The 123,812-nt window shown below is 32.5% G+C and overlaps 16 protein-coding genes, 1 long non-coding RNA gene and 1 other non-coding gene across 23 annotated transcripts; 11 read left to right on the forward strand and 7 right to left on the reverse strand.

Moving 5' to 3' along the window:
- The first annotated feature begins 5,532 nt into the window (after positions 1 to 5,532).
- LOC140873074 (probable pre-mRNA-splicing factor ATP-dependent RNA helicase DEAH5) lies at positions 5,533 to 10,918 on the forward strand. Its single transcript, XM_073276059.1, has 3 exons — positions 5,533 to 8,883; positions 9,343 to 9,755; positions 10,510 to 10,918. The coding sequence occupies exons 1-2, from the start codon at positions 5,699 to 5,701 to the stop codon at positions 9,734 to 9,736; spliced, it is 3,579 nt and encodes a 1,192-aa protein (XP_073132160.1). The 5' UTR covers positions 5,533 to 5,698; the 3' UTR covers positions 9,737 to 9,755; positions 10,510 to 10,918.
- A 474-nt stretch (positions 10,919 to 11,392) lies between these two features.
- On the reverse strand, positions 11,393 to 14,802 carry LOC140873111 (cytokinin dehydrogenase 3-like). Its single transcript, XM_073276091.1, has 5 exons — positions 14,275 to 14,802; positions 13,396 to 13,523; positions 12,342 to 12,602; positions 11,792 to 12,060; positions 11,393 to 11,693 (listed from the first exon to the last, which is right to left on the reverse strand). Exons 1-5 carry the CDS (start codon positions 14,792 to 14,794, stop codon positions 11,393 to 11,395), a joined length of 1,479 nt encoding a protein of 492 aa, XP_073132192.1. The 5' UTR covers positions 14,795 to 14,802.
- A 13,074-nt stretch (positions 14,803 to 27,876) lies between these two features.
- Positions 27,877 to 29,444, forward strand: LOC140873076 (uncharacterized). The gene is made up of 3 exons (XR_012147971.1): positions 27,877 to 27,930; positions 28,575 to 28,618; positions 29,415 to 29,444. It is a non-coding gene; the product is annotated as an uncharacterized lncRNA (long non-coding RNA).
- Positions 29,445 to 31,159: 1,715 nt separating this feature from the next.
- On the forward strand, positions 31,160 to 34,543 carry LOC140873150 (transmembrane 9 superfamily member 7-like). The gene is made up of 7 exons (XM_073276137.1): positions 31,160 to 31,290; positions 32,257 to 32,421; positions 32,507 to 32,616; positions 32,695 to 32,803; positions 32,890 to 33,002; positions 33,081 to 33,228; positions 33,320 to 34,543. The coding sequence occupies exons 1-7, from the start codon at positions 31,189 to 31,191 to the stop codon at positions 34,472 to 34,474; spliced, it is 1,902 nt and encodes a 633-aa protein (XP_073132238.1). The 5' UTR covers positions 31,160 to 31,188; the 3' UTR covers positions 34,475 to 34,543.
- Positions 34,544 to 40,382: 5,839 nt separating this feature from the next.
- Positions 40,383 to 42,079, forward strand: LOC140873351 (uncharacterized). Its single transcript, XM_073276452.1, has 3 exons — positions 40,383 to 40,690; positions 40,812 to 41,192; positions 41,410 to 42,079. Exons 1-3 carry the CDS (start codon positions 40,547 to 40,549, stop codon positions 41,785 to 41,787), a joined length of 903 nt encoding a protein of 300 aa, XP_073132553.1. The 5' UTR covers positions 40,383 to 40,546; the 3' UTR covers positions 41,788 to 42,079.
- A 1,458-nt stretch (positions 42,080 to 43,537) lies between these two features.
- Positions 43,538 to 45,582, forward strand: LOC140873144 (uncharacterized). Its single transcript, XM_073276130.1, has 2 exons — positions 43,538 to 43,690; positions 45,260 to 45,582. Exons 1-2 carry the CDS (start codon positions 43,588 to 43,590, stop codon positions 45,580 to 45,582), a joined length of 426 nt encoding a protein of 141 aa, XP_073132231.1. The 5' UTR covers positions 43,538 to 43,587.
- A 121-nt stretch (positions 45,583 to 45,703) lies between these two features.
- LOC140873143 (uncharacterized) lies at positions 45,704 to 50,341 on the forward strand. 6 transcript variants are annotated; one of them, XM_073276123.1, is made up of 13 exons: positions 45,704 to 45,821; positions 46,286 to 46,366; positions 46,438 to 46,494; positions 46,649 to 46,700; positions 46,785 to 46,858; positions 46,951 to 47,081; positions 47,626 to 47,749; positions 47,844 to 47,992; positions 48,099 to 48,296; positions 48,393 to 49,421; positions 49,615 to 49,701; positions 49,894 to 49,961; positions 50,064 to 50,341. In XM_073276123.1, exons 2-13 carry the CDS (start codon positions 46,342 to 46,344, stop codon positions 50,137 to 50,139), a joined length of 2,070 nt encoding a protein of 689 aa, XP_073132224.1. In that variant the 5' UTR covers positions 45,704 to 45,821; positions 46,286 to 46,341; the 3' UTR covers positions 50,140 to 50,341. The 6 variants fall into 6 exon arrangements, with proteins under 6 accessions (XP_073132224.1, XP_073132225.1, XP_073132226.1 ...); XM_073276124.1 differs by lacking the exon at positions 45,704 to 45,821 and adding an exon at positions 46,026 to 46,038; XM_073276125.1 differs by lacking the exon at positions 45,704 to 45,821 and having other exon boundaries at positions 46,204 to 46,366; positions 46,803 to 46,858.
- Positions 50,342 to 50,827: 486 nt separating this feature from the next.
- On the reverse strand, positions 50,828 to 54,311 carry LOC140873220 (enhanced ethylene response protein 5). The gene is made up of 9 exons (XM_073276262.1): positions 54,036 to 54,311; positions 53,573 to 53,709; positions 53,397 to 53,490; positions 52,933 to 53,297; positions 52,071 to 52,158; positions 51,527 to 51,603; positions 51,366 to 51,440; positions 51,184 to 51,289; positions 50,828 to 51,109 (listed from the first exon to the last, which is right to left on the reverse strand). Exons 1-9 carry the CDS (start codon positions 54,204 to 54,206, stop codon positions 50,978 to 50,980), a joined length of 1,245 nt encoding a protein of 414 aa, XP_073132363.1. The 5' UTR covers positions 54,207 to 54,311; the 3' UTR covers positions 50,828 to 50,977.
- Positions 54,312 to 55,148: 837 nt separating this feature from the next.
- LOC140873226 (thioredoxin-like 2, chloroplastic) lies at positions 55,149 to 59,202 on the forward strand. Its single transcript, XM_073276271.1, has 4 exons — positions 55,149 to 55,610; positions 57,791 to 57,973; positions 58,093 to 58,257; positions 58,817 to 59,202. Exons 1-4 carry the CDS (start codon positions 55,395 to 55,397, stop codon positions 58,952 to 58,954), a joined length of 702 nt encoding a protein of 233 aa, XP_073132372.1. The 5' UTR covers positions 55,149 to 55,394; the 3' UTR covers positions 58,955 to 59,202.
- Positions 59,203 to 59,381: 179 nt separating this feature from the next.
- Positions 59,382 to 60,963, reverse strand: LOC140873361 (uncharacterized protein At4g29660). Its single transcript, XM_073276462.1, has 3 exons — positions 60,871 to 60,963; positions 60,469 to 60,679; positions 59,382 to 59,733 (listed from the first exon to the last, which is right to left on the reverse strand). Exons 2-3 carry the CDS (start codon positions 60,649 to 60,651, stop codon positions 59,620 to 59,622), a joined length of 297 nt encoding a protein of 98 aa, XP_073132563.1. The 5' UTR covers positions 60,652 to 60,679; positions 60,871 to 60,963; the 3' UTR covers positions 59,382 to 59,619.
- A 531-nt stretch (positions 60,964 to 61,494) lies between these two features.
- Positions 61,495 to 63,614, forward strand: LOC140873276 (uncharacterized). The gene is made up of 2 exons (XM_073276362.1): positions 61,495 to 61,612; positions 62,808 to 63,614. The coding sequence occupies exon 2, from the start codon at positions 62,946 to 62,948 to the stop codon at positions 63,528 to 63,530; it is 585 nt and encodes a 194-aa protein (XP_073132463.1). The 5' UTR covers positions 61,495 to 61,612; positions 62,808 to 62,945; the 3' UTR covers positions 63,531 to 63,614.
- A 2,330-nt stretch (positions 63,615 to 65,944) lies between these two features.
- Positions 65,945 to 68,209, forward strand: LOC140873113 (1-aminocyclopropane-1-carboxylate synthase 7-like). The gene is made up of 4 exons (XM_073276093.1): positions 65,945 to 66,118; positions 66,399 to 66,521; positions 66,630 to 66,790; positions 67,348 to 68,209. The coding sequence occupies exons 1-4, from the start codon at positions 65,945 to 65,947 to the stop codon at positions 68,207 to 68,209; spliced, it is 1,320 nt and encodes a 439-aa protein (XP_073132194.1).
- Positions 68,210 to 77,167: 8,958 nt separating this feature from the next.
- LOC140873056 (cation-dependent phenylpropanoid and flavonoid 8-O-methyltransferase 1-like) lies at positions 77,168 to 78,850 on the forward strand. The gene is made up of 5 exons (XM_073276039.1): positions 77,168 to 77,226; positions 77,599 to 77,678; positions 78,013 to 78,157; positions 78,258 to 78,389; positions 78,475 to 78,850. The coding sequence occupies exons 1-5, from the start codon at positions 77,188 to 77,190 to the stop codon at positions 78,760 to 78,762; spliced, it is 684 nt and encodes a 227-aa protein (XP_073132140.1). The 5' UTR covers positions 77,168 to 77,187; the 3' UTR covers positions 78,763 to 78,850.
- A 42-nt stretch (positions 78,851 to 78,892) lies between these two features.
- LOC140873055 (deoxyhypusine synthase-like) lies at positions 78,893 to 80,849 on the reverse strand. The gene is made up of 7 exons (XM_073276038.1): positions 80,590 to 80,849; positions 80,313 to 80,480; positions 80,004 to 80,222; positions 79,833 to 79,919; positions 79,619 to 79,730; positions 79,293 to 79,528; positions 78,893 to 79,195 (listed from the first exon to the last, which is right to left on the reverse strand). The coding sequence occupies exons 1-7, from the start codon at positions 80,779 to 80,781 to the stop codon at positions 79,118 to 79,120; spliced, it is 1,092 nt and encodes a 363-aa protein (XP_073132139.1). The 5' UTR covers positions 80,782 to 80,849; the 3' UTR covers positions 78,893 to 79,117.
- A 6,855-nt stretch (positions 80,850 to 87,704) lies between these two features.
- TRNAP-UGG (transfer RNA proline (anticodon UGG)) lies at positions 87,705 to 87,776 on the reverse strand. The gene has a single exon. It is a non-coding gene; the product is annotated as a tRNA-Pro (tRNA).
- A 417-nt stretch (positions 87,777 to 88,193) lies between these two features.
- LOC140873114 (small ribosomal subunit protein eS30z/eS30y/eS30x) lies at positions 88,194 to 88,930 on the forward strand. The gene is made up of 3 exons (XM_073276094.1): positions 88,194 to 88,197; positions 88,278 to 88,415; positions 88,884 to 88,930. The coding sequence occupies exons 1-3, from the start codon at positions 88,194 to 88,196 to the stop codon at positions 88,928 to 88,930; spliced, it is 189 nt and encodes a 62-aa protein (XP_073132195.1).
- Positions 88,931 to 89,585: 655 nt separating this feature from the next.
- On the reverse strand, positions 89,586 to 92,855 carry LOC140873260 (IAA-amino acid hydrolase ILR1-like 4). Its single transcript, XM_073276335.1, has 5 exons — positions 92,482 to 92,855; positions 91,807 to 91,932; positions 90,873 to 91,187; positions 90,611 to 90,739; positions 89,586 to 90,057 (listed from the first exon to the last, which is right to left on the reverse strand). The coding sequence occupies exons 1-5, from the start codon at positions 92,833 to 92,835 to the stop codon at positions 89,650 to 89,652; spliced, it is 1,332 nt and encodes a 443-aa protein (XP_073132436.1). The 5' UTR covers positions 92,836 to 92,855; the 3' UTR covers positions 89,586 to 89,649.
- A 20,212-nt stretch (positions 92,856 to 113,067) lies between these two features.
- On the reverse strand, positions 113,068 to 114,571 carry LOC140873341 (transcription factor MYB14-like). The gene is made up of 3 exons (XM_073276436.1): positions 114,389 to 114,571; positions 114,122 to 114,251; positions 113,068 to 113,740 (listed from the first exon to the last, which is right to left on the reverse strand). Exons 1-3 carry the CDS (start codon positions 114,522 to 114,524, stop codon positions 113,224 to 113,226), a joined length of 783 nt encoding a protein of 260 aa, XP_073132537.1. The 5' UTR covers positions 114,525 to 114,571; the 3' UTR covers positions 113,068 to 113,223.
- Positions 114,572 to 123,812: the final 9,241 nt, after the last annotated feature.

Consider the following 123,812-nt stretch of genomic DNA (forward strand, 5'->3'; position numbering starts at 1 on the left):
AAAGAATATTCATTCTCATTTGCTAATGTGATTCTATGTTCTCATCCAATAAGTCGACAAATGATTTTTCATCCTCCTAGCTATTTTATGGCTAAATTCAATCAACAAATCTTTATTAAATGCTAAATCAAATTTGTGCCTACGAATTTGGTATGAATAATTAGCCTACTGTTAAAATATTGTTGCTTAAATTGAATTAGCCTTTATATAGTTTGTAATATTTTGTATAATTTAATTTATTTGTCGTATTTTTTGTCGAGTTGATTTTAGATTTTTAAAAAATAAAACATGTTATAGTTGGTGCGAAAATTTGAAGCTTGCAATTTGAGACATAGGTAAAAAAGCTACAACGGAAGGACAATTTCACTCACCAATGTTATATGATGGCATATTTTTGAAATCATATGATTCAACCGAAGTCTTCATAAAACATGTTTTACTGATTTCTATATCTAAATGTATGTTTAATTATGCGGTAATTTTTTTCTTATTAAAAATATTGAGTCTATTAGTCTTTTGAAAATATGACATGTAGGATGTACGCGCTAAGAACATAGTGTTTTTCCCCTAGCATTTGATTTTTTTTTCCCTTTGTTGAATCAGGATTGTTCATGTGGTTTATGTGAGTTGTCTTCTTTGACTAATATCACTTCTACTTTGTTTTGTTAATTTTTTCAGCATCAAATGATCAACTTGATTCTTTCAAAAAAAAAATATGATCAACTTGAGAAAAAGAGAGATAATTTAATTCTCCTGAAAATAAATATTTAATTTCAGTTTTAACTCATTGTGTCGTAATTTTAATTGTATTTATTTAAATATAAAATTAATATATTATCATAAATACACGGAGTTTCATAATGAATGCTTATATATTTACATATTTTATGGTGCAATGGCATAATCTTTGTTATGAATCAATAATGAGGAAAATAAATTTTACATTGTAGAATCTGTGTTTATGTTATCATTTGCTTTAAATATGTTAGTCACATTAATTTACACACACAACGCGTGTGTGCCATCTGCTAGTATATACATATATATGTATAATATTCTGGAAAACCCCAATCCCCGAGACTTTTCAACTTTGGCCCAAGTTGCTACTACAACACTCCAGGATTGCTCCTTCAAGACTCAAGCCCTCCGCTGCATCTCAGGAAAATCAATCGATAACGGTTAATTTTTTCTGGAACCTACAATCTACTTGCCCGTGTTGATCATTGATTTATATTGATTTGGAAGATTCCCAGTAAGGTTCACGGCTGGAAAGATGTTTATAAATTTGAAATAAGACCCAGAGTAAAATTAATTAATCTCTGATCTTAATCACAGTGACAATTTTGGTATTTACTTACTCTGATCAACCTCTTTTTAAGTAATCACTTTCATTCTGATTTTAACAAGGTTTCACACTTGAAACACGCCTATTTACATGGGAAAGTAACAATTGAAATTTCTCATTTTATTATGATGGCAGTCTTTATCTTGTTCTCCCTGTTACTCGCTTCTCATCTGAGTTCGGAAGGTACATTTTTTTTTTTGCTAATGATGATGTTGGATAATATAACAATGTTTGTTTGTTATTTAGATGCTTCTTGGTGTGTAACTCGTCCGGATTCAAACTTGAGTGATGCACAAAAACTTTTGGACCAAATTTGCAATGTTAGGCATCCAGAAGCTGCCTGCCTTGATATTAAGGCAGGAAGATCCTGCTCTAACCAGAGCATTGAAAGATTCTCGTTTGTTTTCAACTCAGTATACCAAAATATTGAGAAATGTGAATTCGAAGGGCTCACGTATATCACCCCAAATGATTCGAGTAAGTATTTTAATTTAATTAAAATTATTATTAATGACATTTAATTGATGATTTTGATTACTGATTACACGCAGGCAATGCGGACTGTGTCATCCGTGGTAAGCTTCCAAAAAGCACCAAAAACGTCTGCATTTCTAAAGAAAAACAAATTGAATTGGCATGTGCCCTTATTGAAGCAGGAGCCGCTGTAATTACATTAATTGGAGTCTATGTAACATATCATTTGTGTTGCCAAAAAAGAATTGAAAAAAAAAAGAAAACAATGCTGTGGTTGACCAAGGCGAGGTGGCACAGCAACAGGGGGTGAAAGAAGAGGTGGTGGAAGAACAACAACAGATGGTGGTGGCAGAAGACATGGCACAGGTGGCAGAAGATGGTGGGGTTGATAGCTAACTTTGTACCTGATTCCAATTAACTTTGTAATTAGATTCCAAGTAACTTTGTAAATGATTCTGCAAAGAAATGAATAGTTTTGGCATCACTAAAAAGATTATCTTGGCTGCTGCATCTAATCAACAATCACTTCATGTAATAAAAAAAATAATGCTAGAAAAATAACCTCTAATAATGAATCATTTTTTAAATTTTGTGGATATTTTTTAGTGCAATTAATTAAATACCCTGTAATAATGATGTATGAATTTTTTTTTTCAAATGATGATAATGATGAATTTCGCACTTAGTTATACAGTTCTATACACAATTTGATTTTCGCTTGTGGAGTGAAGTTGTTTGGGCTTAGTTATGTTTTTTCTACATGAAGCAATTGGATCGTTTAAGGCCTAAAATATGGTGAAATGATCAAAACCAAGAGGCCCTAATTTTGGGCTGGAAAGAGGTGCATGTTTTGGTAGAGAGACATTATGCTTATCTCCATTCAGCCTTTTTATTTTTTATTTTTTATTTATTTCCCACCTCCCCCCCTCATCTTATGGTAATTTTGTTTTGTTTTGTACATCACTATATTAATTTGGTATTCCGAATTGTGTTATACATTACTCAAACAAGTTGTGCTTAATCAATTTATTGAAAACTAAACACACATTATGAATAAAATACAATTAATTATTGATAACATATTCGATTAATCTATTATTTAGAAAGAAATCGACAATAAATTGTGTTTCAAGCACAATAAATAATTTAAATAATATTTGATGATTTTTAAAATTAAAAATATTAATCGAATGTTTTTTTTAATGTGATTATTCTATTTGCTTTCTGTATGCGTAATATTTAGTACGTTTAATTTTTGATAATTTGTTTCAACAAAACTTATTTGAGTAAAGTATAATACGAATATAGGCTATAGCAGATAATTTCATCCGAAATGATTGATATAGTGAGCCAAGCTATTTTCTATTAACGTAACATAGAACCTCGTATGAACGATATTTGTAAAATCAACGGCCGCCAAAAAATAGAACACATATAGTCAGTGATTACATGGTTTTAAATCTAAGTTTGATTGGCAGTAAACGAAGGATCCAGGATTCCAAATCTATCCGGGCTAAATTAAGGGTCGGGCTCCTTATTAGGAATAGATATATATATATTAGTATCGAACCTCTTAGACGATGAAGGATTGTCGATTCTTGACTTAAAAGAATGATATGATATTATTTTCTTTTTCCTCACTTGTTTTGACATTAAAATAATCTAATAAAACTTGAACAAACGACAAAAAATTAATTTTGTTACGAAATTGAAAATTGCAATTCTAAAAACGACGAAGAAGAACTCAAAATGAATAAAACAATCATAGATCATATCATCTTTGCTAGTAATTAATTTTGTTTTCGAAGGATGGTTCTTGAAGAAGATTTTTTTGGTGGTTTGCATATAATTTGATCGATGATGGTGATATTGTTTTATCAGGTACCAAAACTTAGTGTGAATGAGGTAATTATATTCTTAATTTCTCTCCATTTATGCACAGATTATCTATTTTAGATTCTCTGTCTTATCCATTTTTATTGTGTTTTGGTGGTTTTTATTTTAGGATATGCTTTCTCGAAAATTGGAATACCCATCATTCAATGGAACTGTTGTGACAATGTAGAAAAGAGAGACTCACACGTTTTATTGGTTACTTTAATTTGTTTTGTTTTGTTTTGTTTTATTTTTTTGCCAAATTCAATTATTAATCTTTTAAAAGTAGGTATTTTTCATCATTGTTAATCATCTTAAAATTATGTTTCAAGTCTTAAAGATTTACTGGAAGAGATGACTTTTAATTTATTTGAATGTATCCATCTCTACGTATGTATGAGATATTAACTTGAATAATTTTCTCCATGATGGATGCTTTTGATTTTCAGCAAGAGCAACAATTTAATAATCTTTGCAAATTGTAGACATTTGAAGAAATATGTTTTGCTTCTCCTAGAGTGTGTGTATTTGATATAATTTGAGAATTTTATGTTATGATGGTATAGAAAAACTTATGCATGAAGAAAAAGAATATTCATTCACATTTGCTAATGTGATTCTATGTGAATCCAATAAGTCGACAAATGATTTTTCATCCTCCTAGCTACTTTATGGCTAAATTCAATCAACAAATCTTTATTAAATGCTAAATAAATTTTGTTCCTACGAATTTGGAATGAATAATTAGCCTACTGTTAAAATATTGTTGCTTAAATTGAATTAACCTTTATATAGTTTGTAATATTTGGTATAATTTAATTTATTTGTCGTATTTTTTGTTGAGTTGATTTTAAATTTTTAAAAAATAAAACATGTTATAGTTGGTGCGAAAATTTTTGAATCTTGCAATTTGAGACATAGGTAAAAAAGCTACAACGGAAGAACAATTTTACTCACCAATGTTATATGATGACATATTTTTGAAATCATATGATTCAACCGAAGTCTTCATAAAACATGTTTTACTGATTTCTATATCTAAATGTATGTTTAATTATGCAGTAATTTTTTTCTTATTAAAAATATTGAGTCTATTGGTCTTTTGAAAATATGACAAGTAGGATGTACGCGCTAAGAACATAGTGTTTTTCCCCTAGCATTTGATTTTTTTTCTCTTTGTTGAATCAAGATTGTTCATGTGGTTTATGTGAGTTATCTTCTTTGACTAATATCACTTCTACTTTGTTTTGTTAATTTTTTCAGCATCAAATGATCAACTTGATTCTTTAAAAAAAAAAAAAAAATCAACTTGAGAAAAAGAGAGATAATTTAATTATCCTGGAAATAAATATTTAATTTCAGTTTTAACTCATTGTGTCGTAATTTTAATTGTATTTATTTAAAGATAAAATTAATATATTATCATAAATACACGGAGTTTCATAATGAATGCTTATATATTTACATATTTTATGGTGCAATGGTATAATTTTTGTTATGAATCAATAATGAGGAAAATAAATTTTACATTATAAAATTTGTGTTTATGTTATCATTTGCTTTAAATATGTTAGTCACATTAATTTACACACGCAATGCGTGTGTGCCATCCGCTAGTTATATATAATATTTTTGTATTTTATCATACAAGGTGTGTGCGTTTCTACTAGTAAATAATACGTGAATTTTAAATATTATTAACAAATAAATTTTTTTTTTAAAAAACATAAGCAAAACAAAAATTTTAATGCCAAATAATATTAATTTTAATTATCATATCCAATATCACATTTCTAAATCAATAGAAGTCTAATTTTAATTCCTCCATAGTTAAACAAACATCTGCTTATGCTTGGAGATTCCATCAGTATGTTCCTACGCGCAGGCAAAACCCTTCCAGCCAAAATCCCTAATTTTCTCTCTTGACGATACAGATATACTTTGTTATAAATTTTTTGTTTGCAAATCCACGCTCGATTTCACGTATTCTGTATCTGAAAGAAGATGGGAGCAGAAAGCAAAGACGATGGATTGAAGAAATTGGAGTATTTATCTCTGGTTTCGAAAGTGTGTAGCGAGTTAGAAACACATTTAGGCTTTGGGGATAAGGTGTTGGCTGAGTTCATCACGGAGATGGGTCGGAACTGCGAGACAGAGGATGAGTTTGATCGGAAACTGAAAGAGAATGGCGCGGAAATGCCTGATTACTTTGTAAAGACACTGCTTACTATCATTCACGCAATTTTACCGCCGAAGCCAAGGTCGAAATCGGAGAAAGGATCAAAGGGAGAAGATAAATCTGCGTTCTCCGCTTTGAAAATTAAGGATGGTAGGGAGAGAGTGAGGGAATTGGAGAAAGAGATAGAAGAAGAGACGAAAGTGCGGAGGAGAGGGGAGGAAGATGAGGAGGATAATAAGTATATGGAGAGGGATAGAGACAATAGAGAGAGGCGGAGAGATATAGATAGAGATAGAGGTAGGGATAGAGATAGAGATAGAGAGAGAGAGAGAGACAGAGACGGTGATAGGGGCAGAGATAGAGATGGCTACCACGATGACAGAGGCAGGGGAAAATACAGGGACAAGTTCCGGGATGGTGATGGGGACAGGGATTGGAGTAGAAGTGAAAGGCATAGGAGAGATGAGTACGATGAAGATAGGGAAAGGGAGAGGAAAGGGTCGAGGGAGGAGAGGAGGAGTGGAGAGCCAGAGTTGTACAAAGTTTATAAAGGTAGGGTGTCAAGGGTGATGGATACTGGCTGTTTTGTTCAGCTCGAGGGATTTAGGGGAAAAGAGGGTCTGGTACATGTTTCCCAGATGGCAACCAGGAGGATTGCTAATGCTAAGGATGTGGTGAAGCGGGATCAGGAGGTATATGTGAAAGTTATATCTATTAGTGGGAATAAGTTGAGTTTGTCAATGAGGGATGTGGATCAGAATAGCGGAAAGGATTTGTTGCCCTTGAAAAGGAGTGAGGAGGAGGATGTTTCGAGAATAAATCCGTCAAGTTTAAATGATGGTGGAGGTATGAGGGGTAGGATCGGTCTCTCAGGAATTAAAATTACTGACGAGGAGGTTGTTGTAAAGTCACGAAGGCCGCTCAAAAGGATGAGTTCACCAGAAATGTGGGAGGCTAAGCAACTTATAGCCTCAGGTGTTATGGGCGTAAAGGAGTATCCGATGTTCGATGAAGAAACTGATGGTTTACTTTATCAGGAGGAAGGTGCGGAAGAGGAACTTGAGATTGAACTGAACGAGGATGAACCTGTCTTTTTGCAGGGTCAGAGTCGATACTCGATTGACATGTCTCCTGTGAAGATATTCAAAAATCCTGAGGGGTCTTTAAGTCGTGCAGCAGCTCTTCAGTCTGCTCTTATAAAAGAGAGGAGAGAGGTCAGGGAGCAGCAGCAACGAACAATGTTGGATTCCATTCCAAAGGATCTGAACAGGCCGTGGGAAGACCCGATGCCTGAAACAGGGGAGAGGCATCTTGCGCAGGAACTTAGGGGCGTGGGATTGTCTGCGTATGATATGCCAGAGTGGAAGAAGGATGCTTATGGTAAAGCTCTGACTTTTGGGCAAAGATCCAAGCTTTCCCTTCAGGAACAGAGGCAAAGTTTACCCATCTACAAGTTGAAGAATGAACTTGTTCAGGCTGTCCATGATAACCAGGTTCTAGTTGTCATTGGTGAGACAGGATCGGGAAAAACAACACAGGTAACACAGTATCTGGCCGAGGCAGGATATACTACCAAGGGAAAAATAGGTTGTACTCAGCCTCGTAGGGTGGCTGCAATGTCCGTAGCCAAGAGAGTTGCTGAGGAGTTTGGTTGTCGTTTGGGGGAAGAAGTTGGATACGCAATTCGGTTTGAAGATTGCACGGGTCCGGAGACCGTAATCAAGTATATGACTGATGGAATGCTTCTGAGGGAGATTCTGATCGATGAAAATTTATCTCAATACTCGGTAGTCATGCTTGATGAAGCTCATGAGAGGACGATTCACACGGATGTCCTTTTTGGATTATTGAAGCAACTTCTGAAACGGAGAGCTGACCTTCGATTGATTGTCACATCTGCAACTTTGGATGCAGAGAAATTTTCAGGATATTTCTTCAATTGTAATATCTTCACAATTCCTGGAAGAACTTTCCCCGTGGAAATACTATACACCAAGCAACCAGAAAGTGACTACCTAGACGCGTCCTTGATTACTGTCTTACAGATTCACTTGACTGAACCTGAAGGCGATGTACTTCTGTTTTTGACTGGCCAAGAAGAGATTGATTATGCATGTCAATGTCTCTATGAAAGGATGAAGGGTTTAGGTAAAAATGTTCCTGAGCTGATCATTTTACCGGTATACAGTGCCCTACCCAGTGAAATGCAGTCCAGGATATTTGAACCTGCTCCTCTTGGAAAGAGAAAGGTTGTCGTGGCCACCAATATAGCTGAAGCATCTTTGACTATTGATGGTATATTTTATGTTATTGATCCGGGCTTTGCAAAGCAAAATGTGTACAATCCTAAACAGGGGTTGGATTCACTGGTGATAACTCCAATATCACAAGCATCTGCAAAGCAAAGAGCAGGAAGGGCAGGACGGACGGGACCAGGAAAGTGCTATCGTCTCTATACAGAGAGTGCATTCCACAACGAGATGTCTCCCACGTCAATTCCAGAGATTCAGAGGATCAATCTAGGGATGACTACTCTTACAATGAAAGCTATGGGTATTAATGATCTGCTATCCTTCGACTTTATGGACCCCCCTTCACCTCAGGCCCTCATTTCTGCCATGGAGCAGCTATATAGTTTGGGAGCTCTGGACGAAGAGGGACTGCTTACAAAGTTGGGAAGGAAAATGGCCGAGTTTCCTTTGGATCCCCCTCTTTCCAAAATGCTTCTTGCCAGTGTTGATCTTGGTTGTAGCGATGAGATTTTGACAATTATTGCAATGATTCAGACTGGAAACATCTTCTACAGACCTAGAGAAAAACAAGCTCAAGCAGACCAGAAAAGGGCGAAGTTTTTCCAGCCTGAAGGAGACCATCTGACATTACTCGCAGTGTATGAGGCCTGGAAAGCAAAGAATTTTTCTGGACCGTGGTGCTTTGAGAATTTTGTCCAGTCTCGATCATTAAGGAGAGCACAGGATGTGAGAAAACAGCTTCTTTCTATCATGGATAAGTAAGCCATTCAGTTTTTTTATTACTCGTCTTTACTGTCATTTTAATTTGCTGTTCCTTGATTGACCATGAACCTTGGTGTTGCTTGAATCTTGTTTCTAAGTTTGATTTTGTATTTTATGGATGAGGCAGCTAGCTATTAAATACAGCTATTAAATACATTCTTTTTAGTTGTTTCTGATACACCGTGTCTTTTACTATTTGTTTTTGGCTTTCTGATTTGCCAAGTGACCATAATATTGTTCTTTAAGGCTTTTGTTTATTTCAACATGAAGGTCATTTGTTCTCTTTCTTGTTTAATGCTTTTGTTCAAAGCATTTTGTTCTCATCTACTCATAATAGTTCATCTTAATGATCCTACTTCACAGCATTGTAGTTGAATGGTTTTAACAGTTCTGTTTGAATTTTTTTTAATCGCTTTAAGATATAAATAGCTCAAACCTCTGTTCTATGCAAACAGGTACAAATTGGATGTTGTTACTGCTGGAAAGAATTTCACAAAGATTCGGAAAGCAATAGCTGCTGGTTTCTTTTTCCGTGCTGCTCGGAAAGATCCACAAGAAGGGTACAGGACGCTAGTTGAGAATCAGCCAGTTTACATACACCCTAGCAGTGCCCTTTTTCAGCGACAGCCTGACTGGGTTATCTACCATGAGTTGGTGATGACTACGAAAGAGTATATGCGTGAGGTTACTGTCATAGATCCAAAGTGGCTTGTTGAACTTGCACCAAGATTTTTCAAGGTGTCGGATCCTACAAAAATGAGCAAACGTAAAAGACAAGAGCGAATTGAACCCCTTTACGACAGATACCATGAACCTAATTCTTGGCGTTTAAGCAAAAGGCGTGCTTAGGGTTGCTCACTTGTTGCTGGTCAGTTCGCTGCTCCCATTTGTTTTGTTTTGTGCTGGTGTATTATTTAACTTCTAAAGTAGGTATAGTTTGAAACATGGTACTACTTTCTACCAAGCATGGAAGGATTGTTTATTGTCTTTAGGTAACTAGGTAATTATACTTTACCAGGTTCTTTTAGCTATCAATTTTCTAGTTTTTGTTTTTGGATTATGTTCCCTTGTTTTGTCTTTTAATAACCAAGATAAGATCATTCATTAAGAAGAAGTGGAGGTTACCTACTGAATGACCAATAGATAATTCATAGAAACCACGTTCAGTGTGTTATGAAGAAATTTCATGTCAAGAGACCTGAATCATCATATTGCCTGTATGTTTATTAGTTTTTGCTAATTTTGGTGATTCAGTAAGTACTTAATAGTTATTACTGAAAAAGTATTGTCGGATATGACAACCTAAGTATCAGTTGTCGATTATAACTTGTTTAGTCTCCATGTCCTTTTGAATTTGTTACCCGAGGCATATACCTGAATAGGACATGGGATCTGCTTGTTAAGGATCCAAACTCTAGACACTATATTGGTATGGTTCTACCGTTTTGGCATGGGATCCAGAAATCGGATGAGTCATAAGTCAACCACAGTTTTTTTACTAACCTTTGTTATTAATGTTACTTCTACATGATTGTTTTGGTCTTATATAATCATTTTACAGTTACAATTTAGTTCTCAAACTCAGTTTCTTATCATGTTTTGTCCATGCCGTTGAATTTCAGGTAATGGCCCATGCGCCATGTGACAAGCCTGATTAGATGGAATATTACTGCAGCTTCTGGAATGAAGTTCAGTTCTACTCGTTATGGCAGAAAAGTGACCCACCCAAGTAAGCTCTGAAACTTACACTGTGTTCTGCTACAGCTTTGTAGGAGGAGGATATACACGAGCTTACTGCTCTGTCTACCCAAAACTAAATCGAACTTAATTATCAGCTCCACGGCATCTGGATTTGTCTATTTCCCAATCAACTAGCAAACTCGTTAGATAATTTACAACAATATATATGGGAGCCATTTCTTGTGACATACAGTGAGCAGATGTATGTAATATGTGATCTTGTTGATCCTGGACAAATGGTCACTGACTTTTACCAAAAGTTGATAAGTACCTGCAAGTTATACGTTGTAACGAATAGATATGGTAGTTTCTTATGGTTGATTGTTGATTCCAAATGTAAGGAGGAAATTTTTATGAATGGTTTTCATGAGGGAGCTACACAAGAACTTGCTATTTTGTTCAACAAGGCTGTCAAATTTCTTTGAAATCACAGAAGAGATTACTTTAGTTGTCAGCATGCAACAAGAAGAATCTTGTATCCCACTAAGTAAATAGGGTTAGCCAATGTAAAATTTGAGATCAAAATTTGGGGAAAAAATGAAGGTTATTGGACATTGGTGATGAATTGATAAATCAATTATGTAAAATTTTAAAAATTAAATCAAGATCCAAATTCAATCGCAGGCCAAAATTATATTATATATAGTTAAAAAAAAGGTTGTATAATATATGGGCGGGCTAGGCTGGCTGTTTATATGCTACATAAAGTAATATTTGAAAACTAACTTTATTCCATTAAGAGTAATAGCATTAATTCATAATGAATCAAATCTCAAAATTAAAAATTCTTTGGCCGGGTGATAATATCATTTTGGGATCAAACTTCATTTTCATTTCTTGAAAATGACCCCATTTTGGCCCAAAATGCTTTATCCAATCTTTCCTGGATTTGTAATGTGGAAGATATTGCTTCACTTGGATACCACCCTTTTCACAAAACTCCATTATTTCATCGTTTACCTTATCGAATATTTCTGATTCATTCGACTTGTAACTCGTATGCAGTAGCCCTAAAGTGTAAAAGATATCTTCATCAGGTGTGACAGCTGACATTCGATCATCCCATCTGCCAAATCTTTAATTAGTCATATTATTAATGAAGTATCATAGCTTTAAGAAGTGTTGATGAATATAATGTATCAAGATGAAATAAAGATGTGGTACTTTTTTCGGATAAGCGGATAGAAAAGAATGGGCCCGGAGATGAGATTATATCTGTGAATTATATTGAGTAAAACGCCAGTATTAAAATCCGAAACACGCGATTTCGGGACGAAGAGATTGAGCCATGGATGAGCTTCGGTTTGTTCTTCTTCTGTACTTTGAGCGTCTCCTCTACTTCCAACTCTACTGAGGAAATCAAAGAATGAGACATCTTTCTTGAACATGAAGCCCGGAATATAATTGAGTTCTTTTAGCAATAATCCGAGTTCCTGCGACAAATAATCATAGTAAATCTTCTAGGAGCAAAATCTTTATGATAATTAAACGAGAAACTTGATCTTACTTCTAGTTGAAGAGGGAAAAAAAAAAGGAAAATAACCGATACACTTATCTAAGTTGAGATCTTTTAATTGGTCCTCTAACTCGTCATATTTTAGTCCAATAAAATGCTCAACATTCAAGTGAAATGAAAAAAAAAAAAAACAAAAACAACATATAATAAACAAAAAACATATCAACTCAGAGGATCAAAGAAAAAAAAATAATTTACCTTATCAATGTCATAAAGATTGTGATGGTAATATTTGACGAGTTCCAAAGAATAGAGGAGGCCTTGAGTGTTGTGAGAGAGGGAAAATATTTTGGATTGATGGGAAGGAGAGTAAAAGGAAGACCTCCAATTATTGGTAGAGCTATGATTTGTGATGAGTGATCCTTCAACGTAATTTGGGCCATTACTAATTGAGATGAGATGCTCTTGATCTTTTGTGAATTTGGAGAAATCATTGTATATCAATCTCACCCATTTTGCCTAAAGAAACGAATATTGAGCAATTAAAAAATACATAAGAAAAATAGATATTATAATTGGATTACGGTGTCGATTGAAGTTTGGTCAAAGTTGTTCATCTTCACAATCACAGATTCACACATCATCATGTTGCTAGCTAGCTTGATTATGAAAAATCATGATGAATAATTTTGCAGATATTCTTATATCTTTACATCTTAAATATATTATTATTTATTAACTTGAGGATTATTGAAAAAATAACATGATTTCACGATATTTATTGAGTTTCACAAATACCTTCATCACATATTTCTACAATACATATGCACACATTAGCAGTCTTTGCATGTCATGCATGCATACATGATACACATATACATAAATTTTTTGAATGCATATTTTTTTTATGTTGATTAATTTTCATGTTATTTTCAGAATTGAGACGATGAATTAAATATTCAATAGTTGAAATTAATATAAAAAATATTTGGTAATTAAAAAAGTTTAAAACCAGATAAGACATAATAATTATAGATAAAGTTCAAATAAGTTAGTTACTTTACAATCTCTAACATTATTAAATATTTTTTTGGTGAGGATATAAATTTAATTTTCATTCAGACTTCACCAAATTAATTGAACATTAGTTAGTATAGAATGAATATTTTTAATTCACACACACACACACACACACACACACACACACACATATATATATATATATATATATATATATATTAATATTTTTAAGTGAAATATTTGCGGTTAATCTTTGTATATATTAGAAAAAGAGATGCCCCGTAATTCTTACCCTTGACGGTGCTTTCTCTAGAACAATTCTTGCCCTGGTTATGACTCCAAATTGCCCCAAACCCCCTAGAACTGCATAAAATAGCTCAAAGTTTATGTATTTTGAGCAAGTCATCAATTCCCCCTTACCTAAATCCACATATATAAAAGTGAAAATTCCATTAGTAAGACTAAAATAAGTACAAAAACTAGTGTCAACATTAATGTTTTAAAGTTATTCGTGCGAACATTTCAATTTCTTTTTACATACATATAAAAAAAAACATGTTCGCGTTAGCACCTGCACATGCACACTTATGGATTAAAAAAAACTATATATATATATATATATATATATAATCAAATTAAAAACATGGAATTTAAGAAAACTATCCAAATCTTGTAAACTAAGGGAGTGTTTGCAATCACTAAAAAAAAATGATTGTTAGCTTTTGGCTTAAAAAAATCATTTTTGTGTGTTTCTTAAACCTAGATTATGTGTTAGATTATGCTTAACTTAATTGAAATCCAAAATCTAGTCATGTGGTGATTATGATTCTCCAAAATTAATTCTAATAAGAAGGTTATTGTTAAAATCATTCTAATCACTTATTTATCAAACACTACCAAACTTTGATTTTTAGAATTTCACATTTGTTTCCAAACACTACCAACTTTTGATTTTTTTTAACTTTTTTATAATCTATAAATTAATCACTTCTAAAAAACACAATCTATTGCAAACACTTTCTAAATATCATTGAATCTTTTCAAGTGTATGTATAGGGTAGTGGAACATGCAATTGGTCCCAAATAAAGGGACGAGACCGACGGTGACAATCAAATATCTTGAAAAAACAATATTAAATAAAATCTTATATATATGTCTACTTGCATGTACCAGTTATGACATCCATTTCGAGAACATTGGAAATTTGAGGACCATGTGAAAAACATTGCCCACCAATCCCTCCATTAGACAGCGTTCCCCCAACAGTCAAGTATAGATAATCAGTCCATGAAACCGGCGCGAGCCCGTGTTCTAACGTCGCGAGCAAAATGTCGATCCACCTTTGCTCACCTCCGACGTCTGCATAAAACCCTAAAGTATTAGGGTTCCAAGAAACCCTAATCTTGTTACCATTAATCCTACTCAAAGATTTCATGTCAACCACCACCCCGCCGCGTGCCGAGGCCTGCCCTCGTACCGAATGTCCACTCCCTCGTGCCGCAATGGTGAATGGAGTTGAAAGATTGTTTGCAAACGTGATTAGCGTTATTATGTCGTTGATGGACGATGGACGAAGAACCGCGGATGGGATTTCTTGGCCGAGGTTTCCGTAGTCTTTTGAGTTTTTTTTAATCGAATCAGGATCGGTATGTAGCCTAACGGAGATTTCTAGTGATTGCATATGGTTCATAATGGAATTTGAAATCCATAGATTTTGGTTTCTTGCGCAGAAAGACGAACTTATGATGATCATGATAAAGAGGATGAAATGTGAAGGGATACGATTAGAGTTAACCATTTTAGAGAAAAACAATGAAATTTTCCTAAGTGAGAAAGATTGGAATGGTTGCCATATGTTTGAATATGGTGATCATGAATATATATTGAGGAAATTTTACGTACTCAAAAATTAGTGGACTGGTGAGAGGAAGGATGAAATGGAAAAATTAATGTAAGATTGAAAATTTAAATTTTTATGTGTTCTTTTTTTTTTTTTTTCCAAAAAAAAAAAACAAATATAAGTTTTCAATCCTGTAATTTCATTTTTTTAATCTCCCTCTCCTCCTAGATAATATTTCTTTGGTCAAGCCAGCTGGTGAAAGATGGAATCATAATTATATTTTCTAGAAAATAGTATTATATATATTTTGGAAGGGAGGTACATATGCATGTCCATATTACTCGATCAATCCACGTCCAGAAAAGCTGCAAAACAACGAAATACATTATGATTCATGAATTGGATCCAAAGATATGAAAAGACTGGACTTCATGGTGCGCTTTTTTTTTCCCCCCCTCTTTTGTTTCAAATGCAATATAATGACATTTTCTAGACATTACATCAATTTTTTTTTTTTTTTGTATTTTTTAAAACAAACAATACATGCATAAATAAAATTAAAAATGCGTGTGTCTATATATATGTGTGTTTTATATATGCATGCATTTTCAACAAATTTTTTGTGTGTCCCATAGTAGCTACCTAGTCATCTATCCAACTCTTGACCAGATGCATGCATCGTAAAACCAGTCAATTTTCAAGAAGAAATTAAAGCCTTATAAAATCATATATCTCTTACGTGTCTACATATTCCATTTCAGTATTCTTGAAATAAATAAATTTTCTATCCAAAAATAAGCAAGCATCGATATATTCTCAGGTCCCAAGCATAGATTTGGGCTTAAATTGGGAAACATGAAGTGAGTATATATCCAATTCGAATAGCTTTGATGATTTGACCGAACGACCAAAAAACTACACGGAAAATATAAAGAAATTAGAAGGCAATTTTTTAGGAACATTTGGTTTTTCACGTTCGGTGATCATTTTTTTTTCATTATTATTATTATTTTGCAAAATTAAACCTCCCTAGTGTAGTGAAATAAATACAAAGGGAGGGTCAAATAGGGGGAGAAAAAGAGCAAAACTTATCGAGCATATTTAACAAAATGGCCTCACTTTTACCCCTGATCACCCAACTAGGGGTATTTATGTGAGATTATCTCAACAAGAAATTCTCTGAAATAGTACTTGGCTATAATATAATGGTCCAATTACTTGCGTTTGGATGGACGTATTTCAAATCAATGGATTCAATTAAATGTATTTTTGTTGTTTAGCGAAGTAACACCATAAACATCAAATCCACTTTTTTTATGTTTACATAGTAATTCATGATAATTAGGATGTATTTTAAGTTCATCCAATAAAATGGTCATTTGAAATCCATTTTGATTCATCTAACTAACATGTAAATAACTAAGTTATGAATTTAAAATTTCTCTATGTTTAATTTTTAAAGCTAAAATGATAATCAAAATCCATGGATTTGAAATACTTCCATTCAAAAACAAACCTAAAAGTTCACAATTTTAAATGAATTAAGTTGTCATTCAATTAGTAGTTCGACCAAGAAATTTTACTTTTTTAGTTTTGAAAATACAAATTAAGTTATATATGTTTTCAACTCTCAGCTACAAAATTCATCATCTTCGAATCGAATAATTTTAACTCGTACATTATAGTTTTAGGATAGTGGAGTCCAACAAATATATATATATATATATATATATATTTGAGTACAACAAATATATATGAGCAATGCTACATGTATAACCAAATTTGTACATCAATTTGTACAACACAAAAAAATCAATACAAAAATTTCATTTATCAAAATCTCATGATAAATTTAATGTAAAATATCGCGACATAATAGCAAAATCTTACGATATATTTGTTATAAATATCGTTGTACACGATATGTATTGTACCTCTAGCATTATTCAATATAATATATATATATATATATATTCCCGAATGGTCCAATTTTACATGTACACACAACATACTGTCTACACTATTTGTGGTGTGATGCACATATTGGCGCAATATTTTTTTTGTTAGAAAATATAATAATTAGACAAAATGCCATATAGACATACGTGGTTATATACACAAGATTACAAGAACGTAAATTCAATAGCGGAACCAAAAATTTTAATCTATTCAGGCTATAATTTTTACTTCTAGCTTGAATCCTTCAATATTTTGAATGAAGTTATTCGGGCTAGCTAATATAAAATTATTTCAAAATTACTCGAAATTAATAAATAAATATATAAAATTTTAAAAAAAATTGTCACCCAGGCTAAAATGAGTATGGCTTCGCTGCTATACATTATATTTTAATAATAGTTTTATGATTTCAAAAACAATATAATCATGTGTGTATATACTTGCATACAACATATATAATTGGTTTATGTAATATATATAGTCCAAATTAAAAAGAATCTGGACACCAAGGAATTCCATCGCTGGCCACCAAATGAAGGACACAAGATTTTCAAAGTTGTGCAGAATCATGTGATCTGATCCTGACCGTTCATTTGTCCAAGAAAAAGAACTTTGTCCAAAAGAAAGAGAGAAAGTACAGGTGGCATACTTTTGCCATGCATAAGTTCCGTGGATTTCAACCTGGCATATGGATAATACCCCAATGATATATCTAATGTTTTATGATTTATCATGTCAACAATATATAATTAATTACGCCTATGTATAAAAATACGAACCGTTCGATGCGTAATTTGGGTATTAGTCATATGTTAGGATCTCATCTACCAGTTCTCATGCGTGTACCAAAATGAGAGTGTGTTGTTTGCTTATTAAACAGTGCCAAATATGTTATTATTATTATTATTATTATTATTATTATTATTATTGCTCTTTATTTATTTATTGAGTAAAATTTATTTTGGTATAACAACGATTGATAAAATATCAAATTGATATATAAATTATTAAAAATGACTTAATTGGTATATAATTTGATTAAAAAATAGATTTTATCCTTTAATATTAAAATTGTTTTTACATACAATTATTTTTAATAAATTCAACAAATTGCACATTTTATTTTTCAAAGTAATTTTTATTGATTATAAGTGTAAAAAATAATTTTTTTTATTAATTTAAAAATTATAAAAAATAAGTATCTTACTATTTTGATAATATATTTATATTTCACTCATTAATAAATTAATTATTCAAACATAATATTTTAAAATATTAATAAATATATAATAAAACGGTATTTTTTTTAATATCTATATTAAATAATTATCTTTTTTTGAAAATAATTGATATAAAAATTATATTTTAATAAAAATACAGTCAATAAATAAAGTATATACACGACTAAAATATATTTAATAGCGATAAAAATATAATAAAATAAATATTTATTTATTTATATTTAAATTCAAACACGAATAAAAAATATAAATTTCCAAAATCTTAAATTGATTGGAGAAATTTTAGTTCATTAGAATCACGTAAATCGAAACAACGAGTGAGATTTTTCTATGAGATTTGGTTCTTTTATCATCTAAAACTTTGATATTAAATATTTTTTTAAATACCAATAGAACAATACCAAAATTTGAAAAAATAAAAATGGTAATTATGTTTGCTTCAAGCCTCCAACAACTTAAAAATAAGATCAACGGGCTCCGGTGACATATATTTATTTTATTATATTTTCATCAATATATTACAATATTTATTGTTGTATAATTTGAGCTGACAATTATTTATCATGATATAATTTTAAATAAATATGATGTTTTAAAAATTAATCAATAAATAACATCAAAAATAAAATTATGTACCTAATCAAAATTTAATAATAGTAATTGGACTTAATAGCAATTTAGATCAAGGGTAAACTTGATTATTAATTTAATCGTGAGAAATAACGTGCTATATACTATATATAATTAAAGTAGATATAAAGATATTTATATTAAACTAACTTCAAATTAATTTGATGAATTTTAATTTAAAATTACCGTTTTACCTTCATTATATCATTTATTGGTGAAATTTTTTTCCCTTAGGATAGCCATTTTTTAAAAAATATTTAGGTCTTATTTTTACCGAGATGAAATAGGTATTTTTTTTTTTTGAGAAGCAATGCTTATAATTTCATTAATTAGTAGAAAAGTCTGATATTACAAGATTTATCAACTAAAAACAACTCTTGCTCCCAAACAAACGGAGAGTGGGAAGAAATAAAAAAAAATAAGCAATAGAATCTGCCACAACGTTAGCCGTTCTATAGACATGAAAAAACTTCACATATCGATGGGAGTGAAATAGAAGACAGATTGATTTTTGAAATTATATTTTAATAATATGTTATCTTTTAAATTTCTTTATATATGTATATACAAATATTTTTGTTTTAATTTTTTTTTTATCTTACACACATATATATATATATTGTGCTCTTTAAGTGCTAGTTTATTTTGTATAGTAGAAATGATATTATATATAGTGTGCTCTTTAAGTGCTAGTTTATTTTGAATAGTAGAAATGATATTAGGTAGATAAATATCTATTGGGATTTTGATTTGGTCTGACGTTGAGATGGAATAATTTGAATTGGATTGATTTGATTATAATTATTATCAAGCTATATTGTATAAAGATTAATTTTTTATCGAGCTCATTTGATTTTAGAATATTTGTAAAATATATATAAATTTATTGATGTCGAAAGTTTTCGAACTAAACAATTAAATGTTAATGAAGCTCGAATTTTTTTTATGAAGAAATGATGAAATCCATTAATCAGTCAATAAGTCATGGTTTACAGAAAGACTCAAAAAACAAAAGACACGACTCCTTAAAATCTAAAACTGTCTCATGGTATAAATCATAAGAAACAAGAAGACGCACAACATGGTTGGCAGTACGCTTACAAGCTTGGACTGTCCAATTCGACGCACACAAACAAGAGTTACGAACAAATTGAAGATAAAACAGAGGCGTTTGGTGCAAAAAAAAAAAGGTTTTGAAATTGAATTGACCACTTTGATAACGTCTGATTCGATGATAATATTATTTCAAAGATGAGAGAGAGCCACAACCACTTCTTCCCAGTCAGCTATCATTTTGCAGCAAAAGGAGAGAAGATCCTTGCAATACTTTTAGCCCGAGTAAAAATCACAACACCATGATCATCATGAGCTATCATGCCAATGCCAATACTATGAGATTCTTGCGACACAGTTGCATCCACATTAATTTTGATAACACCAGTAGTAGGTTTGCACCAAGTAGAACCAAGAGAATGAGATAATTGACTTGGAATCATTTTTTCAGGCAAATTAAATATTGATTCCATAGAAAGCGCCTCACCCTAGCAGCGACATCAACGGCTGGTTAGAAACGATTCGCAAATGAGAATTGTTTGCGATCAAGCCAAATGCTCCAGAAAACCATCACAACAATTCCAAGATAAGATATCTGCCCATGTAAGATAACCCATCTCCAAAGATCCATAATACATTAATACTTCTGCCCATGGGCGGCTCCAAGTAGAGGCAAGGTGGGGCAGTTGTGCTCGCCCTTAAAATTTTTTGTGAACATACCCTTAGTTTTTTAAAAATGGTACACATAAATTATTATTAATAAAACATTAAAATATTATTCAAAACTCTATATCATTTACCAACAATCCATGTTTGAAGATGAATTCATCATTAATTTAATTCATATTTGCTGTTATTTTAAACAAAAGTCTTCATCAATCAATCGAACATAAGATGAATATTTTAATGATAGTGTAATTAGTTATATTGAAAATATTATATTTTGTATCATGTAGGATATAGTTAGTACTAATTATCTTTGAAAAAATTCAAGTTGTAAGAGACATTGTTAGTTAGATCTGATCAAATTAAAAATATTACTTATATTTCTTTATTATATTTTATTTTTTTGTTATCGATGATTATATATATAAATGTATATATATACATATGTGTGTTCTCCTTTAGATTTTTGCTCTCCCTCGATAAAATTTCTTGATCCGCCCCTGCTTCTGGCTTTGAACTGAGATAACAATGACCATATTGAAGTGCAAGTCTAAATATCTCGTGTCCGCTTACAATACCATAATACATGAAAGTTATGCTATGGGTACGAGTGGCATCGAGGACATGCGGTATCCATATGTATCCCACGATAAAGTAGATGTAATCTGGTTGGCAGAATCTCATGAAAGACCCTCAAGTTAAAAATCTTGATTTTTTTTTTTGGATATTTAATCGCCAAAGCTTACGGAATAAGAGAGCATTACCTCCAAATAGATCGTCGCCACTACCTACCCTAATGATAAAACTAAATGATAGCCCGAGCGAACAGAATTTTCACCATTAAGGGTAATCGTGGACATGCAACTGCTACAACATGACAGTGCATTTTAGCCGTCTTTATAAAAATAAAATAAAAACTATCGTATTTTAGTAGTCATCTATAAATTTCTTTCACACTAGAGTGCATGACTGCATGTTTTCAAAATGATGATTATATGAGGAGATGACTTTCATAAGTCATTGATTTGTTTGAAACTTTGAATGAACAAATTCAAGAGGATTTCAAATCCACTCGATTTCAAGTTATACAATTTCAACAATAATTGTAGTGGATTACACGCAATGTCAATATCATCTGAAATACATCAATCAAATTATTTCTCAAACCAAATATATTCTTTCAAATCAAATTCATCAATTCAAACACAACTTAATTTTTTACGAATCATATAAGTCTATTTTTGTGTATCTCGCGTTTATATCTTTACGTTTATGTGATCATATTGACATTGGTTGAAACATATCTTGGATGTAAATCATGTTTATAAGTCGGATGGATGAAGTAATATGTACCACGCGTATTTGTTTAATACAAAAGTACATGACTCGATTGAATGTTTTTCCGAAATTTATGAGAACTTTGATTTTTATTTATTTTTTAAAAAAATAGTACTTCAGTTTCTTTTTTATGAAGAAAAGGTAATTTAATTTACTCATTCCACCGTATTGTAGCACGTGAAATGATCCATTTTTGAGTTTCCACCTAAAAGGACAGAAACAAGAAATTCAAGTAAAAACAAGAGAAGCATCTTTTATGCAACTTTGCGCATTTCACATCGCAACTTGTGGAGAATGGAGATGGAGAACGGTCGGTACAGTTCGTATATGCTGTACTGGCAACCATAATTTTATTTAAATTAAATAACATTTTTGTTATCAAATTATTTTATATATCTCTTAATTATTCTTTTTAAAAAATATATCTCTTAATTATATGATCAAGTAGCGAGAGTGAGTGAATTATAAAACAGAACACTAATTAACAGCGCCAAAGAAAGTATAAAACTTGGGGTTAATTATATAATCATCTTTTTTTTTAAAAAAAAAAAAAAGAAAAAAAGCACTATGTAAGGTATAATTTTAAAAATAGAAATATTATTTTAATAAAATGATGTATAAAAAATATGGATTTTAAAATATTAGTATAATACTTGTCATTATACTGTAGGGGTGTCAATTCGAGTGAGTTCGGGTCGGGTTGAGGAAAATATTATCTAAATTTTTTTCAATACAATGGTCAACCCGAACCCGAACCAACCTGATTTTATTTTTTTATATATTTAATTTTTTAAAAAAATAATTAAATAAAATTTCAAAACACACAATAATAATAATAATAATATTTAATTTAAACACATAATAACAAAAACTAAGCATATATATAACGTAAATTTGAAAATCTAGTTGTAAAATAAAAAAATTATTTTAAAACATCAAAATCGTTCAAAATAAACATTAATGACGAAAATATATTATATCAATATACAATAATTTTTTTTAAAACATAACAACACATAAAAATGTAGCAAATCTTTCTTAATTTTATATAAAAATAATAATAATAAAAAATTTCAGGTCACCTTGGATCAATCCGGCCTAATCCGAATTCAACCCGAACCCGATTATTTTTTTTGGGTCGAATCAACCCGATTCGACCCGAACCCAACACACCAGTCTATTGTGTGGAATCATTTTTTTACATGTATTGTCAAGGTTTCCGTCTTTTTATTGGTCAGTAGTCAAAGAACTACTAGGAACCAATTTTTCCCCATATCACACATTCCTGCAATGAATCTCAAAACTAATTGCGTCTTTAGAGACTTTTCGCTAAATTTATCATTTCTCGTTATTTGCAAAACTAGTAGATGTTAATGGCCAACAATCTTGCTATTCGGAATCAAAATCTCTAACAATCTATTGTGTAAACTTTACGGTTTAGTTCAACCTAACTTAAGAGTATTACTCTAATAAAAAATCTAACAACCCATAATTTGCTATGTTAATTCTATAATATCAATTATGCATATGTGTTAGAACATAAAATATGATTTGAACATAAAACAGAACATCACTGAAGTTTTGATTTTGATTTTGATTTTGTGGGCTAGCGCTTTAAACTGACGCGGTCTTTCCTTTTGAACTAACAAGACACGCATTGGGCTTTTCTAATTCACGCGTGATCTTGGGTTAAAAACATATTTAAACAAACAAGAGACGAATTGGGCTTTTCTAATTACACGGGGCACGTTTCTTTTTATTTTTATTTTTTTAAAAAAAGATGATGCTACATGTACATGGAGGGTTACACGTTGGGTTACACGTTGCACTTAAAATTACATAAATATCTTTAATGTATTTTGGAAATATTTTTTTCAAATCAATTGGAGGGATAATTTTGTAATTTCATGTGTAGTGTGTAACTCAATGTGTAAATTAATGGTACATGTAGCATTTCCCTTAAAAAAATATTACTGATAAAAAAATATTTTTAAAAAAGTTACAGGCCCCTTAATTATTTGCTAACCACATAATAGGCAAAACAGAAAAAAAGATATCATCCAACAACTAAATACGTCGAGTTAGATTATTTTTTTGATTAAATAAATCAACGTAATAAGTTAGTATAACATATAAAAGTACAACTATTTTGATGAACTCGTATAATAACTACGTAGTATTATTTTAAATCAAGTACAAGCCATGTCTCAATGTCCGGGAATATACCAGCCATATATGTGTAAAACCTTATACTTTTGCTGTAAAATAAATTTTAGAAGTAATTTTCAAATTTTAAAATAGACAATTTACTGTCAGCTGCATGCGGGCTTCAGTGAAGCAACACACTAAAGATGTTTAGTGTTTGGTTGGCTGCTCGAATTGAACCAAAAATGAAAATTCGGTTTCACCTGAAAAACTGAACAATAAATTTTGTTTGGATTTCAGTTTTTTGGATTTCGGTTCTGGTTGGGTTTTTGGGCTGGGTGAGCCAAATTGAACCGAAAACCAAATCTTTTCTTTTTTTAATTTTTTTAAATATATATATAATTTAACGGTGAAAATTCTGTTAAATCAAACCGAAAAACAAAAAAAAAATTTGGTTTTTAACCGAACCAAACCTTGAAATTCGCTTTGGTTTTAGGTTCGGATTTTGGGTTGGCTGACTGAAATTAACACCATACAACACACATATTGAGTTTCCATTATGTCCAATATTATATAATGGTAAGTCTATCTAGTCTAGTATAAAACGAGAAAGCTAAAAGAGATATAAAGAAGACAAAATGAAAGCCAAATCCAAATATTGAATAAAATTATATGGGGATGATTATAATTTATATTTCATATATCAATATGATAATCAAATAACTGTATATGTATGATAAAATGATTTTTATTGATTTTAAGAAATAATGATTATGTTTTGTTTTCAAGTTATAATTATTTGAAACAATAGATCTTTTGTGAGACTTGTCTATCTATATTTTATAATAAAAAGTAATAAGTTTCACATAAAAATAGTTCCGTATTGGGTCGAATGTTTGACTATCTTACTATATCTTACCATAAATATAATAAATTCCTAGTTGAATAAGAATGGCACGGCCCGAAATAGGGATTCAATCATTATTTTTACTATTTTTTAACGAGTTGGGTTGAGACTCATATCACAAAATTAACTCGCGAGACCATTTCATACCAGTTTTTATGTTTATGGAATGAGCTTGGTAGATAGCTCACATATTTATTTAAAGTGGGTCTTTTTATTTTAATGAGAGAGTTTCACGGATGAGACGAGTTGACTTGCTCTATATTTGTAATTAAAGTAAATATTTTTTCATAGTTTGGGTCTTGTTTCGTAAAATTAATCCATAATATGATGTGATATGAACTTATGTTATTTATTTAATAATCGATAATGAATCTAAAATTTAGGTACTTTTTTTAAAACTAGTAAAAGTGCACGTACTCCGCACGTAAAATAATTTATTTTATGATCCAGTAATTATATAATTAAATTTAAAAAATAATACTAATAATAAAATATATATATATAGACTAATGTCTATTTACTTCACTATCTAATTCAATGAAAAAAATATTGATTCAGAAGTCTTTGTATATAACTTAGAAACTTTGAATATATCACAAGTGAAAAATAAGACACTATAAAAAATATTTAGCACGTTAGATACAAAATGATATATAGATGAAAATATAAAGTGGTGAAAAAATATATTCTAAAACATTAACTCAAAATATTAAATGGCCAGAAAATGAGAGATCAAAACATATTACATAATTGTAATAATTAGTATTTACATAAAATAATATACGAAATTAGTGTTCATAATTAACAAACAACATAATAACTAAAATTATTAACTGCTAAGTTATTTGTCATGATAATTTATTACTTTATCATTCATTTATGTTTTCAAACTTTATTTAATATATATATATATATATATTATTTTTGTAATTATTTATTAAATTATAATATGATTCATTTAACACAGAAATATAACAATTAAAATAAAATTTTATTAAAAAAATTAATTAAAAAAATTTAAAGTACTATGAATTTTTAACTTAAAAGTATCGTGATTATCACTTCATCGTTTTCTATAAGAATTAGTTTAAGTTTTAAATACTTAAATAATATTTAATATGTTGATTATTAATTTTTCACTCCATTTATTTGCACTAAAACCTTCAAAATTATATCAAATTAAAATTTCATAAATGTTACATTTTTTAAATAATAAATGTTATATTTATGTTATAGTTAAATTTTTTAAAAAATTATTATCAATTAATCCACTATATTAATTTAAATTAGTATTTATTATTTAATTTAATATTTATATTAATTAATAGTTTATATCATCATCTAATCATTTAAACAAAATTTTTCGTCATCAATATTATATATAAAAGGATACTTTCACTAATTATTATTTTATATTAATTAACAATTTTAATTATCATATTAAATTTTTTATATTTAATTAAAGTTTTGTTTTTTTCCCACCAACTGAAGTATAGTGAAATATAATTTATAACACTTTTTAATTATAAATATTTCATTAATTATTAACAAAATAGTTTTTTATTCAAAAAAAATACGAAATATAAATATATTAGAATAAATTAATCTCATTACCAAATTTTTTTGAATGAATAATAGCAATGTTACGTGGTAAAAAATTAGTTTAGTATACATAATTATTTATATATATCAAAGTATTCTAATTTTCAATGTTGTTATTAATCTTTGATCTTTGTACCAATTCATATATAATATATTTTGTCAAAGTGATCACCCAAATGCATTAGATTTTATTTATTTTAGAGTGTATCTTTGTAAAGAATTATTAATAATTATTGATTAATAAGCTACGTACATAAAAATAAATTTACACATCAATGTTTTTTTGTTGAAATGATGTTACCGTGGTCATTTTTTTAAAATAAAACAAATTAATACCATAATCGTGAACAAAATAGTGTTAAGTATAGAATTACTAAAAGCATTAACTTTTTAAATAATTGAAATATTTCTTGGATATTTGAATTTCAGTCTATTAACTTTAAATATTTAATTTTTTTTAAAACACTATGTAATTTTTAATATAATCATTTATTTATTTTTGAAAAGTTTTTATTAATATACTATTTAAAGTGTCCTCATAATAGATCTTTGAAATAAATCATTATAATAAATAATTGAAACAAATTTTGGTATCATCATTTATTATTTTAGAAATTTTAATTACTCTCTATTTACTTTTAAATTTGTTTTTATAATTTTTCAAAATACTATTTAATTTTACTATATGCATTTTTTTATTTTCCAAAACTTTTTAATATACTATTTATCGGTGACGTACAATAATTTATTCCTTGATTGAATTGTATTCAATATTATTACAAAATTTACATTGGAGTATTGCAAATACATGGACGAAGTGAGTATGTATCAAAATTTGACACTATTAATAGGAGGAGAGAAATAACGTAGAAAAAAATATAAGTTTTATGTATGACAATTATTTGACATAATTAATAATAGGATATAATTAAAGTGAAAATTATAGAATTAAATAGTCCATTTTTTATTTAATTTAAATATTTTTTGAAAAACTTTACTGTTACAATCCCTATTATTTATTGGTGACAATAATCTATTATTCTATTGATATTAATATATTATTGCAAAATTTATATTGTAATATTGCAAATACATAGACGAAATGATGTATAATTACATATAAAATGCATGTATCAAAACATGACACTATTAATAGTAGGAGAAAAATAAAGTAGAAAAAACATATAAAGTTTATGTGTGACAGATATTTGACATCATTAACAGTATGATATATCTAAATTGAAAGTTATGAATTAAATTATGTCCATTAATTTTTGTTTATTTACTTTAAATATTTTTTGAGAAAAATTTGTTGTTACAATCACTATTATTTATTGGTGACAATAATCTATTCTTTGATTGGTATTAATATATTATTACAAAATTAATATTAAAATATTGAAAATACATGGACGAAATGATGTATAATAACATATAAAATGCATGTATCAAAACTTGACACTATTAATAGTAGAAAAGAAATAAAGTAGAAAAACATATAAATTTTACGTATGACAAATATTTGACAAAATTAACAGTAGAATACATCCAAAGTGAAAGTTATAAAATTAAATATAATCCATTAATTTTTGTTTATTTATTTTAAATTTTTTTTTATAAACTTCACCGTTACAATCATACTATTTATTGGTGACAATAATCTATTCTTTGATTGATATTAATATATTATTACAAAATTTATATTATAATATTTCAAATTCATGGAAAAAATGAAAAAAAATAAAATAACATATAAAATTAATGTATAAAAATTCAACACAACTAATAGTAGGAAGGAAGTAAAGTGGAAGAACATATAAATTTTATGTATGACAGATATTTGACACAATTAATAGTAAGATAAAACTAAAATCAAAGTTATAGAATTAAATAGAGTATATTTACTTTAAATATTTTTTGAAAATTTGTCAAAATGTATATAAATTTAGTATATGCATTTGTTTGCAAGGTGACAATATTCTATTATTTACCTCTACATTCATATTTTTATAGTAGAAATATAAATAAAATAACATATAAAATTAATGTATGAAAATTCAACACAATTAATAGTATGAAGAAAGTAAAGTGGACAAAATGCATATAAATTTAGTGTATGCATTTGTTTGCAAGGTGAAAGTATTCTATTATTTTATTGAATAATATTAATATATTATTAAAAAATTTATATTGTAATATTACAAATAATAGACGAAATGAAAAAATAATAATAACATATAAAATGTATGTATGAAATTTTGTTCAAATTAATAATAGGAAGGAATTGAAATGAAAGAAATAGAATTAAATAGAGTTCATTAAAATGAAAGTTATATGTGAAATTAATACATTAATTGTCATGTGCATTTTCCAACTTTCTCCCTTTCTTTTTTTGTAAATTTATTTGTTTAGCCCTCATTATTATCTCATTGATATAGAATGAAAGGGTAGAGATGTATATACACAATAAAAACTTTACCCCTACATCAAAATCAACAGTAGGATACATCTAAAGTGAAAGTTACAAAATTAAATATAATCCATTAATTTTTGTTTATTTATTTTAAATATTTTTTTAGAAACTTCACCGTTACAATCATACTATTTATTGGTGATTATAATCTATTCTTTGATTGATATTAATATATTATTACAAAATTTATATTAGAATATTGCAAATTCATGGACAAAATGAAAAAAATAAAATAACATATAAAATTAATGTATAAAAATTCAACACAACTAATAGTAGGAAGGAAGTAAAGTGGAAGAACATATAAATTTTATGTATGACAGATATTTGACACAATTAATAGTAAGATAAAACTAAAATAAAAGTTATTGAATTTAATAGAGTATATTTACTTTAAATATTTTTTGAAAATTTGTCAAAATGTATATAAATTTAGTGTATGCATTTGTTTGCAAGGTGACAATATTCTATTATTTACCCCTACATTCATACTTTTATAGTAGAAATATAAATAAAATAACATATAAAATTAATGTATGAAAATTCAACAAAATTAATAATATGAAGAAAGTAAAGTGTACAAAATGTATATAAATTTAGTGTATGCATTTGTTTGCAAGGTGAAAGTATTCTATTATTTTATTGAATAATATTAATATATTATTAAAAAATTTATATTGTAATATTAAAAATAATAGACGAAATGAAAAAAATAATAATAACATATAAAATGTATGTATGAAATTTTGTTCAAATTAATAATAGGAAGGAATTGAAATGAAAAAAATAGATAGAGTTCATTAAAATGAAAGTTATATGTGAAATTAATACATTAATTGTCATGTGCATTTTTCAACTTTCTCCCTTCCTTTTTTTGTAAATTTATTTGTTTAGCCCTCATTAGTATCTCATTGATATAGAATGAAAGGGTAAAGATGTATATACACAAGAAAAACTACTTTACCCCTATATCAAAATCAACAGTAGGATACATCTAAAGTGAAAGTTACAAAATTAAATATAATCCATTAATTTTTATTTATTTATTTTAAATATTTTTTTAGAAACTTCACCGTTACAATCATACTATTTATTGGTGACAATAATCTATTCTTTGATTGATATTAATATATTATTACAAAATTTATATTAAAATATTGCAAATTCATGGACAAAATGAAAAAAATAAAATAACATATAAAATTAATGTATAAAAATTCAACACAACTAATAGTAGGAAGGAAGTAAAGTGGAAGAACATATAAATTTTATGTATGACAGATATTTGACACAATTAATAGTAAGATAAAACTAAAATGAAAGTTATTGAATTAAATAGAGTATATTTACTTTAAATATTTTTTGAAAATTTGTCAAAATGTATATAAATTTAGTGTATGCATTTGTTTGCAAGGTGACAATATTCTATTATTTACCCCTACATTCATACTTTTATAGTAGAAATATAAATAAAATAACATATAAAATTAATGTATGAAAATTCAACACAATTAATAGTATGAAGAAAGTAAAGTGGACAAAATGTATATAAATTTAGTGTATACATTTGTTTGCAAGGTGAAAATATTCTATTATTTTATTGAATAACATTAATATATTATTAAAAAATTTATATTGTAATATTACAAATAATAGACGAAATGAAAAATAATAATAACATATAAAATGTATGTATGAAATTTTGTTCAAATTAATAATAGGAAGGAATTGAAATGAAAGAAATAGATTTGAAATGAAAGAAATAGAATTAAATAGAATTCATTAAAATGAAAGTTATATGTGAAATTAATACATTAATTATCATGTGCATTTTCCAACTTTCTCCCTTCTTTTTTTTTGTAAATTTATTTCTTTACCTCTCATTATTATCTCATTTATATAGAATGAAAGGGTAAAGATGTATATATACAATAAAAACTTTATCCCTTCATTCATCTTTTTATATTAGAAATAGATTATATATTTACGGGGACACAAACGAAACTCCGTGACAAACACGATTCATTGTAATTGTATTAATTGAAAGCGCTAATTTCCACATTCCTAACTCCAAAGGATAATTAAAAAGCTCTACGAAGTCAACTCAGTTCCATAAAGTTGACTTCGTGCATTAAACGACGTCGTAAACGAAGCCATTCAATGCATTTAAAACTGCCTCCATCACTTCCAAATATGAACGTTTTGCTTCGTAAAATACTTTCTGGAAAGAATGGGCAAAATGACACTGATAATGCTACCGTTACTGCTGATTATTGCGTCGCCGGCGAATGGGTTTTATCTTCCTGGGGTTGCTCCGCGTGATTTTCAACTGGTAAAGTAATCTCTTTTCATCTGTCTCTGTAAGCCAGTGACACGCATTGTAATGTGTTCTTGAGTCGAAAGATTGAATCTTTTCTTGATATATCACTGATTCCTGGTTTTTTTGATGTATTTCAACTGTAGGAGTTGATACTGTATTTGATAATGTTTTTTCGGTTAGTTTTCACTATGATGCCGAAACTGAGAGTTTTGCTTTTGAAATCATGGTTCGGATTTTAATTGAAGGCGAATCCGGAATCGAATAGATTAAGATAGTGTTTGAAAGAGCTTTTAGGAAGCATTTCTCAGCTTTTTGTTAACAACATTTTGAATTTTTGTGAAAGTTTGTTAAGTAAAAGCCCAGAAGTGCTTACTAGAACCCACATGCTGCCTAAGAACATTATACGGTCTCCGCATGGTTCCTTTTTTGGTCATCTTTTATTTATAGGAAGTGGGCTTAACCCATAAGGCCTTGGTTCCTATTGCATTTTGGAATCGAAACCGAGGCATGCTTTCAGTAGCAGTTTTTGGGGGATTCCAATTCCATTTTCGGAACTGAAACCAAAACATGTTTTAAATTCTGGTTTTCGGGAGAGAGTATCGATCTCGGTTTACTGGTTGGATCTAGCAATAGTGGAGGGAAGTTTGTTTAAATCAGGCGATTATCTATGTCAATATTTGCAATATGTTGTATGAATCTTTGTTGTGTTTCTTGTGGAGACTCTGTTGTTATACAGTTGAATATACAGTTTCTCATCAATCATTGATTTTTGCCATATCTCTTTCCGGGTGATTAATCAAGTTTATATAATTTCATTATTATACTTCATTTCGAATCGCATTTGAAATTCTATGATCATCTTCTCTGTTCTTCCTTCCTACTTTACTTTGGAATAACGTATCATCTAGCTCGTGAACAGGACGTAATCATTGTATGTAGTTGCTTTACGAATGATGTATGGCTTCGGCTTGCATTCAGGGTGAAACTCTAGAAGTAAAAGTGAACAAGCTTTCATCAACAAAGACACAGCTTCCATATGACTATTATTTCCTACGTTACTGCAAACCTCAAAATATCAGGAACGGAGCAGAAAATTTAGGAGAAGTCCTTCGAGGCGACCGGATTGAGAATTCCGTGTACAATGTGAGTATCATCATATTGCCTGTCCTCTGTTAAGATAGTTATGATGATATACTGTGTGACATTGTGGAATTTGAATCTACTGCAGTTTAATATGAAGGTGCCACAGTCTTGTAAAATAGCTTGTAGAGTAAATCTTGATGCTTCAGCGGCAAAGAACTTCAAGAAAAAGATCGATGAAGATTATCGAGTCAACATGTAACAGGGTGCTTTATAAGTTCGTCCAAATACTACTCTTCCAGTTTGTTTTGTTTTATTTTACTTTTGTTGGTGCAGGATTCTCGACAATCTTCCGATTGCTGTTGTTTGGCAAACGACGGATGAAAGTAAGCAGATAATTTATGAACGTGGGTTTCGAGTTGGATTCAAGACAACTGCTTCTGGAGTAAGATTCACCTCATAGAAACCAAATTATTCCAAAATTGTATCTTATTTGTTTATTGATTGGGTACGTATTGTACTCGTGATCAGAGCCAAAACCAGAAATATCTTATATTCAACCATTTGAGCTTCAAAGTGAAGTATCACCCGGATCCAGATGCTAACACTGCCCGTGTCGTCGGGTTTGAGGTCTTTCCACAAAGGTCTGTAATATATTTCTAACCATTTCCTTGATCAAACATAAAGCTTATTGTGCTGTTTTTAACTCTCTATATTTGCAGCATCAATCATAAGTACGAGAAATGGGAAGAAAATAACACTAAGTTAACAACATGCATGCCAAGCACCCAAACCAAACGAGGCACACTTGATCCTCAAGAAATTGATAAAGATAAAGAGATAGTGTTCACCTACGATGTTTCATTTGAGGTATGAACATATCGTTTTAAATTACATATTTCAAGTTCCATTGCGGATTTGCCCTTGTACGAACATTATGATCGTAACATTCCTTTTTCAGTCGAGTGATATCAGATGGGCATCAAGATGGGATACATATCTTCTCATGAAAGATGACCAGATTCATTGGTTTTCAATAATCAATTCATTGATGATAGTCCTTTTCTTATCTGGCATCGTGGCTTTGATCATGATGAGAACCCTTTACAAAGATATCGTGAAATATAACCAGTTGGATCAAGAAGAAGTGATGGACGAAACCGGGTGGAAATTGGTGCATGCTGATGTCTTTAGACCACCTAACAATTACAGTTTGTTGTGTGTGTATGTTGGAACTGGAGTTCAAGTCCTCGGAATGAGTTTCGTGACTATAATATTTGCAATGCTCGGTTTCCTCTCGCCTTCAAATCGAGGTGGCTTAATGACAGTCATGGTTTTCTTGTGGGTATTCATGGGTTTATTCGCTGGCTATTCCTCGAGTTACATGTACAAAATGTTTAAAGGCTCGGAATGGATGAAAATACCCCTTAAAACAGCCGTTATGTTCCCTTCTGTTCTTTTCACCACTTTTTTCATTCTGAATGGCCTAATATGGGGGGAGAAATCTTCAGGGGCCGTCCCCTTCGGAACAATGATCGCACTCGTGCTCTTGTGGTTTGGAATATCGGTGCCACTGGTCTTCTTAGGCAGTTTCTTGGGCCAAAAAACACCATCTTCCGACGACCCTGCGAAAACGAACAAATTTCCTAGGCCGATCCCTCCTCAGCCGTGGTACATTCACCCTGTTTTCGCTATGCTTTTTGGAGGAGTGCTTCCATATGGGGCAGTCTTTATCGAGCTTTTCTTCATATTAACATCTGTGTGGCTGAACCAATTTTACTACATTTTCGGGTTTCTCTTTTTGGCTTTCGTCATCCTTATCATCACATGCGCGGAGATAACTATCGTGTTATGCTACATTCAGTTATGTTGTGAAGATTATAGGTGGTGGTGGCGAGCTTATTTGACTTCTGGTGCTTCTGCACTCTATCTTTTCTCTTATTCCATCTTATATTTCTGCACGAAGCTGGAGATCACGCAGTTGGTGTCGGGTATCTTGTACTTCGGCTACATGTTTATCATTTCTTATGTGTTCTTCATTCTCACTGGAACAATAGGCTTCTGTTCATGCCTCTGGTTTGTTCGGAAAATTTACTCCTCTGTCAAGATAGACTAGTTCGATCATCGATATATATTACACACAGCGGAAAAAAGAGTTTATATTGTAATAAAACACACACTAATCTAGATTCTATGATTCATGAAGATGTCATCTTTGCAGTATTAATAAAAGAAAATTCTCTTTACCTTTCTACAAATTACATTTTTACTGCATGCTTGCACCAGTTCAAGAATAGAATATATATATATATATTTTGTTTGAATTTGACTAGCTCGGGCCAGGCACAGAGCACCTGCAGGGCCATTTGGAGTCAACGGTCCCGGGCTTGGGGATCACGGGCCTGGCGTTGCTGCTGCATGTGGCCACTCTGCCGTATTGTCAGTGAGACAGTAAGCCGCAGCAACATCATTGGCACAAACTAAGTTGAATTAAGGTGCTGAATTGATATAATTTATAATTTGGAGGGTCTATATAAATATTTGAGGGGAAAAAAGAAAGAATAATATTAATTAAAGACACCTACATATAATATGATATATCTACATCTCCTACTAATATATATATCGTAGATTTTGATTAAAAAAATTTCTTCTTTCTCATTCTTTTTTCAATTTGAGTAAAATATTTTCTCTTGAAAAGTTAAATTCCATAAATATTAGTTTTAATTTGCTTACAGTTTGTTAAAATAGAAGATGAAATAAAATCGATGTAAATTGATGACATGGGTTTTTTGTATAACATTAATTGTATCGATTATATTGACATATTTCACTTGAGAGATGAATAAACATTTACTTCTTCTGGAACTTTGATGAACTCGTTATGAAGTGAAAAAATTTATTGTGAATGAATGATGGGATGAATTCTGTAATTAATTAACATGCATGTTGCATTTTATTTTTTGTGTTGAACTTGAAAATACAAATATGATAGTTTAGTAAAAAGGAAAAAAAATACATATTTGACTTGAAAAGAAGTGTGCTTTTTTTTTTTCTTTTTTTTTTCTACGTGCACTAACACAATGACTCCTAAAACAATGAGATGTAATTGTTTGGTTTTTACAAGATCATAGTTTGGTCATCTTCGAAATAATGTAAAAATTAATGTACAAATATTTGATGTACAGCAGCAATAAAAAAAAAACACAAGAATAATTTAAGTCCGAATTCCTTTCAAATAAAATTCCCTCATGCCATTATATTTTGGGTCATTGGTTATGCAATAACCAGGGGCGGACCCATGTAGGGTCCAGGGAGCATGGACCCCCTCAAAATTTTTTAAAATTTATTAGTATATATTTATATTAATTTTTTAAAAAAATAAAATATGGTAAATGTTAATTTTAAATAATATTGATGTATTATATTCCAAAGAAAATATGTTTAATAACTCATCAAATAATTGTATAATGAATTATTATGAATTGATTATATTGTTTTAACTTTTCTGGCCGCCTTTTAGTTGATATAAAATACACATTCATGATTGTTTTATGAATTGTATCCAATAACGGAGCCAGATTTTTATCTCTATATATCCAAACTAAAATTTTCTAAGCTTTCTATTATTTTATGTGTTGAGTTTTTATCTTTTTATTTTTAAAATTGTTCACGGGGATATTGATAAAGTTGACTAAATTTAATGTATAAAAAATAGGGAAAAAAATTAGGTCGCCCAAGCGAACACCCGGGCGAAACAACACATAGCTCCGTCCGTGATTGTGCCCCCGACCAAATTTTCTGAGTCCGCCCCTGACAATAACATATCCCTTCATCGTAGCATACATACTCTTCATGAAAGAATATATATTATAATCATGCCTCCAATATATAGGAGATAATTCGGTCCCCCATGCATTTCATTATCGTCTAAGAAATTATATTGTGAAGAAGTATAAAACTGAAACACATCTATATTTTATATAACAAAGGAAATGCATCAATGACGGGAGGTATAAACAATCAATTAACGATTTATCCTTTGTGCGGAATCTGAAACACACATGTATATAATATCTTGGGGTACGTACGTACGTAGTATTTATTTATACACAATTAAGCAGATATAAATTAAACTATTAGTTTGTGTTGTACAATATTATCTTTCATCATGAGCTCGAACATTATCAATGGTACGTCCACAACAAGATGCGGTAACATACATACATACAAGTACTGATACAACATACATATATATATATATATATATATTATTTGAGAAAGAGACACATATATAGGTGGATATGAAATAAAGGGGCAAAATCGACATTTGAGTTGGGGTGTAATGTGGCTCAAATGGCAAAATATATATGGCCCCCCCTGGGATTTTGAAGAACAACTGTGAAAACTACCTGCATTTGGAACATATATAAATATTTTTTATACTGAATTGAAGATGATAATATTTTCACGTGTCTCCATCAATGTTTCCCATTTACAGAAGTGACTCTTAGCCTACATACGTTGTCCATCTTGTCATCATAAAAATATTTAGTTATTTCCTTTATATAATATATTTATGTAATCTCACGATTATATAACTGATTTATTCATGCGGATTTCGTAAATATATATATATATGTCCTTATTTTCACGATATTTTTTTTTACAATAGCTAGGGAAATGCAACGTGTAACTTTTTTTTTTTTAATTTTTTCTTGTGCACAAATGCAACGTGTATTATTTTTATTTTGATACAATGCAACGTGTATTTTGGTGTACAAGAAATTAAGTTGCTACGTACACGTATCACACTCTTAATGAATAAACATAAATTATAGCTTTGAAATGTAGTGATGGGCTTAGTTTAAGGGATGATACTTTTTGAAGTTCATAATGAAATTTTCTAAACTTCTTTTGTTTTTTTTGTTTTTTGGAGTTGGGAAATGAAAATTTTATAATTGGTGATCCAATTCGAGATCACGTCTCAAATTCGGTATAATGGTGTCGGATATATAAAATAAAAACCAACGAACGACTTGTATATACTATGCTGTAAAGGTCGAATAGATCATCAAAATCTGTAGTTCTGTTGACTGCTGTCCTAAATGAGTCAATCATGCATTCACAGATTTCTTTCTTTTTTCTTTTAAGGTAAAAAGGTATTGTAAAAATTTTCATTACGAAGAAAATACCTAAGTCGTCTGTGGCAAAAGAAAATAGGAATCTAGGAATATATTATATATAGATTCGACTAATTAACTAAGGGAATGTTTGAAAAAAATTATAATTGTGTAAGAGTGATTAAATTTATAAATTATGAAAAAGTAGATAAAAATCATATTGAGTAGTATTTGAAAACAAAGTGCAAAAAACTGAAAATCAAAAGTGAGTATTGTTTGATAAATAAGTGATCAATTATAGTATTAACTTTTTACCAAAATACTTTTGGTGAATCATAATCATCATATTACTATTTTTAGATTTTAATTAAACGAAGCAGAAGCTAATACAAAATATGAGTTTAAATATATATAAATTAATCTTTTTTGAAGACAAAAACCTAGAATCATTTGTTTTAATGATTACATAGATTCTTTTGAAACTCCGAACTCCATGATTTTATTAAACATAGTTATTTGGAATCTCAAAGCTATGGATCTTGGCTCCTTTTTTTTTTTTTTTTTAATTACAAAACAATTTCGTGCGAAATTGTCACCATTGACAAGGATAGCTAATTACTAGATATCAGCGAATTAATTTGTCCACAAAATTGCTGATCACGGAAAGGAATATTATTGCAAAAATCATACGCAAATTGACCACAAATATATAGTGGATAATTAGGATCGGGGAACATTTTTTTTATTTATTAAAAATGCACAAAAAATTAGACAGCGACTATAAGCTATATTATATTAAAATAATAAAAAAATTTAGGTGCATGTATGAAAAATTAATGTAAAAATGAGAATATGTTTGAGAATATCGATCCGTATCATTACCTTATAATTGAATTTATATATATATTTCCTAATTATTACAAAGGGATTTTGCATGAAGAGAAACTAGCATGCATGCAATGAAATCGCATTTGTAAAAAGATTAAAGTTTGTCATAATCTACGTGCTTAGTTGTCGTAACTAATAATACTTCAAAAATGGGAATTAAATCGATAAAAGAACACCATATATAAAATCATCATCGATCGTCACTGATTTATGTATGTTACATGAGTACAAAGTCCTCAACCCCCAGAATTGGTAGCTTTATAACGATCGAATTGAGGACCATTATAATAATATTAACAAAAACTGACACGAAGAAGACAGATTGGCCAAAAATAATGATGTTGGATGAAGATATGAATCGAGAAACACTCGAGCAAAAGTGCGATTTTATTAATGTGGGGAAGGGGTGGTGGTGCTGTCTTTTTGTCTGTCATAAGCCATACAATTAATGACTTTTGTCAATACTAAGGATCCCATCAGAGGATGCTGCCATTTCCTCTTCACAATATTCTGCAACGATACACCTTTCTTACACACAACAATACAACTTCAATTAATTCTCTGCCCACACACCATCACTCATTTATTTTACATATACATATTTATTTACATACCATGTATATATAATATATATAACTAGGTCTATCAGATCATGGGTTTTACCTATTAACTCAAATTTTCTTCTTTTTTTTCCCCCTCTCTCTCTTTAAATTTTTTTTTTCCAATTGCAACTAATTTAATATATATATAAATATAGGAAAAATATTTTTTGATACATTAACTTGTCCATTTTTTGGTTTTGGTCAATTAACTTTTCAAATTTTTGTTCTCATACATTAACTTTTAGTTTTCGGGTATTTTGGTCCAACTGCTGACGTGACATCAGAAAATGCTAACGTGACATCGGAAATAATGATGTGACACCGGAAAATGCTGACAAGTCTAGGTGGCACGTCATCAATTAGACCAAAATTACTGAAAATTAAAAGTTAGTGTATCAAAACTAAATTTTGAAAAGTTTAATAGATCAAAATAAAAAAAATGGACAACTTACTGAATCAAAAAAACATTTTTCCATAAATATATATATGTAGACACAAACAAAATATACTAATATCCCGATAAAAAGAATCTCATAACGGAAATCTTAAATTTCTTCTACATATATAACTTTTGAGTGCGTAAGTTCTATCACCTTAATGTGACCTAAAAATTAAAATAAAATAACAGTAGCATAAAGAATTAGGGGCATTTATAGAAGATGATGGTTTCCAAATATGCCTTCTCTTATAATGGTTAATTATATTACTTGTTTTATTCACCCAAAAATAAAATCATGCAAACATCTATGATTTCATCTCAATAATCAATTATTTAATGAGATTAATATCGACCCGACTCATACAAAACTATTATTCGTTATATAAAAATAAAATATACTATTAATATCAAAACTTAATAATATCTTAGAAATTATATCACAAAATTGCACTTTATACAATCTAACATACTAAATATTAAATAAAATGGTATGGAAAGTAGCAACTTAAATAAAGAAATCTTAAATTTCTTCTCCACAAGTTTTTTGTAACTAAGTTCTCTCCCTTCTTAATGTTATTAAAATTTATATTTAATCTGATCACACCAATATCTTAAATTAGAGATCTAACAAATTTTTTTAAAATTAAATTAGCATAGTGTACGTCTTAAATATTGAGGCGGTGAAACATAAACTGATGGAATGTTAGATATAATACTGTACTGAAGATGAAAATTTTAAGTTACTCAAAAGAAAAAAAAGAGATAGGGCTCTGTCAAACGGTCGTGTGGTAGCATTCTCCTTCTTCCTTAGTTTTGTCCTTTTTAGACAATTTGTTTGGTCGTCATCAAGTCACGTGAATCTTTTAATCACCTCTTTATATTTCAGGATCATATCCAATTTTACCCTAAATTATTTATTATATAATACATATATTAGTTATAGCTAGTAGTGTTTAAATAATACGTAAAAAATATAACATAACATTCAATAAAGATATGAAATATATTGATTGATCTCTAGGTTTGTTTTCTTCGCTATAAAGAGCTTTAATCATTAGTGATCCACCTTTGCCATCTCTCAGCTTACAAACCCTCTTTCCTTCTCCATTGCTACTCCAATTTTAATTATAACCAATATGAACTTAAACATTGCTCCTTCACCTTTCGATGAAGATCAAGATCATCAAAACCCTCGAGGTTTCTCGTGCCAACTTTTCTTCGATTCAACGGATCGAGATCGTACTAAATTTTACAATCATCGCCAATTTAATTATCCCGAGGTAGGGCAAGTTGAAATTTTTTTATTTTACAAGTTTTATAAATCATTCTTGATGTATATATATATTCAACAATATGATCCATGATATATATTTGATTTTCTATTAATCTTGATCTAATTAGGATGATTGCTATAATTCTTATCACGGTGGATCGCCGTACGAGGATGACACGGACGATAAGGTTCATAGTAGCCTAAAGTTAACTCTTTGGAGCGATCCAGTGAAGTGGAAGCCGTCTAGAGTGGAGCCGATGCGCGAAACGGAGACGAACGTGGAGGAGGATCGGCTGGCTCTAAAAATAAATACCGGTGGGAGAAACATTAATAAGGTTCGTGAGGATCAGAAGCTGCGGCCATCTTATTCTTTGGAAACTGATTTGAGCAGCAATAGTTCTTGCAACAATATTGTTGCTAATGCTAACAACACCCCCACTATTAGGGTTTGTTCTGATTGTAACACCACAAAGACTCCTCTTTGGAGAAGTGGCCCCAAAGGCCCCAAGGTATACATTATTTCTTTTCCTTAATTGGTGTTTATATATATATATATATATATATATGGATAGATCATCAGTATGCCATGCATGATATTAAAATATTGTGACTTTTTAAACTTGAGAATATCATTAATTACAACAAATTTTGTCTAAATCCCACCATGTCTGAACTAGTCAAAGATATGATGATCACACTAAAAATTGGGTTAATTTGTGCATGCAGTCCCTTTGTAATGCGTGCGGGATTCGACAAAGGAAGGCGAGGCGGGCCATGGCGGTGGCGGTGGCGGCGGCTGCTGCGGCGGGTGATCGGCCACCACCGGTGTTGAAGATCAAGGTGCAACAGCAAAACATTAAACAAAAGATGAGGCACGGGCCAGATTCGAATTCGAAATTCAAGAAACGCAGCAAAATGACTACAAGTACTGCTCATGACGGATCATCGTCTTCATCCAGCGTAGTACCGAAGAAGCTCGAATTCGAGGATTTCTTGATAAAAGTGAGCAAGAACTCGTCTAATTTCCAGCGAGTGTTCCCGCAGGATGAGAAGGATGCTGCGATCTTGCTTATGGCTCTATCTTCCGGCCTCGTTCATGGTTGATCTATATATATATATATGAACATCATCGGATTGCTTAATGATCAGTTATTTGTTTCATGATTAAACGTGTGAGAGTCTGTTTTTTTTGTGATGGATTCATGGCTTGTTTAGAAGATAAGGTGACGAGTGAGATTTGGTTGATTTCTTCTTTTTGTGTGTTAGTTTAATTAATAATCGAGTGGGAAAATAAATTGTAAGATTATGGATGAACTTGTACAAGAGAATAACCTGATCATACGGATCTCTTGTTCATACTTCATCCATAAGACTATAGTACTTTTTATTTCCAGTTCAATAAGTTCAGTTCTTTAATTCATTACCAGTTGTTGTTATTTGTATACTTAATTCATTAATTCTCATGCATATAGCTGATCAACATATATACATCATGTTACATTGTTATGTACAAACTTTTATAATTGATATTAATTTTTATTTTATCTTCATATGCTAAACATGCAAGTACTCATGGTTATTACATGAAATGAGGTTATTAAAGATATTTTAATCCGCAAATTTAATTATACGCACATAAATTTTGATCAAAAATTTCTGAGGTGGGGGTACGTAGGGATTCAACATCCCATATATATTTATATATTTTTTTGTGACGTGGTAAACCATATTGGGCAAACTCTGTGTGACATGCTAGTCCAAGAAGGTGTTGAAAGGGAGAATCGAACTCCTGACCTCTGACCAAAAGTTTACCTACTCCACCAACTTGGACATCCCCTTGAGGGCTTCAACATCCCATATATTGCTATTGCCGCAAGATACTGATGGTAAGTGAGATCCTACCTATACAGACACTGCCTTGACATGCATCTAACGGTTGATATTTATCAATAAATGTAGGGTCCATGATTTTTTAGTGGACCCCGCATATATTGATAAATTATCACTCTTAGATCTATCATGGGGGTAATGTCTGTATAGATAAGTTGAAATGATCCCTGATGAACATGTTAGAGCCATGGATTCTGGGAGGATATAATTTTCCATGAAATTATATATTTGATCCACCAAATTCTATTTTATCCGACTAGTATATATATATAGCCATATATTTATTATTATTATTTTAAAAAAAACAATTTTGCCTATATACAATATCTTTTTATGCTCGTATGCTTCACAATACATTTTTTTTAAGAATATTTAATATCCAACGATATATGGTACAAATTAAAATTAAAATATTTTTTATTTATCATTTTTGTCTTATAATATGTTTATATTTCAAAATTCCGCTTAGTCAATAATAGATACAATATTAAATCCTAACAATTTAAACGAAAAAACTATACGCACGCAATATCAATAAAATTATTAGCCAACACATCTTTAACATAATTTAAAAGGAAATGATGTAAACAAGAGAGATTATTATGTAAGTTAATATCCTAGCCCATTCACCATTTTAATTGTTACTAAACATTACTTAATTAGCATTTCAAAAAGATGTGTTAATTCTATCTTATATGTACTGCTTTTAATTTTCTCACGTACAACAAATTGAAGTAAAATGAAGATTTACTTATTATTATTTTAAAAAAAAAGAATCCGATATCTATATATGAAAAAATAAACGAAGTTGCGACGATGGGCCAGTCCGGCCTCGATCAAATTGGCCCATTTAGAACAGTCCCACTCCCACCAATCTTGTAGTTATAAGCCCATAGGCTCGGCCCGTTCGATTTCCCCCTTTTTATTTGCTTTTGCCCCAAGCCTAAAACGGAGCGACGTTAACATTTCACGTTTAATCAAATTTCTAGCACGAATTTCTTCACAAACAAGCAAATGGAAGAGAGGAAAATGGAGAATCAGATTCCAAGTAGAGCTGCTGTTAATCGTTACAAGATCCTTTGGCGGGTTTTTCTCATCGGAAACTTTGGTCTTGGAGGTTTGTCTCACTTTCTCGCGTTTTGCATTCGAGAAACATTGACATTGTGAAGTGAACTTACGAACCACTCGAGTCTCTACTATGATCTTTATGTAGTTTGTTTGTTTGAACTTTACTTGGACAGCTTTGTTTCATTGCTTTGAATTATTGCACTGATGCATACCAGGTGTTTGTGTCAAAACCTACATTTTGATGTGTAAGATTTGCAGCATTAGCTTGTTCGTGTTTTTCTCGTTCTTATGTTATCTATGTTATGCGATCATAACACGAAACGTAGATAATTTCCAAGATTGTGGCCGATAGACTTTCCATGGGTCTCACGAATTTGAACCCGCTTTGCGTTTGTATTCTGTCAACTAGAGGACATTGAGGTGGATCCAGCAGTAGTGTGGGGTCTGATGATCCACTAACAAAAAATAAGATTGAAATTTTATAACTAATTTTCCTAGGCTTAGATGATTTATTCTTACTAGAATTTTTGTTCGGTGAGTTGGACTTGTTAAATAACTTGAGAGTATTGTGAATGCTTGTTCTCTGTCTATGTGGAATTGCGCATCAGAGGCCTGGCTAACGCTTGAAAAAACTCCAGTTGGTAAGTACACTCGAATGAATATCTTACATAGCAGTTTAGTCTCACCTTTCTAAGTTTTTTTCGTACCCCAATCCAAGGTCTGTCTGCCATCCATCTAACCAACGCAATTATTTTGTTATTTCTCCTTGAGATTTTAGTACAATAAATTTTTGGGATCCAACCTAAATTTATTTGAATAATGGCCCTCCATGGATTCACCTATGGAAGATGAAGCTAAAGTTAAGAGCTCAAATGGGGTGATCTGTCCATCACCCTAGCATGACAACTTGACAAGGGTGATCTCATTGTCTTGCTATGTAAAGATACGTACATCTGGATACATATCAAAGTTTCAGTTTTTCAAGTATGCAGTTTCTTCATTAGACTTGGGGTTGGTCATAGCTAAGGTGCTTCAACATTTATTTTAAGTACCAGATTAGACCTCTTGTGGAAAGTAAGAACCACTTAATAAATCTGTTAATTATTGCATTTACAGCTTATCAATGGTATTATAGATCAAGAATTAACATCCACTTGATATGTTACTATGCTTCCGGAACATATTTTTTAAGTACGAAGATCATGAAGAAAAATATATGCTGCTTAATCATATGGTTGAAGGATTTTCCATCCCATATATCAGTTGTTACGATTTGTCAAATAGATCTTGATACTTAAATCATAACTGTCAAATCTAGTACCCTTGCTTGAAATCTTATTCTACCGAGTACAGAAAAGCATGGAGGAGGAAGCTTTACCTCTGTGGTGGCTTTTCTACTGCAATCGAAAGTGTGATCTTTATTCTGAACTGATATTGCTTCTACTAACAATCGAGTAGTACCACGGAACTTGCTAATTAGTGATTTGCTACCATTATGGATGCAATTTGGTCAAATTTTGCCCACGTGTAGCTTCTAAGCATTCTATCTTCTCTTTACATGAAGCTTTTGATATCTTGAATCTTGAAATGCTTAAATTTTCATTTTTCTTTTTTCCAGCCTACATGTTTGCACAGGCAGGTAAGAAAGAAAGAGTGAAAGAGAAAACAGAAGCCCCGGTTGAAGTTGCTCCAACTCCAACTCCTACTCCAACTCCAGTTACCACTGTTACTAACGAGGAACCGGCATTCACCCAGCCTACTACACCACCTGTAATTGTTCGACAACCTATTCCTGAGGATCAGCAACGTGAGCTTTTCAAGTGGATGCTGGAAGAAAAAAGGATGGTGAAACCCAACAATCGAGAAGAGAAGTTGCGAATAGACAAAGAGAAAGCCATTCTTAAGGAGTTTCTCCGTTCAAAAAGTATCCCAAGTGTTTGATGTGTGGTGGGCCGTCCTATGTATACAGAGCATGCTTCAGTTAGTTGTATTGTGATTTTTCCCCTCTGTATATAGATTTCACTAGAGACATTACTGATATCTGTGGCATCATATTCTCGGATCATATGCCTCAAGGAGCAAGCATCTATCAAACCTGTGTTCGATGTTTCAAACTATTAAGAGAGCCAAACTCATGTACATCTTCAAATTTGTTATATTTGTGATTCAGATGGAAAGAGGTGATTTTCTTCACTGTAAGTTTTGTATGTCCTATGTTTTCCATCGGAAATTTCAAACATACAGAGAAAATTCGGTAGTTTTTTTTTTTTTTTTGGTAGGCCACACTTTTTCATCATCCACCGCCAAACAAGGGGGGAAAACACGGATAAAAAGACTCGGATGAAAAATCAAAATTTGACCCTTATTTTTTTTACGGCTGTTACGAAAGAAGCTAAGGTAAATTCAAGATTTTCTTTCTAAAAGAATATGGGTTTTGATCTTTTCGGACCTGAGATGTCCAATATCAGACAAAGATATAGATGTAGATTTGAGGACTTTGAGGTGGTAAATAATGTTGGTGAAGTAAATGGACCCCATCAAAGACACACTTATTTCAAAATTCCATCCAACCTCATCCACCCGGCACCCATCCATTCTTATTTTTATTATATTATATGTCACGTTTCCGATTTTCTAAATGCAGAATTTAGCTGAGTTAAGCTCCAAGAAAGTTGAGTTAGTAATATTTTTTCGGAGCCAATGCCGGGAACCATACAAGTTTCAGGTATCAACATATTACTGCATTTCTCTGCAAATTTCTTCCACTCATGTTGTGTTCTTGGTTTGCTCTCGTAGTTCTGGAATTCAAGGGAATTTCTTCTTCTTCAGACACTAATGCACTATCCGTCAAACGTAAGTAGCTCAAACCAGCACTGATGCAATAATTTTAATCATTTGGGTTTTTAGATAATACATTAAATTTGAATTTTACGATCTTTTTGAATTTTTTTTACTGAAGGGTTTCCTTGACTTCAGTCTTCTTTACTGTTCTATTTTGTCCCATTAGTTTCCATCGGGAAAAGATGTTACCGGACTCCGAACAAGGGAGATTTCTCGTTGTAATGACTCTAAACTTGGTTAAAATGTGATTTCCTTAGAAATTTTGGCAGTATGATAAACAAAAATGTACTGATATTTTACAGCCCTGTTGCTAAACTTAGTGAGGAATTGGCTGTTACACTTGTGGATGACGAAGAAAATGAAATAGCATATACAGGTGTATTTAACTATCGGTATGTGATAATCAGACTCCGGGTACCCGTATTCATTTTTCTGATAATGCTTGGATTGCTTTTTCGTCGTGCATAGGCATTAGGATAATGCAAATAATTCAGAAGGGAACATGGGATGATATTTTCTCGCTTGAAGGAGGTGGGCAAGTACATTTGAAGTTGCGATTTCTCCTCAACGAGGAAGAGAAAAATCGTATTCGTGTTATGGTGTGGTACCTCTTAATCACTCTTCATTCTTCATTCTTCATTCCTATGCAATGAACTTGATGTCCGTTAAGTGTGTCTTAAAAACATTCTTGCATATACTGAAGAAATAAGCAAGGTGTTCTGATGTGTTGACCTCCGATTCGCGGTTATAGTTGCATAGCTCAAGTATAGCATATTTTACTAGACCGTGTGATCTACATGAGTGATATAGTAAGTAGAGTTTCTAACCTGCCATTAGAGCATTGTCAAGAATGCTAGGAGTATTTCAAATGTGCTCAGAAATAATGCCGCGTTCTTTTCCACCACGTCAGAAACAGAAATACAATTTAATTACTACCTTGTAATAAAGCAGAATCATCGTTTGTATCATTTTCTGCTTCACCAAATGCTAAGCTTGTTAACTAGATCTTGTTCTTCTGAACTCACCCTATGCAGCCGAAACAATAATAGCAAAAAAATCATTAACAAACTTGTAGGACTATAGTTTCAAAACAGAAATTCGCGAACTTATGAGATTATTTTCTCTGTTTTTGTTTACATCAAGAGAGAATCTGCTATGAAAAAGAATCTAGCAACCACCTCCAACATTAACCTTAGTCGTGCAGAAAGCACTAGTTTGACTCGTAATTCTGAAGAGAAGTCCACTCATAGCGAACATAATGCCTCAGGTTAGTTCTCACTTGGGATATTTATAGAAAATGTTACAAAAGCTTCCTCTTTGGAGAAATGTTTGATGATTTTAAGACTGATTCCTTTTTCAAGATTCACAAACGAATTTCGAAAAAGAAGTGGTGAGCCGTGAAGCTGAAGCCTCACCAGCTGATTTGCTATCAAGTTCCGAAGCATCATCTGTGGGCTCAACATCTAGTTACCAAAAGGAAGAAGAAATCGTCCAAGAAGCCAAAACCCCAGTTAAGAAATAATCAGTCGGTAACTTGTCTGTTGACGAAGTAAATAAATTGAACAGATTTTTGGGTTACACCTTATAGTCAAGCTCTCCTGTTTAGAATGCTGCAGATTGCAGTCGAGATGCTTCCCTCGTCTACTTTTTCACTCGAAACAGAAATACGATCATCACAAGGACACGAAACCACACCAGCTGTGAAATTTGAAACAGAATTGCCTGTTGTCAAGTCAAAGGATCCAGATCCCATGGAGAAAGCCCCCAGCAGCGTGAGGAAAATGATAAGTGCATTTGAAAGTGGTCAACTTAAGGTGCTTGTATGATTTTTTAGTTTGTACACTGGTTTTTTCCCTCATATATAACACTTCATTTTGGTTATGATAAAAAATTAAATATTTCCCAAGCAGGATGTGAAATCCCTCAAAAGGCCCGCTTCTGTACTACCTGAACAGAAAGTAGTTAGAGAGGAACATTCTTTAGAGGGCCAAGATAAAAAGGGTGTCGCTCAATCTATCAATCAAAGTTTGAGAGAAGCTGAGGTTGCCCATCCTACTGAAAACTTGAGGCAAAACCTAAAAAATGTCAGTGGACAAGAAGATCTTGTTTCAAGTGTCTCCCAACCTTTTCCGGACCTAAAGGAGTCGAAGTCAAGTATAGCACCATTGGAGTCTATTGAAATTACTTCAGTGGAACCAACTGTGGAAGAAAGTAATAGATCACCAGTTGCTTTGACAAGTGCCGATAAAATGGAGCAGGATGTGGAAAAATTCCTTGAATGGGCAGCATCAGCACAACCTGAACAAAGTATAGCTGGAAAGGAAGGTTCTTTGGAGGATAAGGATGAGAAGGGCATCAGCAAATTGACTGATCAAAGTTCAAGAGAAATTGAGGAAACCCTTTTTACAGGACACTTGAATCAAATGATACCAAGTGTTGGTGGACTAGGAGACTTAGATTCAAGTCACACTGAACCATCTTTGGCCCCTAAGGATTCGGAGTCAACTGTTGCTCCAACGGAAATCAGTGGGGAAGAAAGTGATAAACCACCGGTCTATTTAACGAGGCAACCAGTTTCAGAAACAGCTACATGTTCTGGAAGAGAATACGAGGTACAATCTCAAGAAATAGAAGCTTATGATTCTTCTGATATTTTGGCTGTAGAAGAAAAAGAAAGTGAGACAAAAACAGGACATGAAGGTTCAAAAGTTGTGGATATTCAAGGGACTTCTGTTCAGAAACCAGAATCACTGAACTTTGATGAAGAAAATTATAATTCCCCTGAAACGTCTGGTTTGTGGATATTCCCGTACAATGTGGGGCGTTTATGTCTCACAACTGCTGGCAATCAAGGGATGAAAATAGTAGAGTTTCAACATATTGAAGCCAATACCCACCAAGAAAAGGAGGTTTCTTTGGAATCAGAAATCTTGGAGCAGGTATAGTATCCTCAGTTTTGCAACTAAGATTCTACTGTCATCTCCTGCAAGGTTTCATTTTCGAAAAGTTGCAAAAAAGCGCATCAGCTACTTGTATAGTCGTATTATAAGTTACAGTTGCATTTTCAAAAATGCATTTATGCATGGATCATAACATAGTTTGACATATGCACATGTTAATGTTTTGTGACAGCAACATGAAATACATGAAACGGACATTGGTAATATGCCAGAATCAGGTGGCTTTCCAGACGACTCCTGTAACAGACTAATTGGGCAGGTAACGCCTTGAGCATCAGATCATTGTTAGTTTGTACACATGAATGATGGCCTATTCAGGTTGATGTCATGGATTAAATATATGTATCCAACCCAATCTTTCCTTTAATCATAGTTTCATAGCGAATGTACATATCATGTTCGGCAGAAAATATACTGAACTTTAGTTTATTTCCTTTCATTTTCTTTGCAGGCTATCAAAATTGCCGTGATTCTTGGTTTTGGAGCACTAGTTCTTCTCAACCGGAAAAAGGAACCTCGGTATTTTCTTTTAAACAATCAGCAATACATTTTGTGTTTCCTAAAAACTATGGCTTGTGTTAATCTCCCTTTTCTGCTCTGGTAATTTTGAATGCTTTACAGGAAGAAAAAGTCTGAAGAAAATAATTTTCTCTTCAGTATTGCAAATCACATTGATGAAAGAACATTAACTGAGTAACAACATACAGTCCAACGGGAAAATTCGTATATAGATGAGGCCTACTATATTTTTTTTTTCCTTTTTTGCTAAACTATGTTGTATGATTAAGCAACATAGCAAATTTTTGGTTTCAATTTTGGGTGATGTAGCTTGATAAAGACAATATGGTCTGGCAAAAATTGCATCATCTTGTATCCCCTTGTTCAAATAATTGAAGCCTATTCACACACTCTGCTTATCTTGCTTTGGTTTTTTTTTCCTTCTTTTCCTTTTCAATACGTCTTTTTCTTTTTTGTTACCAAAAAAATCAATAATAATAACATAGAAGTCCAAGATACTTGTTACATATCATAAAAAGTTAAGGTTGTTTGAAAAAACAATTGAAAAGAAAAAGAAAGAAAGAAATGTCGAGGGAATCAACCCAACAGCCCACTTAAGAAAAACTTACAGTGTGATTAATTAACTTGTTATAAATTATAATTAACTTGAAAAAAATCATTGAATTTATATTTTTTCGTGAAATATTTGAATAAAGGGTTTAATTGATAACACGTTTTGGAAAATAATACAATTAATATTATTTAGAATTTTAGAGCCAGTTGTGCGCGGCTGCGCCACATATATATGTCGTGCAATAGAACTCGGAACCAATTTGATCCTCATTTAAAGACAAAAGAAGGAAAAAAAATACATTATTCACACACAATATAAAAGTAATAATGGATAAAGACAAGGTTATTACAAATGTGGATTGGGGAAAGCCCCAAACTGACCCCTTTTAACGTGATAGATTGTAAATTTCGAACATGGTGATGCACTAGAGCTGGCATGTGGTATAGCAGATCTTGATGAATATCTATGAGTTTACAGGTTTGCCGTTTAATTTAGGAAACGGGTCTTGTTTGCTCAGAACCGCGACTTTACTCTTGTGAGCAAAATACCCTTTCACGAGATTCTTGTATATTAGAATGGACATTATGCACTCCACCTAAGCAAGATAAAGTGTATCAAAGAGCAGAAAACGCGATACAAATCGAGGGTCAAATATTCAAGGAAAATTACCTCATCAAGATCCATGTCGATCTCAAGCCATTTTAGCGCTTTAACAATTACATCTAACTTGATCTGGTGAGCTTTATTCGGATCCTTCTGCTTTTGAATGATGTAGCTGCCAGAACAGTTCAAATAGATGTTTAAACTTGATGCTAGTTTCATTCAAATTACGTTGATGTGTGGTAACTTACATTTTCTTAATCAGTCGTTGGTAAACTTGGAGTTCTAACTTTTCTAGAACAAGATAAACACCTGACCTCAAGAACCTGATAATGATAAATAATGTCAAGCTTTGAAAGACGACAGATCATTGTAATACAGAGCAACCTGTGTTCAAGGAATCTGAAGATACCTGTCCTCGTGTTCCTGAAGGGCATGTCTTAGAAGTCGAAGATCACCTCTCCTGAGGGCAAGCACAACATCGCTGTACTGCAGAAGTTTAAAGGAGTAAATAATATTTATTTTGAAACAGTTCTCCAAGTAGACGGTGCATAAATAAATGCTATTCTGTTTCTTCATAAATCCGTTAGTCAAAATTTTACAACAAGAGCTTTAGGCTCTAAATCATTTGACAGGAGAAAAGATACTTTTAACCATAATGCCAGAGAACTCATGAAATCTTCTCTGAATAGGATACATCAAATTGACTGCACAGATCTGATTATAAAAAGAATTTGGTAAGAGATTCACCTTCAATGCTGGTTTAAAAGAAAGATAGTTATGTCACAAGACGCAAGTAGAAGCAAAAGCTAAAACAAGAAACCAAATGTATGGCAGATTAGTCATGCAATATAAAAAGATGTGTGACCATAGTTCTTTTTTGGTGTACATGTCCTCCGATATGCACGATAAATACAACGAGTAAGTTAAACAACGATTAAGTAGAGGGATCACACCTCATTTAAGTTAAACTTCTGAAGAAGTGAATCTCTAGGTAAAGTGCCTATTGAAAGCTTCACGGGTATGAGATATTTCAGTATCATCCTAAAATAACAAAATTATATAGTCAGTGATGCAAAATACAAAAGATCCTGATGTCTATTGAAAGCTTCAAAAGTATAAAAAATTTCAGTATCATCCTAAAATAGGGAGCTAAAAAATGCAACTACTTAAGCAACTGGAACTTTGAAAGGAATAAATTATATGAACTCTAGTAAAACCCGTGGTATTCCACAAACAATCAATATCATACTTTTCAGCAAATTGTCTCACTAAGAGGAAGAAAAAGTTACATAGGCTTCATTTGGACAAGTATTTGAAACAACGTTTTAAGTGTTTTACAAGTGAAAAAACTTAAAGTGCGTATTTGCACAAGAATTTTATAAAATGTTTTAGAAACATACTTTTAAAAAGCTGTCCTCCAAGTATAGTTTTTAAAAAACAATTAAGATGGGTTTTTTATGTTTCTAGAATTTTAAGGCAATGATGGAAACTAAAATATATTATTTTTTAGCTATAAATTTTTTTTTGAAAAATAATTGCCCAATGCATGTTTATTATTAAAACAATTTTTAAAACATTTTATAAAAATTTGGTAAAAAACACTTATAAAAAAATTATAATTATTTGTCCAAACGGAGCATTAGAAATATTGTGAACGGATTGCAATAATTGCGAACCACGTCTTTTTTATCACTAGACCTACCATTGAAATTTGGGTTCATAGCAAGCAAACAATGAAATGCTTTGAGATATTCCAAATTCTAAACCATTAAGCTTTGTTAAAGACATGTAAATAAATGCAGGCACTAACCGGACCTTATGTTTTCTTTTTTCCGATCATTGCAGTGTGTTAATGCATATGATAATTTGTGATCGGCAGCAGGAAAGTTTTCATTGTAGACCTCCAATCGACCAGTGTAATACATGTAAGTGACCTTATCCCTGACAGGAAACTCCTCGAAGTCAAAAATTCTAGCCGTCTCAATACTTCGTATCACACTGCGACATAAATGGACTGTTCCAAGCTTGAAATATATTTTAAAAAGTTGACAAGTCACATATAAAGCTCCCACACGTTTTGGCCCCTTTCCAGCAAGAACACCAAACACTTTCATGAGGAAAGAGCCAGCACCTTTCAATTTCTCCGGGGTTTTCCCAAGTGAAGCTAACTCTAAATCAGCCTTCAAATCAAATAATAACATAATCAGTTCACACACCTTCTTACTAATCTAATGCTCAATAATTTACACAGACAGAGATACATATCATATAATCATTACCCTCTCAGCAAGAATCCTAATTTCATACGCAATAACATACAATGCTTCCAAAGCCCACGCCGAATCCCAATTTCGAAACTCCTGAATAAAAGCACTACAATTTTCCATCATTAGGACATTTACCACCGATCAAAACAGTTTGTTCGTATGGAAAGTTCATCAATAGATCGACTTACTTGGACGCTCTTTCAAAGGCCGTGTAAGATTCAACCAGATTTCTAAGTCGATAACTCTGCAGAGCCCGGAATATAGGTACCAGAATGTCTGTATACTGAGAATGTTTCTCGGATTGCCTAATCACTCTATTAGCATCCTGTCAAAGAGCAAATTAAATATAACATTTTTTATCACATACACTGATACACAAGTGAAGAATGATACACAAATGCATATAAAAATATAATAGAATATATGCATGTCATCCACCTGCAAGCACATTTTGCATCCTATAACGCAGTTTATTCTTTTCACATACAAATTCCAAACCATTTAGATTGCAAGAACTGAACCACAACATCAAATCTACGCCCAAACCAATTCAATTAAATGGTGCATGGTATTACATTACATATTCACGAATTTTCAACAAAAATTAAAACTTTATACAAAAAATATATATTTAACTAGCTAAAATAAAACCTGGAAGATGTTGAGGGCATCGGCGAGGGAGAGGAGGGAGGCGGAGTCGGAGGAGACGGAGAGCAGCCGGCTCAGGGATTTACCATCCTGATAAGAAACGGCATCGGAGAAGCGACTCAAATATTCGTTAATCCGACGGTTGGCTTCTCCCATGCTCATATATGCAGCCATATTTGGCTGTGAGTGAAGCTCCGCAAGCTGCAGCAGTTCACAGCGCTAGAGGAAGATGGAGAAACAGCAAAACGACTTCGTATTAAGAAAGGGCTGAGGATGGGTTTTTACTTGAGAATATTTTGATAACTAATGTCCTAACTCCTAAATTATATTTGATTTAAAACCAAAAACATGGTTTTTTGTTTAAATTATTTATAGAGAGAACTTTCGGTTCTAAAGAAGATTTTTCTATTAACCAATATTAATTACATAGCATTCGGAGTTTACTTTATCAATTAACTTATAACTAGTTAAAAAAGTTTAGGTCAATTTTTTTTAAAAAAAAAAGATGTTAGGTTATGTTTGAACGAAAAGATTTTGATTTACCCAAAGATTTCAAATGACTAGTAGAAGATTTAAAATCGAAAATATATATATATACAGTTTTTCTATGGTGAGCACCCATCGTGAGTACTTCTGTGAGCACCGCTGATGTGGCATGTTATGCATCCAATAGGTGAATATATATATATATAGAGTTTTGCTATGGTGAGCAACCATCGTGAGCACTTCTGTGAGCACCTATCCACGTGGCATTCACCTATTGGATGCATAACATGCCACATCAGTGGTGCTCACAGAAGTGCTCACGATGGGTGTTCACCATAGCAAAACTGTATATATATATATATATACTTGGTCAATACAAATAATTTAGAGTCATTCTTGCAATTTTTTACTTTAATGGATATGAGATGTTGATTAAGGTTAAATATACTCAAATAATATAATCTAAATTAGATGATGCATATGTACTTCAATTGAAGGATTTGATATTTAGAACTTTAAATTCAAGGTAAAAATAATATATTATAAGATTTTTTGAATATACACATTGAAAAAAAAGATAATTTTTCAATTTAAGTCGGACCGAAGCAAGAAAGAGAGACTACGGTGCATTCTTGCGCTGCTTGCTCCATTCTGGTTCACACAAATCTCTTTCTTTTTTTTCAGCTCGCTGTGCACTCCCCGTGCCTCCAAATTCACAGACTCGCACACACGAAAAGGTGTGCGAGGGGCCAAGAAAAATCCCCCAATTTTTTCTTTGCGTTGAGTTATCACACAAACGCAGTGTAGTATATTTCCCGCACAAACCCAACTGTAAAACAAGAATTTCTTGTTCCTGACATACTTGTCTGTGTTTTAATGGCCGATTTGATGAAATTGTCTTGCAATTCTCTAAGCTTTTCTTCTTCTATTTTAACCGCGTTTTCTTCGTCTTTGAATTCATCTCGAAGGGCCGTTTCTTTCTGCCAGAGATTACACAGAAGGATTGTATCCGTTTCAGATATCTCATCTGTTGGTGGCGAATTTTTGTCCCCAAATCTCTTGAAATCCGGCAAGCAATTAGCATCTTTCAAGGTAAAGGTTTCAACTTTCTCGAGTTTTCATTCTGTTGTGACATGGGCCTGGTTTTTTTTTTTTTTTATAATAATAAAAATTTAAAACCGTTGTTTCTACTTAACGAGATTGGAGAATAGTTGCGGCTGGTTGCCATTAATTGATTGCTAGCTTGGATGATAAATTTGCAATTTTTTGTTCTTTTTGTTGGACTTAGAACACGAGAAATCCTTTATCCTCTATTGATGAAACTTTTCTCTGTCACAACCACTTTTTTCTTGATGATTTCTCCCCTTCAGCAGTAGTTAACTACCTTCAACTATTTAGTAGGTTGGTAAGTTCCCAGTGGTAGTTCGGTCATCTAGATAAAGATGCTATTTTAAATGCAACAGCTTGTAATTAACTCAATTGTTTATTAGTTCACAAAATGCAGTCTTTGCATGCTACAGAGACCCTCAACCAAATAATTCATCAGCGAGGGCTCATTTTCTCTGTATCCGCATACTTGTAACCTGATAGTACTAGTGTACGGGTATGGTTTGGATGACAATACCATTTATTAGGCATGTTTGCCATTCTTTTTTTCTCTTTTTCTTTTGGAAAAAATGATGAGTGTTTGACAATGATTTTATGTTGGGTTCCTGTGAAAGGTTTTGAATGCCAGCAAATCTTCTTCAATGTTCGATTGGAACAAAGCTCTGCATTCTGCAACTTCTTGTTTTGTTTTGGATAAATCACCTAATGTTTAGTGTTATGATCAGTTAAAGTCAAACATGCACCTCCTTCCTGAAGATTTCAGATCGAGGTATAGATAATTAAGACTCAAGATAGACAAGTAGCATCATCTTGACTCCCCCATGTTATTTTCAATGGTAGAACGAATGAAAGAGCTTAGTATAATTCATCGAGCTATTGTACACGATCTCTATGTGGCTGTTATTCATATATTTATTTATGAGTTTGGTGGCATTGAAGTAAGCGGATTGGAGAGACCAAGGTTGATTGTCGGTTAGGTTCTTTCTGAAATACGGATGTGCCAAGATTTGGGATCGGTTTCCTGTCGTTGTGATTTATCTCATTGGTTCAGTTCTTTAGAGATTGGACAAGTACTTGATGCACCATTGCATGCTAAGTCGCTAACTAACAAGTGTATTCTCTCCTATTGTTAGCGAATGACCTGTAGCTGGAATTGCTTTGAATTTTTCTTTGTGGTTGCACAATTTACTAAAATAACTAAGCAGCAGATATTCCAATTAAGACTTATATATCTTCTATACCTTGGTGTGGTTTATTGTACTTCATGCTGTCTGATAAACATTGAATTTAATAAGCTTCAGAATCCCATTCTATTTGCACACTTTTGTTTTTGGTACTCTTGGTTGACTTGAAGTTATGCTTGCCGATTCGTCTGAATTGTTGAGTGAAAATCTGGATCTTATTAATTGTTTAGTGGTGCTGAATCCTGAAACCAGCTCTTAAGCGTGTATTTTTTAAAAAAGACAACCCTAGAAATCATTTTTTTTCTCAAAAATTGTGTATCCAGACGCACTCAGAGTTGACATGTAGTATAACCAATATTAGCTTCAGCATTGTTAAGGCAATTGAAATTATTCATCCTATTGTTATCTTTTTCATCTGGTTATCTTTTTGGTTCCATGTAATGTAGGGGCTATGCCATGCTAATTTTTTCTGAAACCAAATCTTCAGTAAATGTTTGAAATATTTGGAGTCTTGGACTGTTGGTTTTAAATCCTTCAAACAGATTAATTTATATGCATGTTTTTTCCCTCAACGATTGAAGTTCTTTTGCATAATAAAAAACAGCTCTTTGGTGTTTATAGCATTTGTTCAGTTTTTTATTCGAGTTTCATGAAAACCCAATGCAGCTGTGTCATTACAAGAAAATCTAATGACTCATAATGAGTGGCCAACATATAGATCACTCGGTTGGAAATTGATCCAAAGGTTCTGGATTATGCTTTAGATTTTTGCTACAAAATGCTTTGCTACAAAATGCTTTCTATTCTTGTTACGGTTCTACCTTCTGCATTTGTTCTATGAGAATGGTGAACTCTTCATAATTTGTAATTTGTCCAATGGATGATCATAATATCATAAATTTATATGAGAACGTTAAGTACATATAACACATCATTCTTTCTTCAGTTAACGATGTCTCTTTTCTTTGTGTCTATTATCAGATACAAGCAACTGTGACTGAAACTGAGCCACCCAAGTGGTGGGAAAGAAATGCAGGTCCAAATATGATCGATATCCATTCCACACAAGAATTTTTGAATGCTTTGAGTCAGGCTGGAGATAAGCTAGTTATAGTTGAGTTCTATGGGACGTGGTGTGCTTCTTGTCGAGCTCTATTTCCTAAGGTAATTTACCAACACGTGATGTCCATGTTTCAAATAAATACATCATTATATTGTCTTGAACTAGCAAACTTCAGATTTTTGATGTAAAGCAAAAGTGTAATTCTGTTTTCCGTTGTCAGCTATGCAGAACAGCCGAGGAACATCCCGATATTTTGTTCCTTAAAGTTAATTTTGATGAAAACAAACCCATGTGCAAAAGTTTGAATGTAAAGGTTCTTCCTAATTTCCAATTCTACCGTGGGGCAGATGGACAGCTCGAGGCCTTCTCTTGTTCCCTAGCCAAAGTGAGTAAAACTTCTTTTGCGCCTTTCTCCGTCATTTTTTTTTTCAATCAAAATACAACGCGTGTTTTAATGTTACAACCGGAGGTTCAAGAATTTGAGTTTGATTACAGTGGCCATTCATGATTTGTACTACCATTTTTTGGCATATGCCGAACTGCATAGTTTGAATTACTAATATATTGAAGCCTATTATGTGATCCTAATTGACATAAAATTGGTTATTCTCGAATGATCCTCTGTGGGTTTCAATAAAATTGGAAAGGAAACCACTAATCAGAGAAAATAGTTGACATGGTGATGACACGGTCCTACATGGGTTTGTGGTAGAAGCATCAAAATGTTTTACGAGTCTAATTTATGTTGGGCTTGTGGGTCTGTGGTGTGACAAAACATAATATGTTGTATGAGTATTTTTTTGTTGAAGTGCAAAAGAAATATGTAGAGTCTAATTTCTGTGATATTGGCACATTTAGATACAACTTATTCTGTATAATCTACTATATGAATTTTTCGATGACCAACAAAGAAATGACTTCTTACCACCAAAAATTTATGGCAGTTTCAGAAAATTAAGGATGCCATCGCATTACATAACACGGCTCGATGCAGCATTGGTCCACCCAGAGGTGTCGGAGATCTCAACCTTGAAACCTTCTCGCCTCCTAAAGAGAAGCAACCCGAATCTTCGGCGACATAGCACACTGCAATCCAAAAACCAGCCGTTGTGTCTGCCGTTCTTGAGGAATGCAATTGATTTCTAATCATTTTATGTGTAATATAAAATGCTAAGTTGGAAGCGAAGCTTTATGGTATCATCTTTATGCATTCCTTGGTGTGTATATATATGTACACGCATATATAGAGGCTTGTGGCCATTTTGCATCATTATTTGATTGAATGATATTGATCCAAATCGTGCCTAAAGAGGGGTTGTATTCTTGTTTCTGGATGCATTTCTTGTTTTCTTTTCTAGTTCAGCTGTTTCTTGGGACATCGAAAGTATTTTCCCGAAAGGCTATTGATATAGAATAATGCTACATGTACAACCAAATTTGTACAACACATCTTAAATCATAAGAAAATCAATACAAAATTGTATTTATCAAATTTTATGGTACATTGAATACAAAATTTTATGATATAATATCAAAATATCACGATATAGTAACAAAAAATCACAATATAATTGTTGTAAATATCGTTGTACGAAATGTTGGTTGTACATCAAGCATTATTTACTGATCTAAGCATGCCAAAATATGTCAAATATTATTTATTATACACAATTAATTGATCAGAAAATTTGATGAATTTCACAAGACAACAAGGAAAGTCATTGTCAAACCATCAGAGCGCTTCAAGCTACTCCTTGGTGTATCGAGGAACCTCCCCCCTATATACCCTCCAAGGTCCGCCATAAAACATTGGCTTCATTATGGGAACTTCTATGCCAGGTTGTTCTTCCCAAAACTTCTCCTGAGAGGGACGAAAGGCACGCCGTTAATCAAACAAGTTAGGAGGAGCTGTTAGGCACATAAAATCATTTCAATTCAAGATGGATGTAGGATATGTTGATAAACGGAAGACAGACTTTACTATCAAAGAAAGACAACTCGAACACGGTACGATGACCATTCGTATAAATGGGATTATTTGATGCCAAGCTAGAATACTCCTTACTAAGCAGACTCAAGAAACTATTTCTCCTCGGTGCTGGATTGAACAAGAGATTTTTTTTCTTTTTTTTGCAAACGAATACGTTCGCACGGAGTGAAGTGCTCATCAATCTGGAGCACTATCATGAATGTCCTTCAAATTTCCGAGCTTATTTCCAGACTGACCATAACTAATGGAGTACCATATTGGTAAAAAGTTAGAAAAGGAAAATATGAAACTAAGAAAGGTCATCTGCAACTCAGTATTTGAAGTTGAAGGTTTGAAAAAAAACTGTATGAAAAGAAAATGTCAGTCTTAATTTTCAAACGGAATCACACTTGAAAAACGTCCAATGCCACCAAATAAAGGACCTTCCTACTGAACTTGACACTAACTAACTCATCGTTAAAATCATTCATAAACAATACCAATACATATGCACGTTTTCCCCTGCTAAGAACCTACGTAACAATCTTACTGAGCAATCGAATCGCAGATCAAATAAACAAGAATTAAGTTTCTATCTGTGAAGAGTTTTCAAAACAAGTTGATCACCTTGTAGAGCTGCTCCGTGATGGCAGCGCCAATGACCCCGGTATAGAAAGCGCAAATATAAACGCAGACCAAGGGAGTGAATGATTTGGGTCGCCTGTACGGCTCCATCATGTCCCAAAGAATCGTCTTTTCTCCCTTCGCTTGCAAATAATCAGCATATTTCCTCCACAAATAGCTCGTCATCTTACGATTAAAAATCGCCGCACAAGACCTGATCACACAAAAACAATGAATTCTACACTTCCAATGCCAACAGAGAGGGGAGGAAATCGCCTGGGCATTTCGACAAACAGGTTATGCGCTTGAAAATAACCACCCACGGTCACAAAGAAAGCAATGTAAACCTATGATATACTCGCGAAGTGGCAAAAATGGAGATCAGACAGTTGCAACGAGACTTACTGGTGGCCGATGGGAGAGGAAACTGAATCAGCAATACACTCGACAATCTGTTGATGTCTTTTCTTTCCAAAAAAAAAAACAACAAAAGAAAGTGATATCATATATAATTTGATATTTGATATTTTTTTTATAAAACAAAAAAGATATTTTATAGTTAAAACAAGGTTATTTACTTATTTTAAAAATACAATCAAATATATTTTTTTTAAAAATGCAATAAAATATCATTTCTATTTCCCAACTGTTATTTTGAAATTTTCTAATTGGAAATAAATAAATGTAATTATATAACAAAAATCTCAAATTAATCGAAGTTTTTTTTAAACAGTTTTTTTGAAGTTTTTTTCTTGATTCGTCTAGGGGAAAAAAAAATTCATGTCACATGTAATTAATAAATAATAATTGTATGTTTAGTAAAATTTAGAAATTGTGCATATTTTTATAAGGTGTTCTCAATTTAATTATTATTTAAATTGTGTTTGCAACCTCTAAAATTAAATATAAAAAAATTTTCATAATCACTTATTTTTAGAGGTTTCAAACAATACCATAATAAGTTATAATAAGTTGTAGATTGTCATAATTTCTATTTCTTTTTTTTCATTTGTTTTTTTTTTAGAAACCCCTCATTTCTGTTTTTTATTTCCTCGAAGTCCTTGGCCACTGACTCTCCTCAGCCGCCGCCACCCGCCCGTGGAGTTGGTACAACCTCCGTACTCTTTTGCTCGGCGATCATTTTGAGGTAATTTTCCTCCCTTATCATTCTTTTTTCATGATTTCTGTCTTTTAGCTACTATTTGGAAACGAAAGCAACGTATGAGCGGCTGGTCCTCAATTGAGTTTTGACGCTGCTGAAATTTTGCTGGGATTGTTTGTTTTTTTGGGGTTTTTTTTTAACTGATTTTTGTTTGGGAACCTGACTACCTGGAGTTGGGTTTTATTCATCATATCTATATTTTGAATCAATGCGGTTTTCAAAAGCTAGAGAAATCACTTGATTGATGTCGGTTAGTGTTTCATGGGATAATGGACCCTAATGTATATCCATAGACGCAATGTAAGTTTCAGCAGCTTAAGCCAGTAGCAATCCTTAAACAAGGATGACTCCAGATCCTAAAAACTCAATTGGAAGGAGAAATCCCTTGAGGGTTGCTTTTGTCCCTTTTTGTTTGATTCTCAATTCTCAGCCTTTTCTCCCTGTTAATGGTTTTTTCTGTTTCGAATTTTATGGTTTCGTTTTTTAAGTTTGTTTTTCTGAATAGTTAATACCAGAAGCTGGCTGAGCAATTAATATCCTTATTCTGTTTCTTTCTACTTCTTCTTCGTATTTCAGAACAAGTGTAGAGCTGGAACTTGAATGATAATATTTCTCATCTGGACTATGTCTTCTTAGGATTTCAGAACAAGTGTAAAACTGGAACTTGAATGATAATATTTCTTATCTAGAAGTTTTATCCTTGAAACAATTTTATGCTTTTATTCCTCTGCAATTGAATGATGTAGAATCTGGTTTTGAATTTTAGGCCTCGTTATATGAAGTTAGTAGAATCCTAGGATCCAATCTTTGGAAATCGTGGAAACGGATCTGGCTAGGATGTCGTTCTTTAGCACCTTTGTTTCAGATGTGCGTTTTTAGTCTAACTAGTGAATTTTGAACTTCGGTAGAATAATTTATTAAGTTGGAACCGAACTATTTTTGTAGTTTATGTTTGTTAAACTACTTGCTCCAAAATGTCTGAAAATGTTTGGAGCTTTTGTGTGCGAGAATGATGAATTGAGTTAACATGATCTTTAAAGTATTTATGTTGTAATGCTATATTCTTTATTTTCTTGTCCACCTGCAGTTCTCCATCTTCAACTTTAGTTACTGTTGTCGTGTGGTTTTAGAGGAGCAATAACACTGAGGTTCTGTTTTCCTTTTTTGGCCCTCTTTGAAGGCTATGTAGGTGTGCCGAAGTCAATACAGAGCTGTGATGACATATAGAGGTGTATATAATCATCAGTAGAACTGTGATTTGTCTTGTTGCTTTCAACCCTTCAGTGATCTACGGACCACTGTTTCCACCAACCTAATAATGAAACTAGCTACTCTTTATAGATTTACTTGTTCCAATCCCACTTTTCGAGGAAAATCCAGGATAGTGCAGTATCGTTCTTTCCAACACGATTTTGTCCCAAGAGATCCTAATACCAAGCCAAAAAGGTACAAGTACCCTGAAGTCTATGATCCATATGGACCAAGACCCCCTCCTTCTAACAAGATTGTCCAGCTTGCTGAAAGAATCATTTCCCTGCCTCCAGAAGAACGTGTGCAAATTGGTCCTGCTCTCAGAGACAAGTTAACACTTCCTAAATTACAACCTATTTCCGTAGGAGGAATGGATTTAAGTACTCAAGGCGGGGCACGACCCGGGTCGTCCAAGGCTGAGGAGAAAAAACCTGAGAAAACAACATTTGATGTTAAGCTGGAGAAATTTGATGCGGGGTCTAAACTCAAAGTGATTAAAGAGATCCGTTCCTTCACGGATCTGGGATTGAAGGAGGCCAAAGATTTGGTCGAGAAAGCGCCTGTTATACTGAAGCAACAGATCACAAAAGACGAGGCGAATAGCATCATAGAGAAAATTAAAGCAGTAGGAGGAGTTGCAGTGATGGAATAGTTGTCCTTGTTACACACGCTGCTTGTATTTTCTTCTGATATTTGTTGAATGACCATGGCAATCTTTGGAAATTGAGGAAAATAATTTGTTTGACAATTGATATATTGCTTGACTGATATGAATGTCATGGTTTCCCAGAAAAATGTTCAAGCTTTGTTCATTATATTTTTGTAGTTCTCGGTTTAAATTTTACTAATAGTACAAGTTCATTTGTTATCTGATCACTGTCGAGGTTTCTTAACTTTCTTTCTCTCATTTTATTTCTTTTTTTTTTTTTTTCGGTTCTGGAGTTCTATTTCATGCTTTGGGGTGTGTAAAATAATGCATAATCAAACAAACTCAAATCTTTTCCAAGCAAACAAAATTGATCGAATCTTTCATTAACAAAAATATATCAACCAATTCAGGCCAAATTCAAATCTTGTTATTTTGGCAATGATCAATTTATCAAAATTTAACTAATCTTGTTGAACACATTTCATTATCATTAAAATATAAAAATTTCATAGAGATCTTTAATATCATTTACAATCCAATAATAACTAATCAATGGAATAAAGCACACCTCATCTGGTCTAGTATAAAATGAACCATTGGCACATCTCTTAAACATGAGACGGTGAAACATTTAACAAATTGAGATTCTTGAAACACGAAATCTTATTGAGAATCAAACCAAATTCAGCCACATTATATTTAATTGAATGATCTTATCAATAAAGATTTGTTCCTTCTAACAGGCAGTAAACTATTCCCCACAATTTCGTCATTCAAACTCAAAATCTCCAACGTTTGATACAGGTTCGGGAATCAAATTAACCAAATTCAGCGACATTATATTAACTGCAGCAAGTAAATGTCGAAGGACGGTCCGACGTCCCGACGTCGACTCGAAGAGATGAACAGCCTCATGAGGTGTGAGTGGTCAGGAGAATGGTCCCAAATCATTCTTTCCAAGGTTTAAGAGACATAATTTAAAGAAACTACTGAACACGACAATAGATTCTTGGATCACCTAACAAGGTGCAAAATATTACAAAAATATGCTTATTTAGATTTAGTTTTGTATCTGGAACGCATTAAATCTTGTACATGACAAAAGAATCTCTGACAAAAATATATAGCCTAAGTAGATTATGCTGCATGCTAGGATAAACACATACAGAATATTGCATATATTCGCTTGACTGTGAATATTCAGACATCATTAGCTGTTAACAAGTCGAAGTTGTCTGATGTTCTAAATTATTTTAACTTCATGCTTCGATCGAGTTGCAATTACCATTTCCACAAGTTCCTAATCCTTTTTTCATAGTTCAACTTACATGGAAAATATATATATATACATATCAAGTTTAAATATTTTATACTTGTAGAATTAATTAATTAATCTTTATTCTCGCCCTATGATAGTGTGTCACTTAGTTTAAGCCTTAAGGTGAAAAGTGGAACTATTATAACAAGATCCTCTATTATGAATAAAAGAACTAAAGAAGTAGAACGTGGTGCGGTTTTTTACCGTTTAAATAGATAGTGTATGTAAATTAATTTTTAAATGGTTAAAATCTTCGAAGCACCACATGATATTTTTCTCTATAGTAGATGATCTTGAAATACGACAACCATTCAAGAAAGAGTAAATCGATTTTTTGTGATCGATCTATATCCGTGAGGTCGGTCGATTGGTTTAATTTATATCGTAAAAAATAATATTTTTAACAAAATAATAATAATTTTTCATAGGTAAGATCGAAAATATATCTCACAAAATTTGCAATATATAAAACGATCTCACAAAAGTTTTTGTATCATGCACACATTTAAGTTTTCACCATATAACTCCATAATTTGAATCATTTTTATATTTCTAAAATACCTTAATTTTAATATATACACGAAAACTATATGATTGGTGCATGCAAATTAAGAATTTGATACACAATTTCTTTTGTTTTTTCTTTCAGACAACATAAGATTACCCAATCAAAAATTTCTGATCATAAACACATCCAAGTATTCAACCACCATATTTGACGTGGATCTCGTGGAGATTGAGATATATAGGAAGCTTTGAAAAATATTATTTCACTACGTAGCAAACAGTTGTCCCCAACACTTCAATTATAATTTATACATGTAAAAGGGTGAGTTCTTTTTTTCTCCTTTTTAATCTTTATAGAGTCAATAATTGGCTCTTTTCCATTTAAAATATTTCATGATGTATATTCACGGCCCCTTAATATTATAGTTCTATGTACTTTTTATATAAAAAGGGGGTTTGACAAATAGATGGCTTCATCCAAGAATTCAAACACTTCTGTTTTCTCTGCACTTTTAATTTCTCTCTTTTCGACAACCCATTTTTTTTGTTTTCCTGAAAATATATATTTCATTATTTATTCCGTATATTAGTCATGGTGGCGGAGAGTGAACAATACTTGTCTGCTGGATTATCAAAAGTTGCTGTATCAGAAACACACGGTGAAGATTCACCATATTTTGCTGGTTGGAAAGCATATGATGAAAATCCTTACGACGAATTGCGCAATTCCGACGGAGTTATACAGATGGGACTCGCAGAAAATCAAGTAATTAATTGTTTCTTTTTGCTAGAATATTGTAGAAAGGGATCCCGAGTCGAATTCGATCGGCTGAAATCAAGATTTAATTTTGATCTTAAAAATCTCTTATATATTTATCGAGTAGTTCGTAAACTGCATGTGTTAACCAAATCAAATTCAAGAAAGGGGATGATCATGAAGATTTCAGGCTTGTCTATAATATCATATATTTTATTCAGATATAAAACATAATTAAATTTCATCTATGATCTGTATCAAATAAACTTATGCATTAATTCTTCTGCAGGTTTCATTTGATCTGGTGGAAAAATACCTGGAAAAGCATTCAGCAAACATTGGTAAAGAAGCTTCCAGCTTTAGGGAGAATGCACTGTTTCAAGATTATCATGGTTTGAAATCTTTCAGAAAGGTACAAATGGGCACCACAAGAAACCTCGATCGTCTATACATACCGTGACATATATATATATTCGTGCATGATAATAAATATTCGAGCTTGCAAATTAAACATCTGCAGGCAATGGCAAGCTTTATGGAACAAATTCGAGGGGGGCGAGCGAAATTCGACCCCGATAAGATTGTGATAACAGCCGGAGCAACGGCAGCAAATGAGCTGTTAACTTTCATTTTAGCTGATCCAGGAGATGCTTTGCTAATTCCAACTCCTTACTATCCAGGGTATAATTATTTTTAGTATATAATATTATTTGGACAGTTATTTTAATAAAATATATTTTTCGTTACTCTCCAAATATAATTTCTTTTTCAGTTTTTTGAGTACATATTTGTGATTGAAAAGTTAATAATATTGCAACAAATTAATTGAGCTTAAGTATATAAATAAAATAAAGGAAAAATTGTTTTTTTGGTCCTGTAAGTTTGTCACTTTGCGATTTCAGTCCTTTATATTTTCAGATTTCAGTTTTAGTCCGCTATCTTTATTTTTTTGGCAATTTTAGTCTTTTTTCTGACGTGGCACCAATCCACTGCTAATGTAGAGCTGACGTGTACAGTGCCACGTAAACATTTTCGAATAAAAAAGACCGAAATTGCCAAAAATTAGAACATGCACGACTAAAACTGAAATGTGAAAATATAGAGGACCAAAATTACAAAGTGACAAACATATAGAACTAAATTCGCAATTTTTCCTAAAATAAATTACCCCCAAAAAAAAGAAAAAAGTTACCCAAAAAGTTTTATCCAAACTCAATCATTGGACTATAATGTCACAGGTTTGACAGGGACTTAAGGTGGAGAACTGGTGTAAATATTATCCCAATTCATTGCAAAAGCACAAACAATTTCGAAATAACTCAAGAATCCTTAGAATCAGCATACAACGAAGCCGAGACGAAGAACATTAAAGTTAGAGGAGTCCTCATAACAAATCCATCAAACCCTTTGGGCGCGACGATCACACGACCTGTTCTTGAAGGGATTCTTGAATTCGTTACGCGCAAAAACATCCATCTTGTCTCGGATGAAATCTACTCGGGTTCAGCCTTCTCATGCGACGAATTTGTCAGCATATCCGAGATTCTTGAGGCGAGAAAATACCAAGAATATTCCCAAAGGGTTCACATTATTTATAGCCTTTCCAAAGACTTAGGGCTTCCAGGTTTTAGGGTTGGCACCATTTATTCTTACAACGATCACGTCGTGAAAACCGCGAGAAGAATGTCTAGTTTTAGTTTGATTTCTTCACAAACTCAACACCTCCTCGCTTCAATGCTTTCGGATCGACAATTCACTGAAACATACATTAAAACGAACCGAGAAAGGTTGAGAAAGAGGCAGCAAATGATTGTTTCGAGGTTGGAGAATTCCGGGATCAAGTGTTTGAAAGGGAATGCTGGATTGTTTTGTTGGATGGATTTGAGCCCTTTGCTGGAGGAGTGTACAAAAGAACAAGAACTTGATCTGTGGAAACTAATATTGCATGAAGTGAAATTGAATATATCTCCGGGATCTTCTTGCCATTGTTCCGAGCCCGGATGGTTTAGGGTTTGCTTCGCAAATATGAGCGAACCTACACTCGAGGTTGCACTCAAGAGAATTCATGTTTTCATGAGTAGTAGAAAATTAAACTCATGAAGATATTTGATGGACAATTAAAAAAAATTGAGTACCCCTATTTTGTTTTAGTTAATCTTTATTCATTTTTCTTTTAATTAATCAAGAAGGGTGAATTCAAAGATTGATGTAACTCTTCCATTTATATATATTTTATGCCACATCACAAAAATTTATGGAATGATTATTAATTTTCTTGCTGTTTGGTAGCCTATATTATTAATCTATGTATAAATCATCTTATTCAATCTCGCGTTCTTCTCGTCATATTATTTATTCATCTATTAATTAATTATTTATCTTACATCAATCAAATCATTGAATTTAAATTTCTATATTACCCCTTATAAATAATATTATTCATATTTTATTTATTGTTAAAAAGGACAAAATAGTAATTTATCATTTTATATAAAATTTAATCAATCAAATCAAATAAACTATATGTATCGATCAAATCAAATATTATATTCACTATCATTTTTTATTTATTTATTTTATTACATTATATTATTTATTTATGTATTATTTATCAAATCATACCAACCGTAAGGAGACCTGTCATGTTTCTTCTACATTAATTTCAAGTTCAAGTTCGTGCCACGAGTTTCGTGATATCATGCTTTTGACTATTTTATTATTGAAAATTGAATGTGAAAACATGTGAATTATTTTCTTGCACAGCAAATTAAATTGGATATGGCAGTACTATATACGATTAATGTTGGCATCGAGCTATTAGTCAACCATCTTGTAAAGATTTATTTATTTCATCTTTTCACATTAGTATTTGGCATGGCATGACAATAATTTTGATACCCTTTATAATTTCACTTTTTTCACAAAGTTGAAAATTTATTGAAATTTTCAATTATAGAACTCAGTTGTGAAGTATAATGGTTTACATAAAAGAGTTATATATGCAGTACGTATGTCTCACTTTTTTAGGTTATATTTTCTTTTTCATTCATCTCAATTAGACTAATGTTTATATTTAATGTTGTCTCTTTCGGCTTTTCTACCTTTTTATTAATTTATCCTTATTAAATTAATATATTTAATTACTTGTAAAATAACTTTATTCCATTAAAAAAAAATTCATTAAATAATGGAAAAATAAATTGTTTAATTTACAAAAGTTAATTTCCCAAAAAAAAAAAAATTTAGTATGTGTCTATTACACTCAAACCTAAATGAAATATTAGACGGAGAAAATACATTTTACTTGGCACATGATACTCTATAATTATATTGGCATGCAATTGTGAAGTCATATGACTAATTAAATTTGAAAACTTCATCTTTAGGCTCAATTCTTGGATTTAAAGACTTTTTGAGTTAAACGAATATATTATTTTGTTATAATTGAATTTCAGACTCGATCCATGATTTACCTTGAAGAAGTTAATTGGAGTGATCGAGAGATTTGAAAGGCTATCTTATCTTGAGACTAATTGAAATTTAAAAGTATTTTGGTTTGAGATGTCCCGGGCGCGTGCCACGTGACAAAGAGTTATGGGTGCAGGGTTAATTATTCAAACAATTAACGTACACAATTATTAGGTGTTTTGTTTAATTAATTAATTTTTTATATATTATATTTTTAAGTCAGCTGTTGATTTTTTTTTATTTTTTTATTTTTTTGAGAAAGGTCAGCTGTTGATATATATGCTTTATTAATTAATTCGTAATAAACATTTGCTGAAAATTAGAAGTCAACCACAGAGTTGTATCTAGATACAAGTGTTGATGGCATCGAAGAAATTAAAGACCATGCATGTCGATCTAGTACTTATCATGTCATGACATAACGTCAATTCCGTGTTTTATTATATCATTCTCCGTTGGACTACCACGAGTCCACGACAGCATTATAATGTTTTTCGAGAAAAATTTTGTATGTGCGACGATTTCAGTGTTGTATCTATGATTTTTAGGGTATGAGTCAAACTTCAAAATAATTTTTTCAAATTTTTAAAATTATTTAAGAGAGTTTCAGAAAACTAAATATGCAAAATACTATAGACTTAGTTATAAGAAAAACATATATTGTTAAAAAACTTTATAATGTCGTTAAATAATAAATAATACTTTGCTATTTTATCAACAAAAACATCAATTATTTGACAAAATAAGAAACTCAAAAAATGAATGTCACATCTTACTATAATAATATAGTAGAAATCATCTTATTATCAACTTCCAATTAATTGGTGAAGTTTGATTTGAAATTATCATCATATCCTAATTTGATTTTCAATAAAACTAAAATTATTAGTTAAATTAGTCATTTGATAAGACTTCTTTTTTTTTAGCCATTAGATATTTTGTTATTCACCAAAATGACATTTACTTTGTGTCATTTGATTTTTTTTATTTACAATTTAAAATGTCATTCATTTTATAAAATCACTATATTTATTGCATTTTTGTGAATATTTGCATGGGACGGAACACTAGCATGTAAGATTCAAGATAAAATCAACTGTGGCATCAAATTAAAGTTAAGAGAGTTGAGATAGATTCAATTTGTGTAGATCCCTGACAAAATGTAACTAATGAAGACGACTGCTTTCCTCTAGATTGAACGATCATTAGACTTTTTAAATGTTAAATTACTCTTGTTCAAATCTCAATTTTCTCGAAATATTTTAATATATCATTTGGAATATTATATGTATTAAGGACTTAAATTCGTTATATTTTTATTTTATTTTTCAGATCTTCCTGATCATGAGAATTAAGCTGGAAATGGACGTCCTTTTGACATTAATCATATATTAGCATTAAATTATACGAGTTCTCAGAATCATATTTCTCTTGAAATTTATTTATAACCGTACTTAAAAGTTGGAGCATGTAAACCTTTTAAGAAATTTAATTAAGAATAGAATGTAAAGCCGCTAGTTAATGAGTCGACATCGGTCGAAACTTCAACTAATGTGTTGATTAACGAGAATTCTTCGAAAGTAATGTTTCGAATATTAGACAAATCACTTGATTATCGAATATATTAGCTAATTTAATTTGCATAATCAAGATATTGGTTTTTTTTTCCTGACTGATAACATAATCGATTGAAAAATAAATATTCGTCGTTGTTATTAAATGTTTTTAAACTTTATGTTAAAAATATAAATTTCGTAGCATTACATATATATATATAGGTAAAAATGAAAATAAAAATACCTGCAACCTCAAAAGTCAGAATAAATGACATGCATCGTATTCGTATCCACGAGGGAAATAATGGGGTGCCACGTACTTGTACCGTTGAAACTCATCTTTCATCTTTCCATTTATTATTGATTTTGTAGGTCGCACACTCCCACTTGAGGCTTGTCCGTCTAAATCCATGGCGGAGCGATTTAGGTAGGTAGTGTTTGAAAGAGCTTAGTTTTATATATGAATTTAATAAGATTTGCTGGAGTTTAAATTAATTAATTTATTTTATTTTGTATATGAAACTTTTTTTGCTATAAATATTTCTCCGACGACATTTGTTAATTCTTATAGTGATTTTTATTTTCTAAACAAATGGGGTCTAAAGGAAGCTGCGATCTACCGATACTATTTTTTTTAATTAATTTTTGAAGCATCTTTAACATTCGAATGTTATAATTAAACAGATTTTTTTTAAAAAAAAAAACAACAACAATTGAACATAAATACATTTTATGTGACGCCCGGGGCTGAAGAGGCAGGGAGTGATCGCCGGTGCCAAGAGGTTGCACGGACAATGAGCGGCTCCTGAAAGGCTTCTAGGCGGAGGGAGACATGAATGAAGCGATCCTGCCGGAATGAGAGGGGATTCTGAGACTGTGTAGGTATGGGACTGCATAGTTGAGGAGAGCTTAAAAGATTTCATATGTACTACTCATATCAAGAAGGTGCATCTTCTTTTCGGAAGCTCATCACATAAGAACTCCAAAGTTAAGCGTGCTTGACTTGGAGCAATTATAGGATGGGTGACCCCCTGGGAAGTTTTCCAGGGTGCGTGTGAGTGAGGACATAAGCACGCTGAAAAGACCCGTCTTGAAGAGGCAGGGAGTGATCGCCGGTGCCAAGAGGTTGCACGGACAATGAGCGGCTCCTGAAAGGCTTCTAGGCGGAGGGAGACATGAATGAAGCGATCCTGCCGGAATGAGAGGGGATTCTGAGACTGTGTAGGTATGGGACTGCATAGTTGAGGAGAGCTTAAAAGATTTCATATGTACTACTCATATCAAGAAGGTGCATCTTCTTTTCGGAAGCTCATCACATAAGAACTCCAAAGTTAAGCGTGCTTGACTTGGAGCAATTATAGGATGGGTGACCCCCTGGGAAGTTTTCCAGGGTGCGTGTGAGTGAGGACATAAGCACGCTGAAAAGACCCGTCTTGATACAGTGGGGCGTTACAAATGGTATCAAAGCCGACCTCTCTTAGTACGGTATGGTTCGGGGACGAACCAAGCGGAAGCTGGTGGGCATGTGACGCCGGGGCTGAAGAGGCAGGGAGTGATCGCGGTGCCAAGAGGTTGCACGGACAATGAGCGGCTCCTGAAAGGCTTCTAGGCGGAGGGAGACATGAATGAAGCGATCCTGCCGGAATGAGAGGGGATTCTGAGACTGTGTAGGTATGGGACTGCATAGTTGAGGAGAGCTTAAAAGATTTCATATGTACTACTCATATCAAGAAGGTGCATCTTCTTTTCGGAAGCTCATCACATAAGAACTCCAAAGTTAAGCGTGCTTGACTTGGAGCAATTATAGGATGGGTGACCCCCTGGGAAGTTTTCCAGGGTGCGTGTGAGTGAGGACATAAGCACGCTGAAAAGACCCGTCTTGATACAGTGGGGCGTTACAAATGGTATCAAAGCCGACCTCTCTTAGTACGGTATGGTTCGGGGACGAACCAAGCGGAAGCTGGTGGGCATGTGACGCCCGGGGCTGAAGAGGCAGGGAGTGATCGCCGGTGCCAAGAGGTTGCACGGACAATGAGCGGCTCCTGAAAGGCTTCTAGGCGGAGGGAGACATGAATGAAGCGATCCTGCCGGAATGAGAGGGGATTCTGAGACTGTGTAGGTATGGGACTGCATAGTTGAGGAGAGCTTAAAAGATTTCATATGTACTACTCATATCAAGAAGGTGCATCTTCTTTTCGGAAGCTCATCACATAAGAACTCCAAAGTTAAGCGTGCTTGACTTGGAGCAATTATAGGATGGGTGACCCCCTGGGAAGTTTTCCAGGGTGCGTGTGAGTGAGGACATAAGCACGCTGAAAAGACCCGTCTTGATACAGTGGGGCGTTACATTTTAATTAGTTGAAAGAAGATAAAATAATTATTATGTAAACCCAAGCCCAAAATCAACAGTGGGCTTTTTGTCGTGAAAATTTAAGCCGGGGGAACCCAAATTGGATCGGATATCCACCAACATAATTGGGATTTATTTGATTATGGTCGTTTGTATTCACTTACTCTATGTTTTATATATTTGACACACTTTTTTTTTTTTTGGCATGTAATAACTTTTATATGTGATAAACGATGTAAGTATCATGAAGAATCATGCTTTACCATAGATCCTTGGAAAATTTTGAAAAATGAACTTTGCTCAACCATTTTTTGTTTTTAAAAAAATGACTCTTCTCAAATATTGAATATACTTACAATAAAACTTCTATAAATTAATACTCGATAAATTAATAAATTCTATAATGTAATGTGTACTCGATAAATTAATAAATTCTATAATGTAATATTTTTTTTCACAGTCCCGTCTTGAGTAAGTTTATTAAATCGATAATTTTGATAAATTAATAAGATAATATATTTCGGAAGACCAATATATGGTTCTGTCAATATCATAAATTAATAATCCCCTAAATATAAATAGAAAAAGTTAGCAAAATATGATTCTATTGTTATTTGTTTCTTTTATTGAAATTCAAATGTAATTAAAATGTGATTCTAATTAAATTTAATCTTTAACTTTCCTCCATGAATTCAAAACCTTGTATTTCATTTTTCAACTTTAACCAAAAAATATATATAAAGACTTGTTGTATTGCATTTTCCAACTTTAACCAAAATATATATATAAAGACTTGTTTCTTTCAAAAAAAATATATATAAAAACTTGTTTTCTTTGTGAATGCTTTCTTTTGGGCAACAGTCCAAAGACTGTACTATCATCAACTTTATCGTTAATGAGATTTTCAGTTGAGCTAGCTGCGATTCTCTAAACTTTGCACTTGTGAACACATTCATTTTCACATAGTTAATATGCAATCAATTTTTTAATACATATATAATACGAAAACTTCTAATGCTACATCAATTTAATTACTATATATTAGCTAGATCACAAATGCACTTTCAAAATAATAAATTATACATCGATTAATCAATATCTTTATAAATAAATCAATAAAATTCATGGTCCCAACATTATCAATGAATTGAGGTTTTACTTTAGTTTAAAACATGATCGAGGAAAATTAGATATAAAATATTTATAAAAAAAAAAAAAAAAAAAACACCCATGCATAAAATAAGGGGCCTACGTCTGATATTCAACCCACAAAAAACATGAACCCCTCGATCGACCTCCTAATTACTCCACGAAATCCACTACCCCGTCATCTTCAACTGTCACGAGGCAATGCTTCGAATAAAATAGAATTTGGACAGGCAGGCCAAAAATTTTGGAATGGGACAATACTACAAATATAAAAGTTCCCTTCGCTACAAGGGTACCCATAACCCTGATTTTATAATTTATATATTCAATTTCATCACGACCTACAATATCATATCATTGACATCTCAACATTTTAAGAAAAATAAAACTTTTATAACTTTTTTTCACGACCTTAAACCCTAAAAATAACTTTCGCTAACCATTTCTATACACATTATAAAATTTTTATTTATTATCTATATTAAATTTTTATTTTTATAATATAATAAAAAAATTGTCTTAAATACGTAAGGTAAATTTGTTAATTAATTTATAATATTTTAATTAATTAATTAATCTTTATTATTTTATTTGATTAATATAATTGAAATTTGGCCAATTTTTTTTAAAAAAAATTTACTTTATTATAAATTTATATATAATTGTAATTGCACAAAAATTTATTTTATTAATAAATTTATATATAATTGTAATGGCACCAAATTCTAAAAAAAATTAATATATAATAATAATCGTAGCTGACGTCCAACAACTATTAATAATTGTAGCTAGGTTCGGTAGTTGAACTTGACCAGCTGACATGATTGTTCCCTTGATTGAACCCTTGAGGCACGTGTTAGTAACGACAAAATCTATGTTATGCAAATTAACATCGATTTTATCGCTCGTTATATATATATATATATATATATATATGTATATATATATATATATTTTTTATGTTGGGAGAACATGCCAGAATTACTTTTCGATGTCGTATTGAGTAATTTTTGGATTAATCTAATAGTTTAAAAATTACGTTAGTTAGGTAAATTACAATATACAAACCATGTATGACAGGTTAGTCTAATAAAGTGTTGGTAGGGGAAATTCTCATGACATTTGACCAATAGTTTACCTACCCCATCAACTTAAATACCCCTTGAGAGCCACTCGTTCTGTATTTTGGTACAAGATGATCACGTGATAATATGAATTTACTAATTTAACGTCTAAAAAAATATGAATTTACTAATTTAGAACAAAAGTATACAAAGTTTAAGAGATGATCATTTTTGTAAAAAAAAACAAAGAAAAATAAAAAAATACGTGTATGTAGCCAAGTTAGGATTAAAAATTATCTGGGTTTGATTTCGCCCGACGTTCAACTATAATTTATAGAATAAATTAAATAAAAATCAATATATACTCTTTTTGTTTAAAAATTAAGTTGATGGTTTATTTTTCTTAATTATCTGATTTACCCAAATGTAAATTCCAATAATAATTGTATATCAATATTTCTAAATTTCACAATTATTCAACTTTCGAATATTTTTAACAAAAAAATCGCAATACAAGCCAATAATAATTGTATATCAATATTCTTAAATATCGTAACCAAAAGATTATTTTCTCTAAATTCGCACAATAAATTTTTAGGCTAAAAATTCAAACTCAAAAAATTATAAATACACCACATTGTGTATTTTTTTTATAAAAAAAAGCAACACATTTTGTTCTGAAATATATAAATAATGAATCAAATATATATTTAAATCATATAAAATTTTAAAATTTTTATTTGAAACAATTTTTAATAGTTTGGTATCTTAAAATATTCTACTCCCTCCGTCCCGATTACATTGTCCTTTTTTTTTCATACAGATTAAGAAAAATTTATTGAAAAAACAAATTTTATATAAACTTCTTATTTTAACCCTATTTAATGTATTAAAAAATGGGTGCACAAATTTCAAGGTGTAGTTAATAAGGGTATATTAGTAAAGAAGTGTAAAAAATATTATTAAATATGGTATATGAATATATATTTGAGAAAAAAAAACATGAACAATATAATTGGGACGAAGAGAATATTAATAAAGCAAAAATAAAGCCTAAACAAGTAATTTTTAGGGGATTTCGATCCAATTATGTGAATAAATTGACCAAAAAAACTATCAATTAAATGTTTCAAAACAGACGTACTCAACTTGAAATTTGAAAAATGAAGGTTGTATTAGCCTATTAATTTAATTTAATAAATTTTATGTTTATTTTACAAATAATGAAGGAAGTAGATACAAATTTCATTTTTTTAACATAAAACTACAAAAATCTAGGTGAGGCTGGAGCCCCATCCCTATCCCAAAGGTGGCTTCGAGCATCCATGTAGCCTTAAAGTCTAGTTTGGAAAGTTTGTTGGGGTCACACGTGGTAAGTAGTGAAGGACACGTGGGGCCTTGAAATAAGAAAAGCTCACTATAAATTAAGCCACCAGTTTACCATTTCTCCCAGTTGCAAAGCATTAAACAATGGAAGCTGGCTCCAGCTTGATGGATATTGGATTATTGCGAAACTCTGATTTGTACAAGGTATATATACGTGCTTTGATTGCTAATTCTTTCACATTTAAATTTCATTCGCGTCCAAATCCAAATCACGCATGCACATATGAAAGTGGAATTCCAAATTAATAATAGTTTTTAACCACTATTTAATGATAAAATTGAATTAATTTGATTGTTATGCCAAGTGAAGCAGGGTGAAGGATTTTGTTGCTTTTGCATGGTTTGACACACATCACCTCATAACTTCACTTTCGAAAATCGAAATCCCCGATTTTATAACCACCATAGTCAAATTAATGTAGTATTATCTTATAATAAACCTATAAAATAATTAAACATTAAATGAAATTCTCTATATCAAACTAATTACGTATATATGTTCGCCTTTGATGAAAGTATTTGCTGGAGACTAGTGTGTATCCACATGAAGCAGATTCTCTCAAAGAGATAAGAGCTCTCACTTCAACTCATCCCATGTAATTAACCTTCCTCTCTTAATTTACATCTTTTTCCATAAATGTAATTATTGTGTTTACTCCATTTTCATTTGAATTATCTGTTAGAGCAAAAATTATGCATCAATAACCATATAATATACATATATAGAGCCCACATACAAAATTTCTTTAGACCACACAAAAGTTTATTGTTTTTTTAGAGTACGTACAAGTACAATCTTAGATCGAATGATAACTATAGAATAAAACTATCCGCATAACCAACTGTCCTTTAAACAAGGACTCGAGATTTGGTTATCGCGAGTAAAGAAACTTACTAAATCTACCTAAATAATTTTGGGATTGGTGCTAGGGCCGTAATGGGTACAAATCCTGATTCTGGTCAACTGATGGCTTTGCTCTTGAAGCTCATCAATGCCAAAAGAACCATCGAAATCGGAGTCTTCACCGGATACTCCCTTCTTCTAACTGCGCTCACCATTCCTGCAGATGGAAAGGTTACATATATGCATGCATATATACATCGAAAATGATTGAGATTTTGTCTCTGTTTTACCACTAAATTTGAAAAGCTTGATGCTGTCAATCCACATACAGATCATGGCCATCGATCCGGATCGAAGCTCATACGAGATTGGCTTGCCTGTAATCAAGAAAGCCGGTGTCGAACACAAAATAGATTTTATAGAGTCCGAGGCTCTTCCGGTGCTTGAAAAACTGCTGGAAGATGTAATTAAGAACCATTACTAATCAATAATTTTCTGACTTCCCAATCGATACTTTAGTTTGATCTCTAATTGTGTTCACAATGCAGCGTGACAATCACGGAGCAATCGACTTTGCTTTCGTCGACGCGGATAAACATAACTACGTGAGTTACCATGAAAAGCTGTTGGGACTTGTGAAACCTGGCGGGATGATGATATACGATAACACGCTCTGGGCGGGGACGGTGACGATGGCGGAGGATTCCGTTCCGCGGGGATTGTTGCCGTTTTGGAAGCCTGTGATCGAGCTGAATAAGTATTTGGCTGCCGACACTCGCATACAAATTTGTCAAGTTCCCGTGGGTGATGGAATGACTATATGCCGGCGTTTGTAAGAGATTCGGCTTTTACTCTGTCTTTATATAATGTTTCCATGGTGTTATTGAAGTTTGATCTTATTCGCAAGCATAAATAAAATGCAGATTTCCGATTCTAGTTTTAAATTTGCTAGTAAGTGGAACGAACTTGATATATAACGTAACTTCACATGAAACGTAACCACTTTATACATAACAATATTGTGATTCAAATAAGACTCGAAAACTGGTTCAAACTTAATCTAAGATCGAGTCTGTGTACGTAGTAATAATATAATTAAAGAGCGGCTGCTCTCTGTATTATGGAGGCAAGAACACAATAAAAGAAACAATTCACAACACATGAAACATGCAAACAACTGGATTCTTCATATCATATAAGCTTTTGCGCCTTTGCTGCAAATGTTTCTGCCACAAGGAGAGGGAAGGCAATGGTTGCATCGCAATGTACCTGCTCAATTAATCCACATATTTACAAAATACAGAATTACCCAAAAAAGGTTTTAAAAGAGGAAATATGGTCATCTAATTCATTCATTCATTCATACCTTCACAGACTTGGCTGAAACTCGAATTTTGCCCCAAGACACAGCTTCATCTGGACGAGCACCCGAATCACTTCCATCGAACTCTTGAGCAGTGTTGATAAAGACAGCGAAATCGGCTCCGTTTCGCATCATGTTCGCGTTGCATATATGGTGCTTGGGCAACCCTCCTCCGAGAAGTATTATTCCGGTCTTCCTCAGACCAGAATGGACAGCCTCATCATCCATGGCAACAACATCTGTCATAAACTGAGCCTCGATCTCACTTATGCTAGCTAGAAAACGACAGACATATATATACCGATAATGGAGCTAGCGAATTGTGTTACCTTGCACAATGTCAATCACCAGACCAGCATGCTCATGCTTATACGAGTGGAAGTATAACATATCGCCCAGCGAACCGTCGGTTAAACCGGGGCAGAAGATGGGTATGTTGTTCTGCAAATAACTCGAAGAACATGCACCCATTATTTTAATTAATACACGATGCAATAAATAAAGTTTTCATATTTTAAAATAGTGTGAATGATGATCATGTACCTTGTATGCCCAGTACAAGTATGAGCGCTCATCATTGATTTCTTTCCCCAGTCGTGCAATCACTTTAGATGGAGTCCAGAGTACATTCTGGAAACATATAGATGAAACGAGACAATAACCTCAAAAACAGAGATGTGTAATCAGTCGATGACTATTTAATTAGAAGAATACCTGTAGCTTTTGTTCATCTAACATTTGGTCGAAAATGGGAATGATCCAATCCTCAAATTTACAGTAGTTGTCGTTAGGAACCAAGAGATTGCCGATGCGATTCAAGCCTTTGGAACGAAGAAGAGCTCCAGGAAGAGCAAAGTCCCCTTTGAAAGTGGGAGCAAGGCACTTCACAAGATCCTCCTCCACACCACCAGCCGTAGTTACCACTACATCAACCTGTGTAAAAGTAAAAGCATTCATGATTTAAGAACATTAGATTGTAAAGGAACCCATCAGCAAATCAAAACCATTCACTCACTCACTCACCATGCGATGCTGAAGAAGATACCGAATGGTCTCCCGAATGCCAGAGGATATGAGATTCGAAGTGAAACCAAGAAACACCTTACATCTCACAGACTCTCTAAAAGCCGGATCTCTCTCCTTTTCACTGCAATCCTTGGTGGGAGTCTCATTCGACAGCCTCCAGTTCAGCTTCGATCACAAACAAGGAACAGTAACAGCAAAACAGAAACCCATTTCAATACCCGCGTAGCTCAGAATAATTTCGCAATTATGAAAAGGGAAAAAGAATCAACATCACCATTTCATTAACAACTTGGATTGCGTCCCCAAGATTAGAGGCCTGGAATCCGGTGGAGACCAGAGATTTGATGAGGTCCGAGTAGTTGACTCCTTTGTTGAAATCGTAGCCTTCAATCTGGGAGGCTCCCTCCATTGAAACGGAGTGCTTGAAGACCGCCTGTCTGGCGGAATCCAGGTGATTGGCCGACATAGCTCAGGGGATGGGAATTTCGAATTTCCCGGCAACTCCGATTTATACTTGCTCTGCCCTTCGTGCTTTAACGTGCACGTGCTTTATATTTGATAATAAAAACAAAAGATACGCTTTCGAAAATGTTCGGGTTGATAGAGTAGGTGAACTCTTGGTCAAAGGTCAGGAGTTTAATTTCTCCTATCAACGCTTTCTTGGACTAGCCTGTCAAACAAGATTTGCCTTCCTATTGTGGTTTACCTCGTTAACGTAGTTTGCAGGCTATTGCGTTAGTCCGGGGTTTACCCAGTGCACACCGAAAGTAGCGATTGCGGGTTCCACGTCAAAAAAAAAAAACAAAAAAACAAAAGATACGAAAATTGATTCGATACAAATTTAATAATAAAATATAAAATAATTTTGCGATAATAACGTTTTTGGTAGGTTTACCGTGGCCTTGGAAACAAATTCAGGTGAGATGTATTGTTTATGTCTGTTTAAAATAAAATAAAATAACATTGCGAGAATAACGTTTTTGCTCGTTTTACCGTGGAATTGGTCTTTGGAAATGAGGTCTAATTGCATTAATCTCCCTGTGAAAAGTGTAAAAGTCATAAAACCCTCTAAAAAATATTAATAGGCTAATGCATCCCTCAGTTTTTTAAAATGTAGCACATTTCACCCATATGTTATATAAACTCGGGCACATTTATACCCTCTCATAGGAGTTTTTATGCTAATTTTTTTAAAATATAGGGTCTAACATGCTATTAATTTTACATAGTGTGTTTTATGTCTTTTAGACTTTTCACGGAGGGTCTGAATGCAATTAGCCCTTGGAAATGATTATAAGGTAATTGTTTTCTTCATTTGATTTAAATGTCGTGTGGTTGTGTCAAATTTCAGAGTATATTTTGAATATCTAGTGAGATTTATATGTTATATTAAGTTAATTAGCGGACTTTCGTTTCTACTTTTCCAAAATAAAAGTAGGAGTATTGAAAAAATATTAAATTAAAGTAGTAGATTATTTAAGAAGGACATATATATATATATATAATAATATAAAGACTATATCTAGTTATTGTTGGGGAATACTAAAAAATATATATAACATTTTTAAAATTTTCAACAATTATCCTCACTCATTCAAAAATAAAATAGGGCAAATCTCTTGTACGATATACGTGATATGAGTCGACTCGATCCTGTTTTGACGAACATTCGTTTGGATGGATCGATTAACTGAATTTACTGTTCTTGAGAAATCGTAACGTCTTTTTGAAAATATATATATTGATTAAATTTAAGCTCAACTCAAGTAATTTTAAGATTTTTTTAAAAAATAAAATTTAATTTACAAATGAGTTTAAAATAAAATAAATTTATATAATAATTAACTTGATCACCAGATTTAATTTTTTTTTATTTTACGATACTTTAAGCTATATGTAAAATATAAGTTAGAACGAGCTCAAACCTAAAGCAACAGTCCTATCGTAAAATGAGACTGATTTACAGTAATTTCAAATCACACTAAAATTTGTGATAAAATAATTTTAAGGAAATTTTTTTTTTGAATTTTGTATGTTTGTCATTTTGCGATTTTGGTCTTCTATATTTTCAGATTTCAGTTTTAGTTTGCTATGTTTATTTTTTTTGGAAATTTTAGTTTTTTTTTCTGATATGACGCTGATGTGACATCAATACAGTGCTGATGTGGAGCTGACGTGTATAGTGTCACGTAAGCATTTTCGAATGAAAAATATTGGAATTGCCAAAAATCGAAACATACAGGACTAAAACTTAAATATGAAAACATAGATGACCGAAATCGTAAAGTGACAAACATAAAGGATCAAAATTACAATTTTTTTTAATTTTAATGTCAAGTATAGTTTTCTAAACATGTTTTCCCTCAATAACCTTTATTATTTCAAAAAAATTATAGAAGTTTACAGATTGGTTGTTGGATACATAGTAAATACTAAATAGTAATAGATGCATATCTTTAAAAATAATAAGATCTCACCATCATAAGCTCTTCACTATTTATTTCATTCATTCACGAGTTTTTCATATTGAAAAATCAGAGCCTTTTTTTTTTTGCCAGACAGACGAGATTGTTACGAAAATATCTAGTTAGTAAACATATGAGATTCTGATTTTTTTGTCGACATAGCTTATAGTTCATATAACATCAAACTTTTAAATTGGGACCGAGTTCGGAAAACGAGAGCTTTTTTTTTTTTTTTTTCCAAACGAACGATATTATTACAATTAAATTCCGAACTCGATTCCAATTTAAAACTTTGATGTTATATAAATTATAAACTATGGACAAAAAAAATCAGAATCTCATATGTTTAGATTTTTTCTTAAATTTGAAAAATGTTAAATAATGTCCATATTTGTCCACCACCAATCCGTGATTTCGTGATAAGATAGCATGTCACGTTGTCCATAAGGCTTGGTGTCACAATTACAAAGTCTCCGACCCTACTTTGCGCTGGATATATACACTTACATATATATCTAAATTTGTGGTTGTGAAGATATAAAATATGCTATACACAATATATAGTTTTAGGGTGAAAATTTCATAAAAATACGTTTATAATAGACTTTTTTTAAAAAATTTATAATAGACTATTGTTTAGAACCACAAGTTTATATATGTGATTTGGAGTATAATTACTAAATTCAGGTATTTTCGTCTACAAAATGAGAATGAGACAGCAAAATTTAATTTCGACGAGTCTGTCTTGTACGCCGAGTGTTTATTTCGGATGTAAATAAATGAACCTGTCACGGTTTTATAATAAATTACAATATAGTCCTTAAAGTTTTAATTTTTAAATATATTTAAAAGATTCCATTTTTATTGCTTCCATGTGTCGAATTGATTTAATTCACATTTGGTGAAAAAGAATAAAAGATTAATTAGTGTTGTACGATGTTTGGAAGAAAGTAGAAGGCTCTCACATATCTTTTAATCATATAATAAAATAACTTTACAATATATACACGTATTAAAAAGCTTTACAAACAGAAAAGTGGAAAACTTATTACGTCAGATATTATTATATGTTATATCTGGAATACTTCTCCCCCATGATATGGTCAAATATCAACCATTGGATATTAACCATTGGATCATTAAGACATATGTCAATTTCCATAAAAATATATGTGTCTCACGTGATCTAATAATATTGAAATAGGGGAAAAAAACACTATCTATGTAGTATAGACTAACCCTTGCGTCAGTCAATCTTGAATTGTGTGATTGATCCTTGAATTGATTTTCTTGATATGCTGCTCCTATTTATTGCCTTGATCTTTAAAGTTATCCTTGACAGCTATTATTATTATTATTATTATTATTATTATTATTATTATTATTTACCATTTTTATCTTGATTTTACAAACATATCTTGAAGTTGTGACAGTGAAGTTTACATTTTTCTTAACTTTTTGATTTTGTTTTAATAATTCTATTATATAAATTAACATATCCACGATGGTACAAAACCAAATGAGATATCGGGTCCGGACTCCAATTATAATTAATCCTTTCACCCGAACTCGAAAACAAAGTTACAAAAGTCAGGGGCGGATCCATGTAGGGTCCAGGGGCATGGGCCCCACTCAAATTTTTTAAAAAATTATTAGTGTATAATTATATTAATTTATTAATAAAATAAAATAGGGTAAATGTTAATTTTAAATAATAATGATGCATTATATTCCAAAGAAAATATGTTTAATAACTCATCAAATAATTGTATAATGAATTATTATGAATTGATTATAATGTTTTAAATTTTTTGGACGTTTTTTAGTTGATATAAAATGCACATTCATGATTATTTGATGAATTGTATCCAATAACGGAGTCAGATTTTTATCTCTATTCAAACTAAAATTTTTTAAGCTCTCTATTTTTTTTTATGTGTTGAGCTTTTATCTTTTTATTTTTAAAATTGTTCACGGAGATATTGACAAAGTTGACTAAATATAATGCATAAAAAATATAAAAAAATTAGGTCACCCAAACGACCACCCGGGCGAAATAACACATAGCTCGGTCCGTAATTGTATCCCGGAGCAAATTTTATGGGTCCGCCCCTGACAAAAGTGTAGGGCATGTATTGATGTGTAATCGGAATCCAAGGAGAACCACTCAATTTACTAACGTGGGGGAATTGAATCTCCATTGAATATTTCTTTTAAAGGACTAGAGATTCTGGAATTCATAATTCATATCTCGTCTCACACACAATTTCAAGAACTTGATTTTAAGACCATCCATCAAATATCTGCAATTTTATAGTTTAAATGTATCATTCAAAAAGATTATGCTCACGTACGTGATACATCTATTTAGGGGTGGCAATTTTTAAAAAATCCCGACCCGTCCCGATTCCCAACCCGTTTTCGTCCCGAATTTTTCTCGTTCCGAATTTTTCCCGACCCGAGTGTTCGGGATTTTTCCCGACCCGATCAATGTCGGGATCGGGATCGGGATAGGCAACCCTTCCCGACGGGATTCCCGACCCGATCCGAATATAAAAATAATATTTTTTAATTAAAAAATTAATTTTTTTAAATTTTATGTTTTAATATTAATGTTTTATAATTATATACCATATAATTTTTTTTATATTTATATTTTTTAATATTAACATTGAGTTACAATTTTTTATTTTGTTTTTTTTATTATTATTAATAATTATATGTTTTTTTATTAATCAAGTAGTTGTTTTAGTTTATTTGTAATGTATTAAAAAAATGTTTTAGTTTTTTAATGGTTATATATAAATAAATTTTAATTTATTTGTAATGTATTAAGAAATTGTTTGATTTTTTTCATAAATTTTTTTCAAAAAAATATTTCATAGAATTTCTTTTTTAAAAAAATATTATTCGGGATTACCCTCTCCCGACCCGACGGGATCCCGAACATTCGGGTCCCGACACATCTCGGGTGCGGGATCGGGAGAAAAAAATATCTCAATTCCTATCGGGACTGCAATCGGGTAAGGGGATTACGGGACGGGTCTCGACCCAATTCCACCCCTACATCTATTTACATATATAAATATTTCATTGATTTAATTTGCGTAATGTCCCCACCAGTATTATCTTCACAGTTGAATGGATAAGTCTAATTTTAGATAATATAAATGTATTATATATATGGTGCGTAATATTTCTTGCATGTGATCAATTTGCTGTCTCCAGCCATGCAGGTTTGAAGTTATGAAGAGAACATGAAAAATCGTTGCTATATATGATCAACGGCCAAAAAATCATTGCTGATCTCAATTCAAGTGATTTTGGGCCTTCGATGTCAAGTCCAGGGTTCTCGTCCGCACGATGAGTCTTTATAGCAGTTATTTCGTACTCTTTCTCATTTTACGAAAATGATTAAATCAAATAAGTCCATTGTAACTCATTACAAACTCATTTTAAACCTTTCATTTTTCTGAAACATAAATATCACAATTGATGTTACCTTTCGAGTAGCTAGACGAAGTGTAACATCGACCAGGAAAAGTTGACTTTTCCAATATTATCATATCGACATATCAAAAGTCCAGTACAACCAAAACCACTCACTGAATCGGACGCATTGTAATTTGTACGTTAGTACTATCAATATTATTTACTAATTAATATGTTGAAGTATGAATTGTTGGATAGACCTATTGAAATAATACATTAAAGCTAGCATATCGTATGTATATCAATATATCCTGCACTTGGTAGATTGATTTTTTTTGGCCCCCCTTTTTTGGTACTTTAGGAAAGAAGAGTTAGGATGGCAACGGGGCGGGTTTGGTTAAACCTGGGACCTGCCTCGTCCCGCGAACCCGGCGGGTTCAATTCGGTTTAGACCCGTTGAACTCGCCATAAATTAAATAATTTCAAATTTATTAAATTAAAAAAAATAAAAAGATTAAAAATTAACAAATATAATTAAATTTAATTTCAAATATAGATTTTTAATATTTAAGACAAAAAAGAATTTATTCTCAAAAGTTTAAATTTGTTAACCTATAATTAATTAATATTTATTAGCTAAAAACATTATAATAATTTATTTTTATACTAAACATATCATAATAAAATAAATTCATTTCAATCCAATAATATTACACATTCAAATTATGGATAAAATATTAATTATTTAGTATAATAATATAATTATATATTATTAATATTACATATATATTTTATATTTATATATATACATGAATATTTTAAATTTATATACATATAATACTTTGGCGGGGCGGGTTCGGGGCGGCTTTGGCCAAATCCGAGACCCGCTTATGGACCCGCTTGACCCGCCCCATTGCCATCCCTAGAAGAGTATGATCTTGGTTAACTTTATAATCTATACAAGCTAATAATGTATAAACTCTTTAGAATAACTAATTTGGTCAAAATTAATGGGTTGACAAAAATATCATTGGTACTTATAACTATCATCTTTCAAATATATTTTTAAATTTTAAAATATAAAAAAATATTCATTATTTTTAGATTTAATATAAACTATTTATGCACACGAATTTTTGCGTTCGTGGATTACTAGTTCCATATGAAAGTTTAATTTATAAAGAATTTATTTATATTTAAAATTTGTTTTGCATGATTGGGTGTCAACGGGTGGTGGCTGGAGATTAATTAATCTCGATTGTATCTCAAATTTAGGTCAAGTTTCTGATTAGCGAGTCGTTATGACAAAATAAAATAACCCAAATTTTTTTTTTGATATGTATGTGACTCTGTGAACGACTATTTTCCTTCTTTCTTTTTTTTTTTTATTTAAAAAAAACAATATATATATATTCTGCTTACTAATACGATACAAAATTACAAAAAGGAAAGGCGACGGAAAATATGTAATATTACGTTAAAAGCACAAAATGGGGCGTTCCGAGAATCGAACTCGGGACCTCTCGCACCCAAAGCGAGAATCATACCACTAGACCAAACGCCCTTGTATGATGCCTATTTTAAACCAAATGTTAATAACCGCACCGTGTTTCTGATTGACCTTTGTTTTATATAATTTTTTTTTATATTCTTTACAAGAATAATATAAGAATCCTGAATTGGATTTTTGAGTTTTGGAATTCGAAATTCGACTATAACCCTAGATCCCGATATATCGTGGATCTAGGCTTTTATGGAAGTAGACAGTCGAGTAGTTCGGTTGTGAGCCGGGCCCGTTGAATGAATTATCAGATGACAAACTTTTAAATTATTTGAAACAGGGACCAATATCAAACCCAAAAGTGAATTTTGATCCAGTCCACATATATAAAATTCTCATAAAAAAAAACCCTAACCCCCAAAGTCTTTTCATCTTTACCACTCGAAGCTCTGCGCTGCGTCTCAGGAAAATCAATTGATAATGGGTAATTTTTTTTACAATTTAGTTTTCCGTTTTATGATTGATTTATGTCTAGAATTGGTGATTGATTTGAAAGATTTTCAGGTAAGGTTCACGGATCACTGGCACGTGCCGGAAAGGTGAGAGGGCAGACGCCGAAGGTGGCGAAACAAGACAAGAAGAAGAAGCCCCGCGGCCGTGCTCACAAGCGTATGCAATACAACCGCCGTTTCGTCACTGCCGGTAATCCTAACTTTGCACTCATTTTCCTTGATTTATGTCGGTTTTGTTATTCGTGATGCATATTGAGTTAGATCCTATACAACTCCATTATTTATGTTCCAATGCTTTGGAAGTGTTTATTTATGTTGGAATGGGATGTAAGCATTTGGGAAATACACACTGACTTTACTACTTTTCAAATTAAAAAAATTTAAATCATACAGCTGTTATATTTTCCTTGATAAGCTATAACAAATTATACTAAAGCTCAACTGTTGGAAAATTTTGAGAACATAGCTCCGAATGATGTTGTTTATGCTTTGGGTACAATGTTTGACATTGTCCCTCTTATGTGGAATATCAGTAAAAGAATTTACCTGTGTTTGGCGCCTTAACGGTTCGTTTATTGAACGTGATAATTGTGAAATATGCTTTAAAATTTAATGCTACATTTGATAATGTACATGGTTTTGATGTAATGACTTGCAGTTGTTGGCTTTGGAAAGAAGAGAGGACCCAATTCATCTGAGAAATAAAGTTTGAAGTTAGTCAATTCTAGTAGGTGGAGTCTTTGGGTGTTGTTTTTCCTTGTCATGTCATAGTGTCATAGTGTTGTGTTCCAATTTTAGTATTTTGAGTTGAATTAATTTGAATTGTGTGTTGATAGTGATGAATTTGGTGCTGAGAGTGAGCCGAGTAAACTTCTTTAGTTTTAAGTTTTTACAGGACACAAATGATTTGAAAAAAAAAAAATGCTTCAGATTACGGTTGCGTGGAAACGTTGAAGGCTTGTAAATTGATGCATAACCCAGTGAAACAATGAAGCTATGGTCTGATACAAGGTGAATTTGATTATAAAATTCAAGTGAACTAAGATTGTCCCGATCCTAGCTGCATATTTGATGAAATTTACACATGTAAATAGGGAATCAAATTATAAAATCCAGCCACTCATGTAAAATATGCCTAAGAATTTCGGAAACCTTGTGAATTTCAATGGTTATATGCTTATACAACTCGAGGAAGCTGTCTCTTTTTAATTTTTTTTTTCACGTGAATTCCTAAAAAATTTAATTTTTACCCTTCCATTCTTCAATTAACTGTTTATGATGCGTGAGTGTGAAAATTTATTACAATCACACAGCAATCGATTTCTTGAACTTGGGTCTACGGTGACAGATCAATTTATTTCTTAAAAAAAAGTATATATTAAGTCCAAGAAAATTAATTTGAGGTTCTGGTAGACAATGGACATTTACAATTCATCGTGAATGCTTCCTTTTCTGTGTACCTTTGGAGAGTGATATTCAAGAAGATACGTCGCAGCCAATGATGCATGCAAAGCTGCACCATAAGGAAGTACGTCTTCATTCACTTCAAATAGAGGGGAATGGCCGAACTGGAGCCGTCCCTTAGTCTCGTTTACCATCCCCACATAGTAAAAGTATCCTGGTATCGTCTCCGCGAAAAACGAGAAATCTTCAGAGCCCATCACAGGCTGGAGCTCTTTCACGCTATCGACGCCTAGCATACGTCCTGCTACACCGAGGAAGTGCTCGTGCAATCTTTGGTCGTTTACCGTCACCGGATAGAAGGGTTTCTCGTTTTCGAAGAAGTGAAGTGTGGCGTTACAACGTTGAACTGAAGCTTGGAGGGTGACAACCTGTATTCATGTGAATGCACAGATTTTTTTTAGGAAAAAAAATCTGAGATTTATTTAGGAGCAGATGTCGAAAGTTAATATAAGCATGGCGAGATGTGTACATTCGAGGAATGTAAGATTCTAGTTAAATATTCAATTCTCAAGAACCAAACCTCCTAAGAATCGAAAAATGATTTTTATGCATCCATCCTTGCATCCCATTCTATGTAACATTGTATCTAAATATCATGTTATTTGAAGCCAGAAAACTTGTTTAGTCCCTAAATACTTTTTACTTTTTAGGGCTACGATATTTCTCATATTTGAATATAAATCAAATTAATTACAAAAATGTTGCATGCACCAATACATGCTAGTACTTATAAAACATCCGATTGGATTAATGCCACAAAATGAGCAAAGGACACCACAAATTTCTAAAAACTAAATCTCTATGCTCATCCCCTGGGCAACAAAAGTAAGGGGATTGAAACACCTCGAATATCCCACACCAGTTGTATATATATCCTTGATGCATATCATATCTTAATATTAATCACATTGAGAAGCTTACCTCTTCAATGCGATGTTTGAGTTGCTTAAAACTTTCTTTGGAAAATGCTCGGAAGGTTCCGCCAATCGTAACTGAATCCGGAATGACATTGAATGCACGACCACCTTCAAATTTGGCAACAGTGACTACCTGAAAGATCATTTCTTCGACGTAAATTGTGTACATATTCACAAAACGAAAGAATACAATAGTTTGTATATAAGTAAAGTATAATATCAGATGTTCACAATAGTCTCATGAAATCTGATAGAAAAAGTTTTACCTGTGAATCCAAAGGATCAGCTTCCCTTGAAACAAGTTGCTGTAAACTCAGGATAATATTTGAACTGGCTAAAATTGGGTCTATAGTGTGCTGTGGGGTGGCAGCATGACCACCTTTCCCACTAATAGTCGCCTCAAAAAACCCACAGCCAGCCAAAACTGGGCCAGATCTTGCGGACGTGGTACCTATAGGATATTTAGTCGAGACATGCAAGCCAAAGATTGCATCAACATTCTCTAATATCCCAGCATCTCGCATTTTCTTTGCACCACCACCACCCTCCTCTGCCGGTTGGAAAACCAAGATAACGGTACCCTAAAATTCGAAAATATACATAAAGAAAATCTTTAACTTACTTGTGATTCATCAGAAAGCCATATTCAAATCCATTTTGTAGAGTAAGATGTCATCTGAGATGAGAATAACATTTACTATAACAAAAAGAACAGTTTTGAGATATTCTCATTTATCAGAAAGCTCGAGTCATGATGAAAAAACAAATAGGTGGCATCTGTTATGCACTGGCATTTAGTCCGAAAATATTGTCTGCTAATACACATATTGACTTATATGACCCCTTACTAATTGCAGTAAGTATTTCTATCACAATTGAATCTCTTTTTTTTTTTGGCATCCAGCTGTGTTAGAATGACAATGGTTCTGCTTATTGCCAATTGTCTATTAAAGGAAAACCATTTCAGTTGTCAAATACCTTCTGTGAATCTCTCTCTTCCAACCCAAACTACAATTCTTTGCCAGATAAAAATCAAGATTTTGATGATTCATACAAGTCTAAGGTTACTCTTCATCAAAGACAAAACTCAAACTGCTCAAATCGCAAAATCCTACGTCAGGCTTATCAGTCATATGAATCAGACAATAAAGTGAAGTCATTTTGCATAAAAGTTTGTTAAATAAAGCGGAGAAATAAAACCTGCAATTCACTACTATGCTCCTGAAGTAACTTAGCTGCACCAAGAAGCATGGCCACATGAGCATCATGTCCACAAGCATGCATCTTTCCAGGAACTTTACTTTTGTGTTCCCACTCCACTGCTTCCTAATCAAATTAAAAGCCAAGACAAATTCACAATAATATCTTATCAACAAATTTCACAAAAATAAACTTAGTCTTCGCTAGGAGAAAAAGATCAAACAGGATTGAACTGGTAATCTAGTATGTTGATTTAGAGGGTAAGAAACATATCTCTACACAATACTAAGAAAGCAACTGTTAAAAATGGCCTCCATCTCGGCAAAAAATGTGTGGTATTACACCTAGACTACGCCTACTTTTTTAATATTTGAAATCTATGTTCGACCAAGATTATGTTCGACTAAGCTAACATCCATTTCCCAAGTAACTATTGAATGACTGACATACTTGAAAGGAAAATTTCATGCTACCTAAAGGCAAAGGTGCACACCATGGATGCACCTTGGGCCAGTACTTTGAAGGGAGTATCTCATCAACCGGATTTGATCATATGGCCTACCAGCAACACAGAGCCAGGATTATATTCCCATAAATTACACATCAAACTCTAGAAAACCTTGACATATCACGCAAAATATTTAAACAAAAGTATTATTTTTTCAGGCACGAAACCTGCATAGCTAAAGCGTCCATATCAGCTCTAATGGCGACAAAAGGCGGACTTCCAGTTCCAATGTATCCAACCACCCCAGTAACAGCAATTGGATGTTGATAAGAAATGCCCAATTTATCAAGCTCATTTCTGATGAGCTTGCTGGTGTCAAATTCCTCAAAACCAAGCTCTGGGTTTTCATGTAAATTCCTCCTGATGCTCACCATCCACTCCACAAGATCAGGTCGTTTGGCCAGATCCAAGAATTTTGATGGGATTTCAGGTAACCCCTGTTGGGTTAGAAAAGGCTCAGAAAAAGAAAGCTGCGCCCACATGATGTGAAGAAAAGGGATATACATAAAGAAACCCATCATTCGTTTCGACGAAAAGTGACGAATTCTTGTGAATTCTGGGTTTGAGTCGTCGCTGATGAACTGTTTGTTAATTGTTTAGTGTGGGGAGTCTCGGAGTTCACGATTCTCGATGGTGAAATGCGAATGATAGTGCAAGATTAATATTTTTCAAATTTTTTTATCTCAATAATTTTATGAATAGATTTTTTTATTATAAAAAAGACAGAAAATTCCATTAAGACGCAGAATGTAAATCAAGAGCTATGATATTGTCAGAACCACTCAAATCGCCAATTTAGAGAATGAATTTTCAATGTTATAGCTCCATAAAGTCTCAAGAAAAAAAAAAAAAAAAAGGTCTCAATTCTTCTATAAGATTATTTATTATAAGATTATTTATTATATGAAGTCCGTTTGTAGAGATTCAGAAAATCCATCCCACCACGACTGCAATAGTGCAATTGATGAACTGCTTGATATGGAGTAGCTGTAGGAGCAAAGCTATTCATTTCTAAGATATTATAACCAAAGTTAATTAATGTCAATTATCATCAAACATTGCTATACGTTGTAGTATATATTGAGTATTTATTTTCATTTTTTAAAGAAAGTTTATAATAATTAGTTTTGAGATCTTATCCCGAACTCGAAATATTTGTGATAAGTCAACTGCAAGCATCAACAACAATGTAATTGATCCTTTCGAAAAACGAAATTGAACAATTTAGGTTCAGTTGAGGTTTTAGACGAAGTTTATTATAATTTAGTTTTAAACCCTAAAAACTTATCTCATTTCGAAGCATTTTGGTGTCAAATCAACTATAATTCTATAAGAATCAACAAGTATTTGATTCTTACGAAAATGAAATTGAAGTTAGGTTCTAAAAAATGTCAATGAGTTCGAAAATGCATTAATTAGGATGTATCCCGAAATTTCTATTCCCAGTTTTCTCTCTTTGGCAAAAAAGTGTGACCCTTCATCAAAATCTATAAAAATATTATTTCTATGCAAACTGACAAATTCGCAGAGTATGTATCATCTTTACAAACCCAATGAGCTAAACAATTTGTTTACCAAACATATTGATTTTTTATTTTATTTTTTTTTGCCAAAACCATGCTAATGACACACCTATTACGACTCGAAAAAAATAAAAACGACGCCTTCGCTATATTTTACATGATAAGGGATATATGATCGAAATTGATTCTTTTTATTCGAGTAGATTATCATATTCGAACTTTGTATCAACCCATTGATAAAATTGGTTGCACAACATTTCTTTTTTGTTAGATAAAGAGATTGTTATAGTTAAATCTCGAATCTGAGATCTCGTCCCAAACTTTATGACCTTGATGCAATGGCGGAGTTAGGAATCGAAATCCACCCGGGCTAAAAATTTTAACGAGAAACAAAGAATAATGAATAAAAATTAAAACGATGGTTAATACATATTCATTGTAGCCTTAATCATTAATAAGATTTTCAATAATTTTTTTTGGAATCGTGCGTAATTTAAAAATATTTGTCTGATATCACATCCAAATTTGTGTTCAATATGACATCATATCAGCAACATGAGATCAGCGCGATGCATAATCTAATATAAATAAAAACTTGAAAGAAACACACAATTAAACTTTTTATGAAATAAAAAAATTACAATTCTAAAAAATCCTTGCATTGCAATGCAGTTACTTTTAAAATAAACAATATCACAAAGTTAAAAAAATTTTAATAAAAAACAAGAAGAACGAGTGAAAATACTATTAAAAAACGGTGATTGATTGATATGAAAATTAAATTGAATTAAATCTAATCAAGAAAACAAGGACGGAAAAGATCAATTTTGAGACATATGGTCTTCTTCATTTTTTTAGGGTTTAATGCATACGGCCCCTTGTAAATGTTCTAATTGGCTCATAACCCCTCGTATTATTTTAAGTGGCTCCACGGTCCTCGCGTATTTGAAATATTAGCTCACGTGTCCCCGATCCATCATTTTTGTTTTGCACGCGCGTAAGATGCAGGTGGTGCTTGTATGTTACCCATATTTTTATTTTCAATTCCTAAAATGCCCCTCCCCTCATTTATTTTAATCAATTATTCGGTTTTATTCTTATCTCCCTTCGTTGTCTTCTTCATTCTCACTTTATCAGTCAAAGCCATGGAATCCAAAGCTCCATTTAATTCAACCAAGAAGCCCATGTTGGACTTAAGGTATCCGATTCCTCCACTGTGTGCCTGCAACAAGAGAGCAGAAATTAAGGTTGTGATGTCCGAGAGAAAAAAATCAAAAGGTATGTTGTATTATAGTTGTACATTGAACAACTGTGGTTCTTTGGATGGTACAAGCCCGAGACACACACGTTGGTACCAAATGGTGGCAAAGAAGAATTAAGGGAGACTAATTGCAGCAGTTTCAGTTGTCCTAAAACTAGAGTCAAGGCTCCTGAAGATGGCGAAGCTAACTCCAAGGAGCCAGCATTGATGCAAGATCCATCGGTCACTGGTTATGTGCATGTTTCCTGGGTTGCCTGTGCCTTGCTTTTCCTTGTGCTCATCGGCCTTCTTTCTAAGTGATAGTGTGTTCATGTAATTGGTAGTTATCATGTGCTTTGATGTATTAAGTACTGGAGTTTTAGTTATGGTAGAATTTTGGGGTAGTATGGGAGAATTCCAGTATCGTATGCATTTGGTCATGGATTGTTTGCTCTTGTATTTGGTTATGAATGAGATCAAAATTATGTTTATTGTGTTGATAAGTTTTTGTTTACTGCATTAGTGTTATCAATATAAAATAAAGGACTGAAGCTCAATACAATCTCAATACAATTCAGAAACCACAAGCTCAATTACACTTAACAAAACCAAAAGACATCATATTCAAGTTTTTATCATTAGAGTCAAAGTTTTCAACAATTTCCATTAAACCAAAATATAAAACATTAAATTAGAGGACATTTTCTCTAAATTTCCTGATAAACACCAAACTAAAAGCCCTATTTTTCTGCAGAATATGCACTGGAACTTGTCCTAACATGTGCATCAACATTTGCACTTGTTGCTTGAGTTCCTGCATTGGCAGCTGAACCTGCACCTGCACCTGCACCTGCAATTGAACTAGCACCTGCACTTGCACTTGCACTTGCCCCTCCCAAAGCACTTGCACTTGTCCTGATCCTTGCACTTGCATTGGCCATTACTCTGCTGTAGTGACTCATTTGCACTCTTCTATTCAAATTATGCATTTTATAATGTACAAAAAGTGCTTTAGAAGATAGAACATGAGAAGATAAGAATCCAAAATGGAAATCGAATTTTGAGCATATGTGAATACACCTTCACAGAAGCAGATGATCCATTTGCAGAAGTATTTGATGGTGCATTGTCTGCTTGTGGCTCAGAATTTGATTGTGTATCCATCTGTTGAAGGTTATCCTGTGAAGAATTGTTCGACATTAGTAAATTGAAGCATTATAATTCCAAATTAATTTGTTTCTACCTTTGGATGTCTTGAGTGATGAGATGCTTGAGCTGATGAAGGCTGTGAACCTCTACTTTTCTTCCTTGTTGGTGGTCTCCTAGACGATGGATGTTGCTTTGATGGCCTAGAAGAGGCAGTCTGAGATTGCCCTGGGTTTCCGTGTACCTAACACACAAAACACTGTCAATATCAACGTGAAAAGAACTTAACAATTACATTTTTATTACCTTAAACAACTTTGATTTTGGATGAACTTCATTGGTACATGTTGCTACATTATGACCAAGTTCCAAGCATCTTGAGCAAGCATGCTTCAGTCCTTTCCTTGTTGAAATGCTACCACCTTCATCTGCTTCTTTTCTTCTCAATCTTTGTGGTCTTCCCTTTTGTTTCCTATAAACTGGAGCATTTAAAGGCTGGTATTGAGTTTTGAAATAGTGTTCTTGTCCAGGAACAGCATGAATGACATGAGAGTATGTCCTCAAGTACTCCATCTTGCTGTAGTACTTGTGGACAAAATCTTCAATTTTCTGTCTTCCTTGACCAATTGATGTGCACGCATGCGAGCAAGGATAGCCACACAATTGGAACATGCCACATGTACATGTCCTCTTGCTCAAGTCAACCACATATTGTCCAAAAACACCTTGGGCAGACAAACAGTTAACCTGATATTCTTGGTTTCCTGAGTAGAATGCATAATAGCTCCTGAAAATTTTCTGATTCTTGTTGATCCTCCTCAATATGTTGGGGCAAATGTCACCTACATATTTCTCCATTCCAGCCTTCTTCTGTTGCATTCTCTTCATCAATTTGTTTCGTATGCATTCCAGCATTGTGATGATTGGCTTATCTCTTGCACCCAAGATGTAGTTGTTGAATGACTCACAAAGATTGTTCACCACCACATCACTCAAACAATATGTTTTGAAGTGACTTCTAGCCCAATGCTCTGCTGGGATTTTTTGTAGCCATTCACTAGCTGTCTCATAAGTGGGATTCACTTTAGGATCTGCCTCAGCAATAAGTTTCATGTAATTCTCAAAATCAAACTTATTTGCTGTACATCCAGCCTTCCAAAACAATCCTTTCAATTCCACTCCCCTATACTTCTTCTTGAAGTTTTGGTACATGTGTCGCAAGCAGTACCTATGCTCTGAATCAGGTACAAGTTCTTTTAATGCTTCAATAAGTCCCTTCTGTCTATCACTAATAAATGTCCACTTATTCTCACCCAAACCTCCTATATCATCCAATAGCTCTGTAAGGAACCATGTCCAATTCTCTCTGTTTTCTACCTGGACAACTGCCAAGGCGATGGGGACCATGTTATCATTGACATCTCTACCAATAGCCACTAGAAGCTGCCCTCCATGAACTGTCTTAAGAAAACAACCATCCAATCCTATAATAGGCCTACATGCTGTTAAAACTAGCTTTCATGCCTTGCAAGCTGTAATATAGCCTATCAAATGTAGGTGGTTCCACATCTTCCTTCCTCTTAATCATTAACTTACTGCCCGGATTGAATCTCAACACTGTCTCCAAGTAATCCCACAACAGCTGGTATTGTATACTGTCCACCCCTCTAATTCTTTTCATGGCAGCTTTCTTTGCCCTCAACACCTTCCAGTAGCTAACCTCAACCCCACACTCTCTTATTATCAAATTGCTAAGTTGTTCAATATTTATGTCAGGATTGTCTTAGACAAATTTCTCAATCCTTTTGCTCAAATAATTGTAGTTTGCAAACTTGTTTTCCCGGACTCTAGCACATGAATGTTCCCCAGTAATTGTTTTTATTTGAAATGTAGGCCAACCCATAACTAAAGAAGCATGAATTCTCCAACTACATTCATTTTTGCACACAACAGTTATTCTTTTGGACTCATTTTTCTTAAAATCCAATAGAAATCCATGTCTCACCATGTAGTCCCTCAAAACCTCTCTGAATTCACTTGCATTCTTGAACTTCATACCAACCACAAGCTGAAATCTCTCTATATCTTGACCCTCCCTGTATGTAGGATGCCTAGGGCCCTCATCTCCTGATCCATCAAGACTTACCAACTCATCATCCTCACCATCATCACTATCCCAATCATCATGACACTCACCCACCTTCCTTTTTTCCCCTACCTTACTCTTGCCTTTATCATTTGTTTTTTCACAAACCTTACTCTTACCTTTGTCATTACTTTTTTCCTTAGTCCCTCCCTCTCTTACATCATTAATTTCAACTCCAATGTTATTAATTTCTACATCAGATTCAAAAGAGTAAGAAGATTCAGAATATTCAGTTGGCATAGAGTAATTTCCATCTGATGAGTCATCAAACTCACTTCTCTCACTAATACCTTCATCAATGTCACTAAATCCATTTTTATGGGATACAGCTGTATGATCTTCTTGATCACATGAATCAAATTCATGTTCTACATGGCTAGAGTTATGAGGTGAAAGAGCAGGACCAGAGCATGTATTCACCTCGGGTATTTCATGAGCATTTAAATCAAAAGCATGAGAGTTTGGTTGAGGTTGTGATAAAACAGGTGAGTTTGGTTGAGGTTCTGGTGACACATGACAAGACCTAGAATGATTTTCATCATGAGAATGAAATGAATGACCACTAGAAGACTTTTTTCTATATTCAATGTAGCCTACTGGACCTGAATGAATGAATTCACTAGCAGGAACAACATTCCCATCAGGATCCATCACCATTTCTGGAACTGGCATGGTCTCCTCAACCCAAATTGGAACTGTTTCTAAGTTCTTGTAAAAATCATACATTTCAGTAACTTTCTTGTCTCCAGATATATCTGTAAGCCCATATTCTATTACATACCCAGGAATTCTAAAAAAAAACGCACATTCAACTTGTTGCCACCACACAAACGGTACATATAATATAAATTGCTGTAGTTAACCTATCAAAGTCAACCTTTTTAAATTCATGCTTAAGCCCCCCAACATAAACTATTTTTGGCTTTCCGGGCTCGCTTTGGATCTTAAACAAACCACCAACCCACATCTCAAAATTAACTGATGACTCTATAATGTACTGTTTGTAAGAATAAGAAATGGAAGATTACCTAGTCCACCACACTTCCAACTTCAAATTCAGAATCCCATCAACGAATATCTTTGTTCCAAGATCTGGTTCGAGTTTAGGGTTTCTGCGTGAGAATTTGTCTGGTGAAATTAGGGAAGAGATTGAATAAGGGTAATCAATGCCTGAATATTAAAGCATATACACATTATATTACCGGGGTATATTTGTCAATTCATAATTAAGATATATTAAAAACATATTATAATTGAGCATGGGACACGTGAGCTAATATTTCAAATACGCGAGGACCGTGGAGCCACTTAAAATAATACGAGGGGTTATGAGCCAATTAGAACATTTACAAGGGAGCCGTATGCATTAAACCCCATTTTTTTAAAATGGGCTAAATGTGGGCTATTTAATTTTTAAAATTTAATTACCCGAACTAATATAACATTTGTCCAAAACTAACACACAAAATTATTTATAAAAAATATATATATAACATATTAAAAAAAATTAAAAAAGGGCCACCCGGGCTTGGGTTTTTTATTAAATTAATATAAAATTAATAAGATGTAATTAAAATATTGCATTCTGTAAAAATTGACCAAACTAGTACAATCCGGGACAGTCTGTCCCGGATTCATCAGAGACCTGTATATTATATATATTAAAAAAACTATAGGCCCAAAAAAAATCGGCTGGACCAAAAATTATCGGTCCAGCCGATTTTTTTTAAAATAAATTAAGTAAATAAGCTGTCTTATCGGTCAAAAAGGACCGATAAGACAGCTCTCTGAATCTGAAGCAGGCTGCTTCGGATTCAGAGATTTACGTGAATCAATGCTACACGGACTCAACAGACTTAATTATTTATGCATATATTTGTGTTCAATGTATTTCTCCTTCCCATTTCATTTCATTCCCATAAATATTTGAATTCCTCTTGCATTTTTTTCATGCTTCCTTCGCCATTGTTAAAGGTAACCGGTTATGTTTATATTCATTATTTAATTTATTGTTTTAGATTTCTTTTGTTATGATATTTTTATTTAGTTGATATTTTGTTCTAATTTTTTAAAAATATTGTCAGATTATAATTTAATTGAACGGTTGATCTTGCTTTCGTACACAATTAACAGGTAATTATCATAATTTTCTTACAATTCTATTATTGTTTAATTTTTGTGGAATATAATATTTAAAATAAATTTAATTTAGTTAAAAGTTTTTTTTCGTATTTTATACTTAAATTATTGATGAATTATACACAATTAATTTGTATTTATGTACTTATTTTAAGAATAGAGTAATAAATTAATTTATTTTAAAATTATAAGCACGCAATTTTTTATTTTTTTTATTAATTAGTGTGATTACATTGGATTGATTGTATGGCATTGCCTGAGTTTAGATCAGACTGTTATTGTTTATCGTGCGTGATCTCTACAATTATGCTACTTTCCCCAAGTAATGTCTTTTCCTCTCTTCGATATTATATTGTTTAGATTCATTAAAAATTGTATATACCCAATCCACATTATCATCCTTATTTATGAAAAATCTTACATATAATATTCCAATATAGCGAATTTAATATATTAATTTAAATGAAGATTGTCTTAATAACTAACTAAATAAAAAATAATTTTCAAAATTTTTAAATAAAAAAATAGAATATTAGATACAATTGTGAGTTAATAGCAAACTAAAAATACATAATTAAATCTATTTAAGAAAAATTAGTATGTAAATAAAACTTCATGTTAAAATAAGTTGTAAGTATTCCGTAATGATTTTTTGAAAGAGTATATTTCCAATAGTAAAGAATAAAAATGCCTAATTATTATTATATCAATTAAGTATATATATACGAATTAATTGTTTGAATTTAAGAATAAAATATATTATTATACAATTAATAATTTTGAATGTTAATAATAATTATTTCGACAAAGAATTTTTGAAAATAATTAAAATTTCTGAAAAAAAATTATAGTACAAATGTAAATATGATATTTATTATTAAATTTTTACTAATTTTAATTTCCTAACCCCAAAGTTTAAGTAAAATAATAATTAAAATATATAAAACAATTAAATTTAATAATAATATAAATATGTATTTATTGTAATAATTAAATATTTAATGTTAAATAAAGTTAGTAACGAGTACAATATTATTGTTAAATAAATAATATATTATAATGATCAATAATAATAAAAATATGGTGAATAATAATTACAGTAACTATAATCTTAGTTATATTATAAATCAAAATTAGTTATTATTGAATTTGTTGAAATTTTAATATTTAAAATTAAAATTAAAGAGTATTTTTGGAAATAAATAATTTGTCAAGTTTTTTTTCATTGGTTTTTTTTTTTATTTCTCTTAGCCTCGTTTAAATTTGAGTTCATCTTCATTTTAAAAAGAAATTAAACTGAAATGAACTATTATCATATATATGAAATTTATATTGAAACTGAATATAATCTTGGTGAACATAATTTATAATTTTAGTGAAATTAATTTATAATCTTAGACAAAAATCATTAGTAGGCATGAATTTGTGTATATATTTTTTTAGTAATTCAAGTTTATAATATTTTTTCACATATTATCAGTCGAATCACAAATAATAGAAATGATGGATTATTATTATACCAATTTATTCACCTTTAACTAACACAATCAACAACATATTATTTGCTACAAAGAAAAATTTCATAAATGCAAAAGTTTTTATTATTCTCATCAGTTATATTTGGATATTAAAATTAATATAGCTTATATCCATATTTTATTAATTGCAGGATGACCGAAAATGTAGATAATGTGTTGTACTTACAAAATGGACATATTTCGAATAATATCAATGCCGAGAATATGGATTCACTAATACTTCCACGTCGTTCCGATCGTTCTCTATGGGCATTGTATAATGAAGGAATTCACCATCGTGTTCGTCAATGTTTGGCGCACATGGGTTTTTATGGTATCTTACAGTGTGGACCAATAAAATATTATGATCATCACTTGCTTACAGCCATGGTAGAGAGATGGCATCGAGAAACCCATACGTTCCACCTTCCAGTAGGTGAGACCACGATAACCCTACAAGATGTCGCAATGATTTGGGGTTTAAATATCGATGGCATTCCCGTCACCGGTGTAGATACCGCGTACAGTAAAAATGAGTTGCAACAACGTTGTTTATATTGGTTGGGTTTCATGCCCGGTGATAATAAAATCAAAGGTGGCCACCTTTCCCTCGGCGCTATACGAAAGCACTGTCTTGATCATATGATTCAGGATGACAGCACAGATGACGACGTGGCAAAATATTCTCGTTGTGTGGCATTACTGATTATCGGTGGATGTATGTTTCCGGACTCAGAAAGTTCTGCTGTAAAGCTTATGTATCTACCATTTCTTCAGGACATCGATAGAGTGAATACATATAGCTGGGGTTCGGCTGTATTGGCTTATCTTTACCGAGAGTTATGCAACACATCCATGGAGTCAAAGAACGGTCTATGTGGGCCTATCCAAATACTTCAGGTACAATTACACTAATATAAAATTAATATATGTTGTGGTTAATTTTTTTATGAGAAGTTGATATTTTATATCGTTACAGATTTGGGTGTGGTCACGGATTACACTTCTGACTCCGGATATGGTACAACAAAGTCATCTGGCATCGGAGCAAGTTGCCGATGTGCTTCAGGGATTACCGTTCCCACCTTATGGCGCAAAGTATTTTTCATAAACACTTACTATTTAATAAGATTCTATTATTTCTTATTAATGTCCTATAATGTCTGCTTATTCATATCATAGGTGGAAGCGTGGGTTTTCATGGGTGCACACTGTGCGTCATTCTGTTCGTATAATGAGAGATATGCTTGATAGGATGATAGACGGACAGGTAAAATTTTTCACAACATCTATAACTATAAAAATATTTTATATATTGTTTTATGATAAGCATGTTAATATTTTTACTTTAATTTTTTGGCAGTTTAAATGGACTGTATATGATATGGAGTCACCAGAGTTGTCTATTTACCTAGAGGGAAATAGAAATCTCCTTTGTCGGTCTGCATGTCCACTGATAAATTTTGATATTGTTGAAATTCATCGACCAGAGAGATGTCTTCGACAATTTGGGATGCGTCAGGGTATTCCCCCACCCGCCACGAACTACGACATATTTCATAAATTAACACGTCAAGGGCGACCCAATTACGATTGGGCCTCCTTTCACAAACAGTTTGTGGATATGTGGACTGATAGATATAATTTTGTCATGAACGGGGAATTTATCATACCTGGTACACCTGACACCACATTGGAGTATATTGGTTGGTACCGACGTATTTCTCATATTTTCGTATCTCCGACGCAAGTACCTGCGACTATGGTTGGATATCATCCCATAGATGGAAGATATCGACAATCTTTTGTAAGATGTGTTACACTTATTTTTTTTATTTTATTAAAGTTGAAAAACTTGAGATAAATGTTAACATGCTCATTCTATTATTTTGCTTATCATGTAGGAACAACAATATCAGGGACAAGAACATGCATTTATGTCGCAACCTCCAAGATGGACACAAAATGAGGGTGAGGCCGGAACTTCTACGACAAATCATCCTAGGTGCACACAAAATTATGGGGATCCCGGACCTTCGACAACAAACACTACATTCTATACTCCGCCTATGGTCTCGAGTTTTGGAGGATATGATCATGACTTCCACACCCCATATGCTGGTAGTTTTACACAACTCCTACAAAGTGACTTCCAGCCATTTATGCATAATATACGCCCTCGATTAAATATATCACCGATCCCATTTCAAGAATATTCTGATATACCAATAACTGAGATGAATATGAGCACGGTTGGTCCCAGCACAACTCCTGCACAACCTCGGACGGAGGGAGACGAGGAGGAGAGGTATGGTCGTGGTCATAGAATAATTGTAAGACCTAGATGCGGCACTGGTGGTCACCGTTATCATCATCATTGACAGTTCTGTATTTTGTTTCCATGTACATATAAAAATATTCATGTTCCCAAAATATATTGTTTCTATATTTTGGTTTTTTACGGTATACATTTTTTTAATACTCATTTACATACGAAAAAAATTAATAGTTTCATATGTGCATCAAAAACTATATATATTTTAAAAAATTAATAGTTTCATATGTGCATCAAAAACTAAATAATTAATAGATTTCAAAATATTATATTTCAAAGACAATAATACAAAACACTTAAAAACCAAAAAAAAAAAATAAGTTTCATATGTGCATCAAAAACTATATATATTTTACATATATACATATGAAAAATAAGTAGGGCCAATACAATAATACAAAACACTTAAAAAAAACAAATTAAAAGACAAAGAACTTATATTTCAGAGCATAAATTGAGAATCCGTAGGTTTCATATCCTCAAAATGATCCTGTCAAGTGTCACCTATATGTAATGAGAACAAGAAAAAACATTAAGATCTCATGTTAAATTACATGGTGAGGAGTGATAAATATTAAATTAGTGTATCATCGAATTAAAAGAAACATAGGATATCATTATAGATCTCATGTTACCTTCGTCTCTCTCTGCCAGAAGATTGATCCATCTCATTTCTAATGCGGGTCGTGGTATCTCTACCAGCTCTTCTCCTCTCTCGTCGAACTGGATTGTGTTGTAATTGGAATGTCGGTGCTTCCCAATATTGTTCATCATGTACATGGTAGAATCTACCATCATAAGTGTTCACATATTCGCTAAGATCGTACCATGGTTGTACGAGCTGTGAAGGATCTAGTCCAAACCATTTTGATGCACAGATGACATGTGAACAAGGGATTCCAAATATTGTTGTCTTCCCGCATGTGCAATCACGAGTAGAAATCTTAACAACTTGCATGTGATGTTGACTCCCCGGTCTTGCTCCCGTTGCAACGGATGCTGTCTGATCCCTTTGGTCAAATTGTACAACCCTGTGTTCAATTGACTTTCTCGACCACTTCCCAAATTTTTCGCAAGCATAATCAGTCCAAGGTTGATGTTTTTCCATCATTTTCTGACTTCGGCTCCTTCTTTGTATGAAATATTGCACGCATCGCTGTAAAGTCAATTCTACTATTGCGGTAATAGGAAGACGTCGAGCCCCTTTCAATACACTATTTATACACTCAGACATATTTGTCGTCATGATCCCTCGCCTCCATCCACCATCATGAGCAAATGTCCATTTCTCTTTGGGGATGTTAGACAAATAATTGAAAGCAACTACATTTTTTGATTTGATTGCTTCCATTGTGGCATTGAACTTGCTTATTTGATGTTGTGTCCCTGCTTCCCAACATAAGTCCTTCAGATGAATGTTTTTGAACCTATTATTGAAATTAGAAAACACGTGTCTCAAACAAAAACGATGGACACCATGTGGAGGTCTAAAGTCAGGGAAATCTTGCACCGCACTTGTTATACCCGCATGCCTATCAGATATAAGACACACTCCTCTATAACCTCGTGTCACATGTCGTGCAACATTACTTAAGAACCAATGCCAAGACTCGTAAGTTTCTTCATCGACGAGCGCAAACGCTAGAGGCAACACCTGGTTATTAGCATCCAAAGTCACTGCAATGAGTAGTTTGTGCTTGTATTTCGTATATAGATGTGTGCCATCAACACTGATTATTCTGCGACAATGCTGGAATCCATCTATACATGGCTTGAAGGCCCAAAATACAAAGTTCAAAACTTTATGGGAATGCTCATTTTGGCGAAGGTGCTTCTACTCTATAATAGTTCCTGGATTATACTTGGACAAAGCACCCATATATCTAGGAAGCAATGAAACAGAGCTTTCCCATGTACCATATACGATCTCAACTGCACGCTTCAAACTCTTCCATGCCTTAGCATATGATATATCATACCCATATTTTCCTTTGATACTCTCTCGAACATATTTGATCTCATATGCAGGATCACAACGTACAATTCCAAAAAGTGTGTTTGCCACCATATTTATGTCAAGGTTGTGGTGATCTATACCCACTTGACTAGAAATGCATGTATGATCCCCACCATACTTCGTTATCATGAAAAACCTTATATTCTGTTTGAATGATGCTCGAAGTCCCCAACCACAATTTCCTCCTTCAGAAAAGTTCTTACACTTGATCTTCCATATTGTTGGAGAACTTTGGACAACAACATATTCACGTCTTGCAATTCGAACAGAAAAATCCTTCACAGATGTTATTAATTCAGCTTTGTTCTTGAAAACCATTTTCACACAAAGTGCAGGCCTTTCAGGGTCGTAAAACTTAGTCCGCGATTTAGATGATAACCCAAATGAATCTGGAATTTGTTCATCATAAACTGTGTTGAAAAATTGAGGTATTTCGCGCATAACAGGACCATCTTGAGGAATGTTCTGTGCAATTGTTTCCCCACCATAGTTTGGGGCATGCGACGACGTGCCCTCGCCCTGATGTGTATTCATGAATAGGGCGTCGTCTTCACATAGTGTGTTGTCATGGTCATCTTCTTCCCCATCATTTGATGCAACATCAGGCTCACTATCACTACTCATTACATTGTGAGAACTATCCGCAAACGGATCATGTGCCTCTGTAATATTTCCTGCAATTGCATCTGACATATTTGTTCCCCTAATCATGGGCCCTCTTGCGACATCTTGTTGTGTGGGATTCGTGAGATGATGATCCCAAGGCCGTGAATTCAAACCCCATGATAGTGTTTCGTGTTGGACCCATCCGTGATCTTCTTCTGTGGGAACCATGATATGATGATCCCATATGCAAGTATCAATTCCAGAATACGGTTGCGTACCTGCATCATCAATGTGGCGTATAGAAGTTTGTGGCTGATCATTGAAATCTATTGTGCTCAAACCTTGTGTTATCCCTGGCATGAACGACTCATGATCACAACTTCTTACGTCGTAAGATACTGGAGATGATTCAACATACAGGTAGAAGCAATGTAGTGCCGGTGAATCAAACATGAATTGTAAACTATCATTATCTGTGATGTACACATGCTCTTCAATATGACGAGACATCACGTCGTAAGAATATTTTGTCGACAGTTTAATAGTGAATTGAGATGGGTCGATTAGTAGGAGGCGCTGCACCTCATTCACCAGTTGAGAAAATGTAATAGAACGTGGGATTTTCATTGGCCTACTTGCTGGTATGCTATATCCGACCCTCTCATTCTGGACAATGACATAACCACCTACGTAGAGTAATGCACTAACAACATCCATTTCTGTATTAAACAAAAAAAATATACGATATCAACATTCTTTAAAAAAAACTATTATAATAATAAAAAAAAAACGTTCATTTAAAAAAATTTAAATGATAAATTTTATAAGACCATTGATATTTATACTCTATTTTTTGTTTAATAAATTCCATATTCAATTCTTATAACATATATTGCTAATTATACACTTGATTATTCTATTTCTACTTCGAGAACATACAATAATGATGAAATCATGGAATATTTGATTTATCTCTAAAAGTTTAATGTGTGATGATAAATTTCATAATTTCAATTAAATATATTGTGAATAATATTTAACATAATAACTATTTTATAAATTTTATTTTGTTTAAATAAATTAATGTCTTTTATATCAGATAACATGATTACTTAAAAAATTATTTTTAAAATTTCGAAAAAAAATATTATTGCCATAAGATAAGATATTGGAATATGAAACTTAAATATAAGTTACTGGGAAAACTAAAATAATAAAATATTAAAATCAGAAAAAGTAATAAATCGGTTAGAAAAGAAAAAAAAAAGGTAACGATACTTTAATGACTAATGTAGTTTTTATTTCTAAATATTTAAATATTTTTATAAAAACTTTTTAACGGACTAACTTTAGGAATTAAGATAACAAAACTACTCAAAATAGAATAATGAATGACAGTGTATTATTGGTAATATATATTATAAAATTTAAAGATTCTATTCAACAAAAATTAGAGTACAAATATTACTCTCTATTTTATAAATAGATTATCTAAATATTTCATAAGCAATATATCCTCTATAATTTCTGTAATTATCTATAATAATTACAGTTAGTCTCGTCATCTTAATTATCAAAGTAATAATATAATTTATTAATATAATATTACATTCAAACTGTAAAATAGAGTATTTATTTTTATTATTTCAAAATATGTTGTGAATATATAATCATAGCTTCAAGTATGAATTAAATAATATAGATGACATTGCGGATGATTTCATTACCAATAAAACAAAAATCTAAAATGAAACTAATTAAAATTATTTATTTCTAGGTATGAAAATTGATAAAATATTTTGAATAAATTACAGATAATCAATTTCACCGTAATGTTCATTAAGATTATAGTTCATTTCACAAGAAAAAAAATCACAGATTATAAAAAAAAACAAAATAAATCCTCATTCTCGAAAAATAAATAAAATCAAATAAAAAATGTGTGACTATAATTTTAAAATTAATTAATTAATTACTATTTCGTAAAATAATTAAATAAAATAAGATTTATCAATACTTTAAGCATAAAATAGATTGCAAAAAAAAAAAGCATAAAATACGTAAAGATAACTTTTAACAAAATTAAATTTATTTTAAATATTATATTCTACCAAAATTAACCGATAATATAATTATTAAATAATAATAACGATAATTACCTGTTAACTGCGTATGAAGACAAGATCAACAGTCGAATTAAACTATAATCTGTCAATAAAAAAATAAAAATATCAACCCCAAAAAAATTTAATAAAATAAAAATTAAACATAGACACTTACTTACCTTTAACAAAAACGAAGAAAGCTGGAGCAAAAATACGAACAAATTCGAATATATAAAGGAATGGAGGAATGAAAATAATAGAATTGAGATATACACACGTGAATCAATAGTGAATCAATAATTCACAACCCATAATCAATAAAGACATTTGAACCCGTGAATCAATAACCACGACCAAAGTGCGGGAATCAAGGTGCTTTTTGAATCCGGAGCAGACTGCTCAGGATTCAAAAAGTAATCTGGCCAAGTTTGACCAGATTTATCTTTCTTACTTTATTTAAAAAAAATAATCGGTTGGACCAATAATTTTTTGTCAAGCCGATTTTATTTGAGTCGATCGTTTATTTTTTTAATATATAAATATGAATCCTAGACAGTTTGGTCAATTTCTCCAGAATGCAATATTTTAATTAAATTTTATTAATTTTATATTAATTTAATAAAAACCCCATGAAAAAAATGCAAGAGGAATTCAAATAGTTATGGGAATGAAATGAAATGGGAAGGAGAAATACATTGAACACAAATATATGCATAAATAATTAAGTCTGTTGAGTCCGTGTAGCATTGATTCGCGTGAATCTCTGAATCCGAAGCAGCCTGCTTCAGATTCAGAGAGCTGTCTTATCGGTCCTTTTTGACCGATAAGACAGATTATTTACTTAATTTATTTTTAAAAAAATCGGCTGGACCGATAATTTTTGGTCCAGCCGATTTTTTTTGGGCCTATCGTTTTTTTTAATATATAATATATATGTAAATATGAATCCTGGACAGTCTGTTCCGGATTCATCAGAGACCTGTCAGATCTCTGATGAATCCGGGACAGACTGTCCCGGATTGTACTAGTTTGGACAATTTTTACATAATGCAATATTTTAATTACATTTTATTAATTTTATATTAATTTAATAAAAAACCCCCCGGGCTTCAGCCCGGGTGTCAAGATGTGTGCCTCCGCCCTTGCCTTGATGTCAAATTAGTTTTAAGTCATCGACAGTTGCACAACATTTGAAGTTTTATTTTTGTGCATTTTGAATAACTTAATTGGATACATATATTATTTGAGATTTTTTAAATTAAATTGTATTGTCATGAATGATTTAATTTATTTATTATTATATACAGGTTATTATTTATTGATTACACGTGTTCCAGTATCTATATAAGCTAGCTATACAGGTTCACCTCATAACGCAAATATACTCGGGGAAGTCCCTATATTACAAAATACAAACCGGCCTAGCTAACTATATTTTAAATACCTAAATACTAAGGGAAGTCTAAATTAATTTGAACCTAACTATTATATTATATATTATATATCATTATTGGTTATTGCTTCTTTCATTAAAATACAATTTTATTTTTCTAAATCAGAGCACTAGTTTTCCGTCCTCAGTATATACCAAATTAGATATATAACTAATCTTGGACACATTTTTTTTTGAAATTTTTTATCATTTAATAATCTTTTGTATGTAGGAGTACTTTTGAGACATGAGACAAATTGACATATTATGTGATTATGTCACGCAGAAAATGAGAAAAATGACTAAAATATGTCCAAAAAAACATAGAACGCGAATGCCAAATTTATAAAAGGTAACATAAAAGATACAAAATTGCAATTTTGTTTAATAACTTATGTTAATTGGCATTATTACTAGTAAAATTTTAATGCATATGGGTTTTCGAATATTTTTACTAGGCATATATCATCTTATATATATATATAAGTGGAACACTTGTGATCTAAAATATTAACATAAATTTGAATATATTTATCGTTTGAGTTTGATTAGCAATATGAACATTAATAATGACGTCCAAGATTTAATTTAGTTCACACCTAGACTGTAGGAAGCAAAATATAGAATCTAGTATAATTAGATTAAATAATTTATAATGTTGGACTATAGTTGTAATTATATACTTAATCAACTTAAGTTAAAATTATCAGGCGTATATGATTGGCGTGTGTTAAATAATATATAATTTCCCAAACCTTGCTGAGTTGACTTGGAATAGGAATTGACTTGATCTCCATTAAATTAAACTTGCAAGTGGAGATTCTTATTGCTCTAGAATTGACAAGGATTAAGGAAACCATTTTCTAACAAATTGACAAATAATTAATTAGTCAATACTTATATTACAATTTAGCTATTATTTGATTTTCACAATCCATCCGGGAATATATAGCAACGACATGTTCAATTCTGTGCCTATTTGGAAACAACTCTCAGTTGTGCGTCTTGTTTTTTTCAACTTCTAACTTTTTAAAGTTTTGATTTTTGTTGGTTTAGTTTTATTTTGTCGAAGTGCTAACATAGTATCAACAATTTTCTGGTGTCACATTTATATTTTTTAATATTACGTTAGTGGTTTTAGCGTTACATTGGAGCTCCGGCCGGCGAATTAGTAATACTAAAAAGATAAAGTAAAGTTACAAGAGAATAAAACTCAACTTTGCAAATAGAAAATATGGAAACTTACCGGAAGAATTTCACAATTTCTCATATATGCAATACATAGACAAAGTATAATACGATAATACCTTCGATGATCTAATTTTTAAAAAAATTTTACTCATCGTCGGAGGAATTGACTCAGCAAGAGCCATACACACACACGTGACACACCACATAGAATAAGGCATAATATATATGTCCCAAATAAACAAAGATATGCCTTTTATTTTAAAAAAAAATTAAATTTGATGCATTAAAAAACAAGCTTTAATTTACATCGCGTGGCATCAAAGTTAATTCGTCCTTAAATATATCATTATTAATTTTTAAAAATAATTAGTATGAACGAGTAAGACTAATTCAAAATCTAAATAAAGTAAGAAGCAATTCAAAAGAAAATTAATATTTCGTAAATTATGAACTAGTTGAACACATATTGAGTGGTTGATAGGTGTACAAAGGTCTATTCTCGGATTATATCTAAATTAACTTTTATTAATTAGTCCATTGTGAATTTTTCAAATATTCATATGTTTAATTCAGTGGGAAAGCAGAGACGTCAAAGTTAATTTATAATTATTATATATATGACTTGAGATAAAAGGGTTTCATTAATTATAAGCTGACCTTTGCTAATTGGATTACACATTCACACAAAATGCTGATTAATTAAATATCACTTAGTAGTAGAATCGTTCTTTTATCCTCACTTTGTAGTAGATCGTTCTTTTATCCTCTCCAAAAATTTATTAAATGTTATGTGAAAGAAAAATCTACAATCATATATTTTATAGAGGTTGGAATCACTCCGTTAATCGTCATGCATGCCATATTTAATTTGCATACACAAATATATGTGTGAGTTTTGATATATGAGCAACCATCGTGAGAACCCGTTGAGATAACGTTCACCTATTAGATGTACAGATTGTCAACTGAATTTCGTCATGTCAACATTATATACACATATATCGTGTATATTGATGTTTAGGGAATCATATATTTGATCACTCCATGCATGCAACTTTCGTGACCACGTGCATTGCATGACGACTGTGTATTCAGTGGAAGTTTCAAAGTTTTCCTAATTCAACCATGCTAGCTTATAACTTCTATATATAAATGAAAAATCGTTGCGAATCTGTTGATTTGTTCCCTTTTAAGATAATTTATTATGCTGTTGCTTACTATCCATCAGTCAACGCATATTTACAAAAGATGGTGTGTATATCAAATTTAAAGTATTTATAACTGACTGACTCGAAAATTATAAGAAACAGAAGTTTTAGAATATAGAAATTGCAAAAAGTGGAAATGCGCTAAACATAATATAAGGTGGATTTGCGTATTAATGAATAAGAGATGGATCGATACACTCATTATGATAAGATAACTTATTAATATTTAGTCCAAATACCAATTAATTATATTAATTAATAAAACATTGCAATATTTGAGAGTGACTCCATTTTCCTTGAAAAATTAAATGTACGCATTTAGCAGATGATCATATTCGTACGAAACTAATCCAGCCCCCAAATCAACTGGAAATTTATAATCTTCTACTGATTCATTAGACCATATCGATCGACTCAAATTGGCATCGAGGTCTTCGAAAAATGAAGGCCAAAGATGGCCTGAAACTTCCTCAGATGTCACTGGAAATCCACAGAAATCCGAATAGTTTCGCGGGTTTTCGATGAATGACGGGACTGGGAAGGCCTGCTCGTCTTGATCAAGAACTTGTAGTGTTTGTGAATCATTAATCACTTGTGTATAAGCATTTTCATACCAGTTATCAGAGTAATTAATGGTACTAAGCGATGCTTCTGAATCTGAACTAGTTCTTGCTAGATTCGTGACATTGCTAGTGTCGCTGTCAGCGGCTGTGGCGGTGGCCGTATTAGCGGCCATTAGCTTCTTCTTCAACTTGGTGTTCCAGTAATTTTTCACGTCGTTGTCTGTCCTTCGGGGAAGATGAGAAGCTATCACAGACCATCTGTAAATTTATAAATTAATATTTTACTCAGAATCTTATACATTATTTATTTTTATGAGTCACGTTAATTGAAATTTGAAATAATTATATATATCATAAATTAATGGCAAATTGTAGGAATATTCAAGGCAATCGGGTTTGTACTTTGTTTATGTACGTTGTCCTAAAAGATAAACTAATAATATGCTTTTTATTACATCTTAGTTTTCCAAGGAAAACCGTGGGAGAAATATTAAACTCGGCATTGTATATTTATATGTATCTAACTTTCTTGGTTTTCCAATGATTAGTGAATCAGTGTGCGCTGAGTTTAGTAATTAATTACTATTAAAAATTGTATTAAACTTAACATTAATCGTATATTAAAGTACAAAGATGCACCTGCTTCCAATGTTATGATATAAAGTCAATATAATGTCATCTTCTTCCTTGGTGAATCCTCCATGCTTAATGTCTGGTCTCAGATAATTCAGCCACCTCAACCTACAACTCTTCCCGCATCGCTTCAATCCTACGCAAACATCAAGTCACAAATAATATGATTAAAAATCGAAAAATATTCCAAAATTTTGAATTATTTTGATTATATATAATTATGTGTGCATGTGGTCGGTCTCGAACATCTCCTAATAAACACTATCTGATCACCTGCTTTGTTTGGTAGTGCTATCCAATTTCCACCGGTGCCATATTTTTCGACGTAGTTCTTCAGAGTAGAATCCTCGTCAGGGGACCATGGCCCTCTCTTCACTTTTGTTTTGTCACAACAAGGTGATCTTCCCATGCTCAAAATCAAGATTAATTTTATAAATTGATATTGTAATGTGTGGATAATTTTAATGTAAGAATTAATAGGTTATAATTTATTTATGGGTGGGAAGAGGAAAGAGTTTATAAAGAAGGGTGATGGTTGACTTTGTCAACTCTCTCTTTTATGATCTTGGATAAAAAAAGAAACTGGTCAATGTCACAGGAAGTTACTTAATGTCAACATGCTTTTGCTTTTGAAATGGCCACCAGATTTTTTCTTTGGTCAGATTTGGATGTGTTCACATGGGTAAATATAATAATTGGATCCGACGGTTATTATCATTATTTCCTAAGAATTTTAATTTAAAACTAGCGACCGACGTGTGCGGCGTTTGTATATGAATATTAAATATAACATGAGTAACTATGTGTGTTATGATGCCATTTAAATTTTTTTCTAAGATTGAAGGTGTTGAAAAATAATTGTATCTTGCCACACACATAGTTGTTGATATCGTAAAAGTGTAAATAAACTTGAACTAAAAAATTTTAAAAATGCAATCCTAATATTCATATATACATGTTTGTCGAAGCATATTATTTTTTAGCTAAACTCCAAGATATTCCTGCATATCAATATTTGAGTTTGACACGTGGATTTTTTATGTGTGGACCAATAGTAATCATCATGAACCGAATAGTCGTTGCTGCATAAAATCCAATTCATGATATTATTATTTTTAACATTGTAGAAAGAAAACTTGATATATTCTATCAGTTTTGACATTTCACATTTGTCATTTTATAGAAAACTATATCTGGTAAGTACGGTAAACTTTAATATTTGAAACATATAAAGTAGCAGAGCAGCACAAGCGCCGATTATGTTACGATTGTTCTCCTGATAAAGGTGATTATTTAACCTTTGTCATTCTAAATAATTAAACTAGTTTCAATCATAAGAATCGAACTAATAACATTGGTTATGTTATTAATTATATGATTAAGTGATTTTTCGTTTTATTAAAAGCTGTACCCTTGATAACAATGCGACTGTAATATTTCGATCATATTAGACCAAACACCACATTTCTATCGCTTTCCAGCATGAATGATTCCTGCACCCAAAGGGATGCATTTTAGTTTTTTTTATTGATTTATTTCTCTTATGTTTCTTTATTATGATATGGTGAAATATTTTTAGAGTAACTTATACAAGCATATTCCCTTTTTTTTTATGGCTCAAAAGTTTTTTTTTTGACGGGTAAAGCCAATTTATTAAAACAATCACAAGTCTTTTGATACAAGCTCTACCAATCATAAAGGAAAATTTCCCTATTCCCAAACAAAAGGGAGAGAAGAAGAAGTAGCAAAAGATGCAAGACAATGAGCTACTCTATTAGCAGATTTCCGAACATGATATAAAGAAGTGTGCGTTTGCTGGTTCAATAAGTTCCTGACTTCTTCCACCTTCTAGCCCGTGGAACTAAAATCCTTCTCTGAGCCAGTGGCTGCTTGCACCGCTAAGAGAGAGTCTGAATGAATTTTATAAGTCTTCGTTCCATTGTTCATGGTAAATTTAAGGCCCTCTTTTATCGCTTCCAACTCCGCAAACACGATTGATGAAGGTTTCTGTATTTTACTTCCAAAAGCTTGAATCAGTTTTCCTTGATGTCCGCAAATCACCCCTCCAACAGCAAACAAATTAGTCTCAAAATTTACTGTCGCATCGACGTCTATTCTCAAGCAGGATTGAGGGGGTGCTAGCCATCGAGTCGGAGCAACCTGTTCGTACGAAATATGATGAGACATGGAAATAATTCTTGCGTTCTGAAATTCATTAAGCTTGGCATCACAGCAATCCACATTAATCTTCATAACTTCTTGATCTTTCAAATGAGCGATTTGATTCCTTTCACTCCAACAAACCCAAGTGCGTAGATAAACTGCTCAAATCCCTTTATGTCCAGAGCCTCTTTCATCCATAAAAACAATTCAATAGTTTGTAAATGCTTCACCTTCTTTAATAGAAGCCAAAAGTAAGTACCCTTCCAACAAGCTTTCATTAGAGGGAACCAAAATAAAGCATGACAGGTAGTATCACAACCAAATTTTCATAATGAGCAATTACTGGCAATAGGGACATGATGATTTTGCAAGTTAACTGCCGTGAGGATTAAGTTATGAATGGCCCTCCATAAAAATACTCGAACCTTAGGCGGAAGAGATAAACTCCAGAAGAATTTCCACCATGTTCTACATCGAAATTCCGAGCTATTTTATGGAGATTCAAAAGCACTGATTTCCACCAAGTACCCCAACTTCACCAAGAATTTTCCTTTAGAGTCATAGCGCCAGTATCGGGAATCATCTGTTTGGATAGTAGGAAGAGGAATTGCTTGAATCTCCTGAACAATATACGGCGGAGATAATGCATTGAGTATTTGTTGATTCCAACAGCCTTCTTGAATAAGCGAACTCACATGAATAAGGGAATCTGGACATTGAAAACTTTGTAAATTAGTCGTGCAACCTGGTATCCATTTGTCTTTGTAGATCATAATGTTATCTCCAGTACTCACTCGCCATTCCAACCCCTTCCCAAGCAGAGATCGACTCCATAAAAGTGATCTTCAAATGAATGAAGGGTTGCTCCCTAGCCCTGCCTCCATGATATCCTTGTGCTGAAAATATCTTGCCTTAAGAACACGGGCAACTAAGGACAATGGGTTGATCATAATGCGCCAAATCTGCTTAGCCAATAAGGCCTTATTGAAGGAAATTAATTGCCGAAAACCCATACCACCCATTTTTTTAGGATAACAAAGAGATTTCCAAGATTTCCAATGCATTTTGTTTTTACCTTCATCTTTGCCCCACCAGAAATTTGCACAAGATTTTTCAATAGCTTCACAGATTGACACTGGAATTCTGAAACAGGACATCGCATATGTGGGAATCGATTGGAGTACTGCCTTGATTAAAGTTTCTTTTCCCCCCATCGAGTAAAATTTGTTATTCCATCCCTAAATCCTCTGAGCAACACGGTCCACCAAATAATGAAATTAAGGTTTTTTATTTCTGACAGAAAATGTAGGAAGACCAAGATAAACTTCATGAATTTGTGCAATGGGAATTGATAGAACCGATTTGATAAATTGAGCCATGGTATCTTCCGTATTTGGACTGAAAGAAAGGGATGACTTCTCATAATTTATAAGCTACCCTGAAGCTCTCTCATATTGTGAAAGACAATTACGCAGTCCCAAACATCCCTCACGAGTAGTTTAAAGAAAATTAAGCTGTCATCTGCAAAAAAATAAATGAGAAATCGGAGGACACGAGGACGCAATTCGGACTCCTTCAAATGACTTGCTATTTTTTAGTTGAATGAGAAATGAAGACAATCCCTGAGCGCAAAGAACAAATAAGTACGAAAAAAGTTGATCTCCCTGCCGAATTCCCCTCTGAGGAATCAGATTACCCACAATCTCCCCATTAAGAGCAAAAGAGTATCGAACAGATCGGACACATCCCATGATTTTGTTCACCCAAGCCATATCAAAACCCATTTTCAGCCTGATTTTCTCAAGAAAAGACCACTCCACCCTGTCATAGGTCTTACTCATATCCAGCTTAAGAGTTGCATATCCCTGTTTTCCCTTTTTTTCTATTTCTAATCCAATGAATGGACTCGAATCCAAGAATGACATTATCAAGAATTAAACGATCTGGAATAAATGCGCTTTGAGATTCATGAATAATACCTTGTAGGACAGGACGAAGTTTATTAGTCAGTGCTCGAGCCACTATCTTATAACAAGTATTGCATAGACTAATAGGTCTAAACTCCTTCATCATCATAGGATTCTTAACTTTAGGAATCAAAGTCACTATTGTCGCATTCCAATCATCAGGGAGTTTACCTTGATTCAAAATCTCCAAAACAACACCTGTAACATCAAAACCAATAACTGACCAATATTTTTGGAAGAAGAAAGCAGACATACCATCAGGACCCGGAGCTTTGTCTGGACTAAGATCAAAAAGAGTTTGGTGACTTCTTTTGGAGTGAATGGTTCGTTCAGAAAAGTGTTGTCCCTACTGCCAATCAAGGGCTATACACAATCCAGAACTACTGATTTGTCATGCTCTGTCGGATCCTATGTTTGAAACAAATTTGAGAAGTACTGTAAAACAATTTTAGACATGCCTCTCTTGTCTGTGCACCAATCTCCATGAGTAGACACCAAGCCGCTAATATAGTTCCTGGTATGTCTGATAGATGCTTGTTGATGAAAAAAATTGGTGTTGCGATCCCCATTAGCTAACCAATTTGCTCTGCTCCTTTGTTTCCAATACATTTCCTCTTTAATAGCCAAATTTTCTATCTCTTCCTCGAGCCTCTGGATCTGCAAATGTGAACCATGCCATCGGTTATGGTTTTTGAGTATGTTAAGTTAAGTTCGCTTTTGTTTCAATTGATTTGGAAAATTCCAAAAACGTTCCTCTGCCCAAGCACTCAATTCTACCTTACACCTTGAAATACGATCCAAAAGAGATGTATCACTAGTCCCCATCATCCAACCTCTTTTAATCACCTCAACACAATCAGGTTCAGTAGCCCAAAATGTTTTGAACCGAAACTGTTTTTGCGTAGTTGCTCGTTGCTGAATTATGGTTCCAAGTTCCAAATAAATTGGCCTATGGTCCGAGTGATAAAATTCCAAGGTTTTAACTTTCGCTGCTGGATACATCATGCGCCATCTAAGTGTTCCCGTATATCGATCTAGGCGTTCAAAAATCAGATTCTCATTTTTTTGATGATTAGACCAAGTGTAGAATTCTCCACTGCTATGTAGATCTTGAAAGAGACAATCTTCAAGCACATCCCTGAATGCTTGAATTTGATGATGAGGTCTAGGAATGCCTCCAAGTTTTTCTCCCGATAAATAGATTTCGTTGAAATCTCCACCCACTAGCCATGGGATTTCTTTTAATTCATGAATACCACTTAGTCTACGAAGCAATTCCCAAGTTTGACTTCGGCAGTGAGCATTAGGATGACCATAGATTCATGTAAACCTCCACAGTTTATCCAAGTGCTTTATAGTACAATCTATATGTCCAGTTGAGTGGGAAGAAATCGACACTTGAAAAGGATCCTTCCAAAAGAGAATGAGACCACCACTACGACCTTCCACCACAAGCATTCCCGAGAAACCAAACATAGCTTTCCAATTTTTACAAATAGACTCCCTCATTTTCGTCTCTGACAAGAACAGGAGAGTTGGGTCCTTTTCGGCTATGAGCCTTTTAAGTTCACGAAATGCTCGTTGGTTCCCAAGCCCTCGAGCATTCCAAACGATACAACTCATTGATGTCGGCGGGGTTGCTTCGCAACCACCGCCGCTTCTTCATAGATTGAAGTCCCTTCCACTGCTTGAAAAGTCCTTTTAAGCATAGCTTTGCTCTTTTCGAAAGTTAACCCCTTGACATTACTATCCATCTCCGTATTACCAAAATATTCTAGAAAGGTAGTAGTTGAATCCCTTATCTCACGAACTCTCCTTCTCCCCTTCTCCATCTTCTTTGCAACGTAACTACAGATTGAATAGTGGCTGAATTATAATTTTGAGAGCTATTTTCATGCTGAAAAGTATCATTGCCTTTCATTGAGTCTGTGATAGACTCACTGAATATCATTTCCAGAATATTTATTTTTGATATCTCACCTTGGTTCGGCACTGAATTAGTAATAAAAACCAGAGATTGTGATGATTTACCTCCCATCATAACTCCTCCCGTGTCCTCAATTTGCTCAGAATTTACCTGGAAATCAGCTAACACCATTGACCCTGTATTAGATTCAATGACTTTTCCACTCTCTGCCTTAGTTTTTTCCTTCGAATTACTAGGTGAGCTCAAGATTTCAACATTAGGGGTCGATTGGCTAAGTTAAGCAATCAACAAATTTGGCCCAAGATTAATTGAAGCCCAATGATTACAATGGATGATTGGCCCATATAAACCAAGGAGCAACGGTGCATCATCTTCAGGAGATTACACACTCCTTAACAGAAGAAAGTTCGAGATGTAATCTTTGTTTTATTTGTTGCAACAGAAAAAGACACGTGTCATGTATTTATTAGTTGTGCTAATTATAAATATGGGCATCTACAGTGTAAATCTCAGAGAAATGAATATAATATCTTTTCAGTACATTTCCTCTGTTTTCTACTTTTTCAACTTGGTACCAGAGCCATAAATGGCGGAAGCCAATTCCGGATCCTCCATGACCAATAATGGTGTTCTCGCAAATCCTAACATTTTCATCATTAACCCAGCCAATCAGATAACCTCTGTTAAGCTAAATGATGATAATTACCTATTATGGAATTTGCAAGTTCTTGCTAGCATCCGAGGGTTGGGACTTGAAATATATATTATTGAAAATCCCCCAATCCCTTCTCGTTTTGTTTCTGGAGCAGGAGGACCAGAAACAATCAACCCCGAATAAGTTTCGTGGTGCCGCCAGGATCAACTTCTTTTCTCTTTTTTGCTATCTTCCATGGCAGAAGGTATTCAAGGCCAAATGGTTGGGTGTGAATCCTCAAGTCAGCTTTGGATGAGAGTCACATGCCTGTTTGCTTCAAGATCCAAAGCAAGAGTGATGTACTACAAACTTCAGTTGCAAACACTCAAGAAAGGTAATCTAAGCATGAAGGATTATCTTAGCAAGATGAAAAATTACATGGATATTCTTGCTGCTTGTGGTCATCCAGTTCTTGAAGAAGATTAGATCCTATATGTTCTTGGAGGAACAGGAATCGAATATGAGTCGGTGGTGGTTCATGTCACCTCTCAAAATGAGAATCTTACTTTTTCTGATGTCAGTGCATTGTTACTAGCACATGAAGGACGTATTGAGGCTTATAATCTCAATGGAAATGTTCCAGCTCCTACTGTCAATGTTTCGACACTAACCCCTCCACAGAAGCTAGATAATTTTCAGTCCTTTCGAGGCTCGTATCAATGAGTAAGAGGACGTGGTAGGAATATGAGAGGTGGCAGACGAAATTGGCAACCAAATCGACCGGTGTGTCAAATCTGTGGGAAAAACGGCCATGTAACCGAAATATGCTATTATCGCTTCGACAAAGATTATGTTCCATTACAAAGAGGGCCAGGTCCCAGTCGACAGCCTCAGCAAGGATACCATGGGACTGCTTCACAGCATCCAGCAACGGCCTTCACTACCACGACCCTTGAATCTCCTACTGAAGATTGGTGGTTCCCGGATTCTGGGGCTTCACACCATGTTACCAATGACCTTGGCAATCTTTCCCTTGGTTCAGATTATTCAGGAGGTGGTAAAGTTCAGATAGGGAATGGAACAGGTTTGTGTATATCTCATTTTGGGCATTCTACATTTCTTCCATCTGTTTCTCCTCGTAAATTCCTTTTATCCAATCTTCTTCGTATACCGCAAATCACAAAAAAATCTTTTAAGTGTCAGCAAGTTTGCACAAGATAACCACGTGTTTTTTTGAATTTCACCCACAATTTTTCCTTGTGAAGGATCTTACATCTCAAGAAGTTCTTCTCAAAGGAAATTTGCATGATGGCTTGTACAAATTCAGTCTTGGAAAGCCTCTACCCCCTTCACCGTTTCGAGCGAAGTGTTTTACTTCTAATATCTCCTCTTCCAACAAGGATCAACACCAGCTATCTACCAATGCATCATCTCGTCTCTTAGACCATTGGCATCTTAGATTAGGTCATCCAATTTTATCTACTGTTAAACATATTTTATCCTCTCGTAATATTTTGATTCCAAGAAATGAATCCATGAGTTTTTGTTCTGCATGTGAACTTGGAAAAAGCCATCAATTGCCATTTGTTTCCTCTTTAACTCGATATTTCGAATCTTTTGAACTCATTTATGCTGATGTTTGGGGTCCAGCACATACCACATCTCGAAATGGATTTCGTTATTATATAAGCTTTGTCGATGCATACAGTCGTTACACTTGGATTTACTTTCTCAAATTAAAATCTGAGGTTTATCAGGTTTTTACTCGATTCAAGAAATATGTGGAAGTCCAGTTTAACAAACATATTAAAATTCTTCAAACAGATTCTGGTGGTGAATTTCGATCACTCTCTCAATTCTTTCATGATCAAGGTGTGGTTCATCGTTTTTCCTGTCCACACACCTCTTAACAAAATGGAGTGGTCGAACGCAAACATCGCCACATTGTTGAAACTGGACTCTCCTTACTTGCACATGCATCCATGCCTCTAAGATTCTGGGAAGATGCCTTCCTGACTGTTGTACATCTCATAAACAGACTTCCCACATTAGGCACTCAAGGTCATATTCCTATTACACTTTTATATAATAAAGTCCCTGATTTTGCATCTTTTCGGGTATTTGGATGTCTCTGTTTTTCCTGTCTTAGGTCATATAACAACCACAAGATTCAATTCAGATCCTAACCATGTACATTTCTTGGTTATAATAGCACTCACAAAGGGTATGTTTGTCTAAGTCAGGAGGGTCGCATCTATATCTCGCGTAATGTTAAATTTAACGAGCAAGTGTTTCCTTACCAAAATAAGTGTGACGGTTCCAGTGCTCAAGAATCATGTTCTGAGTTTGTCTCCCTTCATTTACCACACATTGGTTCTTCTAAAAACTCAGAAGAATCGATTTCTCTACCTCTTAATGAACCCTCTCCTGTTCTCTCCACTTCTCACAATGCTACTTCATCTTGTTCCTCTCTTGTGGAATGCACAAATTTTGTTCCTACTTCTTTGAACTTGCACCGATGACTACTCGATCCAAGGCTGGAGTTTTCAAGCCTAAAGTCTTCTTGACAGATTGCTCAATACCTCAAGAACCCTTGACCTTTCAAAAAGCTCAAGCCTCTAAAGAATGGTGTCAAGCTATGGACAGTGAATATCAATCTTTGAAACATAACCATACCTGGTCCCTAGTTGAGGCACCGGCTGATAAACCTATAATTGGATGTAAATGGGTGTTTAAACTCAAGAGTAATCCCGATGGATCCGTTGCTCTTTACAAAGCGCGTCTTGTAGCAAAAGGATACTCTCAAACTCAGGGATTGGACTATAATGAGACGTTTAGTCCAGTTGTTAAGCCCACTACAATCAGAATTGTTCTTACCATTGCTCTCTCCAAGGCTGGAGTATTCGACAAATTGATGTTAACAATGCCTTTTTGCATGGCCATCTTCATGAGGAGGTATATATGCATCAACCTCCTGGTTTTAAGTCTCCAAATGATAACTCACAG

The sequence above is a fragment of the Henckelia pumila genome, unplaced genomic scaffold, assembly GCF_033568475.1.
Source record: "Henckelia pumila isolate YLH828 unplaced genomic scaffold, ASM3356847v2 CTG_525:::fragment_3, whole genome shotgun sequence".
Classification (NCBI taxonomy): domain Eukaryota; kingdom Viridiplantae; phylum Streptophyta; class Magnoliopsida; order Lamiales; family Gesneriaceae; genus Henckelia; species Henckelia pumila.

What these genes read in the sequence shown, in the direction of transcription:
- LOC140873226 (XM_073276271.1), top strand. Translation starts at nt 55,395, where the DNA reads ATGGCCGATTTGATGAAATTGTCTTGCAATTCTCTAAGCTTTTCTTCT. An exon ending in AGCAATTAGCATCTTTCAAG is followed by an intron (nt 55,611 to 57,790) that starts GTAAAGGTTTCA and finishes GTCTATTATCAG; the next exon opens with ATACAAGCAACTGTGACTGA. An exon ending in GTCGAGCTCTATTTCCTAAG is followed by an intron (nt 57,974 to 58,092) that starts GTAATTTACCAA and finishes TTCCGTTGTCAG; the next exon opens with CTATGCAGAACAGCCGAGGA.
- LOC140873220 (XM_073276262.1), bottom strand. Translation starts at nt 54,206, where the DNA reads ATGGCTGCATATATGAGCATGGGAGAAGCCAACCGTCGGATTAACGAA. An exon ending in GCCTTTGAAAGAGCGTCCAA is followed by an intron (nt 53,491 to 53,572) that starts GTAAGTCGATCT and finishes GGAAAATTGTAG; the next exon opens with TGCTTTTATTCAGGAGTTTC. An exon ending in TTAGGATTCTTGCTGAGAGG is followed by an intron (nt 53,298 to 53,396) that starts GTAATGATTATA and finishes TTTGATTTGAAG; the next exon opens with GCTGATTTAGAGTTAGCTTC.
- LOC140873056 (XM_073276039.1), top strand. Translation starts at nt 77,188, where the DNA reads ATGGATATTGGATTATTGCGAAACTCTGATTTGTACAAG. An exon ending in CTCACTTCAACTCATCCCAT is followed by an intron (nt 77,679 to 78,012) that starts GTAATTAACCTT and finishes GATTGGTGCTAG; the next exon opens with GGCCGTAATGGGTACAAATC. An exon ending in TTGAAAAACTGCTGGAAGAT is followed by an intron (nt 78,390 to 78,474) that starts GTAATTAAGAAC and finishes TTCACAATGCAG; the next exon opens with CGTGACAATCACGGAGCAAT.
- LOC140873341 (XM_073276436.1), bottom strand. Translation starts at nt 114,524, where the DNA reads ATGGGAAGATCACCTTGTTGTGACAAAACAAAAGTGAAGAGAGGGCCA. An exon ending in AGCACTACCAAACAAAGCAG is followed by an intron (nt 114,252 to 114,388) that starts GTGATCAGATAG and finishes ATGTTTGCGTAG; the next exon opens with GATTGAAGCGATGCGGGAAG. An exon ending in TATCATAACATTGGAAGCAG is followed by an intron (nt 113,741 to 114,121) that starts GTGCATCTTTGT and finishes ATAAATTTACAG; the next exon opens with ATGGTCTGTGATAGCTTCTC.
- LOC140873361 (XM_073276462.1), bottom strand. Translation starts at nt 60,651, where the DNA reads ATGACGAGCTATTTGTGGAGGAAATATGCTGATTATTTGCAAGCGAAG. An exon ending in TCACGGAGCAGCTCTACAAG is followed by an intron (nt 59,734 to 60,468) that starts GTGATCAACTTG and finishes CGTCCCTCTCAG; the next exon opens with GAGAAGTTTTGGGAAGAACA.
- LOC140873260 (XM_073276335.1), bottom strand. Translation starts at nt 92,835, where the DNA reads ATGATGGGTTTCTTTATGTATATCCCTTTTCTTCACATCATGTGGGCG. An exon ending in AGCATAGTAGTGAATTGCAG is followed by an intron (nt 91,188 to 91,806) that starts GTTTTATTTCTC and finishes TTCGAATTTTAG; the next exon opens with GGTACCGTTATCTTGGTTTT. An exon ending in CTGATCCTTTGGATTCACAG is followed by an intron (nt 90,740 to 90,872) that starts GTAAAACTTTTT and finishes ATGATCTTTCAG; the next exon opens with GTAGTCACTGTTGCCAAATT.
- LOC140873143 (XM_073276123.1), top strand. Translation starts at nt 46,342, where the DNA reads ATGCCGGGAACCATACAAGTTTCAG. An exon ending in AACAAGGGAGATTTCTCGTT is followed by an intron (nt 46,701 to 46,784) that starts GTAATGACTCTA and finishes GATATTTTACAG; the next exon opens with CCCTGTTGCTAAACTTAGTG. An exon ending in AAATGAAATAGCATATACAG is followed by an intron (nt 46,859 to 46,950) that starts GTGTATTTAACT and finishes CGTCGTGCATAG; the next exon opens with GCATTAGGATAATGCAAATA.
- LOC140873276 (XM_073276362.1), top strand. Translation starts at nt 62,946, where the DNA reads ATGAAACTAGCTACTCTTTATAGATTTACTTGTTCCAATCCCACTTTT.
- LOC140873351 (XM_073276452.1), top strand. Translation starts at nt 40,547, where the DNA reads ATGAACTTAAACATTGCTCCTTCACCTTTCGATGAAGATCAAGATCAT. An exon ending in GCCAATTTAATTATCCCGAG is followed by an intron (nt 40,691 to 40,811) that starts GTAGGGCAAGTT and finishes TGATCTAATTAG; the next exon opens with GATGATTGCTATAATTCTTA. An exon ending in GTGGCCCCAAAGGCCCCAAG is followed by an intron (nt 41,193 to 41,409) that starts GTATACATTATT and finishes TTGTGCATGCAG; the next exon opens with TCCCTTTGTAATGCGTGCGG.
- LOC140873144 (XM_073276130.1), top strand. Translation starts at nt 43,588, where the DNA reads ATGGAAGAGAGGAAAATGGAGAATCAGATTCCAAGTAGAGCTGCTGTT. An exon ending in CGGAAACTTTGGTCTTGGAG is followed by an intron (nt 43,691 to 45,259) that starts GTTTGTCTCACT and finishes TCTTTTTTCCAG; the next exon opens with CCTACATGTTTGCACAGGCA.
- LOC140873055 (XM_073276038.1), bottom strand. Translation starts at nt 80,781, where the DNA reads ATGTCGGCCAATCACCTGGATTCCGCCAGACAGGCGGTCTTCAAGCAC. An exon ending in TCCAAGTTGTTAATGAAATG is followed by an intron (nt 80,481 to 80,589) that starts GTGATGTTGATT and finishes TTGTGATCGAAG; the next exon opens with CTGAACTGGAGGCTGTCGAA. An exon ending in GGTGATTGACATTGTGCAAG is followed by an intron (nt 79,529 to 79,618) that starts GTAACACAATTC and finishes AGTTTATGACAG; the next exon opens with ATGTTGTTGCCATGGATGAT.
- LOC140873111 (XM_073276091.1), bottom strand. Translation starts at nt 14,794, where the DNA reads ATGAACCATATGCAATCACTAGAAATCTCCGTTAGGCTACATACCGAT. An exon ending in CGAAATGGATGTCATAACTG is followed by an intron (nt 13,524 to 14,274) that starts GTACATGCAAGT and finishes ATGTGGATTTAG; the next exon opens with GTAAGGGGGAATTGATGACT. An exon ending in TATCCGCTTATCCGAAAAAA is followed by an intron (nt 11,694 to 11,791) that starts GTACCACATCTT and finishes AAGATTTGGCAG; the next exon opens with ATGGGATGATCGAATGTCAG.
- LOC140873074 (XM_073276059.1), top strand. Translation starts at nt 5,699, where the DNA reads ATGGGAGCAGAAAGCAAAGACGATGGATTGAAGAAATTGGAGTATTTA. An exon ending in CTTCTTTCTATCATGGATAA is followed by an intron (nt 8,884 to 9,342) that starts GTAAGCCATTCA and finishes CTATGCAAACAG; the next exon opens with GTACAAATTGGATGTTGTTA.
- LOC140873150 (XM_073276137.1), top strand. Translation starts at nt 31,189, where the DNA reads ATGGGCAAAATGACACTGATAATGCTACCGTTACTGCTGATTATTGCG. An exon ending in CTCCGCGTGATTTTCAACTG is followed by an intron (nt 31,291 to 32,256) that starts GTAAAGTAATCT and finishes GCTTGCATTCAG; the next exon opens with GGTGAAACTCTAGAAGTAAA. An exon ending in TCAAGACAACTGCTTCTGGA is followed by an intron (nt 32,804 to 32,889) that starts GTAAGATTCACC and finishes ACTCGTGATCAG; the next exon opens with AGCCAAAACCAGAAATATCT.
- LOC140873113 (XM_073276093.1), top strand. Translation starts at nt 65,945, where the DNA reads ATGGTGGCGGAGAGTGAACAATACTTGTCTGCTGGATTATCAAAAGTT. An exon ending in TGGGACTCGCAGAAAATCAA is followed by an intron (nt 66,119 to 66,398) that starts GTAATTAATTGT and finishes ATTCTTCTGCAG; the next exon opens with GTTTCATTTGATCTGGTGGA. An exon ending in CCAACTCCTTACTATCCAGG is followed by an intron (nt 66,791 to 67,347) that starts GTATAATTATTT and finishes ATAATGTCACAG; the next exon opens with GTTTGACAGGGACTTAAGGT.
- LOC140873114 (XM_073276094.1), top strand. An exon ending in CCGCCGTTTCGTCACTGCCG is followed by an intron (nt 88,416 to 88,883) that starts GTAATCCTAACT and finishes AATGACTTGCAG; the next exon opens with TTGTTGGCTTTGGAAAGAAG.